At 42.5% G+C, this 115,492-nt stretch overlaps 1 protein-coding gene and 1 long non-coding RNA gene across 2 annotated transcripts; both read right to left on the bottom strand.

The window, feature by feature from the left end:
• Positions 1-36,594: 36,594 nt before the first annotated feature.
• LOC123482850 lies at positions 36,595-102,571 on the bottom strand (the record flags this gene model as incomplete). Its single annotated transcript, XM_045211785.1, has 11 exons — positions 36,595-36,669; positions 42,711-42,907; positions 47,874-47,880; positions 48,814-48,873; positions 56,022-56,040; positions 56,835-56,945; positions 58,168-58,435; positions 63,256-63,270; positions 97,257-97,269; positions 101,755-101,873; positions 102,334-102,571. Coding segments are annotated over 11 exons (1,122 nt in total), but the record flags the coding sequence as incomplete, so codon positions are not given.
• Positions 80,562-95,574, bottom strand: LOC121554145. Its single transcript, XR_006657954.1, has 3 exons — positions 95,530-95,574; positions 94,843-94,937; positions 80,562-81,721 (listed from the first exon to the last, which is right to left on the bottom strand). It is a non-coding gene; the product is annotated as an uncharacterized LOC121554145 (long non-coding RNA).
• Positions 102,572-115,492: the final 12,921 nt, after the last annotated feature.

Here is a 115,492-nt window from a genome sequence, read left to right as displayed (position 1 = left end):
AAGATAACATTTTCACGGGACCCTAGGCTACTAAAAATGTTCCCAATGTGTGCAACTTCTGTAAGTGCCTCTACTCTACTGCTCTATGCCACAACGCAAATGCGATGATATGCCTGCAATGCTTTATTATAAAGGTATTTTTTTCTCTCACGCGTTCCGGTACTTCAGAACTCCCTCTCCGGATTTACAAATTAAGCACTGATTATCATCATTATATTTTATAGTAATAGCCAAGGTTATGAACAATAAAACAATATATCGAAACATAAAGAAAAACATACCTGTGTTTGAGAGGGTTATCTTTTCCTCAGCTGAATCTCTCGCTCCTCTCCTCCGTCTCAGTGTGCGTGATGGATCTTCTTCTCACTCTCTTATTATTCTCTGGCTGGACAACATGCAAACCTGGGTCATGTTCATTAGGTCACACAACAGAAAATAATTGGCAACTTTTTGCAACGGAAAACAAAAATGAGGGTTTGTTATTGGATAAGATCAGGTAGTCCCTCACTCCCTGTTTCAATCTGTTTTCATTTGGTGCCTTATGAACACAACCCTCTATTAGCCAAACATGGGGAGGGTAAGGTGAGGTGTATTTGGTTAGCAGTGGTCCGTAGCCCACCACCCTGTGTGTGTATGTGTTGTGTCTGTGTCTGTGTGTGTGTGCACGCGTGTGTTTGCATGTCTGTCTGTCTGTCTGTGTGTGTGTGTGTGTATGTGTGTGTGTGGTGTTGTTTGAAGGGGGGATTTGGTTAGCAGTCATCCATAGAACCTCATCCCCTCCCTGAGGTGTTAATAGTTACACAATTTCAACATTTTCCGTCTCTGTCTGTCTCATCATCACTGACTATGTGAACCTTTTGGAAACTGTTTGAATCTGATGGAAATTGTATGAATCTGTTGGGTCATTATTGAATTGTGGCGGTAAATGCTGAATTTGGCACCATGTAAAAACACTTTAAATGACAAAAACATGACAAATAATACATTTCCCGTTTAATTTAACGGTTATTTAATAAGAAAACATATATAAGTCTTTTATACTGCAAAACATATATTTGTATGCATTGTAGAAACTACTGGGGACTAGCAAATCGTCTTGTTCCACTGGGGATGTGTAGAGGTGTAGTGACATGTTTCTGGGATTTAGAGATATCTATCTATTCTTCTGAATGCTAGAAAGTAAACAAAAGTATTTATCATATTGTGTAGATCAATAAAAACATAGAAGGATATTAAAACACCTATTTTTATCTCGGTTTTACGTCATTGGTGTTACTGCCTTAAAAATCAATGAATATAAATATATGTAAGGACCTTGAACATTCTCCCGTGTCAAACTGTTATCGGGGGAGGGGTCTATATTAAATACAATTATTAGCTAATCACACCCTGTCACGGTTTCGGCCGAGGCTGCTCCTCCTCCTTGCTCGGGCAGGCTTTGGCGTTCGTCGTCCCCGGAGTACTAGCTGCCACCGTTGTATGTTATCGATGTTTGTTTGGTTTTGTCTTCCTTGTACACCTGTTTCCTTTTAGTGTTCATTATGTCCCCTATAAGTTTCTCGTTTTGTTTGTCGTGAGTTGTGTGTAATTGTTCCGCCTGTCATTAGGTGCCGTTGATTTTTGCTCCAATGTCTTGAGTACAGACGCACTGTTTGCGTGTTCTGTTTGTATTTTGGTGTTTTGCGCACTGTTGCGTAATCGCTCGCCTCCGGGTTAGTTGAGGCCCGTTACTTTGTATTTGTCGTAAGTAAAGTCTGTTGGACGAAGCTTCTGTGTCCTGCGCCTGACTCCTACACCACATCCACATCAGCCGTTGACACACCCTTTTAGTATGTCATACATTTTTGGATTCCATTAATCATTTGGTGTGTCTAAATCCAAAACGTTACTTGGTGTTAGTAAAATTAATTGAAGGGAAATAACATTGTGAGCAAAATGATTAATCACATCACTTTAGTAAATTATTTTTTAGATGATTGATTTCAGAAAATCCTCAATAGTCTAAAATGTCTCATTGGTGTTACCATCATTGGTGTTACTACTCCTACTGATGGCACAATGTTATCATAATGGTAAAACATATTTAATCTCATTAAGATCTGATATTAAATGATTTAGAATTGGAAAAATAACAAAACATATTTAAGAAATGAAGTTAACGTTTTTTCTAAATGCCATGCCCAATTTCTACCGTAATTCAAGAACAACCCTGTTGGAAACTGTTTGACTCTGTTGGAAACTGTTTGACTCTGTTGGAAACTGTGTGGGAATTAAATACTTAATTGTAAATGTTCAAAAACCCTGAGGAAGGCCAAAAGTCGAAATGCTTTGGTTCTACTTTTAACAATAATGAAGCTTTTTTATTTATTTCCATTCTCCTCCTGAATCTGCTCTCTACTTCACTTTCCTCCTTACCTCCTATCATTTTTTAAAACGTATATATTTTAATCTTTATTTTTTTTAGCATAAGCCAAGGTCATGTTCATTAGGGCACACAACAGAAAACAGTTAGCAACTTTTTGCAATGGAAAACAAAAACGATTGTTTGTTATTGGATAAGATTAGGTAGTTCCTCACTCCCTGTTTCAATCTGTTTTCTTTCGTTTGTTGCCTTATTATATTATGAATACAACCCTGTATTAGCCAAACAATGGGAAGGTAAGGTGAATTGTCTGTTTGGTGTGCTGACACACTCTTGGCAGTTTGTTGTGGCCAGGTGTTGATGCTAAGTTGTGTGTTAATGGATGCTAGCTTGCAGGTTGGCTACGGCGTCATAGCTAGGCTTCGTGGGTTGTTGTGGGTAGTTACTGTGTCTTGGCAGTGTCCTCGGCCGTGCCAGCTGTAGCACGAAGCTAGCTAGCTAGCCGTTCTTCAAACAGAGTCGACACAGTGGCCATTGCTAGCTACCCAACATGACCATTTGGCTGTACTGAAGTAGCTAACCACAATTTACTTGTCCTAGCTAGCCAACGTCTAATCATTGCTGCGTCATGTAAGGAACTTGACACAGACACGAATGATCTGTTTAGTGTGTTATCACAATATTGGTGGTTTGTTGTGACCAAGTGTTGGCGCTAAACGGTGTGTTATTGTTATTGGATGCTACTCTGCTAGTTGGCTATGGAGTCATAGTTGGCTAGCTGAACAAAGTGGGTTGAGTCTACTCCTTTAAACATTGAACCGCTGTGGTTCACAACAATTCTGATTTCCAAAGGCGGAAGTTGGGGGAGTTTTTTTTCTTCGGGTGGTTCAGTGAAACAATTTTAGTTTCCGAGGTAGAAGTTTTGGTGAGGGAGGCCCTGCTCTCTCCACTCCCAGATGCTTAGCCCATTTCATTCCGATCTCCTCTGCATTTTTGTAGCCATTTGCTACAGCCTGTCAACTATGCCTCTGCCTATCCCTGTTCTCTCCTCTCTGCACAGGCTACACAAACGCACCACACCGCGTGGCTGCTGCCTCTCCAATCTGGTGGTCCCTGCACGCACCACCCACGTGGAGTTCCAGGTCGCAGGCAGCCTCTGGAACTGCCGTTCTGCTGCCAACAAAGCTGACTTCATCCCAGCCTATGCCAACCTCCAGTCCCTCGACTTCCTGGCGCTGACGGAAACATGGATCACCACTGAAAACACCGCTTACTCCTACTGCTCTCTCCTCGTCTGACCATGTGTTCTCGCATACCCCGAGAGCATCTGGTCAGAGGGGTGGTGGTACAGGAATCCTCATCTCTCCCAAGTGGACATTCTCAATTTTTCCCCCTAACCCATCTGTCTATCTCCTCATTTGAATTCCATGCTGTCACAGTCACTAGCCCATTTAAGCTTAATATCCTTGTCATCTATCGCCTCCAGGTTCCCTTGGAGAGTTCATCAATGAGCTTGACGCCTTGATAAGTTCCTTCCCTGAGGATGGCTCACCCCTCACAGTTTTGGGGGGATTTCAACCTCCCTATGTCCACATTTGACTCATTTCTCTCTGCCTCCTTCTTTCCACTCCTCTCCTCTTTTGACCTCACCCTCTCACCGTCCCCCTACTCACAAGGCAGGCAATACGCTTGACCTCATCTTCACTAGATGCTGCTCCTCTACTAATCTCACTGCAACTCCCCTCCAAGTCTCCGACCACTACTTTGTTTCCTTTTCTCTCTCACTCTCCTCCCACACTACTCACTCTGCCCCTACACAGATGGTAATGCGCCGCCGCAACCTTCGCTCTCTCTCTCCCACTACTCTCTCCTCTTCCATCCTATCATCTCTTCCCTCTGCTCAATCCTTCTCCCTCCAATCTCCTGATTCTGCCTCCTCAACCCTCCTCTCCTCCCTTTCTGCATCCTTTGACTCTCTGTGTCCCCTATCCTCCCGGCCGGCTCGGTCCTCCCCTCCAGCTCCGTGGCTTGATGACTCATTGCGAGCTCACAGAACAGAGCTCCGGGCAGCGGAGCGGAAATGGAAGAAAACTAAATTCCCTGCCGACCTGGCATCTTTTCACTCCCTCCTCTCTACATTTTCTTCATCTGTTTCTGCTGCTAAGGCCACCTTCTACCACTCTAAATTCCAAGCATCTGCCTCTAACCCTAGGAAGCTCTTTGCCACATTTTCCTCCCTCCTGAATCCTCCCTCCCCCCCTCCTCTCTCTCTGTGGATGACTTCGTCAACCACTTTGAAAAGAAGGTTGACGACATCCGATCCTTGTTTGTTAAGTCTAATGACACTGCTGGTCCTGCTCACACTGCCCTACCCTATGCTTTGACTTCTTTCTCCCCTCTCTCTCCAGATAAGATCCTGCGACTTGTGACTGCAGGCCGCCCAACAACCTGCCCGCTTGACCCCATCCCCTCCTCCCTTCTCCAGACCATCTCCGGTGACCTTCTCCCCTACCTCACCTCGCTGATCAACTCATCCTTGACCGCTGGCCATGTCCCTTCCGTCTTCAAGAGAGCGAGAGTTACTCCCCTTCTCAAAAAACCAACACTCGATCCCTCCGATGTCAACAACTACAGACCAGTATCCCTTCTTTCTTTTCTTTCCAAAACTATTGAGCGTGCCGTCTTTAGCCAACTCTCTTGCTATCTCTCTCAGAATGACCTTCTTGATCCAAACCAATCAGGTTTCAGGACTGGTCATTCAACTGAGACTGCTCTTCTCTGTGTCACAGAGACTCTCCGCACTGCTAAAGCTAACTCTCTCTCCTCTGCTCTTGTCCTTCTAGACCTGTCTGCTGCCTTTGATACTGTGAACCATCAGATCCTCCTCTCCACCCTCTCCGAAATGGGCATCTCCGGCGCGGCTCACTCCTGGATTGCGTCCTACCTGACCGGTCGCTCCTACCAAGTGGCGTGGCGGGAAGCTGTCTCCGCACCACGTGCTCTCACCACTGGTGTCCCCCAGGGATCGGTTTTGGGCCCTCTCCTTTTCTCCCTATACACCAAGTCACTTGGCTCTGTCATATCCTCACATGGCCTTTCCTATCATTGCTACGCTGACGATACACAACTAATCTTCTCCTTTCCCCCTTCTGATAACCAGGTGGCGAATCGCATCTCTGCATGTCTGGCAGACATATCAGTATGGATGACGGATCACCACCTCAAGCTGAACCCTGGCAAGACGGAGCTGCTCTTCCTCCCGGGGAAGGACTGCCCGTTCCATGATCTCGCCATCACGGTAGACAACTCCGCTGTGTCCTCCTCCCAGAGTGCGAAGAGCCTAGGCGTGACCCTGGACAACACCCTGTCGTTCTCCGCCAACATCAAGGCGGTGACCCGCTCCTGCAGGTTCATGCTCTACAACATTCGGAGAGTGCGACCCTGCCTTACACAGGAAGCGGCGCAGGTCCTGGTCCAGGCACTTGTCATCTCCCGTCTGGACTACTGCAACTCGCTGTTGGCTGGGCTCCCTGCCTGTGCCATTAAACCCCTACAACTCATCCAGAATGCCGCAGCCCGTCTGGTGTTCAACCTTCCCAAGTTCTCTCACGTCACCCCCTCCTCCGCACACTCCACTGGCTTCCAATTGAAGCTCGCATCCGCTACAAGACCATGGTGCTTGCCTTTGGAGCAGTGAGGGGAACGGCACCCCTGTACCTTCAGGCTCTGATCAGTCCCTACACCCAAACGAGGACATTGCGTTCATCCACCTCTGGCCTGCTGGCTCCCCTTCCTCTGCGGAAGCACAGCTCCCGCTCAGCCCAGTCAAAACTGTTCGCTGCTCTGGCACCCCAATGGTGGAACAAGCTCCCTCACGACGCCAGGACAGCGGAGTCACTCACCACCTTCCGGAGACATTTGAAACCCCACCTCTTTAAGGAATACCTGGGATAGGCTAAAGTATTCCTTCTAACCCCCCCAAATTGTAAAGTGGTTATCCCACTGGCTATAGGGTGAACGCACCAATTTGTGAGTCGCTCTGGCTAAGAGCGTCTGCTAAATGACGTTAATGTGCCCTTGAGCAAGGCACTTAACCCTAATTGCTCCTGTAAGTCGCTCTGGTTAAGAGCGTCTGCTAAATGACTAAAATGTAAATGTAAAAATGTAGGTGTATTTGGTCCGTAGCCCACCACCCCATGAGTGTGTGTATGTTTGTGTGTGTGTGTGTGTGTGTGTGCGTGTGTGTGTGTGTGTGTGTGTGTGTGTGTGTGTGTGTGTGTGTGTGTGTGTGTGTGTGTGTGTGTGTGTGTGTGTGTGTGTGTGTGTGTGTGTGTGTGTGTTTGAGGTGTTGCATCCTGGGAGTATTTGATTATCAGTCATCCATAGAACCTTAACCCCTCCCTGAGGTGAAATAAGTCAACCGTGGTTTATCTAATAACAATGCTTTTACTCAGAACACATCGATCAATTTATTATTCAAATGTACAAATAATGCATATTTAAATTTGAAGTTTATTTTCTAGATTAAACCTCTACTATCAAACCTGCACTGTACCTTAGAGGTGACATACACTTAAAGACAAAACCAAACAGAAAAATAGAAACATCCATAATAATTTATAAAGTTATACATGCTTTCTCCTAGTAAGAAAAAAAAACATTTATGTAGATGGAAATTCAAAATAGATGCAATGAACTATTTGTATTATTAATTCAGTTTAAACTAAAACTATTTTGTCTCCCTGAAGTCTCTTGTTGCTGGAGTCTCACCTGTCCATAGCCCACTACCCCAGGATTGTGTGTGTGTGTGTGTGTGTGTGTGTGTGTGTGTGTGTGTGTGTACATATATATGTGTGTGTGTGTGTGTGTGTGTGTGTGTGTGTGTGTGTGTGTGTGTGTGTGTGTGTGTGTGTGTGTGTGTGTGTGTATGGTGTTGTTGCCTGGGAGATTTGGTTAGCGTTCATCCATAGAACCTCATCCCCTCCCTGAGGTGCAAATAGTTACCAAATATTTTTCTAAATGTCATGGCCAAATGCCACCGTAATTCAAGAACAACCCTATTGGAATCAGAGTGAATTTCTTGGAAACTGTGTGAATGTGCTGGAAATTAAATACTTCATTGTAAATGTTCAAAAACCTTGAAAAAGGCCAAAAGCTGAAATGAGATGGTTCTACTTTTAACAATAATACAGCTTTTTTTTTCTTCTTTTCATTCTCCTCCAAGTTGCTGAATCTGTCCTCTACTTCAGTTTCCCCCTTACCTCCAAACCATTTTTGTACTTCTATATGATCATCATTCTTTTTTATAGTATTAGCCAAGGTTATGAACAATCAAACAGTACTGTAAACAGACCTGTATTGAGAGGGCTGTCTTGTCCTCCGTTGAATCCCTCGCTCCTCTCCTCCGTCTCAGTGTGCGTGATGGATCTTCTTCTCCCTCTCTTATTATTCTCTCTGTCTGGACGACATGCAAAGCTGGGTCATGTTCATTAGAGCACACAACAGAAACAATTCAGCAACTTTTTGCAACAGAAAACTTAAATGAGTGTTTGTTATTGGATAAGATCAGGTAGTCCCTCACTCCCTGTTTCAATCTGTTTTCATCCGTTTGGTGCCTTATGAACACAACCCTGTATTAGCCAAACATGGGGAGGGAAAGGTGAGGTGTATTAGGTTAGCAGTGGTCCGTAGCCCACCACCCTGTGTGTGTGTGTGTGTGTGTGTGTGTGTGTGTGTGTGTGTGTGTGTGTGTGTGTGTGTGTGTGTGTGTGTGTGTGTGTGTGTGTGTGTGTGTGTGTGTGTGTGTGGTGTTGTTTCCCGGGGGGATTTGGTTAGCAGTCATCCATAGAACCTCATCCCCTCCCTGAGGTGTCAATAGTTACACAACTTCAACCTTTTCTGTCCATGTCTGTCTCATCATCACTGACTGTGTGAATCTGTTGGAAACTTTGTGAATCTGTTGGAAACTGTTTGAATCTGTTGGAAGCTGTGTGAATCTGTTGAGTCATTATTGAATTGTGGTGGTAAATGCTGTCCCTTGACTTGTGCACCGTGTAAAAACACTTTAAAATGACAAAAACATGACAAAGAATGCATTTCCTGTATAATGTAACTGTTGTTTAATAACAAAACATATGTAACTCCTTTATATTGCAAAACATCTATTTTTATGCGTTGTATAAACTACTGGGGACTAGCAAATCGTGTTGTCCCGCTGGGGATGTGTAGAGGTGTGTTGACATGTTTCTGGGATTTAAAAGATATCTATCTATTATTTTGAATGCTAGAAAGTGAAGAAAAGTATATATTATATTGCATAGATCAATAGAAACATAGAAGGCTATTAAACTACCTATTTTTACGTCAACTTTGTTACTGCCTTAAAAATCACTGATTACAAATATATACAAGGACCTTGAGCATTCTCTCTAGTGGCATACTGTTATCGGGGGAGGTGTCTAAATTCAAGAAGATTATTTGCTAATCACACCCTTTTAGTATTTCATAAATGTTTTAATTCCATTCTTTATTTGGTGTGTCTAAATCCAAAATGTCACTTGATGTTAGTCAAATTAACTGAAGGGAAATAACATCGTGAGCATAACGATTAATCACATCACTTTAGTAAATTATTTTTAAACTATTGATTACCTTAGATTTGAGCATGTGTGACCTCCATTTAAGAAAATCCTCAATAATCTAAAATGTCTCATTGGTGTTACCATCATGCATGTTACTATTCCTATTGGTGGCACAATGTTACCATAATGGTAAAAAATATGTAATGTCGTTAAGCTACCAAGCCTTTAAAAAATGAAGTTACATTTTTTTTTTTATTGAAGGACGACTCTTTAGGAAACTGTGTGAATCTGTTAGAAATCAAATACTTAATAGTAAACGTTGAAAAACCCTGAAGAAGGAAAAAAGCCGAAATGCATTGTTTCTACTTTGTTGTACAGTAATTAAGCTTTTTTATTTATTTCCATTCTCCTCCAAGTTGCTGAATCTGCTCTCTACTTCACTTTCCTCTGTCACGACTTCGGCCGAGGCTGCCTTCCCTCCTTGATCGGGCAGGCTTCGGCGTTCGTCGTCACCGGAGTACTGACCACTGCCGCCCCAATCATCATCACAATTGTCTTGTCTTGTCAATCACACACACCTGGTTCCTATCCCCTAATTAGTCTGTGTATAAGTGTTCCCTCTGCCCCCTTGTCCTTGATTGTTTATTGTGGAGGTTAGTGAAGCTCGGTGGAGCTCGTGTATTTTGTATCGACGGGAGTATTTTCCCGTGTGCCTTGTATTTTCCAGTGCGCCTGTTTTGTGCCTTGGAGTGTGTTTGACGCATTTCTGCGTAAACCTGTATTTTGCAGATTAAAGCCTGTTATTCTGTGATTTACCCTCCTGCGCCTGACTCCTTCAACACCACCTCATCACATCCTCCTTACCTCCTAATCAGTTGTTTTTACTTAGATATTATATTCATTCTTTTTTTATAGTATTAGCCAAGGTTATGAACAATCAAACAATATTTCCAAACATATAAATAAACATATTGTACCTGTATTGAGAGGGCTATCTTGTCCTCAGCTGAATCCCTCGCTCCTCTCCTCCGTCTCAGTGTGCGTGATGGATCTTCTTCTCCCTCTCTTATTATTCTCTGTCTGGACAACATGCAAACCTGGGACATGTTCATTGCAGCACACAACATAAATAATTCAGCAACTTTTTGCAACGGAAAACAAAAATGAGCATTTGTTATTGGATAAGATCAGCTAGTCCCTCACTCCCTGTTTTAATCTGTTTTCGTCCGTTTGGTGCCTTATGAACACAACCCTGTATTAGCCAAACTTGGTTAAGGTAAGGTGAGGTGTATTTGGTTAGCAGTGGTCCGTAGCCCACCACCCTGTGTGTGTGTGTGTGTGTGTGTGTGTGTGTGTGTGTGTGTGTGTGTGTGTGTGTATGAGGTGCTGCTTCCTAGGTGTATTTGATTATCAGTCATCCACAGAACCTTAACCCCTCCCTGAGGTGAAGTAAGTCAACAGTGGTTTATCTAATAACAGCACTTTTACATTTAATGTTTCTTTAGAAGAAAAAAAAACGATTAAATTGAGGCTCAGATATCAAATCAAATCAAATTTGATTTGTCACATACACGTGTTTAGCAGATGTTATTGTGGGTGTAGCGAAATGCTTGTGCTTCTAGCTCCGACAGTGCAGTAATATCTAACAAGTAATATCTAACAATTTCACAACATATACCCAATACACACAAATCTAGTAAGGAATGGAATTTAAGAATATATACATATATGGACAAGCAATGACAGAGTGGTATGGACTAAGATACAGTAGAATATTATAGAATAGAATACAGTATATACATATGAGATGAGTAGTGCAAGATATGTAAACATTATTGAAGTGACTAGTGTTCCATTTCTTAAAGTGGCCAGTGATTTCAATAGGCAGCAGCAGCCTCTAATGTGCTAGTGATGGCTATTTAACAGTCTGATGGCCTTGAGATAGAAGCTGTTTTTCATTCTCTCTGTCCCAGCTTTGATGCACCTGTACTGACCTCGCCTTCTGGATGATAGCGGGGTGAACAGGCAGTGACTCGGGTGGTTGATGTCCTTGATGATATTTTTGGCCTTCCTGTGACATCAGGTGCTGTAGGTGTCTTGGACGGCGGGTAGTTTGCCCCCGGTATGCATTCGGCAGACCGTACCACCCTCTGGAGAGCCCTGCGGTTGCGGGCGGTGCAGTTGCCGTACCAGGCGGTGATACAGCCCGACAGGATGCTCTCAATTGTGCATCTGTAAAAGTTTGTGAGGGTTTTAGGTTCCAAGCCAAATTTCTTCAGCCTCCTGAGTTTGAAGAGGCTCTGTTGCACCTTCTACGTGGGTGGACCATTTCAGTTTGTCAGTGATGTGTTTCTGTATAGCACTTTTTGACATCTGCTGATGTCAAAAGGGCTTTATAAATAGATTTGATTGGTTCCAAACTTATTCCATTTAAGAATATATACATAACTTGAAGCTTTCCACCTTCTCCACTGCGGTCCCGTCGATGTGGATAGGGGGGTGCACCCTCTGCTGTTTCCTGAATTCCATGATCATCTCCTTTGTTTTGTTGATGTTGAGTGAGATGTTATTTTCCTGGCACCACACTCCCAGAGCCCTCACCTCCTCCCTGTAGGCTGTCTCGTCATTGTTGGTAATCAAGCCTACTACTGTTGTGTCGTATGCAAACTTGATGATTGAGTTGGTGGCGTGCTTGGCCATGCAGTCATGGGTGAACAGGGAGTACAGGAGGGGGCTGAGCATGCACCCTTGTGGGGCCCCAGTGTTGAGGATCAGCGGAGTGGAGATGTTGTTTCCTACTGTAGTGTATTAGGATTATGTCTTTGTTAATGGTTTTTAAGTGGAACTGAAGGGATGTTTATTTTAGTATCAAGAGGGAATGTTTTAGTGTAACGCCACATACAACAGACAGGAAGTGTGTGTTGTAGACAGGGGATTGGACAGTAGAGGGAGCCACCCATATCTTGGGAAGATTATATATACTGGGTAAAAGCGAAGAAGAGGTTAGAGCGGCCATTGCAATCTGGGACGCCGTTCTCCGGGTGATCTTGACACCTGTAAGCTCATGCTGAAAGCTTGTGATATGAATAAAACTTATGATCAAAGGTTCAGTATGAGCGGACTCCTTTGTTTATCAGCAATAATTGCCAGCATTTACTCGATACTACAAATGGCGTCACGAAAAGGGAGGGTCTGCATCTCTTCTTTGTTTCATTCAGCACCCAAGCTAACTCGTTCTGAAGTCATGGCCAGATAAGGGTGAGTTTTTTTTCCTCACCGCTTTGGGAGTTTGTTAGTTTGGATGCTATTTGGGTGTGACTGGAGAGATGTACCATTAGGACCGAAGTGTGCTTTGTGTTGCGTTATTGCTGAGAACTGGGGGTCTGGCTAATCATTATAAATTTCTTTGCACTGGTAGACAGTGCAAAAGGGGGGAGAGTAGGCTTGGAATTTTAGAGCAATCGATGGTAGTGATTAAGGCAGATATTGAAGGCAGATATTGAAGGCAGATATTGAAGGCAGATATTGAAGGCAGATATAGAAGGCAGATATAAAGGCAGATATACGTATACATTAGGGCATTGCAATCTTGTAAAGACCCCAGGGGGGCGACCTCATGGTGGGCCATAAATCCTCATAACGCGTTAGGTGTTTTTAGGTCAGTCTATGACTGGGGTTGGTGGAATTTATTTGATTGTGGTTACTGCTCATCTTTTATCCGACGGGATATCTGCTTGGGAGAACCTCTCAGTAGATATCCATTGAACTCACGGCATCATAAACGGTAGAGAATAAGACAAAGAAAAGGGCAATGCAGGTTACATTGTTATGTGTTGCAAGCCACATGTTAGATACATGCTAATGCTAATATGTTGCATGCTGCATGCTAACGTGTGACCTTAGAGGGCCATTGCGATGGAATAAAGCCTCTTAAATTATGTTTGTGTGTGTGTAGAATTCAGGTTCTATGCGTTGTGAGCTCTGTTAAATGTTGTTTGACTATGAGGAGAAAACGGAGTTACAGCAGGACTGTTAACTGTCTGTTTGGGGTGGGGAGACACCTAAGAATCTCCCTTCCACAGTGAAATCGTATGGTTAAATGTAATGCGCATGCGTGTGATTTTACTAAACTACAACACGTTTGATTTTACTACACTAGATTATGACACGTTTGATTTTACGGCACTAGACTACAACACGTTGGATGTTACTAAAACTACAACACGGGGGATTTTGGGTAAATTGGTCATACTTCTGTTAGACTGTGCTGCAGGGAGAAACAGACACAGATGGAGGAACAAAGAATTAGACATTTAGAGTCTAATGGTGTATTCTAGTTGTTACGTTGTCTGTTTGAAGATGAAACTGTTTTCTTGAGACCTATTGAATTGATAAATGAGAGAGAGATGTTGACGGATTAAAAATAAAAATAATTAAATAAAATAAAATGACGGATTAAAATAAATAAAAATGTTATTGAGCTGTTTATTCCTGAGTTAATTCTTAGAGCGAATATGAGTGGAGGAATATTGAATGCTGGAAATAACTCAGTGAGTGTATAAACTCTAAATTCTTGTCTGTTTCTATGCTCTTTTGTCATATGAGAGGAAATAGGAACGATGGGACGAGAGAGAGAGAGAGAGAGATGCTGACGTGTACATCACGTGACAGATTGTGACGCAACAGAGGATCGAGTCAAGAGGTTTTGATGCTGTTCTGTTTACAAAATCTTCCCCTACAGGATGTTTGATGTTATGACAATTTCACAGAGGCTTGGCAAAATACTCATTCATCAAAAATTGCATTTTGGAGTTTCTGTGCATGAGTGGGTTTGATTACAGTTCTGTTGGAAATCGAGTACTGACATTATTCTGTAAAAGTAAGATAATTGGGTGCTTATAGAGCAAGGGGGTTTATGGGTATTGTAGTCTGAAGTTGACTACTTGCAATTACTTTCCGGATGGGATGTGGTAAGATAGCCACTAATTGATAAATTGGTAAAATAGGATATAGAAATATAAAATTGTTTTTGATTATTCATAATTTTTTTAATAGATTGTTTATATTAATTAAAAATAATTTTTAAATAATTTTTTTTTAATAGAATGTTTTAATATTCATATTTTTGTTGATTGATTTGTTGTTGTTTAGTTTATATTAATAATTAAAGGGGGGAGGCCTTAGGCTATATAGTCTGAAATAAAATAATTCACAATAAAGGAATATAAAAGAGTTGTTACAATGGGGAAAAACGACATCAAGGCTATGAAGGTAATTACACCTGTTGATATAGTTGAAAATATTAAACGTTGCAATACTATTAACTAGAGGGTATCTGGAAAAGGGAATAAAAGTTGGCCTGACATTGAACAAACCATAGCTAGTAGAGGGGAATCTTAACCCTGACGTCATCAACATAATGAAAGTGCTTCTGTCAATTCATAAAGCAGCACAAAAAAGAGGGAACTACGTAAAGAAAAGAGACAGAGAGCTGGGTGTTCTTAAGTTGTCCTTCATTCTCAAACAAAAACTGATAAAAGATTCCAGCGATAAGATAAACAAAGGTATAGAGAAAATGCTAAAGGAAGAGAAGGCGACAGAAAAACTAATGGCAGAAGCTAGTACACCTTTCTCACATACGGATTCAGCAAAAAGACCCCCACCTTATGAGAAGGAAGTAGAGCTTAGGGATGTTTATCCTCAGCTTCCGGTGATCATCCAGGAGGGTGATTATTGCATCAGAGATTAAGATGAACGAATAATAGATAGAGGACAAGCAGAAACGACAATAAAAATGAATCCAAAACTCCAGAAGTAAGAAAAAAACGAGATGTCTGGAAACTAAGAGAAGAATGAGGTTCGGAAAGATGAAGATGAAGATACAGAAGAGAAGAAAAACTGCTGAGAAAAGGATCCCAAGAATTGGAGGAGAAGAATACATTGAGGTCAAGGAAAGGCCAATAGTAAGAAGATGATGGAAGATGATATTTCGAGGACAGAACTTAGAATATAACCTGTTGAAGAATACTGATATGTCAACAACAAGAAAGAACAGGACCAAGAAACTCTCAGAAAACTCAATCAAATACAACGGGTGGAGAAGAAGGAGAAGAAACAAGCTTTGGTTATAAAGAATCAGAGTGAACCAAATCAACAATCACTGCTACAGCTTCAACTGAACAAGGTCAAATGCAATTGTACCAGCCACCAAGGGCGGTACCAGGTGTTTCATATCCACAGCCAGTTTCTGGACGGACACAGAATTGGAGAGGAAGAGGACGAGAAGGCTTAGAAAGAGGAGGAAGATTTCAGCTACACTTCCAGCAACTTTCAGAAGAGTGTTATAATTGTGGACAGGTTGGTTACTTTACCTGTGAGTGCAATGGGCCAGGAGGAAACAACAGAGGACATTTCTGAGGAAGATAAAGGAGCAAGTGAAGATCACCTGTTCTCCAAGTGAACCCTTAAAATAGCAAGGATTCTAGAGTGCCTAGAAGATACGAAGGGGGGTGTCAGCTGGTAGCACCGATTAGGGAGAAGAACAAAAATATCCAACAATTGAAGTGAAAACAAAGGACTATGAGAAGTGATGGTGAATGGAGGAAAAGCTTTTATCTGTGTTGAGCCTAAAGAGGTTAAACATCTCATTATGTAAAATTAACTAATTAGGATAGGGATTTGAGGTAGTAAAACAGCTAATTACTCTTAAGGAACCAATTGAGCTCTGCTATAAAGAATCAAAGAGAAATTAAAATAGACATACTAATATTAGAACATATACCTATTGCATTGTTGGAAAGAGATGCATTGTGTAAATTGAACTGTACAATAAGATGTACACTAGACGACTGTCTGGTAGAGGATTAAAAAAAAAGTAGGGTTTTTGGGAATCATATTTGCTTAAAAAGATAATATCATAGGAAGGATGATAATCTATTAGACTGCCTATTAGACCATCTGTCTGAAAAATAAAGTTAAAAGGGGTGACTGTTATTCTGGGTTACATTCCTACACCAAGAGATTTCAGGCTAGGCTAAGGGATGTTTAGTCGTTTGCCAAGTCTGTGTGTAAAGAAGTCAGAAGCAGGTGGGGACTTCCCAATCACATATTCAAAAAAATAGTGGTAAAGGATTTTGTGAATAAATCAGTGGAAAAAGGTTTTTAAAAGTTAGGAGAAAAGATTAGATTAAAAAGTTAAGAAAAACTAGGGTTGAAGGAACTCTAGGAGAGTAAGCTAAGTTTCAATGTTAGTTAGTAGGAAGAGAGAGAGAACTAGTGGTGATAGAGGGAAATACAAGTAAGGAGTTAAAAGTCTTAGGGAAAATAGATGAAGTAACAACAATGACATTAACACTTCAGTATATTAAAACAACAGTGAGAAGCAATTGAACTCTTTCAACATTGATAGTTATTAAAGCCATAAATATATCGCATTTGATTATAAGGGAACAAATAGCTCCAGCACCAATTTTAGGGGGAAAAAGACTGTTATTAGGGTTAGGATGGGGACGTCCCTCCCACATGGAAAGATAATTATGGAGAATAAGTATTGTTATCAGGACCAGAAGTAGAAGCTGTTGCACCTAGTCAAAGGAAGTATATTTTGTACAACGATATGAAGTGGAAGAGGGTTATGAGTGATTGTTCATTTATTTTGCGTAATGTTACAGAGAAAGATCAGGGAGAATATATGTGTACTTATCTAGTGCAAGCATTAAAATTTGTTCCGGTTAAGAATTATTGGTTAAAAGGCTATGTAATTCGTAAAGTGACGCTTATAATGGAAGATTTGAAATCTGATGAAGCTTCCACAGTCACCGAAGGAGTTCAGGAGAAGTATATTACAGTAGCCACTCCAACAGTAAATAATACACAGAGGATATCGGTAGCTTTCCCACTAGTAGTTAAGGGTGTTAATACATCAACTAAATCAACTGCTTTAATGGTAACTTTGGAAGGGATTCATGGTACGACGGCAGTAACAAATGTAGGAAGTATGACACAGACACAAACAACGACTTTTCTGAAATGATACGGCTGGAGAGTGCTGTCAATGGTAGTAAGGATAGGGTTAAAATAGGAGAGCAGATGGTGGTAGAGAAGAATATAGATTCATCTGAAATAGTGAAGGATACTATCATGGAGGTACAGGATGAGTTCTTTGATTTTAATGACAGACAAGGAGAGGTATCTGATCAGTACCGCTCGTTAGGGAAGAGAGAAACTAAATGGAAGGCATATGGGTTTGATTCTTCTGTTGTGAAAATTAAAGATGGATGGGCAGGTAGGAATCTTTGGTTCCAGCAGCTAGCTCATTCTGTAAGATCAGTGAGGAATCTTGAGGGTCCATGTCTGTTGAGAATTCCAGAACAGATAAAATAATGTCATTGTCAAAACATTTGTTTAAGCCTAGGTTTAAGTGTTCTTGGTTAAATGAATTACCCTATGTGAATTTGTTATATGGGAAGGAAAATCAGGTAACAGCGAACCCTGAAGCATTGGAGGTGAAACCAGTGAGGGCTAAAAGTTGTTTTTGTTCTAATAAAACATATGATGTAAGGGGTATGTTTATGGGAATATCAGATTGTGATGATTATATGATAACTTTGGGTAAGCATGACCTTAAGGGTAGTAATGAGAAATATAATGTTACTTTTTATGTTCCAGTTAGTAAGAAGAGCAGGACTTTGTTGGTTAAAAGATTAGCTTTTGCCTGACAATGTGACTATTGGGAATTTTAGAGATATTTGGAGGGTTTGTGGTGATAAAGCATATATATTCTTACCCTATGGATGGACAGGATGTTGTTACATGTCAACGTTGAAGCTTCCATATGAGGTTTCTACCATTAAAAGAGGGGTAGCACCGGACACAGATAAATCTGAAGCTAGGGTTGGAAATAAGGTGAAAAGAGACATGGCGACATTTCATAGTCTTGAAGCCTATCATTGGAGGATAAGTCTAAGAGAGAAGGGGGGACTTTTTCCATGGTATGGTATAACATTTTTGGCAGATCATATTGATAATATTACCTATACTTTGATTCCAGATAGTTATAGATGCCTTGAAGAATATAAGGGATGCGTTTGGTAGATCTGAAGGAGCTGGATGGTCAGCGAAGACTTGGTTGCAAGATCAGTTAGGCCCAGTAGGAGCAGTGATGGTTCAGATTTTAATTGCAGCTTTGATAGCACTGTGTGTGATGTTTGTGATTTGTTACTGACCTGTGAGAAAGCTATGATATTAAGATAGGTTGGAGTTGTGATGCCTGGAGACAACACTCAGATGCCGTTGTTGACTGTTCCTGATCTGGATGAAGAGGGACAAGTGGGACTGGATGGAGAATTGATGGATAAATATCCTTTTTGATTATTTGATCATTTTTCAATTTTTCTTTTCAATATTAGTGTGATTTTAGTATGATGTTATGAATCAAAGGGGGGAAATAGGATAATGTGAATCATACATCCTTTATATATCATTTTTATATTCTTAGTTGATATTGATGTTTTGATTTGAAAAATGTTGTTTTGCAAAATATACTGTTTGATCTTTTCTTTTCTTCCAGAAGCATTTGGGGGAATATGTAGAGATTGAAATACTCAAACAAGGACAATATGAAGGGAATATATAAAAGGAGAATGACTGGAGGAGATGGAACAAGGAAGGTGTGGAAAGATTCCGATTCCATCATCAACGATGCATTGGAAGAGCAGACTACGGAGGAGATGAAGTGTAGTGGACTACATTCCAGTGTCTGCAATGAAATATAGACATATTTGCATGTGTAATACATAATGTGTGTCATTTTCTTAGGTATTAATTTTTGTAGAATGATATTTGATGATTATTGGATACATGTGGGGATCTTAGATGTTTTTGTTTATTTCGGGAATGCTTAGGGACAGGGAGACTAGGCAGGGATAGAGATTCACTGTAGGGTCCGATGGGTCGACCAGCCTGGGAGTGGACATTTTTTGGATAGTATTTTGTTTGCAGGGGATTACATGTGTATTAGTATCATAGTTTCAAATGCATTGATAAAGATTTATGAATTCATCGGGAGTACCTAGGTGGTTGCCTGGGGCAGAGGGACCGTGAGAGAATTTTACTGTCTTGATTGATAAAGAAGGCTGCCAGACAGTTTTTCGCTCTCACACTTCATAAAGATTTGTTCATATTTCATAGTAATGTATTCACACTCCATAAAGATTTGTTCATATTTCATAGTAATGTATTCACACTTCATAAACATTTGTTCATAGTTCATAGAAAGGTATTTACACTCTAGAGAAAAATGTTTTTTTGGTTTAATGTTAAAGATACTCAATAAGATAAATTGTTACTTGTCATAATCCTATTCTGTTTGTTTTCGAGACTTTTAGTTCGTCTCGAAGGGGGGAATGTAGTGTATTAGGATTATGTCTTTGTTAATGGTTTTTAAGTGGAACTGAAGGGATGTTTATTTTAGTATCAAGAGGGAATGTTTTAGTGTAACGCCACATACAACAGACAGGAAGTGTGTGTTGTAGACAGGGGATTGGACAGTAGAGGGAGCCACCCATATCTTGGGAAGATTATATATACTGGGTAAAAGCGAAGAAGAGGTTAGAGCGGCCATTGCAATCTGGGACGCCGTTCTCCGGGTGATCTTGACACCTGTAAGCTCATGCTGAAAGCTTGTGATATGAATAAAACGTATGATCAAAGGTTCAGTATGAGCGGACTCCTTTGTTTATCAGCAATAATTGCCAGCATTTACTCGATACTACACTACCTATACTCTAGTATTAAAAGAGGGGATGTCTTTATTTCATTCAGATGTATAAATCCGGTAAAATGCAGAATTTAGACTGTAAAAGATAAAACATGTGAAAATTGACTGTTGGGAACCAAACATTGCAGGTTCAAAACATGTTCAGATTGTCAACATATGAAGTGTAAAACATATTTTTGTTTTTGATAATTAATAAATGCTGTACAAATGTCCTATGAATGAAATTGAAATGCCTTGTGTCTCTATATCACCTACAATACAGTCCTCAAATTTTAATTTTAATCTGGAAACAAATATAAAAAGGATGTATTCCAATCTGCTTTAATTTGCATGCTGAGAAATGCAAATACCACATTTTCTAAATATTCTTGAAATGTTCTGAGGACCTCCAAGACAAGGTAAAAGTTCCTCCAGAAAGTATTCACACCCCTTGACTTTTTCCACATTTTGTTTTGGTACAGCCTGAATTTAAAATGTATTACAGTTTTTCTCAATTGCTAAAACACAATTTCTGAAACCTTGCTCCATTTCCTGAAAACATTAAACACAAAACCTAATCTTCAAGCACTATTTACAAAACCTCTGACTCCTCTCACAAAATGAAACATTCGCCTCAAAACAGTTTTACCTGTGTTCAAAATCAAACACTGCTCTCAAATTACACTTACATTACATTTAGCAGACGCTCTTATCCAGAGCGACTTACATTCTTTATTTTTTTCATACCCCCGTGGGAATCAAACTTACAACCCTGGCGTTGCAAACGCCATGCTCTACCAACTGAGCTACATCCCTGCCGGCCATTCCCTCCCCTACCCTAGACGACGCTGGGCCAATTGTGCGCCGCCCCATTGGTCTCCCGGTCACGGCCGGCTACGACAGAGCCTGGATTCGAACCAGGATCTCTAGTGGCACAGCTAGCACTGCGATGCAGTGCCTTAGACCACTGCGCCACTCGGGAGACAAATCATAAACAAAGTGATTAAAATTATATACACTCTCAAGCAGTCAGTAAACAATACACCGAAAAATTGAAAACACATTGTTCAAAACATACAGTTCTCAGGGAGAAGTACATTTTTAATCTCAAAACAAATTTCACATTTTTCCGTCATTGTCTTTTGATGAAGGAAAACGTGTTCTATCATAGTAGCTCAAAATTGATCAGAAATTACTACTCTGCTTTGCTCTTTGCAATTTAGTTTTTTGTTCTTCCTCCTCCTTGTACCCCTATTTTTACAGTACTGTACCCTGCATCTCACAAACTTGTCCTTTGTCTCTGTGATACTGTAATTCTTGTTATTTGTTGATATGAACCTGCAACCAGTCAAAATCTATTGAGCAGTCAGTACTGTTAACAAATGGAAAGCACAATGTTCAGGGGCATACAATTTGTCCATTGTACAGTATACAGCCTACAATGCACTGTACTACAGTATACAATACTAAAAGGGACAAAAATACAGTAGTATACTGTACCTGTTCTCTTCTCTGAATGTCCTTACTATGGTGGACACAGAAAATCGGCTCAAATTGGGTTGCACTCTAAGTCCTGCTTCCCTCATTGTCAGTCCATGGACAAGAACATGGTCTATGACTGTTGCTCGAATTTCATCAGATATTTCCACTCTTTGTCTTCCTCTTCGTCCTCCTCTTCCTCTTTCTTGCCCTCCTCCTCCTCTTCCTCCTCGTCGCCCACCTCGCATACGCACTCGTCCTCGTCCTCTCACATTGTTTCTTCTATCCATTCTCAGACTTTCTCCTTCCCACCTTCAACAACCTGTTTGCTCTCTGAACTGGCTTATAATGGTTGTGTCGCATCATTTGAAACAGGTTAAATCAATTTTTAGTGGTTGTGTTCAATCAATGACTTGTGTTCTCTATTTGTATTTCATTGTTGCCACTTGTGTTTACCAGTATGGATGAGATGTGCATTAGAGTGCAAAATGTGTTTTGAGAATGAGAATGTGTTTAGAGTTTTGCTGAAAAGTCTAAGTGAGATCTGCAAATTGTGTTTTACCATGTGAAATGGTTTAAGGTATTGACAACAGACTGCATAATTACCTAAATGAGTCCAGGCAACTGAGAACTTTGTTCAGCCAATGGGTTTTAGTGTTTTAGCAATTGAGAAAAACTGTAAATTGAGAATTTGTGTCACTGGCCTACACACAATACCTTATAATGTCAAAGTGGAATTATGTTTTCAGAAATGTTTGCAAATTAATTCAAAATGAGAGCTGAAATATCTTGAATCAATAAGTATTCAATCCCTTGAATTGATTATAACATGTATTGGCTCAGGGGGTTGACTACTCATCTAATGAAGATATATTAGTGTTTTATATTTTATAACGTTTTTACAAATGCTAGAATTTTTCTTCCACTTTGACATTACAGAGTATTCTGTGTAGATCGTTGACAAAAAAAAGTACAATTAAATCCATGTGAATCCCACTTTGTAACACAACAAAATGTGGAAAAAGTGAAGGGGTGTGAATACTTTCTTAAGGTTGTATGTGTTCAAGAGTAGAGAGCATTCCAGAGTAGAGAGACCCACATTAGCATCTGTAATTGAGTACTCACAGTGTCTGCTGTGGCAGGTTGGAAAGTGTAAATTCCCTGAAAAATATCTAATCTCTCCATGTTCTAATCTCTCCATGTTAAACAATTATTAGTAGGTTGATTGGTAAGCTTAATGTGGCTCATTTCACTGTGTTTTCAGAGTCTCGCAATATGAGCTACGATGCTAATATTTGTTTAAACTCTTCACAGTTGTGTTCTGTGGTTGTCACTGAGTAGACTGATACCCCATTTCATTGATCCACAATCCATAGGTGATGCTGTTCAGTGAAATATTGTCACGCTCTGGCTCTGGGACTTTGTATTATTGAGCCAGGGTGTGTTCATTTTTGTTGTGTTTGGGGATTAGTTGGGTTGTTATTGGTGGTTTCATTGTTTGGTCCAGTGACTCCCAATCAGTGGTAACGAGTGTCAGCTGTCGGCTCGTTATCTCTGATTGGGAGCCATATTTAAACTGTCATTGTTCACCTTGGGGTGGTGGGTTTTTGTTCCTTGTCAGTCATTGTTACTGTGGACTTTACGAATCGTCTATTGTTTTGGTTTTGGCACTTTAATTAATAAAGTCAATCATGTTCGCTCAACACGCTGCGTATTGGTCTACTCCTTTGGAAGACGATCGTGACAGAAAAACCCACCACAACGAGACCAAGCAGCATGAAGAAGAGAGAGGATGGACTTGGGAGCAGTTGAGTAGGAGTCTCGACTGGGCCAAGCCAAGAGAAGAGGAGAGAGGTTGGAGTTTGGAGCAGTGGGGTGAGAGTCTGGCGAGAATGATGGAGGCCTGGCCCACGGGGAGGAGAGACCCCCAGAAAATGTTTAGGGGGGGGCTCACGACGTCGGGGCAGCAGGAGGCCGCTATGGAGCGGTCCAGCGGGGTTGCAGAGGAGGCCGCCAGGTTACGGGGGCCACTGGTAGAAGAGGGGATGGAGGTTGTAGAGGCACGGCGAGAGGTACTGGCGTGTGTTGCCAGTCCGGTCCGGCCCGTTCCAGATCCCGGTGTAGAGCCAGTGGTGTGTGTCCCCAGTACGGTCCGGTCTATTCCTGCTCCCGCACCAAACCTACGGTGTGCGTCGACAGCCCAGCCCGGCCCGTTCCTGCGCTCCGCACCAAGTCTGTGGTGCGCGTCGCCAGCCCAGTCCGGTCCATCCAAGCTTTCCGCACCAAGCCAGTGGTGTGCGTCGTCAGTCCGGCACGGCCCGTGCCTGCTCGCCGCACCAAGTCTGTGGTGCGTTTCGTCAGCCCAGCCCGGCCGGTTCCTGCTCCACGCATCAAAACTACGGTGTGCGTCGCCGGCCCAACCCGGACTGTTCCTGCCACTCGCACCAGGCTAAGGGTGCGAGTCGTCAACCTGGGTCAGCTCGTTCCGGCTACTCGCACCAAACCAAGGGGGCGAGTCGTCAACCTGGTTCAGCCTATTCCTGCTACGCGCACCAAGCCAGGGAGGCGAGTCGTCAGCCTGAGGAGGTCCGTTCCCGGCTCCACGCACCAAGCCGAGGATGCGTATCGTCAGCCAGGTCCGGTCCGTCCCTGCCTCACGCGCCAAGCTAGGGGTGCGCGTCATCAGTCCGGATCCAGCCAGCTGGGTTGGATCGGACCGGGGCCATTACGGGGGGATGGATGTAGGATGGTGGTCAAGCCCGGAGCCAGAGCCGGAGCCGCCTCCGAGGAGCAACACCCACCCAGCCCTCCCCTATTTGGGGTCTTTGAGGCGCGGTCGCAGTCCGCGCCTTTAGGGGGGGGGGGGTACTGTCACGCTCTGGCTCCGGGACTTTGTATTATTGAGCCAGGGTGTGTTCATTTTTGTTGTGTTTGGGGATTAGTTGGGTTGTTATTGGTGGTTTCATTGTTTGGTCCAGTGACTCCCAATCAGTGGTAACGAGTGTCAGCTGTCGGCTCGTTATCTCTGATTGGGAGCCATATTTAAACTGTCATTGTTCACCTTGGGGTGGTGGGTTTTTGTTCCTTGTCAGTCATTGTTACTGTGGACTTTACGAATCGTCTATTGTTTTGGTTTTGGCACTTTAATTAATAAAGTCAATCATGTTCGCTCAACACGCTGCGTATTGGTCTACTCCTTTGGAAGACGATCGTGACAAATATAAGTATGGCCCAATGCAATTCTGAAGTCTAATCCATCCACAGTGAGATTTGATGTGATTTGATCATATGATGAAAAACGCAGCATCATATGATGCAAAATGCGTCATAGGGGGATGATTTCTGTATTTTGAAAGTTAAATATCTTGAAAACTTGAGTGCTCCATTCGCAAGCAGAGGAGCTCAGACAGCAGTGCACTTAAGGGTTTCCACGGTCTTCATCTTACTGCGTTTCTACTGCAGAGGAATACGAGTTAGGGAAAGAGGGTCAAAAGGTTGGAGAGAGAGAGATTTTACTTGTTGATGTGGGCTCTGAGGAGAGAATATGTTCATGGGACAGTTATACTGTAAGAGTTTGTGAGAGAGTGAGTTGAGAATTTATTTGAATTGTGGACACTGTTCCATCCATACCTTTTTAGTAGCTTGTGGAGAATTCAGTTGTTCAACAGTGTGCGATGACTCTGGACCTGCGAGGAAGAGAAAGAGGAAACCAAGTAAATTATACTGAACAAAAATATCAACTCAACATGCAACAATTTCAACGATTTTACTGAGTTACAGTTCATATTAGGAAATCAGTCAATTGGAATTAATTAATTAGGCCCTAATCTATGTATTTCACATGACTGGGCAGGGGCGCAGCCATGGGTGGGCCTGGGAGGGCATAGGCACACCCACTTGGTGGCCAGGCCCACCCACTGTGGAGCCAGATCCAGCCAATCAGAATGAGTTTTTCTCCACAAAAGGGCTTTATTACAGACAGAAATACTCCTTAATTTCATCAGCTGTCCGGGTGGCTGGTCTCAGACGATCCCGCAGATGAAGAAGCCGGATGTGGAGGTCCTGGGCTGGCATGGTTACACGTGATCTGCGGTTGTGATGCCAGTTGGACATACTGCCAAATTCTCTAAAACTACATTGGAGGCAGCTTATGGTAGAGAAATGAACATTTAATTACCTGGCAACAGTTCTGGTGGACATTCCTGCAGTCAGCATGCCAATTGCATGCTCCCTCAAAACTTGAGACATCTGTGGCATTGTGTTATGTGACACAACTGCAGATTTTAGAGTGCCTTTTATTGTCCCCAACACAAGGTGCACCTGCGCAATGATCATGCTGTTTAATCAGCTTCTTGATATTCCACACCTGTCAGGTGGATGGATTACCTTGGCAAAGGAGCGGATAGAGAGAGAGAGAGAAGAAAATAATGAGTGAGAAAGAGAGAGAGAGCGGAAAATAATGAGTGAGAAAGAGAGAGAGAGGGGAAAATAATGAGTGAGAAAGAGAGAGAGAGGGGAAAATAATGAGTGAGAAAGAGAGAGAGGGGGAAATAATGAGTGAGAGAGAAAGGAAAATAATGAGTGAGAAAGAGAGGAAAATAATGAGAAAGAGAGAGGAAAATAATGAGTGAGAAAGAGAGAGGGGGGGAATAATGAGTGAGAAAGAGAGAGAGGGGGAAATAATGAGTGAGAGAGAAAGGAAAATAATGAGTGAGAAAGAGAGGAAAATAATGAGAAAGAGAGAGGAAAATAATGAGTGAGAAAGAGAGAGAGAGGAAAATCATGAGTGAGAAAGAGAGAGATAGGAAAATAATGAGTGAGAAAAAGAGAGAGAGGAAAATAATGAGTGAGAAGAGAGAGAGAGGAAAATAATGAGTGAGAAAGAGGGAGAGGAAAATAATGAGTGAGAAAGAGAGAGGAAAATAATGAGTGAGAGAGAGAGAGAGAGAGAGAGAGAGAGAGAGAGAGAGAGAGAGAGAGAGAGAGAGAGAGAGAGAGAGAGAGAGAGAGAGAGAGAGAGAGAAATAATGAGTGAAAGAGAGAGAGGAAAATAATGAGTAAGAGAGAGAGAGCAAAATAATGAGTGAGAGAGGAAAATAATGAGTGAGAAAGAGAGAGAGAGGAAAATAATGAGTGAGAAAGAGAGAGAGAGAGAGAGGAAAATAATGAGTGAGAAAGAGAGAGAGAGAGAGAGAGAGAGAGAGAGAGGAAAATAATGGAAGTGAGAAGAGAGAGAGAGAGAGAGAGAGAGAGAGAGAGAGAGAGAGAGAGAGAGAGAGAGAGAGAAATAATGAGTGAGAGAGGAAAATAATGAGTGAGAAAGAGAGAGAGAGAGAGAGAGAGAGGAAAATAATGAGTGAGAGAGAGAGTAAAATAATGAGTGATAAAGAGAGAGGAAAATAATGAGTGAGAGATAAAGAGAGAGGAATAAAGAGAGAGTGATAAAGAGAGAGGAAAATAATGAGTGAGAGAGAGAGAGAGAGAGAGAGAGAGAGAGAGAGAGAGAGAGAGCGAGGAAAATAATGAGTGAGAGAGAGAGAGGAAGATAATGAGTAGAGAGAGAGAGGAAAATAATGAGTAAGAGAAAGAGAGAGAGAGAGAGAGAGAGAGAGAGAGAGAGAGAGAGAGAGAGAGAGAGAGAGAGAGAGAGAGAGAGAGAGAGAGAGGTGAAAATAATGAGTGAGAAAGAGAGAGGAAAATAATGAGAGAGAGAGAGAGGAAAATAATGAGTGAGAAAGAGAGAGAAAATAATGAGTGAGAGAGGTAAATAATGAGTGAGAGAGAGAGAGAGAGAGAGAGAGAGAGAGAGAGAGAGAGAGAGGAAAATAATGAGTGAGAAAGAGAGAGAGGAAAATAATGAGTGAGAGAGAGAGTAAAATAATGAGTGATAAAGAGAGAGGAAAATAATGAGTGAGAGATAAAGAGAGAGGAATAAAGAGAGAGTGATAAAGAGAGAGGAAAATAATGAGTGAGAGAGAGAGAGAGAGAGAGAGAGAGAGAGAGAGAGAGAGAGAGGAAAATAATGAGTGAGAGAGAGAGGAAGATAATGAGTGAGAGAGAGAGAGGAAAATAATGAGTGAGAAAGAGAGAGAGAGAGAGAGAGAGAGAGAGAGAGAGAGAGAGAGAGAGAGGTGAAAATAATGAGTGAGAAAGAGAGAGAGAGAGAGAGAGAGAGAGAGAGAGAGAGAGAGAGAGAGAGAGAGAGAGAGAGAGAGAGAGAGAGAGAGAGAGAGAGAGAGAGAGAGAGAGAGAGAAATAATGAGTGAGAGAGCAAAATAATGAGTGAGAAAGAGAGAGAGAGAGAGAGAGGAAAATAATGAGTGAGAGAGAGAGTAAAATAATGAGTGAGAGATAAAGAGAGAGGAATAAAGAGAGAGTGATAAAGAGAGAGGAAAATAATGAGTGAGAGATAAAGAGAGAGGAATAAAGAGAGAGTGATAAAGAGAGAGGAAAATAATGAGTGAGAGAGAGAGAGAGAGAGAGAGAGAGAGAGAGAGAGAGAGAGAGAGAGAGAGAGAGAGAGAGAGAGAGAGAGAGGAAAATAATGAGTGAGAGAGAGAGGAAGATAATGAGTGAGAGAGAGAGAGGAAAATAATGAGTGAGAAAGAGAGAGAGAGAGAGAGAGAGAGAGAGAGAGAGAGAGAGAGAGAGAGGGTGAAAATAATGAGTGAGAAAGAGAGAGGAAAATAATGAGAGAGAGAGAGAGGAAAATAATGAGTGAGAAAGAGAGAGAAAATAATGAGTGAGAGAGGTAAATAATGAGTGAGAGAGAGAGAGAGAGAGAGAGAGAGAGAGAGAGAGAGAGAGAGAGAGAGAGAGAGAGAGAGAGAGAGAGAGAGAGAGAGGAAAATAATGAGTGAGAAAGAGAGAGAGGAAAATAATGAGTGAGAGAGAGAGTAAAATAATGAGTGATAAAGAGAGAGGAAAATAATGAGTGAGAGATAAAGAGAGAGGAATAAAGAGAGAGTGATTAAGAGAGAGGAAAATAATGAGTGAGAGAGAGAGAGAGAGAGAGAGAGAGAGAGAGAGAGAGAGAGAGAGAGAGAGAGAGAGAGAGAGGAAAATAATGAGTGAGAGAGAGAGAGGAAGATAATGAGTGAGAGAGAGAGAGGAAAATAATGAGTGAGAAAGAGAGAGAGAGAGAGAGAGAGAGAGAGAGAGAGAGAGAGAGAGAGAGAGAGGGGTGAAATTAATGAGTGAGAAAGAGAGAGAGGAAAATAATGAGTGAGAAAGAGAGAGGAAAATAATGAGAGAGAGAGAGGAAAATAATGAGTGAGAAAGAGAGAGAAAATAATGAGTGAGAGAGGTAAATAATGAGGGAGAGAGAGAGAGAGAGAGAGAGAGAGAGAGAGAGAGAGAGAGAGAGAGAGAGAGAGAGAGAGGAAAATAATGAGTGAGAAAGAGAGAGAGGAAAATAATGAGTGAGAAACAGAGAGAAAGGGGGTGAGTTAGCTCATCTGTGGAGTCACTCTTATTTTGCTTTACTAACAATGTAACTCTCAAAGATCTATGGTTGGTTAATGATGATGGACAACATCACTTGTGCCTGGTCCAAAGACATCTCAGAACATCTTCTTGTGTTTCCAGTAACTTGTAGTGCAACACAACCTCACAAATCACGTTACAATCCTGCAGAGGATACAGAGATGATAGGGGTACACACTCGATGGGCCTCGGAGTGCGTGGGAGAGGGTTTAAGTGTTTCCAGATGTAGAGATGTAAAGTAAACATGTTGAGTAATACAGGCAGCCACTGTTCCACTATTACAACATTACAGAGAGAACGAGGCATGTCCCCAGTCCCGGAGCAGGACCTATACCTGGGGTTAAGTACTTAAGGATCACTGTAGTTAAGAAGAAATTGTGTCTATGGTGTGATGTGATGGACAGAATTAATCTTTACCTGACATTGAAGTTGGCATATCCCTCTCTGGCCAGTAGCTGTGGTAACAAGCTACTAAGCTGTATGGAATTGGTTTAAGAAGGTCATACCAAGGATCGTTTAGCTATTTGATTTTGAATTTTAAGACCCTATAAAGTATCCCCAAAATATCTTTAAAAATTATTTGATGGAAAATAATGTATGACCTTACTGCTATTAGCCCACAGAAATGCATTGAATAATAGATTCACTACATGGAACAACAGAATCCCCCCGAAATATCAAAAGGAATTGTTCTGAAGTGTCTCCTATATCTGAGCCATATACAGTGGGGGAAAAAAGCATTTAGTCAGCCACCAATTGTGCAAGTTCTCCCACTTAAAAAGATGAGAGAGACCTGTAATTTTCATCATAGGTACACGTCAACTATGACAGACAAAATTAGGAAAAAAATCCAGAAAATCACATTGTATGATTTTTTATGAATTTATTTGCAAATTATGGTGGAAAATAAGTATTTGGTCACCTACAATCAAGCAAGATTTCTGGCTCTCACAGACCTGTAACTTCTTCTTTAAGAGGCTCCTCTGTCCTCCACTCGTTACCTGTATTAATGGCACCTGTTTGAACTTGTTATCAGTATAAAAGACACCTGTCCACAACCTCAAACAGTCACACTCCAAACTCCACTATGGCCAAGACCAAAGAGCTGTCAAAGGACACCAGAAACAAAATTGTAGACCTGCACCAGGCTGGGAAGACTGAATCTGCAATAGGTAAGCAGCTTGGTTTGAAGAAATCCACTGTGGGAGCAATTATTAGGAAATGGAAGACATACAAGACCACTAATAATCTCCCTCGATCTGGGGCTCCACGAAAGATCTCACCCCGTGGGGTCAAAATGATCACAAGAACAGAGAGCAAAAATCCCAGAACCACACGGGGGGACCTAGTGAATGACCTGCAGAGAGCTGGCACCAAAGTAACAAAGCCTACCATCAGTAACACACTACGCCGCCAGGGACTCAAATCCTGCAGTGCCAGACGTGTCCCCCTGCTTAAGACAGTACATGTCCAGGCCCGTCTGAAGTTTGCTAGAGTGCATTTGGATGATCCAGAAGAGGATTGGGAGAATGTCATATGGTCAGATGAAACCAAAATATAACTTTTTGGTAAAAACTCAACTCGTCGTGTTTGGAGGACAAAGAATGCTGAGTTGCATCCAAAGAACACCATACCTACTGTGAAGCATGGGGGGTGGAAAGATCATGCTTTGGGGCTGTTTTTCTGCAAAGGGACCAGGACGACTGATCCGTGTAAAGGAAAGAATGAATGGGGCCATGTATCATGAGATTTTGAGTGAAAACCTCCTTCCATCAGCAAGGGCATTGAAGATGAAACGTGGCTGGGTCTTTCAGCATGACAATGATCCCAAACACACCGCCCGGCCAACGAAGGAGTGGCTTCGTAAGAAGCATTTCAAGGTCCTGGAGTGGCCTAGCCAGTCTCCAGATCTCAACCCCATAGAAAATCTTTGGAGGGAGTTGAAAGTCCGTGTTGCCCAGCGACAGCCCCAAAACATCACTGCTCTAGAGGAGATCTGCATGGAGGAATGGGCCAAAATACAAGCAAAATTGTGTGAAAACCTTGTGAAGACTTACAGAAAACGTTTGACCTGTGTCATTGCCAACAAAGGGTATATAACAAAGTATTGAGAAACTTTTGTTATTGACCAAATACTTATTTTCCACCATAATTTGCAAATAAATTCATAAAAAATCCTACAATGTGATTTTCATAGTTGACATGTACCTATGATGAAAATTACAGGCCTCTCTCATCTTTTTAAGTGGGAGAACTTGCACAATTGGTGGCTGACTAAATACTTTTTATCCCCACTGTAAGTAAGAACTTGTCTTACCTTTTTTTTTTAAGCGGCCGCTTTTGTTTGTATGGTCCGTCCAAGCCGTTTCACAACCACAGATGTACACCATCTCTGGTCCCTGTTTTCAAGTCCTGGCAACACTCGCCATTTATGTCGTAGAAATATTTTACTCAAAAGTAGTCAACTCAAATATATCTCTCAAGAAACTGGACCAAAAATTAGACTTTTATTATCTAATAACAAAAGCCGAGCAGTTCCAAGGAACGGCTGTCTCTCTTTGGCTTAGTGCTCCCTTTTATACACACACAAATGCACAAACATTCTTACATGGCATATACAGTTGCCCCCTTATGGCAAATTCCTAACTTATTTTAGTTCTGCACCACCTTCTTTTTCAACGTCCAGATGTCACACAATGTCCACACCAAAAAGGTAATGAATGCTTTTTTCTATATGAAGCCTCTCATTCTATCATTCTATTGGCTGTGTGGCTTAGGCCCCTTCTTAAAAAAGAACTAATGTAAAGCATACTGTGTCCATAATAAGTACATGGGCCACAGGTTGAGAGCCCCTGTGAAATAGCACATACATCCATTTAAAACATAGTCATATACTGCATGGCTATATTCCTAATTTAAGCATGCATCTGGATTATAAAATATCAAACATGTTTATTATATTTTACCTTTGGCATCTCCCTACATTTGCCTTAATGATACATAAAATCATTCTATAATGGCACCACAACAAACCTGCCAAAAGAGGGCCGCCTACCAAAACTCACAGACCAGGCAAGGAGGGCGTTAATCAGAGAGGCAACAAAGAGACCAAAGATAACCCTGAAGGAGCTGCAAAGCTCCACAGCGGATATTGGAGTATCTGTCCATAGGACCACTTTAAGCCGTACACTCCACAGAGCTGGGCTTTATGGAACAGTGGCCAGAAAAAAGCCATTGCTTAAAGAAAAAAATAAGCAAACAGGTTTGGTGTTCACCAAAAGGCATGTGGGCGACTCCCCAAACATATGGAAGAAGGTACTCTGGTCAGATGAGACAAAAATTTAGCTTTTTGGCCATCAAGTAAAATGCTATGTCTGGCGCAAACCCAACACCTCTCATCACCCCGAGAACATCATCCCCACAGTGAAGCATGGTGGTGGCAGCATCATGCTGTGTGGATGTTTTTCATCTGCATGGACTAGGAAACTGGTCAGAATTGAAGGAATGATGACTGGCTCTAAATACAGGGAAATTCTTGAGGGAAACCTGTTTCAGTCTTCAAGAGATTTGAGACTGGGACGGAGGTTTACCTTCCAGCAGGACAATGACCCTAAGCATACTGCTAAAGCAACACTCGAGTGGATTAAGGGGAAACATTTAAATGTCTTGGAATGGCCTAGTCAAAGCCCAGACCTCAATCCAATTGAGAATATGTGGTATGACTTAAAGATTGCTGTACATCAGCAAAACCCATCCAACTTGATGGAGCTGGAGCAGTTTTGCCTTGAAGAATGGGCAAAAATACCAGTGGCTAGATGTGCCAAGCTTATAGAGACATACTCCAAGAGACTTGCAGCTGTAATTGTTGCAAAAGGTGGCTCTACAAAGTATTGACTTTGGGGGGGTGAATAGTTATGCACGCTCAAGTTCTGTTTTTTTGTCTTATTTCTTGTTTGTTTTACAATAAAACATATTTTTGCATCTTCAAAGTGGTAGGCATGTTGTGTAAATCAAATGATACAAACCCCCCAATAAATCAATTTTAATTCCAGGTTGTAAGGCAACAAAATAGGAAAAATGCCAAGGGGGGTTAATATTTTCGCAAGCCACTGTACATGTATTCTGAGGTGACCATATAATGAATGTTCAGCTCTCATGCCACCAATTACAAATGTAACTTGCACAGCCACTTGCTAGCATTATCAATCTATTATTAGTTTACCTGAGCGTATGATGGGCTTTCAGATGTTCAAGGTCGGCTGTCTTCTCCCGTGGAAACGTTGAATTCGGTCTTGTTTGAATCTACACGATAAAAAATGTCTTTAAACGTTTCTCCCTTTTTGACTGGGTGGTGGATCGACATATCTCAGGACTATTTCCTGTTGAGACAATAAACTTAAGACAAACATGGAGCCGACAGTTTCTTCTGACACAAGGTTATTTACATTTCTGATCATTCTTAGTTTATTCTTGATACATTGCTATCTTGTTTTGGATTTTATATATTTTATATAAGACTTCAAACCATACAGAAGGGTCAACAGAAGCTCTGCCCTGTGAGAATCGCAGGAGATAAAGTGGTACTGCAGTCTGACTTTGCTCTCACATACCCAGCGCAGCCCTGATACTCTGCACTCATAAAAGCCTGGGTAAGACTCAAGTCTGGAAGAAAGGAATGTGAATGAGGTAACCAAAACATGAAATGATTCAGTTGAACCTTTTATCAAATCAAATCAAACCAAATTGTATTGTATTGGTCGCAAACACATATTTAGCAGATGTTATTGCGGGTTTAGCAAAGTGCTTGTGTTCGTAGCGCCAACAGTGCAGTGTGATGGGATGTATAGACATTATGGACAGTATGTGGATAGAATAGTTGATATGATGTGGGTATGAGGCCATTTCATAAGATATTGTGTGGAACTAGGTTAAAGTTAGTAGTGAGGAGTGATTCTTGATGCCACTAAGTCTGTGGTAGTAAATTCCAATCTGTCCAAGGAGGATAGTGGGGTTTATATTAGAATGATGGACGGATGGAACATCCTGCTTGGGAGTACAAGGTCATGACATAGAAGGGGTAGTGATCATTGATGATTGCCAGATGTTGGTCAAGGAATGTGTAACCTAGTGTATATAAACTGACAGAAGTCTGAGTGTGCTCAGTTCGGAATGGCAAGAGGCAAAGCACTGTCATTTTGTTATGCGAACCATGCTACCTATTAAATACTTATATGAACTCCCCACATAAGTGTCTAAATATATTCTTACATCCTCAATTCTCAATAACAGAAACTCATCATAACAATAGTATATGTACAGCAATAGTTGAATAGGATGGCCTTGACTAGAATACAGTATATACATATGAAATGGGTAAAACCATATGTAAACATTTTTAAGGTGATCAGTGTTCCATTATTAAGGTGACCAGTGTTCCATTATTAAGTGACCAGTGTTCCATTATTAAGGTGACCAGTGTTCCATTATTAAGGTGACCAATGTTCCATTATTAAGGTGATCAATGTTCCATTATTAAGGTGATCAGTGTTCCATTATTAAGGTGACCAGTGTTCCATTATTAAGTGACCAGTGTTCCATTATTAAGGTGACCAGTGTTCCATTATTAAGTGACCAGTGTTCCATTATTAAAGTGACCAGTGTTCCATTATTATGTGACCAGTGTTCCATTATTAAGGTGACCAGTGTTCAGTTATTAAGGTGACCAGTGTTCCATTATTAAGGTGACCAGTGTTCCATTATTAAGTGACCAGTGTTCCATTATTAAGGTGACCAGTGTTCCATTATTAAGGTGATCAGTGTTCCATTATTAAGTGACCAGTGTTCCATTATTAAGGTGACCAGTGTTCAGTTATTAAGGTGACCAGTGTTCCATTATTAAGGTGACCAGTGTTCCATTATTAAGTGACCAGTGTTCCATTATTAAGGTGGCCAGTGTTCAATTATTAAGGTGATCAGTGTTCCATTATTAAGTGACCAGTGTTCCATGTCTATGTACTGTACATATGGCAGCAGATGCTAAGATGCAGGGATGAGTAACTGGGTGGTAGCAGTCTAGTGACAGTGACTAATTTCAGGGCAGGGTACTGGGTGGAGTCTGACGGCCTTGAGATAGAATCTGTTTTTCAGTCTCTGTCCCAGCTTTGATGCACCCATACTGATCTCGCCTTCCGGATGATAGCGGGGTGAACCCGAAGGCGAGGTCAGTACAGGTGCAATACATTGGTGTATTGATGTGGCCAATTTCAGTCAGTTACACAGGCCTGATTTATATGTAATGTCAGATATCTGCTACTGTGTATCCCAGCTGTAATTCACAACAGGAAGTTAAATGCAAGCCTTCCTAATCGTTCTCCAAATGCAGCCTTATTTTGAACTACTATCTCAACCGGTGTTCTTTTCTCCTTCTAACATCCACTAAATGCATATAAACTAACACGTAACTTTCTCAGAAAAAGAAGAGAAAGACAAATAGAAGACTCCTTCGGGGGTTTTGATAAAATAACGGGCAACTTTTAGTTTCACTTCCAGTGTTAGCAGTGGTCTAGTCCAGTTCAGACTATAGAATATAGTGGAGTATAGCCACTTGGCCTGATCAGTTCTGACCCGAGATGTGTAGTTTAGTAACAGAAGAGGGAAATTTGGACTTTTCAACATAATATCATTTTGTGGAACATGGCAAGCACCTCTTCGTGTTTTCTTAGGTATTGTTACCTTGGTTGTGACATTTAAAATCCAACTTCCAGTTGTAGCTGAATTACAAAGCAGTTCAATGCTTGTTTTGTAATCTGGTTGAAAGTAACTGAGGTATTTATCTGTATTTGATGCTTGAAATTCTAGCCGATCACTCAAAGCAACCAATAGGTTAGCAAATATATATACATATTTTAGTAATCACTCTTATCCAGAGCAACTTACAGTAAGTGAGTGCATATATTTTTATTTTTATTGGTCCACCGTGAGAATTGAACACACAACCTTGGTGTTGCAAGCGCCATATTTTACCAACTGAACCACAAGGGCTAGAATAATACATTCATTTTAGCACTCTAAAGAAATGGTATCATTTCAGTTTAGTCTAATTTAAAATCAGGACAAAAGCCACATCTGTAGGTAGGTATTTATTTCAATACATATTCTAATACCTGTGTTGTGAAAATGATGTCACAAATCATTCAGTACTTTAAAACGTTTCATTAGGCTGGAACATAAAGCTTTACAAAGTCATATCTTCATATATTTATTTACATCACTAGTATTCCTTACCCTCACTGACTTGTCATTCATAAAATAGCAGAAATTAAATCATTTCATTGTCCTTTGCATCATCGTTTCATTATATATTTTTCTATTGTCATAAAATATTTCCTTTATATATTTTCTTGTCTGTAAATGATCCAGAGCATCTAGGTTACATGGTTGAGCATTTATCTTCCAACCCAACTTTATATTTTTGGCAAAGTTTCTAAGCTAAAACGTTAAGTTGCTTTTCTGCTGGCTACTAATATTTACATGTGGAAAAATAAGAATGATAAAATAATGATGCTATACTCCTCAGTTGTAAATGAGAACTTGTTCTCAACTGGCTTACCTGGTTAAACAAAGGTGAAATAAATAAATAAATAAAAATATTGTGTTTTCTTGTAAACACACAGAAATAAAACAAAGTGTAACTGCAATCATTCATGCCCTTTTCTTAAAACTTAAAATGCCCCCAATTCACCATTCCAGCTCCTCATTCACCCTTCAGGTCTTGGATTAGCAATGGCTCCAGCTCCCTCAGTGGTCCGGTGAAGAGCTCCCCTCATCTGGTCCTTTGTGGTGCGTTCAGCCAGTACTGTACTTTAGCCCTCGTCAGTGATGACTCTCTTGGCCAGGAATTTATCCAAGATGGGCTTCACCTGGCTCACTCTCTAGATCAGGTCTGTCCGGTGGAAGTCCACAAAGTGCTGGTCTGAGGTCTGAGGTAAAGATTGGTTGCAGAACAACTGCATTTAAACACGATGACATTCACAAATGTAATACACAAAAACGAAATAAAAAAATATGATAAATTGTGCTGAAGCTTGGATGATACGGAAGAGTATTAGGGCCAAGTGAAGAGAAAAATTAAATAAAACGGCAACAGGTGGTGGTACTTGGATGTTGTTGTTTTTTTGTATGGTAGTACTTTAAAAAAGTGGCAATATTTCGAGAATAAAGTGGCAATATTTCGAGAATTAAACCGACATTCAATTTCGTGAATAAAGTGGCAAAATTTCGAGTTTAAAGAGGCAATATTTCGAGAATAAACTCTAAATGTAATTTCGAGAATAAAGTCAACATTTTGAGTATAAATTTAGTTACATTTATATTTCAAGGGGATTTGGTTAACTGCATGTCTCCCTGGCTCCCTATTGCTGTGCGCGCCACCATTGAAATACCTGCAGTTTGATGACCTGGTGAAACTATACTTTAGAATTGACTTTAGTAACAAGGAAATCCTTTCTCTTTTAGCACATAATAACCATATTATTATAAGTAGGCCTATTAGCACCTGCAGGAGGTTGTGCCATAGATTATTTTCAGAAGGAGGAACCACACGGAATTGGATGAGGTGTTTTATCCCAATCTGTGTGTTTACATACATAGGTAGAGACAGTTGTGTGTGTATGCTGGTGTATGTGTGGATGGAGGTTCGGGGAGGTCTAATACACTCGTTCAAACAGGCGTCACACACACACACACACGGTATCCCCAAAGCATTACCATTCTAACGGCCATGGTGCGTTGTCAGACTGCGAAGAGAAATGGAGTTGCGTGCATCAGTCCCTGTCATGGTGCCCTTCGAATTCGCTACAATGTTATCCTCAATCCCCTGCGTATGTCAACACCCGTGCATCGTATCTTAGAGAGTAACAGCTAGGCCAGCAGCCTTTATGTCGAAATGAAAGGTTAACTTACAAATGTGTACGTAATGGCATGGTGTTTTATGTAGGCTACACATCCAATGTAGTAGTGTCATAGGCCTATACTTATTATCTTGTGAATGTAGGTCAATGATTGCGTGGAGAAGGATTGCGCGTCCCTGTCAGACTCAAGGGCTGCCCCCAAAACCCTGTCATGGAGCTTGCATATCCACGGGGCAGGGGGGCAGGGGTTTGGGTAAACCCCCGTCTGAGACAGTCATTTTTCGTTCCATTTACTATAACTAACAGCCAACAGGTCTAGACACTAGCCTCTACAAGGTGAACAAGTGCTAGTCTAAGTTTGCGGTATAGCTGCAACATATAGCCTGTAACGGCGATCTATCAGAGCAGATCAAGGGAGACAGATAATAGAAAGTTAATCTCATTCTAGTTCGGTGAGAGATACAGGCACGCTTCTCTCACCACAGCAGTGGCCAAGCGTTAGTCTAGGCTACAATGTTGCGCAAACCATAAACCCTGGCCGGCCCAACACAAATCAATTCTTAGAGTATCAGGCATGTTTTCACATTACTTTTTTAGGGGGTAGGAGAATTGCAGCGCAAGCAACTTGAATTAACTCTGATTTTTATTAGAATTTGTACATTGCAAACAGTGAAAATAATTGTTCATGCCACAAGAGGTAACGGATCCTGGCAAATGGGTTCCGGAACAAAACAGTCCAAAACTGAGAGGTGCCGGATCAAATTAAGGTCCCGTGTAGCTCAGTTGGTAGAGCATGGCGCTTGCAACGCCAGGGTTGTAGGTTTGATTCCCACGGGGGGCCAGTATGAAAAACAATAAAAAATAATAATAAGTATGCACTCACTAACTGTAAGTCGCTCTGGATAAGAGCGTCTGCTAAATGACTAAAATGTAAAAATGTAAGCGCTGCTCTCTAAATTCGCTACAACACCGCTATTTTGCAGTCCATTATGAACCGATATATTGAGTAGTCTAACATGTAGGCTAATGGTACCTTACAGTGGGCAAATGAAAGTAAATGATCGGCCTATCCAACGGCTGTGGGATGAATGAACAATGAAGCAGGGGTTTTACGCAAGTGTCTGTGGGAGCAGCCAGGAGAGGCAACTCCAGGACCGCTAGTGCATGCGCAAACGAGCTAATCTGAGGCGCTTTGATTCATGGCTGGATTCTCCCTTTCTTGAAATAACCATTGATCTAAATATAGGCCTATTAGATAATGATGATAGGCTGTAAATAAATAATCACTGATCTGACATGACTTGGTTTGTAGCCTATAGCGTATTAAATTATTTCACTATTCATCTATCAGCGATGTCTTCAATGATGGGAGGAATGAAGGATGCATAGGTTATCCCAAAACAGGGTCATCATCGCCATGAGCCTGCAACTCATCTCTCCAGCGTTGCACTTCATCATGTATTTCCCTATAGAATCATAAGCGCGGAAGGGTGCTGGATATTTTTTATTGGTTATTGGCTTTGCTGGTATGCATCCAAACATTTTGGAGTTTGCACCACCAAGATTTACATGCTAAAATCACCACTGCCACCCACCTAGGCCTAAGCTATTGATGGATTCAAGACAAAGTTGTTTTTATTGATCTCAGATTCTCAGTTTGTAAGTGTCAAAGTAGCCTGTAATTTCGATCATTTGTGAGGTATTATAAAAGAGTCTGCTAAAGTCTCCAGTCATCTAAAATTATGTCGAATTGCATGAAATACATCTATAAAAGGCCACATTTCACCTGAACCCAAGGCTTTAAAAAAATGTGTACACATCTGTGCAACTTCTACAAGCAGCTCTACCCTACTGCTGTATGCCAGCACACAAAAGTGATGATAATGCATACAATGCTTTATTATAAAAGTGGGTGCTTTATTATAAAAGTGGGTGCTTTATTATAAAAGTGGGTGCTTTATTATAAAAGTGGGTGCTTTATTATAAAAAAATAAATATAGGTCACCCCCCTCTCGCGCTCACTTTTTGTTCTGGCACCTTACAATTTTACAAATGTAGCACTGCTGCTTTCTAAGAGTGCAGCTGCCAGCTGTGAAACTGGAGCTAAATGTAGGATTTCCCAAACATATTTTTTTATATTCATGAATACAGAGCACATTCAACATAGGTGGTGTTGTAGATGTTCTACTACTATTGTACACTATAAAGACTGTAACAAACATTAACTCACCATCACATTGGCACATCTTGTTCAACTTCTCACAGCCCCTGGGGACAGACACATCAATCAGAAAATCAACCACATCAAGCACTTGTAAGGTTCTGTATTTATTTTCTTAGTCAACCTTGTGTTCTTGAACGTAGCCCTGTTTCACCTGTATTTGTTACTCACCTGGTCTCATTATCTCCTTATTTAGTTCAGTTCATTCTGTTTGTGCCTTGTGAGGTATAGTTCGTTTTGACTCTACTAAGACTTTTCCTAGCTCGTTTGTGAGAACCAGTTATAGCCTTCAGTCCTAGTTTGTGTTTCACCTGCCTGTTTGCCTACCTGTGTATGACCATTGCCTGCCTGTGACCATGTGCTCTGCGCGTGAATCTACACCTTTTTCTTCCTGAGTATTCATTACAGCACTAAACTCAGTGATAATACAGTGGTCTTAATTTCCTGGTACACAAAGCATTTTAAATTCAATGATATCACAAATATCATTACAATGATCTCCTTTGAGATGAGTCAAAAATGCTCCCAGCGTCACTGTTTCCCCTGTGTAGATTGGTGGGTTGGACGCTCGTGTCACTATATTGTGTATTCGCATATTAAAATATCAAGAACTTGAACATGAGTGAGAGAATATAGACATGAAAATTAGAACATTTGAATTAGAACTGTCTTACCGTCTTTGATTGATTTGATGTCAGGTACGAGGCTCCTCCTCTTTAATCCTATCTGAATGGGATGGGTAGTGGATGCCATAGGCCACAGGACCTCTTATGGTGAAGCCAAGGTAGAAGCAGACGTCTCCGGACTTCCAAACTTTGCTTTGTTGGTAGGCACAAACTTCAATATCCTTGCCATCAACGCACGCAAACACCCTGTGCTGTCTAACCACTCCATTGACTGGAAGAAGAAGATCCTGGACAACGGGTTCTCTCCACACCTCACCACTGTTCCACTTTTTAGTGATAAAGTCTGGCCTTGCCTCTGGCCCAGCCATTGGATTCTCCCTTGCCAATAGGTTGTCTATTTTTGATCTATGAGTCAGTCTGCTCACACCCTCACCCTTTCCCAGGAAAATAAGGGGGCGAAGGTACCTTGAGCGAAGATGCTTCTTGTACGTGTTTTTGTAGGACTCTTGCATCTCTAGAACACATTTGTTGAGGTCAACATCGAATCCCATTTTCTCATGTTCCTCGGGCCAAAACAGCAAAAGGACTAAGAAGTAAAACTCTGGGGTTTGGTTACCGAAATTAGCCAATAGATGTCTTTCCAGAATACCTCTTAGGATTGGCAAAGGGGTAAGAATTGGAGATGCTGCTTCCACTTTGCTTAAGATGATGTTGGCAAGGATGAAGTTTTGGGTGGCTTTGTTGTCACCATCTTTATTTATTTCCTTCCACAATATTGTTATTCGGCGCAAGTGAGATTCATCATAGCCCTTATCAAGACAGGAAAGCAGTCCAGGGAAGGTAATGGCCATTTCTTCTTTGAGCTTCTGGAGGGGTATACCTATTGCAAACGTTGAGTGTGTAGGTGTGCATGTCCCCACATATTTGCAGTAGCAGTTCTTGACGTCAGTCTGAAAGTAATTTGGTTCATTTTTCTCTATGCTGGGCTTGGAGTAAGTCAGGTAACCATCAAAAAACTCACATTTCCTCTCCACCTCATCCCTGAGGCTGCTGATGAGTGACTTGTACTTGAAGAGCTTTTTTTGTCCAGTTGATATGAAGAAGGAGTCAGCTGATATTTCCATGGTAAGGACCTTTCGCCAGGTTTTATCAAGAGATACAAGCGAGTCAAAAACAATGTTGGCAACTTGTATATAACCAAATAATCCTCTGCTGTTGAATATGTGTGAGACTTTGGTCATACCATCATCTTGCATGTCTGCTCCTTGCTCATTTTCAGCAGCCCTTTCCTCATCTTTGAAAGCCTCAATGGCCTTTTCAGCCATTTCCAAAATCTCTTGTGCAGAGATGGAAGAATCATGGACCCTGCTCTTCAAATGGTTCTTGATCCTGCTCTTCAAATGGTTCTTGTATACTTGCCCCAGTGTGTCAGCAACAAATGAATTGTTAAGATCTCTGTCTTTCGCTATTTTTGCCCAATTCTCCGCTTTGAAATACTCTTTCAACTCAATGTAAAAGAAACGAGCAAGAGCTTGAGGAAAAAATGGGTTTTGAATGAATTTCTCTGAAGCTAATTGTAAAACAGATACACATTTGCATTTGGATTCATTGGCTTCAATATCATGAATCAACCTGGAAAACGTGTCTTTCCTCTCATTTCCCATTTCCCTTTTCTGATCATCCACTGTGATTTCCCTCTTAGTTAGCATGTCTTTGATGACGGGCATCAAATGTTGGTGCACCTGTTCTCCACAATAGTCTGTCAGAAAGTTCTCTGCTGTTTCACTCCTGGTCACACGTGCCTTAGCCAGTAACTCAACACACTGCTGTGCAATCAGTGGGTGAGCCATGCGGACATGTTTGTCTTGTTCCTGTCGTGCAGGGAATGTCACTATCAGATGAGTGAAAGGCTCCATTCGCTGCTCAAAGGAAGGACCTCCGTAAATGGGATCTGGAGGTCCAAGGAATGCCTGACATTGAGATTGCAGAAGGTGGGAGCCAGGGACGTAGGCATTCACCAGTGATAAGAATTCTAGAAGCTGGGAATTTTTAGGTCTTCTATTTTTCCTAACATCTCCTAAAAGGGCACACGTTTTTCTAACATAATCTCCACGAAAATGTTCTCGCATTATGTTAAAGCCATGAAACTGTTTGTGTTCATTGCTGTATTTTCGACTGATCTCAATCTGTTTCTCCTCAAACTGTTGTTTCTCTGCTTCAGAAAGTTCCGTCCTGAGAATAACATGTCTTGAGTTGTTATGGTCCTCTTGTTTGATAACTGCCTTACGTACACAATTTAAAATGATGACCACAGGCATGTGGGTCGAGATGTTTCTCTCTGCAATCTCTTTCATGATGGCATCCTGCAGATTCTGCTGAATACGCTCATCTTCCAGCATTAAGAGCACAGTGGTCTGGTTGCGTTGACTGCCTGCAGTGAAAAGGTGAATCACCTGCTTGGCGATAGCGGTGATGTCTGAGGTAGGGCCTGTTAGAACAGCACATCTGAGCTTTTTACGCATATCCCAGAGCACCTGCTTGGCCAGAGTGGTCCCCCCGCTGCCTGGCTGATGCAGCAGCTTGATGGTAGAAGTGAGGTCTCTCTTACGCCGTTTCTGAATATTTTTTATCAGCTCACTGTAACCGTCTCTTTTGATAAAGGGAGTTGTTTTATCAACTGACGTTGCCCTCTCATCCCAGTAGAAGTTAAGCCATTGAGGTGGGGCTCCTCTGTAAAAATCTGCCTCTGTCTTCTTAGCTACTGCTGAGTCTATGTCCTCTTCTTCAAATTCATTTGCGTACAAAACATCCAGAAGTGAAATGGAATCCCTGAATTCCCTTCCAACATAAATTTCACGACCTCTGGCATTGGACAGTGATGAACACTTATTGTTTGTCATCTTTATTGTCTCCCGTCCCAAGCTGAACCAGTTTTCTGAATATTAGTTGTTCTTCATGTTGTGGCATGGACTCTGAAAAAGAAGGCAATAATGTTTCAGTAAGAATGTTGAAGGTCATTAACAGTTATAAATAAAAAGGCTGATTACAGTATATATTTGACATTGTTGGACTTTAATTTATATAGCTAATAGATTGGTTGGATTTTTCTACTGACATTGCATTCTGCTGATGAATACAAACTGTGTGTTTTGCTTCTTGTTGCTACCCTCTGATAAAAAAATGTTACATCACTTTGGTGCAATTTTCACTAGAATGTGCTTTATTTTCACAACTTTTAGCACACAAATTAAAACAGATGTTTCAATTGACTGAGTACAACAAATAAATGCACAAAGTTACGTGTTCCCTGCACCAAATCACTCAAACAAATTATAATATATATATATATATATATATATATATGTATATATACACACACACTACCAGTCAAAGGTTTGAACACACCTACTCATTCAAGGGTTTTCCTTTATTTTTTACAGTTTTTTACATTGTAGAATAATATTGAAGACATCAAAACTATGAAATAACACATAAGGAATCATGTAGTAAACACAAAAGTTTACAAATCAAAGTATATTTTATATTTGAGAATCTTCAAATAGCCACCCTTTGCCTTGATGAAAGCTTTGCACACTCTTGGCATTCTCTCAACCAGCTTCACCTGGAATGCTTTTCCAACAGTCTTGAAGGAGTTCTCACATATGCTGAGCACTTGTTGGCTGCTTACAGACAGTGTCACCTGCAAAGCACCCCCACACCATAACACCTCCCCCTCCATGCTTTACGGTGTGAAATACATATGCGGAGATAATCCGTTCACCCACACGGCGTCTCACAAAGACATGGCAGTTGGAACCCAAAATCTCCAATTTGGACTCCAGACCAAAGGACACATTTCCACCAGTCTAATGTCCATTGCTCGTGTTTCTTGGCCTAATCAGGTCTGTTATTCTTATTATTGGTGTCCTTTAGTAGTGGTTTCTTTGCAGAAATTCGACCACGAAGGCCTGATTCACACAGTCCCCTCTGAACAGTTGATGTTGAGATGTCTGTTACTTGAACTCTGTGAAGCATTTATTTGGGCTGCAATTTCTGAGGCTGGTAAATCTAATGAACTTATCCTCTGCAGCAGAGTTAACTCTGGGTTTTCCATTCTTGTCGCGGTCCTCATGAGAGCCAGTTTCATCATAGCACTTGATGGTTTTTGCGACTGCACTTGAAGAAACTTTCAAAGTTCTTGAAATGTTCCGTATTGACTGACCTTCATGTCTTAAAGTAATGATGGACTGTCGTTTCTCTTTGCTTATTTGAGCTGTTCTTGCCGTCATATGGACTTGGCATTTTACCAAATAGGGCTATCTTCTGTAACCCCCCTTAAAATTAACTTTTAAGAAGACACACCTGTTAATTTAAATGCATTCCAGGTGACTACCTCATGAAGCTGGTTGAGAGAATGCCAAGAGTGTGCAAAGCTGTCATCAAGGCAAAGGGTGGCTATTTGAAGAATCTCAAATATAAAATATGTTTTCATTTGTTTAACACTTTTTTGGTTACTACACGATTCCATGTGTTATTTCATAATTTTGATGTCTTCACTATTATTCTACAATGTAGAAAATAGTAAAAATAAAGACAAACCCTTGAATGAGTAGGTGTTACCGGAGTGCCAAGTCTAGGTCCAAAAGACTTCTCAACAGCTTCTACCCCCAAGCCATAAGACTCCTGAACAGCTAATCATGGCTACCCAAACTATTTGCACTGCCCCCCCACCCCCACCCCATCTTTTTACGCTGCTGCTACTCTGTTAATTATTTATGCATAGTCACTTTAACTCTACCCACATGTACATATTACTTCAACTACCTTAACTAGCCGCTGCCCCCGCACATTGACTCTGCACAGGTACCCCCCCTGTATATATAGCCTCCCTACTGTTATTTTATTTTACTTCTGCTCTTTTCTCAACACTTTTTAGTTGTTGTTTTATTTTACATTTTTATTAAAAAATAAATGCACTGTTGGTTAAGGGCTGTAAGTAAGCATTTCACTGTAATGTCTGCACCTGTTGTATTCGGCACATGTGGCCAATAAAATTTGATTTGATTTGATTTGTTCTGAAACTTTTGACCAGTAGTGTATATATACATAGAATCTAAGTATCTGCTGGTCATAATGTTATATTCATATTTATTTTGATGTGTTTTTCTTGTCTTTTATTAACAATATATTTAACTCTGACCTAATTAAACTGCTCAAAACTGATAACTACTGTTCCAAAATTGTATAGTGTCTAGTTTACGTATATAGTTTGAGAATACTGTAAACTTCTATATATTTTACATCATGAATGTATCAACTGACATCAATTTACTTTGTAAGGTAAAAAAACGGTAAGACTTTACTTGACACCCAGCGTCATAACACGTAATGACAAGTCATAACCATGTCATAATACTGTATGGCATAACAGCTGACATAATGTGTCATAACCTGTGATAATATGGTCATAACACTTACATGACCCATCTATTTACATCTGTTTTGACATATATTGCATTATTTCATGGCTGGTTATGACACCTACATAAGAGTGTAAAAACCCACATTTACTCATATGTGTTTTTTCCCTGCCAAGAAGTTTCCTTACGTTTGAAAAGTTTGTTTCTTAAAATCCTTTGTTGTTGTTGTCATGTTTTTTTTCTATCATATTTTAAATAACTTGTAGAAAATACACTTTGACACTGTCATGAAGCATTATGACCATTCTGTGTCACTTTAATTGGACTAAGTAAATGCACTTTATCTCACTGTCCAGAAGCATCATGACATCATAATCATATAAGCCAGATAAGCCTATCGCTACATGTCATTGTCAGTCATCAGTCAAAAAGAGGGTGTCTTGTCCTGCTCCTGAAATCTGCTCCTGCATTCATCCCAGTCATCAGCAACAGAGCATTGGGGTTGGTGCATGTCTGACATCAATGTGTGCGCAATTACAATGATAATTTAATATGGTAAGAAAATGTTATATAATATAAACATACTATTGACAAGTAGGATATGGTGTAATGGAATGTTTTGCCTTGTGTGGTGGGTTTGAAACTTACAGTATGTAGGTGTCATAACCAGCCATAAAATAAAAGTCTCACCTTTCCATAGAGGGGTCATATTAGTGTGTAGCCCAAACTGTTCGGACGCTACAAACAGAATTTGGCAGATCGGCGGTACCGATTTCAGAAGAGTCCCATGGTGCTTCTGTGGGTCGTACAGCGAAGAACACCATCGTGTTCGGGAGGGTTTCATCTTTCCATAAAGGGGTCATAGTAGTTTGTAGGCCAAACCTTTCTGACACCACAGACATTTTCATGAGAGGACCAATTTTCAGCATGTCTAATGGTCTGACAAACCGTTGTCGCTCTGATATCATTTGATGGGGATTTTGCTATTATGCTAAGTAGATTTCCACGGTGTGTGGACATTGTAGACTGCTGTAATGAGTCTAAATACAACATCTGGAATGAATCTGACGTATGGTTCATAAGCTAAAAGGCGGCGGCACTGAGGAGGGCGTGTGTCTTGACGGTTCCTGTCCGACTTCGCTTTTTTATGGCTATTTTTGTGTTCATTATTACTTTGTTTGCTCAGAATGTTTGTGCAAAAATGTCCTACAACTGACAAATACTTCTGGAACATGAATCGTAAGCTACACACTTATCTCGCAGCCTCCCAGATCTGAAATACTACATTCACTCCCTTTGTTCCCCACACAGTTGGTTATCTGTTGCTCCTGGCCTAGATTGACCTAAGGCAAAGCCTGCGACAAAGAAGAGGAAGGAAAGGGGGACTCCAAGCTAGGCTGAAAAGACAGGCTACACAGCCTCCTCTTCCTAGTATCCTGATGGCTAATGTCCAATAGCTGGAAAATATACTTTGTGAACTTGTGAGCTTACATCGCAGAAGGACATCAGCAAATGCTATGTCTTTGTTTTTACATAGACTTGGCTTATGGAAAATACACTTGACTCTGCTATTCAACCAGACGGCTTCTCCATATTTCAAATTGATCAAAAGGCGGCTTCTGTTTCATCATAAAAAAATTGTGGAGTACTAAAGTTGAATAAATTGAGAGCTCCTGTTCACCTGACCTAGAGATTCTGATGCCAAAATGCCGACCCCACTATATGCCGAGGGAATTCACCTGTGTTATCATCACAGTTGTGCACATATTGCCACAAGCAAACACCAAGGTGGCACTCAGCGAACTGTACAATATCATTAGCCAGCAAGAATCCTCTCACCCGGAAGCAGTCTTTATTGTCGTGGGTGACTTTAACCAAGCCCTCTAAAACACATTTTCCCAAAATGTCACCAACATGTATCCATCCCCACAAGAGGATCCGCCGTGCTTGACCATGAATACACAAACATCTGCGATGTGTACTAAGCTATCCCCCGCCCCACTTCGGCCAATCAGATCACGTGTCTGTTCCTACTTCCCGCCTACAAGCAGAAACTCAAGAGGAAGCCACCAACACAGAGAATAGTGAGGCGCTGGACTGAGGAAGTAGACTCAATGCTGCAGCATTGTTTTGAGAATAGTGATTGGAATATGTTCAAAGATTCATCCATCCAGGACTCATCCATCAACATTGAAGAATATGCATCATCAGTCAAAGGCATCATTAGGAAATATGTTGATGACGTTGTACCCACAATAACAATCCGGACATACCCATACCAAAACCCCTGGATGAACGGAGATACCCATACAATGCTGAGAGCCGGTACTGCATTCAATATCAGCAGAACAAACCCCGATGCGTACAAGGCATGCAGGTATGACCTCCACAAAACCATTAGGGATGCAAAAAGATAATACAGACTCAAACGTCAATTGATGTTCGACAACTCAGACTCACGTTGCATGTTGCAAGGACCACAGATTATCACAAACTACAAAGGATAATCCAGTTGTGCGGTGCCCACCGAAATCTTCCTCCCAGATTAACTTTTATGCTCGCTCGAGGCAGACAATACCAAGCCATCCAGGAAGACTCTTGCTGCTCCAGACGACCAGGTGCATTCGCTCTCCAAGGCTGATGTGAGGAAAACTCTCAAAAGAGTGAATACTCACAAAGCTGCCAGCCCAGATGGCATCCCTGGCCGTGTCCTCAAAATGTGTGCTGACCAGCTGGTGGGCATCTTCTCGGACATCTTCAACCTGTCCCAGGCTGCAGTCCCCACCAGCTGGTCAGCTTTAAGGAGACCACCATCTTCCCAGTACCCAGGAAAGTACAAACCAAGGTGACACGCCCAAATGACTATTGCCCCGTCACACTCACTTCGGTCATCATGAAGTGCTTCGAGAGGCTGGTCATGGCCCACATCAAGGCCAGCATGCCAGGAACACTGGACCCAGTCCAATTTGCCTACCTCTCCAACAGATCCACGGAAGATGCCATTTCCATCGTTATTAACAAGGCCGTAACACAACTGGACAAGAGGAACACAGTTATGTGAGAATGCTGTTCATTGACTACAGTTCAGCATTTAATACTATTGTTACCTCCAAGCTCGACACCAAGCTCAGAGCCCTGGGTCTGGACACTACCCTCTGCAATTGGACCCTTGACTTCCTGACGGCCATACCACAGGCTGTGAGGATTGGCAACAACGCCTCCTCCACACTGACTCTTAACACAGGTGCCCCCCAAGCGTGTATCCTCAGTCCTCTACTGTACTCCCTGTTCAACAACGAATGCGTTGCTTTGCACAACACCAACTTCATCATCAAGTTTGCTGACGACACCAAGGTTGTAGGCCTGATAACCAACAATGACGAGTCAGCCTATAGGAAGGAGGTAAGTGAACTGGCATTGTGGTGTCATGACAACAACCTCTCCCTCAACGTCAGCAAAACAAAGGAGTTGATTGTTGACTTTAGGAAGTAGAGGAGGGAACATGCCCTGATCCACATCAATGGCACTGCAGTAGAGAGAGTCAAGAGTTTTAAGTTCCTCAGCGTCCACATCACAGAGGACTTGCCGCTGCACCATCTAGAGCGTCCTAACCAGTTGCATCATGTCCTCGTACATTAATTGCTTCGTCCACGACCGCAAGGCTCTCCAGCGGGTTACTGGAACCGTGCTTCCACCCACCCAGGACATTTACTTGAAAAGGTGCCTGAGGAAGGGACGGGCAATTAGGCCTGGCTTGCAGTCGGCATTCCAATTCATCCCAAAGTTGTTCGATGGGGTTGAGGTCAGGGTTCTGTATGGACCTTGCTTTGTGCAGGGGGCATTGTCATGCTGAATTTTCCATGTGGTCTATATTAAAGGGCACTTCATTTAAGACAGGCTTCTAAAATGCAATATTGGTGCACAATTTCTACTAACAATATCAAAGGGACGCAAAAGGCACTCTTTTCATGGAATGACCCATAAATTAGGCTTCAATATTATAACATATTTGTTAGCTGAATAACATTTGTGAAAATATTCTAGACTTAATTTTCCCTATCCTTATTATCATGAAATAGCCAAAAGATTTCATGAGTCATGTTACTCTACAGAGTATTGCAAGAAATTAGCTTGAAAGCAATTTATTTTTGCCTAACATGTAAGATCGTATTTTATAACTTAGCTAGTCATATTGGCCATAGAATAAGCTTTCAACTGATGCCCAACTGACCCAGATTGCGATTTGTAATGGTCCTGTTTTTGGGTTGCTTAAATAACAACAGTACTTGTGTGATGTCTGTGTTCCAAACAAATAACTACAAGTGTGCTTGCTTTAGTTCCTCAACGGCACAGCTAGGAGAGCTCAAACAAGAACCTAATAGTTGAAGGCTCTTTCCTTGAGTCATAAAAGTTTATTGAAATGACTTAGGGACTGTGCACACTTATGAGAGGTGTGTGGACACTTGGAGACACAAGATATACCTCACACTCTAACCCTTACATTTTTTTGCACTTATGTTGCACTTACTTCAGATTATGCATTAATATTCTTATCATGTTACTGATTTCGTTATTAAGAAATACTGCGAAAAGTACAGTATATTTAAAATTCACAGAGTCAAAAGTGTGAAGTTTGGATTCAGGCTTGTGTCTGGTGATCTGTTGTGTCCTCAACTTTGTTCTTATAATTCCCAATGATCCCCAAAGCGTTCCCTTTCAGTTGCTACCATGGTGATGTATACAGGACGTCCTGTGGTGGACAACTTGTTAGATCTGTTGATGAATTATTGATAATAATCTGAACATTGCATTTTTTTACATTAAGATATAACGGGGGCGCTCAAAAACAGCTTTTAAGACAAAGTCCATCTTTTGTCCCATTGTCCAGAACGCCACACTAAATACATTTGACAAGAAGGTGAATTTTGATGTGGAGAATATGTTTAACCAAACACGACATAACCTTTCTAAGACAGAGAGGGATGCAGTTGAAACATTGTCCAAAAATGAACGGATAGTCGTTAAAAAAGCAGACAAAGGTGGCGCTACAGTAGTGTGGAGTAAAGACAAATATGTGACAGAAGCATACCGTCAATTAGACAATGATGAATTCTACCAATCTCTTACCTTCAACCCTACAGAGGACCTAACAACTGAATTGAAAGGGATCCTCACAGAAGCTAAGGAGAATAGCTACATTTCAGACAATGAGTTCAAATGTATTTTCAATGGCAGTCCGCGTATGGCTTCTTTTTATATTTTTCCAAAAGTCCACGACAATCTTGAAAACCCCCCAGGCAGACCTGTCATTAGTGGTAATGAAAGTCTGACAGAACCCTTCTCCAAGTACATTGATTACTTAATTAAGCCTTTTCTGCCGTCACTCCCAGCCTATCTTTGTCTTTCAGGAGCGTATTTTTAAACAAGTCAAAGGATGTGCCATGGGAGCTTGCTTTAGCCCTTCCTACGCTGGTTTGTACTTAGGTAAATGGGAAAATGACTTCATTTTGGATCCCTCTAAAAATCTGTTATTTGACCGGATTATATGGTGGGGGACGTTATATTGATGATGTTCTGGCTCAGAAAATGAACTTATTTCCTTCCACCAATACCTTAACAGCATTAACCCTAACATCAAACTAACTATGAAGTACAGAAAGGATAACATTCATTTTTTGGTCCTTGACATTAGTAAAAATGACAAAGGTTGTTTGCACACATCAATCTTTAGGAAGCCTATAGATGGGAATACCATTCTGAGGGCAGACAGCTTTCACCCCAAAAGGCTAAAAGAGAACATTCCATATGGCCAATTCCAGAGAGTCGGCAGAATTTGCGATCAGGAAACAGACTACAGTGTCAAATCTGCTGAATTGGAGAATCGCTTCTAGAATCGGGGTTACAGCGCTCAGGTCCTGAAAGATGCAGATATAAGGGCCGGACGACTTGACAGAGAGAACTTGTTGCGAAGGGGAGCGCCTCGTGATGCATCAGAGAGAGTGTACTTTGTTACAAAATACAGCACTGAAGCAGAGAACATTAAAAGAATCATTAAAAATAATTGGGGAATCATCCAAAGTGATACGCTACTTCGCCAAGTCTTCCCAGAGCCACCAGTCATTAGCTTTAAGAGATGTTCTACCCTAAATGATAAATTAGTCCACAGCTATCTTCCAGGTGACTCTCAAAAAACGTGGCTATACCACAAACCCAGGGGCTCTTTTAAATGCAACCAGTGCAACCATTGCAGAAATATTGCACAGAAAATGTATTTTTTTCACACAGCTTCTAAAATGGAGTATCAAGTCAAGCATTTCATTAACTGCATAACCACTCATGTCATCTACAGATTGGAATGTCCACAGTGCAAGGTTTTCTACATTGGACGGACAAAGAGACGCCTTCAAGACCGCTTAGCGGAACACAAGTGAACCATATGGGTAGGCAATGAAGACTCCCCCCATGGCAAGGCCCTACAAGTCCTTACACCATAGCAACCCTGCCTCCCTACATGCTATGGGTATTGATCATGCTCGGGCCTCAATTAGACAACTAAACCAAAGGGAACGTTTTTGGATTTACAAACTACAGGCCACTAAGTACCCTGGTCTAAATGAAGATATGGATTTCTCACCTTTCCTGTAGGTTCGTGAGAGGTCCCTTTGCTGTCATCTAGTGGACATTTTCCTCTAGTGGACGTTGTTTCTATTGAACATGCCATACAAATAAAGGCATTTTAATTAATTATATAATGAGTGCCTTGGTCCTCCTTTCTTTATGATGAAACAATGGAAACTATTGACATTGCCCTTACCTTTGTCTGTTTGAAGAAGGTTCTATATTTTTGTGGGAATCACAGCTGAGTCTGGAAAGGAACGCATAATTTCACATTAACATATACACTTCGGAGAATAAATTATTCTAATCTAAAATAAATTTGATCTGAAAGCACAGCCTTTGTATTGCATTAATTTGATGGTTGATAATCGTAGGTTGCTAAGTTATTACCTGTCTTGGTTCTTGTTATGTAATGGCTGACCCTGGATGATGTGTCCTTTTATAGACAAATTTGAGTTGAGCCACCCACATTCAAACCGGTTCAGGTTGATGTTTTTTTCCCTATCTAGTTTGTCTCTATGCAACATTCTGTGTGTAGTTTCCAAGGTGAACTGGACAGATTAGATTCCAGTGATGATTAAGATCTCATTGTTAACTCAAGTTGCATTTCACTGTAAATGAAAACAAGTTGGGGGGTGGGGGGGGGGCGGGGTTAAATGGTGCTTTGTTTATTTTTCCTGTAAATTGTGCAGCAGTATCACAGGAAATGCATGAAGGTATACATGTATTTCTAACAAAAATATGATAGTTCCCGACTGTATAGCTTACTGGACTCCTCCACAGCCATATCAAGGGTACAAAAGATGGTCCCCTGATCAATTTCTTATAATAATGTATTTTCTATGTTTTTTATGGACTCTTGGAAGATTATTCCCCATAGTGACACATAATTATTCTGCCATGTTGACAACAATAATCAGAGTTGGATAAAACACACATACAGATTTTAGACCTGAGGGGTTTACAACAAAGCAGGATCTGTGGGTTAGCCAGCTAATATGCCTAAATATTTTTATGAATAATTTATGTTTTAGAAAGATAAGCATGAAATGGGCATGGTGTAATTAACTCAACAACCTTAAACGCATATCTAGGTTTAGATCTCTGAATGAACCAGAAAATCAATACTTATTTCTGGTGCTTAATCAAAGTTAGCTGGCTAATTTATTGTGTCAGATTACCACACTAGGGGAGAGATTTCTTAGGTTAACTTTCATTATTTGGTGGCAGATGTACATTTTTGTTTTCCAGGAAATGGTGTGACAGAAAGAACACTGCAGTACGTGCCAAGTTCGCATTCCAAACCCACCTCTCTGCCAGTTTACATTCCCAACCAACCTCTCTGCAGGTGCAGATACTTATCATCTTCCCATTCCTTCCACATAAGTGGAAACTTATAACTAACTGTTATTGTGACGTAATAGGAATGTAATTTAAGCAAAAAGGCACAAGAGGCTGTATCATGTCTACAGTCACAGGCAAATGGTGTTGTTCGGCCCGACGCGATAGTCAACCCATTTACCTGTGACTGTAACGCGATAGTCAACCCATTTACCTGTGACTGTAACGTGATAGTCAACCCATTTACCTGTGACTGTAACGCGATAGTCAACCCATTTACCTGTGACTGTAACGCGATAGTCAACCCATTTACCTGTGACTGTAACGCGATAGTCAACCCATTTACCTGTGACTGTATTCATGATACATGCCTTATTACTTTTATGAAACTGTTACCAACATATTCAAATAACAACGGATTAAGAGAGAGCTCTTACTCCACTGGCGCGTCGTGGAACATACCATCCACGTCGCTCATTATTGTTCAGAGAACAAAAAACACTCAAACTGGACAGTTTTATCTCCATCTCTTCATTCAAAGACTCAATCATGGACACTCTTACTGACAGTTGTGGCTGCTTCGCATGATGTATTGTTGTCTCTACCTTCTTGCCCTTTGTGCTGTTGTCTGTGCCCAATAATGTTTGTACCATGTTTTGTGCTGCTACCATGTTGTGTTGCTACTGTTAAGTTGCGTCAATTCAAATCTAGTATAGGAACAAAAAGAGGTCAATACACGTCTTCTAAAATAGACTAGTATTTTAATTAATGCAAAACACTTCAATGGTAAATATGATGTTCGTATATACGGGTCCACTGAAACACCACGCAGGGCAGTCAGAGAACTGAGCCATTGTTATAAGTTCTTCTTTAAATACTCTGACAGAGATAGTTCCTGCTCCAAGCAGGCCTATCAGAGTAGAGGCTGGGCGTGGTTTAAACTTACCCAGCCTATCGTTGGTGCTCAGGCTGGTCCCAGTCCCTTGGCGCTTCACTGTTGCCAGGTGTTAGTTGTTTTGCAACTTGTCCAGAGAGTCAGCACTTTTGCAGTACACGTGTCCTTGAGCGGTCTAACAAAGAGGCTGTGTTTGTGTAAGTGAGTCACAAGCCTTATCTCACCCTACCCCCTAACAGTTCCTCACAATAATCACAGCTTGTTAGGTTAAACAATCTATATCAGTACAGTACAAACCTATTATGTTTAATCATTAATGCTTTCTTATTAAGCTAACAGCACATCTAAAATATAAGATAATAATTTCCCACACTACCATGTTGTTGTCATGTGGTGTTGCTACCATGCTGTGTTGTCATGTGTTGCTGCCATGCTATGTTGTTATCTTAGGACTCTCTTTATGACTTGCCTAGTTAAATAAAGGTTAAATAAAACAATTACAAAATGAGTTAGCCACTAACTTCCCTAAATATAGACCATGCCCTTTGATACTGTGAACCATCAGATCCTCCTCTCCACCTTCTCCGAGCTGGGCATCTCCGGCGCGGCTCACTATTGGATTGCGTCCTACCTGACCGGTCGCTTCTACCAAGTGGCGTGGCGAGAAGCTGTCTCCGCAACACGTGCTCTCACCACTGGTGTCCCCCGGGGCTAAGTTCTAGGCCCTCTCCTATTCTCGCTATACACCAATTCACTTGGCTCTGTCATATCCTCACATGGCCTCTCCTATCATTGCTACGCTGACGATACACAACTAATCTTCTCCTTTCCCCCTTCTGATAACCAGGTGGCGAATCGCATCTCTGCATGTCTGGCAGACATATCAGTATGGATGACGGATCACCACCTCAAGCTGAACCTTGGCAAGACGGAGCTGCTCTTCCTCCCGGGGAAGGACTGCCCGTTCCATGATCTCGCCATCACGGTTGACAACTCCGTTGTGTCCTCCTCCCAGAGTGCGAAGAGCCTTGGCATGACCCTGGACAACACCCTGTCGTTCTCTGCTAACATCAAGGCGGTGACCCGATCCTGTAGGTTCATGCTCTACAACATTCGGAGAGTACGACCCTGCCTTACACAGGAAGCAGCACAGGTCCTAATCCAGGCACTTGTCATCTCCCGTCTTGATTACTGCAACTCGCTGTTGGCTGGGCTCCCTGCCTGTGCCATTAAACCCCTACAACTCATCCAGAATGCCGCAGCCCGCCTGGTGTTCAACCTTCCCAAGTTATCTCACGTCACCCAGCTCCTCCGCACACTCCACTGGCTTCCAGTTGAAGCTCGCATCTGTTACAAGACCATGGTGCTTGCCTATGGAGCTGTGAGGGGAACGGCACCTCCGTACCTTCAGGCTCTGATCAGTCCCTACACCCAAACGAGGGCATTGCGTTCATCCACCTCTGGCCTGCTGGCTCCCTTCCTCTGCGGAAGCATAGTTCCCGCTCAGCCCAGTCAAAACTGTTCGCTGCTCTGGCACCCCAATGGTGGAACAAGCTCCCTCACGACGCCAGGACAGCGGAGTCACTCACCACCTTCCGGAGACATTTGAAACCCCACCTCTTTAAGGAATACCTGGGATAGGATAAAGTAATCCTTCTACCCCCCTTACCCCAACCCCCCCTAAAAAACAAAAACAAAAACAAAAAAACATTGTAAAGTAGTTGTACTACTGGCTATAAGGTGAATGCACCAATTTGTAAGTCGCTCTGGATAAGAGCGTCTGCTAAATGACGTAAATGTAAATGTAAATTTCTCCAGCAGGTCCACTCTCCACCAGGGGTTGGTCTCCTATGTAGTGTGGGTGCAGGATCCTTGCTTATAGTTTGATTCTCTGTTCCCATCAATGGCAATGTGAGCCTTGCCATCCCCATACAGTGATGACTGGGTGGCCACTCCTTTCAAAGCTACATTTACTACAGTGACATAGAGAATAATGTTTTAATACAGAAATGACAAGTTATTCTTTACCATCTTACAGTGTAGGCATTTGACATGTTTACAAGATGGGGGATAGTAGTGGTAGTAGGAGGAGTGGAGGGGAGAGGGGTTTATGGGTCTGAAATAAGAGGTTAAGAGTTCACAGAGTGAGAATCTTGTTCTGTCCAGGGATTACCACAACAACATAGCGACCCTCCATCCCATTACACTGGAAGGTGTTGGTCTCTCCTGCTGGGATGTGGGATATGACGAGAGAGAGAGAGAGAGAGAGAGAGAGAGAGAGAGAGAGAGAGAGAGAGAGAGAGAGAGAGAGAGAGAGAGAGAGAGAGAGAGAGAGAGAGAGAGAGAGCATCTGGAGTAAGAGAGAGAGAGAGAGAGAGAGAGAGAGAGAGAGAGAGAGAGAGAGAGAGAGAGAGAGAGAGAGAGAGAGAGAGAGAGAGAGAGCATCTGGAGTAAAGAGAGCGAGAGAGAGAGAATATGGAGTGGAGAGAGAGAGAGAGAGAGAGAGAGAGAGAGAGAGAGAGAGAGAGAGAGAGAGAGAGAGAGAGAGCATCTGGAGTAGAGAGAGAGAGAGAGAGAGAGAGAGAGAGAGCATCTGGAGTAAAGAGAGAGAGAGAGCGCATCTGGAGTAAAGAGAGAGAGAGAGCGCATCTGGAGTAAAGAGAGAGAGAGAGAGAGAGAGAGAGAGAGAGAGAGAGAGAGCGCATCTGGAGTAAAAGAGAGAGAGAGAGCGCATCTGGAGTAAGAGAGAGAGAGAGAGAGAGAGAGAGAGAGAGAGAGAGAGAGCATCTGGAGTAAAGAGAGAGAGAGAGCGCATCTGGAGTAAAGAGAGAGAGAGAGAGAGAGAGAGAGAGAGAGAGAGCGCATCTGGAGTAAAGAGAAGTAAAGAGAGAGAGAGAGAGAGAGAGAGAGAGAGAGAGAGAGAGAGAGAGAGAGAGAGAGAGAGAGAGAGAGAGAGAGAGAGAGAGAGAGAGAGAGAGAGAGAGAGAGCATCTGGAGTAAAGAGAAGTAAAGAGAGAGAGAGAGAGAGAGAGAGAGAGAGAGAGAGAGAGAGAGAGAGAGAGAGAGAGAGAGAGAGAGAGCATCTGGAGTAAAGAGAAGTAAAGAGAGAGAGAGCATCTGGAGTAAAGAGAAGTAAAGAGAGAGAGAGAGCATCTGGAGTAAAGAGAAGTAAAGAGAGAGAGAGAGCATCTGGAGTAAAGAGAAGTAAAGAGAGAGAGAGAGGTGATAGCGCATCTGGAGTAAAGAGAAGTAAAGAGAGAGAGAGGGTGGGGGACAGAGGTGTGGGGGGTCGGGGAGAGAGAGATACATGATATTGTACAGTGCGTGCGTTGCTGTAGTTAAAATGCTTCTTCATTAAAGTATGACTGAAAATATCAACACATTTAATGAATAACTGTTATTTTTATTGAATCCCATAAACTGTACAATTTAATCAGAATTACAGTACAATGTTATCTATTCTATTTCACTACTCACCTGAGGTTGTTGATGCCGTTGTTCTCCAGTGAGTTACCGATGTGGATCTCAGCACCATCAAGCCTCTCAGGAACATCGTCTCTGTTGGTGATGGTGACAGCTGTCACTCTGGTCACATCCAGCAGGTCCACTCTCCACCAGGGGTTGGTGTCCAGTTCAGTGTAGGTGCAGGATCCATAGTTTGTGTTTCTTTTTCCATCAATGGTATATTGAGCTTTGCGATCATAAAACTGTGATGACTGAGAAGCCACTCCTCTCAATGCCACTGTTTGAGTGACAGAGACAGATATAATACACATGTTAATTCATTATTATAAACTGGTTGGTTCGAGCCCTGAATGCTGATTGGCTGACAGCCGTAGTATATCAGACTGTATACCATGGGTATGACAGAACATATATTTTTATTGCTCTAATTAAGTTGGTAACCAGTTTATAATAGCAAGAAGGCACCTCTGGGTTTGTTTTATATGGCCAATATACCACGAGTAAGGGCTGTATTCATATATTGGCCATATACCACACCTCCTCTGGCCTTATTGCTTAAGTGCACCCTGTAGAATACATTTTGCACCATAAAACGTTTTGCAGGTTAGTTCAGGTTAGTTCCTCCCCATTTCGTCCATTTTGTTCCGTTTGGTTCCTAGTGAATACACCTTAGATATACACATCCCCACCCCCCTGTACATACACACACACACACACACACTCACACACACACCTGCACCAACATGTATTAAATGTAATTAGTTACCTTTAATTGGGACATTAACTGAATGAAAGTTATTATTAGGCCTAGCTTCTGTTGCAGTGGTCAATGCTTGTAATAATGTGCCATTTAGCAGTCGCTTTTATCCAAAGCGACTTACAGTCATGTGCGCATACATTTTAACATATGGGTGGTCCCGGGGATCGAACCCACTACCCTGGCATTACAAGCGCCATGCTCTACCAATTGAGCTACAGAGGACTCCTTGCATTGATTCGTTGATTTATTAATTAATTAACTTACTTATTAATTCATGTTTTTATTTATTATTTTTTAATGTATTGCTTCTTTCACAGTGGCCAATACTGATCCTTCATTCATTGATTAATTGATTTGGATTGTTTGTTTTGTCTGTCTATCTTTTTTTTGGTGATTGCTTTTGTGTCTGTCCGTTTGGCTGTCTGCTTTATTAAAAATGCATTTACCTATTTGCCCGGTGACCCTCATTAAAAGTAGGACAGTCCCTGTAAAGCCACAATAATAATATGAATGATTAGTCATAATTCATAATATTAATGTGAATGCACTTTAATAACATTATATGACACATTGTGTAACATGCTATAGGGTAATGCTGATCATTGGAGATCTCTGACTTTTAGCATTGTGGCGCCGGAGAATTTATTTATTTATTATAGCCGTTTTGACTATAATAAATAAAATTTGATTTGATTTGATTTAGATGGATGGGTTAGGGTCAATTCAATAAAAATGTCAGTCTATTCAGGAAGTACACTGAAATTCCAAGGGGGGTGTAATTGGAATTTGGTTTACTTTCTGAATTGACTTGAACTGAAATGGAATGGACCCTAACCCTTGTAAGTAGTTAGTTCTCACCAGAGACAGGGATGGCTCTCCGACTCCACTCCATGGATCTAAGTTGTAGCAACATTCATCGGTCAATATTAATGAATAACATAAAACATTTCCCTCTTTTAATGATCAGTTAATATGATCTATTTCTGGATTCCAACACCTGCAATGTGCTGTATGATGTGGATGTACTATTATTTTCCTTTTCAGCATTAGACGTTGCCTCACATACCACAACAATAACCTTTTACTACCACAATAATAATACGTTTTTATTCATGTGATAATAACCCATTTCTTGACTTATATATTATTATCATTATTTTTTTATAATATTAGCCAAAGTTATGAACAATCAAACAGTATATCTAAACATAAATAAACATACCTGTGTTTGAGAGGGCTATCTTGTCCTCCGCTTAATCCCTCGTTCCTCTCCTCTGTCTGTTTATGTGACTAAATAACAGTGCATTTACTTAGAATACATCTCACTTTAAATAATAATTATTGAAACTATTATTCAAAAGTACAAATAATGCATATTTCACTTTTGAGTGTTTTTTTTATTTATTCAACCTCTACCTCAAACCTGCACTGTACCTTAGAGGTGACATACACTTAAAGACAAAACCAAACACAAAAACAGAAACTTCCATTATAATTTATAAAGTTATACATGCTTTCTCCCAGTAAGAAAGAATAACATCTATATAGACAGAAATTCAAAATAGATGCAATGAACTATTTGTATTATCAAGTCAACAGCGTTTTACTTTGAATGTTTCTTTAGAAGAAGAAAAAAGTGAAATTGATGATCAGATATACTGTAGTATAAAAAGAGGGAATTTCTTTATTTCATACAGATTTAGACTAACTGTAAAAGATAGAACATTGTGTGAAAATTGACTGTTGGGAACCAAACATTGCAGGTTCAAAACATGTTCAGATTGTCAACATATGAAGTGTAAATCATAATTAATAAAAGCTGTACAAATGTCCTATGATGAAGTTAAAATGCCTTGTGTCTCTATATCACCTACAATACAGTCCTCAAATGTTCATTTCAATCTGGAAACAATTATAAAAGTTATTTATTCTAATCTGCTTTAATTTGCATGCTGAGAATTTAAAATGCAAATACCACATTTTCTAAATATTCTTGAAATGTTCTGAGGACCTCCAAGACAAGGTAAAAGTGCCTTCAGAAAGTATTCACACCCCTTGACTGTTTCCACATTTTGATATGGTCCAGCCTGCGTTTAAAAAGTATTAAATGGAGATTTGTGTCACTCACTACACACAATACCAAATAATGTCAATTATGTTTTCAGAAATGTTTGCAAATTAATTCAAAATAAGAAGCTGAAATATCTTGAGTCAATAAGTATTCAATCCCTTGAATTGATTCTAACATGTATTGGCTCAGGGGGTTGACTACTCATCTAATGAAAATACAGTGGCTTGCGAAAGTATTCACCCCCCCCACCCCTTGGCATTTTTCCTATTTTGTTGCCTTACAACCTGGAATTAAAATGGATTTTGGGGGGGTTTGTATCATTTGATTTACATTTACATTTACATTTCAGTCATTTAGCAAAGGCTCTTATCCAGAGCGACTTACAAATTGGTGCATTCAACTTAGGATAGCCAGTGGGACAACCACCACTGGGGGAGGGGGGGTGTAGAAAGATTACTGTTAGACTATTCCAGGTATTTCTTAAAGAGGTGGGATTTCAAGTGTCTCCCGAAGGTGGTCAGTGACTCCGCTGTCCTGAGGTCGTGGGGGAGCTTGCTCCACCATTGGGGTGCCAGAGCAGCGAATAGCTTTGACTGGGCTGAGCGGGAACTGTGCTTCCGTAGAGGTAGTGGGGCTAGCAGGCCAGAGGTGGATGAACGTAGTGCCCTCGTATGGGTGTAGGGTCTGATCAGAGCCTGAAGGTAAGGTGCCGTTCCCCTCACAGCTCCGTAGGCAAGCACCATGGTTTTGTAGTAGATGCGAGCTTCAACTGGAAGCCAGTGGAGTGTGCGGAGGAGCGGGGTGACATGAGAGAACTTGGGAAGGTTGAACACCAGACGGGCTGCAGCGTTCTGGATAAGTTGTAGGAGTTTAATGGCACAGGCAGGGAGCCCAGCCAACAGCGAGTTGCAGTAATCCATACGGGAGATGACAAGTGCCTGGATTAGGACCTGTTACACAACATGCCTACCACTTTCAAGATGCAAAATTATTTTGCTTGTGAAACAAACAAGAAATAAGACCAAAAAACAGAAAACTTGAGCGTGCATAACTATTCACCCCCCCCAAAGTCAATACTTTGTAGAGCCACCTTGTGCAGCAATTTCAGCTGCAAGTCTCTTGGGGTATGTCTTTATAAGCTTGGCATATCTAGCCACTGGGATTTTTGCCCATTCTTCAAGGCAAAACTGCTCCAGCTCCTTCAAGTTGGATGGGTTCCGCTGGTGTACAGCAGTCTTTAAGTCATACCACAGATTCTCAATTGGATTGAGGTCTGGGCTTTGACTAGGCCATTCCAAGACATTTAAATGTTTCCCCTTAAACCACTTGAGTGTTGCTTTAGCAGTATGCTTAGGGTCATTGTGTCACGAGAATTTCTATCTCAATGTTCAAACTGAACTCTTTTATTACTCAATCTGTATCCCAGAGGTTGTAAATCTCTAGTTAAAATAAACAGACAGAGTTTCCCAGCTTACAATGATCAGTCCTTTATTCAGAGAGCGCTCTGCTCTCCAGTGCAGAGCGAATCTATTTATACACACACACAGAAATAAGTTCTCAGTCTGGGTTACACCTTGCTCAGAAAGTCTGTAACTTTCCACTACACCCATACATGGTTATTCTGTTTTACAATATATTGTAAGCCTCTCTCTTCCCCTCCCTGGGTGGAAACATCTGGTTTCAAAACCTATTTCCTGTTCTTTGGTTCGATGTCGCACCCTGCTGGCATAACTGCACAATAACACATTTCACACAGTACTACTTATGATTCTAACACATTTCACACAATACTACAGTTTTAAGGGTGGAATACTTTAGTCATAATCTTTAAACATTCAAATTCTTCTATCACATTGTCCTGCTGGAAGGTGAACCTCCATCCCAGTCTCAAATCTCTTGAAGACTGAAACAGGTTTCCCTCAATAATTTCCCTGTATTTAGCACCATCCATCATTCCTTCAATTGACCAGTTTCCCAGTCCCTGCCGGTGAAAAACATCCCCACAGCATGATGCTGCCACCACCATGCTTCACTGTGGGGATGGTGTTCTCGGGGTGATGAGAGGTGTTGGGTTTGCGCCAGACATAGCGTTTTCCTTGATGGCCAAAAAGCTCAATTTTAGTCTCATCTGACCAGAGTACCTTCTTCCATATGTTTGGGGAGTCTCCCACATGCCTTTTGGCGAACACCAAACGTGTTTGCTTATTTTTTTCTTTAAGCAATGGCTTTTTTCTGGCCACTCTTCCGTAAAGCCCAGCTCTGTTACAGTTTTTTCCAACTGCTTACACACAAAATCTTTTCATGTCACACGATTTTTGAAACCTCTCACTCAAAGTGCAAAACTACACACCAAATCTCCAAAACCATAAGCTATTTCTCAGCCTTTGACTCAGTTGTCAATTGCATAAAACACTTTTTCAAAACACTACACACAATTCTCTACCTAAAACACAAAAATCTAACAGGAAGTGACTTGCTTTCCTTTTCCAAACACAACCATTCAAAATGCTACACTTATTCACCAGGTCACACACACACTCTTCACATCTGCAAACACTAATTGCTTAACTGATCACTAACCAATCACTGCTTTACTGTAGTATAGGCCTATAAATAGGTCAAAGGTCAGATTACCTGTTTTGAACAATGGATGCCAACAATGGACAGAGAGCAAGAGGAGTAGGAGGGAGAGGCAGGGGACAACAACGAGGACAAATTCAAAGACGAAGTGTTGGAAGAGGAGGAGAAGGAGGAAGAGGAAAATGAAGAGGAAGAGGAAGAGGAAGAAGAGGACGAGGGCAAAGAAGAGAAGGAAGGAGATTTATTTATGTGGATGAGGTTGGCTTCAACCTCACCAAAACCAGGCGCGCCGGAAGAAATGTAAAAGGACAGAGGGCAATTACCAATGTCCCTGGACAGCGTGGGGGGTAATATAACTATGTGTGCTGCCATCACTCAAAACGGGGTCCTCCATCACAATGCCACACTGGGTCCGTACAAGACCGGCCATAGGCTCACTTTTCTGGATGCAATTTACACAATGCTTGTCCCTGATCCAGATCAGGAGCCTGCTAGATTTGTGGTTATATGGGACAATGTTAGTTTTCACCGGGCTGTTTTGGTCCAAAACTGGTTTGCCACCCATCCACAATTTGTAGTTTTGTACCTACCCTCATATTCACCTTTTCTAAATCCCATAGAGGAATTCTTCTCAGCCTGGCGCTGGAAAGTGTATGATTGCCAACCCTATGCCCGCATGCCGCTTCTCCAGGCAATGGAGGACGATGTGGGGACATAGAGGTTGCCTCTGTCCAAGGTTGGATACGCCATGCTAGGAGATACTTCCCTCGATGTTTGGCAAGAGAAAACGTATCTTGTGATGTGGACAAAGTATTGTGGCCAGACCCAGCCCGGAGAAGAGATGAAGCGTAGCTTAGCACTGGTGACTGCCCACCCCCCTACCAATTCCTGGACTGCCCCCCGGGACCCCACACACTTTACTGTATTCTAAAGAATATACTTTTGGTTTACATATGTTTATGGTTTTGTTGTGTGCTACTGTATACAACAGTAATGTTTGGCCTAATAAATATTTTCTGTTTATACATTGCATTGGTGTTTACAGTGTACTTGTTACCCCTCTCAGCAGATTACTTTCACTGTAGAACATTGTATTGAAATGTAGATATAAGCCTATGAAAGACCAAAGAGCTTTAGATTTAGAACAACAGTGTTTACATGGTATATCCAAAAATGTACTATTATGAAAGATGTGTTTGCCATTTGATGCAAATGCTTCATTCTGACATGTGTTTATGGCATTTTGAATGCAGTGTTACATTTTGAAGGAGATGTGAGGCATTTTGCATTTTGTGTGTGCAGTTTTGGGAATTGTGTGTAGAGTTTTGAAAAAAGGAGACATAGTTTTGAAAACGTGTGTAAGCAGTTGGAAAAAACTGTAAAGTGGTCCTGTGGACAGATACTCCAATCTCCGCTCTGGAGCTTTGCAGCTCCTTCAGGGTTATCTTTGGTCTCTTTGTTGCCTCTCTGATTAATGCCCTCCTTGCCTGGTCCGTGAGTTTTGGTGGGCGGCCCTCTCTTGGCAGGTTTGTTGTGGTGCTATATTCTTTCAATTTTTTAATAATGGATTTAATGGTGCTCTGTAGGATGTTCAAAGTTTCAGATATTTTTGTATAACCCAACCCTGATCTGTACTTCTCCACAACTTTGTCCCTGACCTGTTTGGAGAGCTCCTTGGTCTTCATGGTGCCGCTTGCTTGGTGGTGCCCCTTGCTTAGTGGTGTTGCAGACTCTGGGCCCTTTCATAACAGGTGTATATGTACTGAGATCATGTGACAGATCATGTGACACTTAGATTGCACACAGATGGACTTTATTTAACTAATTATGTGACATCTGAAGGTAATTGGTTGCACCAGATCTTATTTAGGGTCTTAAAATCAAAGGGGGTGAATACATGTGCACGCACCACTTTTCGTTTTTTATTTTTTAGAATTCTTTGAAATAAGTGTTTTTTTATTTTTTTCATTTCACCAATTTGGACTATTTTGTGTATGTCCATTACATGAAATCCAAATAAAAATAAATTTAAATTACAGGTTGTAATGCAATAAAATAGGAAAAATGCCAAGGGGGATGAATACTTTTACAAATGTTAGATTTCTTCTTCCACTTCAACATTACAGAGTATTCTGTGTAGATCATTGACAAAAAAATTACAATTACATCCATGTGAATCCCATTTTGTAACACATCAAAATGTGGAAAAAGCCAAACATGGTTAGCTTAAGGTGAGGTGTATTTGGTTAGCAGTGTTCTGTAGCCCACCACCCTGTGTGTGTGTGTGTGTGAGAGAGAGTGCGTGTGTGTGTGTGTGTGTGTGTGTGTGTGTGTGTGTGTGTGTGTGTGTGTGTGTGTGTGTGTGTGTGTGTGTGTGTGTGTGTGTGTGTGTGTGTGTGTGTGTGTGTGTGTGTGTGTGTGTGTGTGTGTGTGTGTGTGTGTGTGTGTGTGTGTGTGTGTGTGTGTGTGTGTGTGTGTGTGTGTGTATGAGGTGTGTGTGTGTGTGTGTGTGTGTGTGTGTGTGTGTGTGTGTGGTGTTGTTTCCTTGGGGGATTTGGTTAGCAGTCATCCATAGAACCTCATCCCCTCCCTGAGGTGTCAATAGTTACACAACTTCAACCTTTTCTGTCCCTGTCTGTCTCATCATCACTGACTGTTTGAATCTGTTGGAAACTGTGTAAATCTGTTGGAAACTGTGTGAATCTGTTGGAAACTGTGTGAATCTGTTGGAAACTGTGTGAATCTGTTGGAAACTGTTTGAATCTGTTGGAAACTGTGTGAATCTGTTGGAAACTGTGTGAATCTGTTGGAAACTGTGTGAATCTGTTGGAAACTGTTTGAATCTGTAGGAAACTGTGTGAATCTGTTGGGTCATTCTTGAATTGTGGTGATAAATACTGTCCCTTGACTTTGGCACCATGTAACATGACTAATAATAACATTCCTATTTTATTTAACTGTTATTTAATAACAACATATATGTAAGTCCTTTATACTGCAAACCATCTATTTCTATGCATTGTAGAAACTGCTGGGGACTAGCAAAGCGGTTTGTCCCATTGGTGATGTGTAGAGAGTTATATGTTTCTGGGAATTTTGAAAGCTAGAAAGTGAACAAAAGTATGTATTATATTGTATCGATAAAAAACCCCATAGAAGGCTATTAAAATGCCTATTTCTACCTCAGTTTTACTCATTGGTGTTACTGTCTTAAAAATCACTGATTACAAATATATATAAGTACCTTGAGCATTCTCTCAAGTGGCAACTGTCATCGGGGGAGGGGTCTATATGAAAGTATACGCTCTTTTAGTATGTCATACATTTGAGGATTCTATTGATAATTTGTTGTGTCTAAAGCCAGTGTCATTTGGTGTTAATCTAATTAATCGAAGGGAAATAACTTTGTGAGTAAAATTATTAATCATGTCACTTTGGTAAATAATTGTTTTAACATTGATGACATTGATGACTTCTTTACCTATAATGTCTCAATGGTGTTACCATCATTCATGTTACTTCTCCTACTGGTGGCACAATGTTATCAAAATGGTAAAAAAATATTTAATGTCATTAAGCTATGATTTTAGTTGATTTAGAATGGGGGGGATTTCTAAATGCCTATCTGCCACCGTAACTCAAGAATAACCCTTTTGGAAACTGTGAGTCTGTTAGAAACTGTGAATATGATGTAAACTGTATGTTGAAAATTAACTACTTCATTGTATACAGTTGAAGTCGGAAGTTTATATGCACTTAGGTTGGAGTCATTAAAACTCGTTTTTCAACCACTCCACAAATGTCTTGTTAACAAACGATAGTTTTGGCAAGTCGGGTAGGACATCTACTTTGTGCATGACACAAGTAATTTTTCCAACAATTCTTTACAGACAGATTATTTCACTTACAATTCACTGTATCACAATTCCAGTGGGTCAGAAGTTTACATACACTAAGTTGACTGTGCCTTTAAACAACTTGGAAAATTACAGAAAATGATGTCATGGCTTTAGAAGCTTCTGATAGGCTAATTGACATCATTTGAGTCAATTGGAGGTGTACCTGTGGACAGTGGCGGCTCCTGAAAAAATTCTCAGGAGGGGCAATTTTTCTGATGATTTAGGTGACCTACACACATTTAAAAAAGATATGTCCAGCAACAACATGAAGACAGGGGCAGCATATAAGTCAATACCAGAAGCATTTATTGACTGATCTCAAAAGTGTTGGCTTACCAGGGTTGGTGGAGCCCTCAGTTTCATCTTTGCCTCGCAAAGCTAACTCAAACACTCCGCAAAACTTCACACACTGGATTAGCCGGCTGAGGATGTGGCGGTTCTTGCTAATGTCGTAGTAAATATATTTGTTATAGTGAATATGGAATATGATATGTTGAGTAAAATGTTGTGCTAAGATCTATTTAGGTCAGGAGCTGGTTATAAGTTCTGTTCCTATCCAATAACAATGGACAAAAGGGTCCTATCTTGTCAGCCTTGTCAGCAGGTGGCCAAGGACAACACCCACGCCATAGGCCTCTCAGTTCTTCCAACTCACGAGTTCTTGCTCTGAGGACACACACACACACAAACACACACACACACACATCATCACTGTTAAACACACACACACACACACACATCATCACTGTTAAACACACACACACACACACACACACAAAAATCCCCTCTCTTAGGCTGAACATTTGAAGACAGAGAACCCGACTCAGAGCCAATGCAACAGTGACAGTAGCCTGCAGGGGACCTCGCCCAACTCATCAGGACCAATCAGAAGATCAGAACTACTAGATTGAACCTACTTCATTTATTGCATAAAATGTCTGCACACAATGTTTCGGGGCTCTCTTCAGAATAATAATAATAATAATAATAATAATAATATGCCATTTAGCAGACGCTTTTATCCAAAGCGACTTACAGTCATGCGTGCATACATTTTTGTGTATGGGTGGTCCCGGGGATCGAACCCACTACCTTGGCGTTACAAGCACCATGCTCTACCAGCTGAGCTACAGAAAGTGGATACTCATGGATGCGCATTGCAATTGTAAAATGTCAACACAATTGGAGACACCACGTCATTTTTGGAGACATGTTATTGACAGTAAACTATTGTAGATGCGACTGCTAACTAAATAAAACATTTTAGCTGGCTAGCTAATCATCTTAGCTAAATGTGGGGCAAACAATTCAGTTATTTACCGTTAATTTGAGGGATTGGGGTGAAAGAAATCGAGTTACATAGTGATACTTTACGATATACTGTATTGACAATATCGCAATATTTTAGCGCTAGTTGGCTGTACCTGCACCAAAACACCATTATTGTTCCTTCATAGCTTGTTCTCAATCTTTTCACATTGGGAGCAAATTTGTTTTCAGCACTTTTATTTCCATGACTGATCAAAACTCGTTCTCATGGCTTTCTGATCCCTCTGCAACAGACATATGGTGCGCAATAAAATCACAGTATCGAATCGCAATCACGATAGAATCATGAGACTCGCAATGCTGATGCATATATCTTATCGTGAGGTTCCTGGCAATTCCCAGCCCAAGTTCATTTGCCACAACAAATCTCTTCGCTAGCAAACGCGATGTCTTCTCCAAAACGGCAATGTGTCTCCAGCAATGTTTACTTTTTGACGTTCTATGGCATCTCCACTTTCCAAGAATATATGACCACATGTAATATTTTGGTAAGTGATGCAAATAGTGAACTATGTAGGGCCAGGATGTAAAATATATGTAGCTGCAGCAATTTCTCTTATCTGATATGGTAAGTAATGGGGCTTAATTTATAGCTCCCTAAGAGTTTGACGAACGGGTCCGTGAACGCGATTCCAGATATATTTACCTCTGAATAAACTGCCTTTATTACACCATATCCACATCCAGTAAACTTGTGATTATCAACACTAACCTCATCGTTGTGGCGGCGGACAGCTAGCCTGTATCCCTCGTCATCCAGTTGAGTGAGTGGCAATGTCTTTTTTCGTTCAGTACCAATTTTTGGAAAATCCTCGGGTGTAGGACTTTCCGCCTTTAGTAGAAACCTGTTGAATTATTAAATTTGGTCTGGGAGGTCCTAATTGTTTCGTTGCCAATTTATCTCCATTTGTTCGCCGACAAAAAGGAACTTCTTTCAAACAATCCACTCTTTTCTCAGTTACGTTCATGGTTACGTAACGTATGACGAAAGCGCGTAAGTGCAAGCCCACAGACACCCATTGAGATTGTATTGAAGGCTCTGAAATTTGAAAAAAATAGATTTTACATGGGAGTCTATTACAGACTTCTGGGCGATTTTCAACCTGACTGAAATCGCCCCAAAAGGGGGGAGCCATTTGAAGCACGACTTTAGCCTGATTCGACATTTAGTGGCAGTGTGGCACTGTGGCAGATCAGACGTATAGATTACAACACTGATAACTACTGTTGCCGTGATATAATTGATTAGAAAAAAAATCCCTTCCTTTTCCCGTTTGGCAGTGCGTCGCCCATATCGCCCTATTGAACAGGCCGCCCCTGCCTGTGGATGTATTTCGAGGCCTACCTTCAAACTCAGTGCCTCTTTGCTTGACATCATGGGAAAATCAAAAGATATCAGCCAAGACCTCAGAAAAAACATTGTAGACCTCCACAAGTCTGGTTCATCCTTGGGAGCAATTTCCAAACGCCTGAAGGTACCATGTTCATCTGTACAAACAATAGCACACAAGTATAAACACCATGGGACCACGCAGCCGTCATACCGCTCAGGAAGGAGATGCGTTTTGTCTCCTAGAGATGAACGTACTTTGGTGCGAAAAGTGCAAATCAATCCCGCAATAACAGCAAATGACCTTGTGAAGATGCTGGAGGAAACAGGTACAAAAGTATCTATATCTACAGTAAAACAAGTCCTATATCGATATAACCTGAAAGGCCGCTCACCATGGAAGAAGCCACTGCTCCAAAACCGCCATAAAAAAGCCAGACGACGGTTTGCAACTGCAAATGGGTACAAAGATCGTACCTTTTGGAGTAATGTCCTCTGGTCTGATGAAACACAAATAGAACTGTTTGGCCATAATGACCATCGTTATGTTTGGAAGAAAAAGGGTGATGCTTGCAAGCCGAAGAGCACCATCCCCACCGTGAAGCACGGGGTGGCAGAATCATGCCATGGGGGTGCTTTGCTGCAGGAGGGCCTGGTGAACTTCACAAAATAGATGGCATCAGAGGAAGGAAAATGACGTGGATATATTCAAGCAACATCTCAAGACATCAGTCAGGAAGTTCAAGCTTGGTCGCAAATGGGTCTTCCAAATGGACAATGACCCCAAGCATACTTCCACAGTCTCTCCCATTATGCCACAAAGCCCTGACCTCATTCCTATAAAGCCCTGACCTCATTCCTATAAAGCCCTGACCTCATTCCTATAAAGCCCTGACCTCATTCCTATAAAGCCCTGACCTCATTCCTATAAAGCCCTGACTTCATTCCTATAAAGCCCTGACCTCATTCCTATAAAGCCCTGACCTCATTCCTATAAAGTCCTGACCTCATTCCTATAAAGCCCTGACCTCATTCCTATAAAGCCCTGACCTCATTCCTATAAAGCCCTGACCTCATTCCTATAAAGCCCTGACCTCATTCCTATAAAGCCCTGACTTCATTCCTATAAAGCCCTGACCTCATTCCTATAAAGCCCTGACCTCATTCCTATAAAGCCCTGACCTCATTCCTATAAAGCCCTGACCTCATTGTTTTTTGTCCTGGTTTCGTGAGGAATCACCCCAAAGCAGTATCATAATCTTGCTTTCCATTTCTCTCTCTTTCTTTCTCTTTGTCTTTCTCTCTCTCACTCTATCGCTCTCTATCCCCCAACCCCCAACCCTGCGCTCTCTCTCCCTCGCCTCGCTTTCTCTCTCGCTCTTTCTCTCTCGCTCTTTCTCTCTCGCTCTCTCTCTCTCTCCCTCTTTCAGATGGGCTGGATTCCAGCAGGAGAGAATCACACCTTCCAGTGTAATGTGATGGAGGGTCGCTACGTCGTTGTGGTCATCCCTGGACAGGAAAAAAATCTCACTCTGTGTGAGGTGGAAGTATTAGGCACTGCTAAGCTTTCACTGACTTCGACAGAAAGTACTCCATTCAGAGTTTATTAATTAATTAATTCATTTATTTATTTATTTGTAATTAATGTTGTTTGTTCTTCTACATTTATGCATTTATGTATTCATTCGTTCATTTATTAATGTATTCATTCACGTATTCATTTAATGTGGTTTGTTCTTCGCAGGTCCCTGTTCTTCCTCCTCCTGTCTTCTAGAGTACAATTTTGTGACTAACAAACCCAGCTGGACTGAAGCACAGAGCTACTGCAGAGAGAGGTACACTGACCTGGCCACCGTAGACAACATGGAGGACATAGAGAGGGTCATAGAGTTAGTGGAAGATACCAAGGACCCTATCTGGATAGGACTCTATGATGATGTTAACAGCTGGAGGTGGTCTCTGGAAGAGTTCTATGGAGAGGGAGCGGCTGAGTTCTGGACAACATAACAACAACATGTCAACCCAACATTGTTTTTGCATCATCGATGATGGAGAAAGGAGAGATGAAGCATGTTCTGATTAAATGTTCTTTGTTTGCTATGACGTTACGGTAAGACTTTCCTGTAGCCCTTATTTATACATTCATAAAGCCTTTATAACAGCTACATAAGACATTATAACATCAGTCATAGGCAGTCATAAATATTTAAAGTAACAGTAGCCACCACTAACAAATTCATTATATATTTTCTATGGTATTTTCAGGTAAGAATAACAGCCATGTTTTCATTTAGAGTAAGAAGAACCGGTCTGAAGCTCAGAATTACGGCAGTGAGTCCCACACAGACCTGGCCAGTGTAAGGAGGGTAGTACAGTGTGGATCGGCCTGTTCAGAGACTCCTGGTGGTCTTCACAACCCACTAATGATAACAACGATCAGCGCTGTGTTTACATTCAAGAGAGGAAATGGAATGATTGGAGATGCCCGGCCCGGCCAAACATTTTCAGACTAAATGTGTTTTCAGTCATTTGAATTGCATAATGTACAATTATTTAATGTTTAAAACAATGGCATTACTTCAAAGACTGTCCTTTTAAATAAATGTTTTGTCTACAGTCTGTCCTCATCTTGGTTCATTGTCTCCACAGCCATACAGTGTGACTCCGCCTCCTCATACAGTGAAAACACCAACAGATGTCAGCCAAAGTAAACCAAATTACATACTCAACCTTTAAAGCAAAAAAACATGTCCACAATGTAGCATTGACATGATCAATAATAGTAATTAATTCATTTTTATTCACATTCTCTCCACAGTACAAGAGTGTGACTTCATCTCTTTCAGCTATGAAAACACAAGTCAGGCAAGGTAAACAAAACTACAGACTCCACCTTTAATGCCAAAAATGAGTCCAGAGTTCATTCACGTATTCCAAATTACCCATTCTATATTTTAATCCACAATGGTAGCTTTGTCATGATCAAATTAGTCAACTGTGTATTGATACAGTACCAGTCAAAAGTTTGGACACACCTACTCATTCAAGGGTTTTTCTTTATTTTTACTATTTTCTACATTGTAGAATAATAGTGAAGACATCAAAATTATCAAATAACACATATGGAATCACGTAGTAACCAAAAAAGTGTTAAACAAATCAAAATATATTTTATATTTGAGATCCTTCAAAGTAGCCACCCTTGGCCTTGATGACAGCTTTGCACACTCTTGGCATTCCCTCAACCAGCTTCATTATTACAACTGCAGTGGACCCAAGTGTTGAGCCATCATGCCAACTCCTTCACTCATGGTCAAGCCAAACATATTTGGCTTGACAGTGACAACAATGGAGTTGGCAAGAACACAAACAGATCTGGAACCAGGCAAACCAATATGTCCTCTTTGTTACAACTGCAGTGGACCCAGAGTCCTGGGGAACCCCTCATAGATGAGAACAATAACAGTCAGGATGATTATCATAAATTAGTCTGCTGAGCTCCAATTAGTGTTTTATCTTGTGTGGTGATGAGAGGAACCGTGTTTTATCTTGTGTGGTGATTAGAGGAACAGTGTTTTATCTTGTGTGGTGATGAGAGGGACAGTGTTTTATCTTGTGTGGTGATGAGAGGAACAGTGTTTTATCTTGTGTGGTGATGAGAGGGACAGTGTTTTATCTTGTGTGGTGATTAGAGGAACAGTGTTTTATCTTGTGTGGTGATGAGAGGGACAGTGTTTTATCTTGTGTGGTGATGAGAGGAACAGTGTTTTATCTTGTGTTGTGATGAGAGGGACAGTGTTTTATCTTGTGTGGTGATGAGAGGAACCGTGTTTTATCTTGTGTGGTGATGAGAGGGACAGTGTTTTATCTTGTGTGGTGATGAGAGGGACAGTGTTTTATCTTGTGTGGTGATGAGAGGGACAGTGTTTTATCTTGTGTGGTGATGAGAAGGACAGTGTTTTATCTTGTGTGGTGATGAGCAGAATTGTGTTTTGTCAACCTGATCTGATGTGTCTTGTAGCCCCCAGGAGAAAGAGAGCTGTGGTGAGGATGAAGATCCACGGTTGTGCTGATATGACAGATCATACCGTCCATCAACAAGTCTTAGAACAGGTAATGGATAAAGAGAGAGAAAAAGTGTGTGTGCATGAGAGAGAAAGAGCGAGGGAGGGAGGGAGGGAGGGAGGGAGGGAGGGAGGGAGGGAGGGAGAGAGGGAGGGAGGGAGACTTAATCCATTCTTGTTATTTTCAGAGCTGCAAGCAGAGATGAGGAAACAGGGGTTGTCTGATTTCCAAATCTGGATGGACAGATCTTTCACCAGGAGGAAGAGGAGGGAATTAACAGATCTTTCACCAGGAGGAAGAGGAGGGAATGAACAGATCTTTCACCAGGAGGAAGAGGAGGGAATGAACAGATCTTTCACCAGGAAGAAGAGGAGGGAATTAACAGATCTTTCACCAGGAGGAAGAGGAGGGAATGGTCAGATCTTTCACCAGGAGGAAGAGGAGGGAATGAACAGATCTTTCACCAGGAGGAAGAGGAGGGAATGGTCAGATCTTTCACCAGGAGGAAGAGGAGGGAATGAACAGATCTTTCACCAGGAGGAAGAGGGAATGGACAGATCTTTCACAAGGAGGAAGAGGAGGGAATTAACAGATCTTTCACCAGGAGGAAGAGGAGGGAATGGACAGATCGTTCACCAGGAGGAAGAGGAGGGAATGAACAGATTGTTCACCATGAGGAAGAGGGAATGGTCAGAAACAAAGGAAATGGTAAATACCCAGCTGCCCAGTAATGCTGCTCTCTATTGTCTATAGGCAGTAATGTTTATCCTATCAGTGAACCTTCTCATTGTTTAGATGAATCAAGTGTGTTAGTGGCTGGGCAGGAACAAAAACCTGCACCACGCTGTAAGCTCTCCATGACCAGGTGTCATTAACCACGGCTGGTCAATATATTCAAGACCCCCCAAAATGTTTGCTGTAGTTAATTGCATCATTGTTTATTATTATTATTATTATTATTATTATTATTATTATGACTGGTAATGTTTGTACTGATTTAAATACTTCTTGATATTTTCCAACAAAAACCTGCGCCACGCTGTATGCTCTCCATGACCAGGTGTCATTGACCACTGCTGTACACTATGCTCCATCTCTGAGTGTTGTTCCTGTGATTCAGCTGTAGGGGGCTGTGCGTTCATGTTTTAGTGTCTGTCATGTTTCATCACCAGGTGACTATGGAGCAGGAGGAGAGTGAGCCTCCTTGGAGGCCTGGTACAGAGCTCTGGACTGGGAATGTGACCCTGGACCAGAGCTCTGGACTGGGAATGTGACCATGGACCAGAGCTATATAATTCTTACATTTACATATTAAAGACAAAAATGTTTGCAATGGTTAAACATGATAGGTTTTTATTACTTTATATGATTAATAGCCATCAATGGCCCGAATTTGCGCTGTCCATGATTTCATAGTTGCAAAGATGCAAAGATATGCCCACTTTTCAACTGTGGCGCAGTGGTCTAAGGCACTGCATCACAGTGCTAGCTGTGCCACTAGAGATCCTGGTTCGAATCCAGGCTCTGTCGTAGCCGGTCGCGACTGGGAGACCCATGGGGCGGTGCACAATTGGGGTTGGGTTGGGTAGGGTAGGGTTGGGTTGGGTTGGGTTGGGGAGGGGAGGGAATGGCTGGCGGGGAGGGGAGGGAATGGCTGGCAGGGATGTAGCTTAGTTGGTAGAGTATGGTGTTTGCAACACCAGGGTTGTGGGTTCGATTCCCACGGGGGGGCAGTATAAAAAATTTGAAAAATAATGTATGCACTCACTAACTGTAAGTCGCTCTGGATAAGAGTGTCTGCTAAATGACTAAAATGTTATAGGTCCTGAACAAGGACACAATATGGTGGGGAAAACTACATTTTTGTTTACATGTTCATGAGGAAAATATATAATGTAAAGTTGATATAATCAAGACCAAAACACTTTTTGCTGTTGTTAATTACATCATTTATATTATTATTATGACTGGGAATGTTTGTACTGATTAAAAACTTCATGATATGTTCCAAATCATTTCATAAAATATGTAACTGATAAACAATAGTTGAACGAATTATGGTAAATGTTGTATTGAACATTAGTGTCAAGGGCTGATGTGGATGTGGTGTTGGAGTCAGGCGCAGGACACAGAAGCTTAGTCCAACAGACTTTACTTGTCAAAACACGACAATACAAAATAACGGGCCTCAACACAACGGAGGCGAGCGATTATGCATACTGTGCGTAAATACACAAAATACAAGAGATTACGCATACAGTGCGTCAATACACTAAATACACGAGAGCAAATACACATCACCAACGGACAGGCGGACAACAACACACAACTACAAACAAAACCAAAGGAAACTTATAGGTGACATAATCAATACGTGATATGGAACAGGTGCACTAATCAGACAAAACCAAACAAACATAGATAACATCAAACGGTAGCAGCTAGTACTCCGGGGACGACGAACGCCGAAGCCTGCCCGAACAAGGAGGAGGCGCAGCCTCGGCGGAATTCGTGACAGTACCCCCCCCCTTGACGCGCGGCTCCAGCCGTGCGCCGACCCCGGCCTCGGGGACGGCCAGGAGGACGTGGAGCAGGGCGCGTAGGATGACTACGATGGAACTCCGTCAGGAGGGATGGATCTAGAATGTCCCTCTTAGGCACCCAGCACCGTTCCTCCGGACCGTACCCTTCCCACTCCACGAGATATTGTAGACCCCCATCCGACATCTCGAATCCACGATGGACCGGACTGAGTACGCCGGAGCCCCCTCGATGTCCAGTGGGGGCGGAGGGGTCTCTCTTATCTCATTCTCCTGGAGTGGACCAGCTACCACCGGCCTGAGGAGAGACACATGGAATGAGGGGTTAATGTGATAGTCATTAGGCAGTTGCAACCTGTAACACACCTCATTCAATCTCCTCAGGACTTTAAATGGCCCCACAAACCGCCGGCCAAGCTTCCGGCAGGGCAGGCGAAGGGGCAGGTTTCGAGTCGAGAGCCAGACTCGATCTCCAGGGGCGTAGACTGGTCGGCGCTCGCCTTCTGCCTGCGGATGGCCCGCTGCAGATGTACGTGGGCAGCGTTCCACGTCTCCTCCGAGCGCCGAAACCACTCATCCACCGCCGGAGCCTCGATCTGGCTCTGATGCCATGGTGCCAGAACCGGCTGATAACCTAACACACACTGAAAGGGGGTCAGGTTAGTAGAGGAGTGGCGGAGAGAGTTCTGAGCCATCTCTGCCCAGGGGATATACCCCGACCACTCCTCCGGCCGGCCCTGGCAATAGGATCTCAGAAACCTACCCACATCCTGGTTCACTCTCTCCACCTGCCCATTACTCTCAGGGTGGTAACCCGAGGTAAGGCTAACCGAGACCCCCAAGCGTTCCATGAACGCCCTCCAGACTCTAGAGGTGAATTGGGGACCCCGATCAGACACTATATCCTCGGGAACCCCGTAGTGCCGGAAGACGTGGGTGAACAAGGCCTCAGCGGTCTGTAGGGCAGTAGGGAGACCCGGCATTGGAATGAGACGACAGGCCTTAGAGAACCGATCCACTACGACCAGAATAGTGGTATTCCCCTGAGAGGGGGGAAGGTCCGTGACAAAGTCCACCGAGAGGTGAGACCACGGCCGTTGTGGAACGGGCAGGGGTTGTAACTTCCCCCTGGGCAGGTGTCTAGGCGCCTTACACTGCGCGCACACCGAGCAGGAGGAGACATAAACCCTCACGTCCCTAGCCAATGTTGGCCACCAGTACTTAACACTAAGGCAGTGCACTGTCCGGCCAATACCTGGATGTCCAGAGGAGGGTGACGTATGAGCCCAATCCACTGGCCAGACCATTCCTTGAGAGCCCTCTGTTGCCACGAAATGGTGGGGTCATGGGTGATTAACCAAGGAAGCCCCAGCACCACGGGATACGCAGGAGAGTCAATGAGGTACAACTGAATAATCTCCTCATGACCCCCCTGCGTCTTCATCTTTAGTGGCGCTGTGACCTCCCTAATCAACCCAGATCCCAACGGGGCGGCTATCTAGGGCATGGACAGGAAAGGGTGCATCAACGGGCAGGAGGGGAATCCCTAACCTAGAGCAAAATTTCCGATCAATAAAATTCCCAGCTGCGCCTGAATTGACTAGCGCCTTATGCTGGGAATGAGATGCAACCTGAGGAAATACCACAGGTATACACAAGTGAACAACAGAGAGCTCTGGGTGAGTGGGGCGCCTACTCACCTGAAATGACTCCCCAGTGTGCGACCTGTTGCCTCGATTCCTTGGAGACCCTCCCCAGCACCTAGCCGCAGTGTGTCCACGGCCACAGCTGGTGCAGGGGACGGCCCCCCTCGGGTTCTCTCTCCTTCTTTCTCTAGCGCCAGCACCACCGAGCCCCATTGGGCTCGGCTCGGAGGTGCTGGGGGATGGAATGGACGGCCCCATCTCGGGATGTCCGCGGGTGGCCAGCAGGGTATCCAGTCGGATGGACATGTCCACTAGCTGGTCGAAGGACAGATTGGTGTCCCTGCAGGCCAGCTCTCGACGAACGTCCTCACGCAGGCTACACCGATAGTGATCGATGAGGGCCCTCTCATTCCACCCCGCATCCGCCGCTAGAGTCCGGAAATCCAGGGCGAACTCCTGTGCGCTCCTCTTCCCCTGTCGGAGGTGGAACAGACGCTCCCCCGCCGCTTTACCCTCAGGAGGGTGATCGAAAACTGCCCTGAAGCGGCGGGAGAACTCCGCGTAGCTGATGGTGGCGGCGTCTATTCCCCTCCATTCGGCGTTGGCCCACTCCAACGCCTTGCCGGAGAGACAGGAGATGAGGGCGGAAACGCTCTCGTATCCCGAGGGCGCCGGGTGTATGGTGGCCAGGTAGAGTTCCACCTGAAGGAGGAACCCCTGACACCCGGCTGCGGTGCCATCATACGCCCTCGGGAGCGAGAGCCGAATCCCACTGGATTCCGGAGCTGGTCTGGTGGGGCTGGCCGATGGTGGTGGTAATGTAGGAGGAGGTGTGGGCACGCCTCCCCTTTCCCATCGGCGCAGGGTGTTCATTACCTCCTGCATGGCGGAGCCGAGTTGCTGGATCATGGCGTCCTGGCAGCTGACCCGATCCTCCAGCGACTCGGTCACCGCCGCTGCTCCTGCTGACTCCATAGTATGGTGTGTTGTTCTGTCAAGGGCTGATGTGGATGTGGTGTTGGAGTCAGGCGCAGGACACAGAAGCTTAGTCCAACAGACTTTACTTGTCAAAACACGACAATACAAAATAACGGGCCTCAACACAACGGAGGCGAGCGATTACGCATACTGTGCGTAAATACACAAATTACAAGAGATTACGCATACAGTGCGTCAATACACTAAATACACGAGAGCAAATACACATCACCAACGGACAGGCGGACAACAACACACAACTACAAACAAAACCAAAGGAAACTTATAGGTGACATAATCAATACGTGATATGGAACAGGTGCACTAATCAGACAAAACCAAACAAACATAGATAACATCAAACGGTAGCAGCTAGTACTCCGGGGACGACGAACGCCGAAGCCTGCCCAAACAAGGAGGAGGAGCAGCCTCAGCGGAATTCGTGACAATTAGAATGTGTTTACAATATTTAAAAAACTAACTGAAGAGCAACATCACCATTTTCCAAAGTGTGAATAGGATAGCTGTTTTTGATACAAAGCGACAAGTCATTAGCCTTCCAAGGAGGATCACAAACAAGTACATCTGCTATTTAGTTCCAACTAGTCTCTACATATATATTTACATTTTGTTCATTTAGCAGACGCTCTGATCCAGAGTGACTTATAGTCAGTGCGTTCAACTAAGGTGGGTAAGACAACCACATATTACAGTCATTGCAAGTAAAAATGTATTCAATAAAGCAGCTATCAGCAAAGCCCAGTGCAAGTGAGAAAATACAAGTGTTAGGCCGGGATTAAATCCGACTGCGCGTTCACGGAGATCTCATTCACGGTAACCGCTGCATATGCCGACTCAATCAGAAATTGCCTTCCGAAGCTGCATTGTCGACAACCTGCAGTCGGATTTAATCCTGGCCTTAGAGCAACAACAACAAAAAACTATAACAGTGAGTTTTTATTTAATTTCAATATTTACAGTTTTTTTTAACGTATTTTACACAGGTATCATCCATTTCCAATTCTCCAAATCTCCCCCTTATCCCTCCCAAACTCACCCTACAAATCACTCTTCAGCTGTCTCTACTGGTGTGAGAAGTTTTTATTACTTCATATCAGTGGAGGCTGGAGGACAGGCTCATTGTAATGGCCGGAATGGAATTAATGGAATGGTACCAAACACATCAAACATATGGAAACCACATGCTTGACTCTGTTCCATTAATACCATCCCAGCCATTACAATGAGCCCGTCCTCCTATAGCTCCTCCCACCACCCTCCACTCCTTCATATGATTATTAGCCCTCAAATAGCCCTCGGTACTGGGCTTTATCTCAATGTATCTTTTCTTGATTCCTCATATCACATCACCCTCCTGTATTGGAGGTCCCACTACATGCTCCATTTCTGAAAAATCTAATGCGAGATCCAAGGACCTCTGAGTTGAGATTTGCCCACTAGGATGCTCCCTGTCCATGCAGACAAACCAACACAGGACAGAGTCAGTTATGGTTCTCAGGCACGGCAGGTAGTGGACAACATAAATAAACCCCTCAGTCAAAGCAGGTTTGTGGTAATATATTATCCAGTAGAGGAACTCGGGAACATAGAGTATCACTAAAGTAAACATGGCCACTGCTAATACCTTCAAACTCTGACATTTATCTTTGGTGGGGTTCAATGTTGGGAAGGGTTTGAGAGCTTTCACACATGCTGCAACAGCTGTGCCCAAAGCAACCAATCCAAATATAATATTAACACCATAGAAAATATCATAGCGAATATCAAACACATGTGCCAAAACTGCAAAAAAAATGTAGAGTACCACAGAGACCATATCGCTAAAAAAAATGTAACCACTGGACTGACAACTTGTGGACTGACAACTTGTGGACTGACAACTTGTGGACTGACAACTTGTGGATGTCTCAGAGAGATGATCTTGTTCAGAGCAACCAGCAGGTGAAAGAACAGACCGTTGAATCTTGTCACTGAGAACAGTACGTATACTGTAATGCACCACCAACTAGCATGCCAACAGGGAACCCCGGTTAGCACCGTTTCCAGAAGGAAAGGTGAAGCAATCAGCTGCAGAGTGTCAGCGAGGAGGAGGGACACGAAAGAGAATGAGACCTGTTTTTTGTCCCAGCGCTTACGATAGAAGGACCAGATAATCCAACCAAGGGCAGGGAGGATTGGGAAAATACCAAGGAGAAGAAGCACTGCCACTGCAATATCCTCTGATTCAGGGCGGTAATGGTCATCGTCAGGGCGGTAATCGTAATCGTCAGGATACAGGAGATCATCGGCCGTGTCATTTTCCATGGTGGTGTTTGGTCACTGTTGTTTCTTTAACTCCCGTCTCCTAGGTGACAAGAAAAAGAGAAAAGAGGATGTTTAAATATTCATCAGGGCTTGGGAAACCTTTTTATTGATGCCATATAAGTAGCCTGTGTTATTTTTCTAAATCTAAAATAGTTTTAAATTGTAAATGTAAAGCTACTAGACTGAGAATACATTTAGATACTACCTGATACGTTTTCAAAATGCTACATATGGCAACATCATTTGTTTGAAATATACTGTATAACGTGAGATTTAAAAGTAATAGAAAAGTAATTGATATGTCACTTGATTTTACATTTTACCCAAATCTTCATACACTGCACTGCAAGTGGGGGTTTATAAATTCAAACGCTTATTATCAAGTAGCCTAAGCATAAAAATGTGAGATCATCAATCATAAACAGTGAATGGGAGTAATGTGTTTGTAGCATTAAAATAACAATTGTCCCATTTGTTAGTTTAATTTGAAGTCTTTTAGAAAATGTATATTATTCTATTTTTTTCATGTTATCTTATTTTTGAATTGTACTTCGATTACTGCCCCTGTCCGAATACCCATACTTGCATCCTAAATAGTAGTCTGTTTAAGTATGCAAGAAAAAAAGGTTTAATAGTATGAGACATTTCGAAAATGGAGTATACTTTTGGGGGCGGTTTCCAGGACACAGATTAAGCCTAGTCCTGGACTAAAACGCAAGCTCAATAGAGACTCTCAAGAGGAAGAGGAGGATGAAGAGCATGAGGAAAGCAGAGGTTGGATTTGAATCTGAGGAAGATGGTGATAAAAATGGAGATGGGGTGTTGAAGAAGATTGGTGTCAAGTGCAAACAGAGTGAGCCGTGCACCAGACCAAGTTCTGGAGGGGAAATGGAAGTGAATGAGGGCAAGTTAAGTTAGGTGGAAGGTGTGGTGAAGAGCTTGGAACCCGGACTTGGCATCGTTGGACATTATAAAGAAAGGAGTTGGGTGCAGTTGAATCAGTGAAGGTAACCCATAGTGGGCTTGTGATATTTGTTTGTGTTTCTTCTGACCAGAGGGAGCAGGTGCTCTGTGTCACGCATCTTGGGTCAAGATCAGTTTTTTGCTTTGCTCTAAGGAACAGGACACTATTGAAAGGAGTGATTTCTGGGGTAGAGTTAAGTTTGGAGGTGGAGCAATTTAAGTTGAAGATTCCTGGTGTTTGTGACGCCCGCCGTTTGGTGTGACGCAGACCCGGTGGTGAGCGTGGTGAAACAGAGGAGTCACTGTCAGTCCTTTTGAGTTTTGACTCAGAGTCTCTACCTGACATACTCATGTTAGAATATATCAGTTATCCTGTTAGAGCTTTTGTAGAGGAAGAAGGGTCAAGGGTGAGGGATCCTGAGAGGATTCCAGTGAGTACTAGATTTGTCCCAGCACAGAGGGATAAGCCAACAAGTGATTTATGCTTCAGTAAGGTTGGCTTCTTAGCGTTCATAGCAATGGTTATCAACTGTACCGCAGAAATGGAATGTAAATCACAGAAAATATATGTTGTGGTGGGAGCTGCAGAGAAGTATTTGGGGGTACGAGATTTGACTTCAGAAGAGTTACAGGGTGTGTTGAGGGTTGGTGTCCCGTCCTCCCAGGCGGTTGGCATGGTGCAGGAGCAGATCGGGTTAAAGTAGTGGAATGGGGCAGTGGGTTTTTAATGAGTCTAGGTGGTAGCTGCAGAGAAGTACCTGGGTGTACTAGATTACTGCAGAAGAGTTATAAGATATTTTGAGATTTTAAAAAGAATAAACAATAGTGGTATATAGGCATAGGGTTGGTTGGTGCTGCAATTGTACATGCTTTTTAATTTTGTATTACATATGTAACATGATTGAACACACACTACCGCACAGTAGGTGGCGTCATGCACAAACAAAATGTGCGAACACCATGATACAAAAGAAGAAGAAGAAGAAGAAGAAGAAGAGCAGGAAACAACGCAATCGCGCATGACACATTCTCAGCATGGGAAAATATAATGTTTTATAGTATGTGCATTTTTGAAAATCAAGTATGGTTTAAATGCCAGGATGTTATACTCATTTCGGCTCTTCATCTAGTTGAATTCGATGCACACTTTTCCACAATGCATTTTAAGAGGTGGGCTGCGAGTGATAGGCCCTAGTTCTCTTCAAGTAGCAAACAACCAAACTAGGCTACTTAATTGGAAAGATGCTGAATAGCGAAGCTTCTGCGGTTGTGTTCAAATGTAGGCTAAGTAGTTTTTGCTCTCCTTAAAATGATCATGAAATGATAGTAGGCTACATCTTTGAAAACAGAAGTCTTTATTTTATTGTTTAAAGTGGATTTCTGTTTTCTCATTGAAAAGTGTTTCTTGTTCTATTAACCTTCGTCAGAGGTTTTAAACTAAATACTAAACCATCTTTTGATTTCTGAATCTGTCGGCACCCGGGACTCTGGATGTGTCTACGTTATTGATGTCATGTTAATCAGGCCTTTTCATTTGAACATATGGATTGTTTTAGTTTTGTAGGCTAGGCTACTTATTTAATGTATGGATCAAGCCTTAGCAGTCATTCTGATCTCGTTCCCAATGATCAGTGGTTTAGTTTATTATGTTGCTGTCCATCAGTTCTGAATTTGTGATGCACCCGACTATCCACGTTTTTCTGTGCAATAGCCTACATTTGAAAAGTTTTGGTGCGTGTACTAGGCTATTTGATTTAATGTATATACACTGCTCAAAAAAATAAAGGAAACACTTAAACAACACAATGTAACTCCAAGTCAATCACACTTCTGTGAAATCAAACTGTCCACTTAGGAAGCAACACTGATTGACAATACATGTCACATGCTGTTGTGCAAATGGAATAGACAACAGGTGGAAATTATAGGCAATTAGCAAGACACCCCCAATAAAGAAGTGGTTCTGCAGGTGGTGACCACAGACCACTTCTCAGTTCCTATGCTTCCTGGCTGATGTTTTGGTCACTTTTGAATGCTGGTGGTGCTTTACATTTACATTACATTTTAGTCATTTAGCAGACGCTCTTATCCAGAGCGACTTACAGGAGCAATTAGGGTTAAGTGCCTTGCTCAAGGGCACATTAACGTCATTTAGCAGACGCTCTTAGCCAGAGCGACTCACAAATTGGTGCGTTCACCCTATAGCCAGTGGGATAACCACTTTACAATTTGGGGGGGGGTTAGAAGGAATACTTTATCCTATCCCAGGTATTCCTTAAAGAGGTGGGGGTTTCAAATGTCTCCGGAAGGTGGTGAGTGACTCCGCTGTCCTGGCGCCGTGAGGGAGCTTGTTCCACCATTGGGGTGCCAGAGCAGCGAACAGTTTTGACTGGGCTGAGCGGGAGCTATGCTTCCGCAGAGGAAGGGAGCCAGCAGGCCAGAGGTGGATGAACGCAATGCCCTCGTTTGGGTGTAGGGACTGATCAGAGCCTGAAGGTACAGAGGTGCCGTTCCCCTCACTGCTCCATAGGCAAGCACCATGGTCTTGTAGCGGATGCGAGCTTCAACTGGAAGCCAGTGGAGTGTGCGGAGGAGGGGGGTGACGTGAGAGAACTTGGGAAGGTTGAACACCAGACGGGCTGCGGCATTCTGGATGAGTTGTAGGGGTTTAATGGCACAGGCAGGGAGGCCAGCCAACAGCGAGTTGCAGTAGTCCAGACGGGAGATGACAAGTGCCTGGACCAGGACCTGCGCCGCTTCCTGTGTAAGGCAGGGTCGCACTCTCCGAATGTTGTAGAGCATGAACCTGCAGGAGCGGGTCACCGCCTTGATGTTGGCGGAGAACGACAGGGTGTTGTCCAGGGTCACGCCTAGGCTCTTTGCACTCTGGGAGGAGGACACAGCGGAGTTGTCAACCGTGATGGCGAGATCATGGAACGGGCAGTCCTTCCCGGGAGGAAGAGCAGCTCCGTCTTGCCAGGGTTCAGCTTGAGGTGGTGATCCGTCATCCATACTGATATGTCTGCCAGACATGCAGAGATGCGATTCGCCACCTGGTTATCAGAAGGGGGAAAGGAGAAGATTAGTTGTGTATCGTCAGCGTAGCAATGATAGGAAAGGCCATGTGAGGATATGACAGAGCCAAGTGACTTGGTGTATAGGGAGAAAAGGAGAGGGCCTAGAACCGAGCCCTGGGGGACACCAGTGGTGAGAGCACGTGGTGCGGAGACAGCTTCCCGCCACGCCACTTGGTAGGAGCGACCGGTCAGGTAGGACGCAATCCAGGAGTGAGCCGCGCCGGAGATGCCCAGCTCGGAGAGGGTGGAGAGGAGGATCTGATGGTTCACAGTATCAAAGGCAGCAGACAGGTCTAGAAGGACAAGAGCAGAGGAGAGAGAGTTAGCTTTAGCAGTGTGGAGAGTCTCCGTGACACAGAGAAGAGCAGTCTCAGTTGAATGACCAGTCCTGAAACCTGATTGGTTTGGATCAAGAAGGTCATTCTGAGAGAGATAGCAAGAGAGTTGGCTAAAGACGGCACGCTCAATAGTTTTGGAAAGAAAAGAAAGAAGGGATACTGGTCTGTAGTTGTTGACATCAGTGGGGTCGAGTGTTGGTTTTTGAGAAGGGGAGCAACTCTCGCTCTCTTGAAGACGGAAGGGACATGGCCAGCGGTCAAGGATGAGTTGATCAGCGAGGTGAGGTAGGGGAGAAGGTCACCGGAGATGGTCTGGAGAAGGGAGGAGGGGATGGGGTCAAGCGGGCAGGTTGTTGGGCGGCCTGCAGTCACAAGTCGCAGGATTTTATCTGGAGAGAGAGGGGAGAAAGAAGTCAAAGCATAGGGTAGGGCAGTGTGAGCAGGACCAGCAGTGTCATTAGACTTAACAAACGAGGATCGGATGTCGTCAACCTTCTTTTCAAAGTGGTTGACGAAGTCATCCACAGAGAGAGAGGAGGGGGGGGATTCAGGAGGGAGAAAAATGTGGCAAAAGAGCTTCCTAGGGTTAGAGGCAGATGCTTGGAATTTAGAGTGGTAGAAGGTGGCCTTAGCAGCAGAAACAGATGAAGAAAATGTAGAGAGGAGGGAGTGAAAAGATGCCAGGTCGGCAGGGAGTTTAGTTTTCTTCCATTTCCGCTCCGCTGCCCGGAGCTCTGTTCTGTGAGCTTGCAATGAGTCATCAAGCCACGGAGCTGGAGGGGGAGGACCGAGCCGGCCGGGAGGATAGGGGACACAGAGAGTCAAAGGATGCAGAAAGGGAGGAGAGGAGGGTTGAGGAGGCAGAATCAGGAGATTGGAGGGAGAAGGATTGAGCAGAGGGAAGAGATGATAGGATGGAAGAGGAGAGAGTAGTGGGAGAGAGAGAGCGAAGGTTGCGGCGGCGCATTACCATCTGTGTAGGGGCAGAGTGAGTAGTGTGGGAGGAGAGTGAGAGAGAAAAGGAAACAAAGTAGTGGTCGGAGACATGGAGGGGAGTTGCAGTGAGATTAGTAGAGGAGCAGCATCTAGTGAAGATGAGGTCAAGCGTATTGCCTGCCTTGTGAGTAGGGGGGACGGTGAGAGGGTGAGGTCAAAAGAGGAGAGGAGTGGAAAGAAGGAGGCAGAGAGAAATGAGTCAAATGTGGACATAGGGAGGTTGAAATCCCCCAAAACTGTGAGGGGTGAGCCATCCTCAGGGAAGGAACTTATCAAGGCGTCAAGCTCATTGATGAACTCTCCAAGGGAACCTGGAGGGCGATAGATGACAAGGATATTAAGCTTAAATGGGCTAGTGACTGTGACAGCATGGAATTCAAATGAGGAGATAGACAGATGGGTTAGGGGAAAAATTGAGAATGTCCACTTGGGAGAGATGAGGATTCCTGTACCACCACCCCTCTGACCAGATGCTCTCGGGGTATGCGAGAACACATGGTCAGACGAGGAGAGAGCAGTAGGAGTAGCAGTGTTTTCAGTGGTGATCCATGTTTCCGTCAGCGCCAGGAAGTCGAGGGACTGGAGGTTGGCATAGGCTGGGATGAAGTCAGCTTTGTTGGCAGCAGAACGGCAGTTCCAGAGGCTGCCTGCGACCTGGAACTCCACGTGGGTGGTGCGTGCAGGGACCACCAGGTTAGAGAGGCAGCAGCCACGCGGTGTGGTGCGTTTGTGTAGCCTGTGCAGAGAGGAGAGAACAGGGATAGGCAGAGGCATAGTTGACAGGCTGTAGCTTTCACTCTAGTGGTAGCATGAGATGGAGTCTACAACCCACACAAGTGGCTCAGGAAGTGCAGCTCATCCAGGATGGCACATCAATGCGAGCTGTGGCAAGAAGGTTTGCTGTGTCTGTCAGCGTAGTGTCCAGAGCATGGAGGCGCTACCAGGAGACAGGCCAGTACATCAGGAGACGTGGAGGAGGCCGTAGGGAAGGCAACAACCCAGCAGCAGGACCGCTACCTCCGCCTTTGTACAAGGAGAAGCAGGAGGAGCACTGCCAGAGCCCTGCAAAATGACCTCCAGCAGGCCACAAATGTGCATGTGTCTGCTCAAACGGTCAGAAACAGACTCCATGAGGGTGGTATGAGGGCCCGACGTCCACAGGTGGGGGTTGTGCTTACAGCCCAACACCGTGCAGGACGTTTGGCATTTGCCAGAGAACACCAAGATTGGCAAATTCGCCACTGGCGCCCTGTGCTCTTCACAGATGAAAGCAGGTTGACACTGAGCACATGTGACAGACGTGACAGAGTCTGGAGACGCCGTGGAGAACGTTCTGCTGCCTGCAACATCCTCCAGCATGACCGGTTTGGCGGTGGGTCAGTCATGGTGTGGGGTGGCATTTCTTTGGGGGGCCGCACAGCCCTCCATGTGCTCGCCAGAGGTAGCCTGACTGCCATTAGGTACCGAGATGAGATCCTCAGACCCTTTGTGAGACCATATGCTGGAGCGGTTGGCCCTGGGTTCCTCCTAATGCAAGACAATGCTAGACCTCATGTGGCTGGAGTGTGTCAGCAGTTCCTGCAAGAGGAAGGCATTGATGCTATGGACTGGCCCGCCCGTTCCCCAGACCTGAATCCAATTGAGCACATCTGGGACATCATGTCTCGCTCCATCCACCAACGCCACGTTGCACCACAGACTGTCCAGGAGTTGGCGGATGCTTTAGTCCAGATCTGGGAGGAGATCCCTCAGGAGACCATCCGCCACCTCTTCAGGAGCATGCCCAGGCATTGTAGGGAGGTCATACAGGCACGTGGAGGCCACACACACTACTGAGCCTTATTTTGACTTGTTTTAAGGACATTACATCAAAGTTGGATCAGCCTGTAGTGTGGTTTTCCACTTTAATTTTGAGGGTGACTCCAAATCCAGACCTCCATGGGTTGATAAATTTGATTTCCATTGATAATTTTTGTGTGATTTTGTTGTCAGCACATTCAACTATGTAAAGATTTCATTCATTCAGATCTAGGATGTGTTTTTTAAGTGTTCCAGTGTATGTTACAGCACTTTGGTTTCACTAATAAATATGTTGAAATGGAACCAAATTATCTGGTTTTGTCTTAAGTCCTTTTTAAATACGATAGATGGGCTACATGGGATACGCTATAGGTCGAACGTGATAGTCTGCCAGTAGACCAGTAGACCTATAACTCCATTTCTATTCTATTCAGAGTTTAGAGAGGTTCATGGAATTGTTAATTAGCTATTGTCAGCCTGCAATGCATGTCTGTTGAATGAGAAAAAAATCACTTTGTCATGAGCCCTCTCACTCCACTGGGTTACCACCTTAAGTTGTTTCCACTCTGCTCACCACTCTCTCTCTACTCAGCCTAACTAGCTCCACCTGTCCCTGCTCTGCTCGGCTCTAATTACTCTGCCAGCTGCGCTGCATTACCCACTAACCTCTCCCAGTATTTATAGCCCTGTCTTTCAGCTCTCCTTTGTCAGATCGTCTGCAAAGCTCACACCCGGAACCTGTGTGCTCGCGCTTCTGGCTCACCCCTGTTTTGTGACCCCGGACCTGCCTGATTCCTGGATACTCTTCTGCCCCAGGAAAACCAGACCTGCTTTCTGCCATTACGACTCCTGACTACTCTTCGACCCCGGTAACTCTGACCAGCCTTCTGCCTTGCTACAACGTATTTGGATTTCCCTTGAACTGTACTTCTGCCTGTTTTCATCCGCCCCGTTGTGTCTGTGTTTCCTCCCCCAGGACTTCTGGACCACCAACCACCGGCGTCATCGGACGCATCGCTGCCACTGGGGGGAGGCACAGACCCAGCACATCGGACGGGATAACCCCTGGAGCCTTCACTCACTCCCTACATCCCTTTCCCCTTAAGTTTAAATAAACTTTCTGGTGTGACGCAATTGTGGTCCTCTTGTCGTCTGTCTGAATCGTGACAGTACGATCTGACCATTATGGACTCAGCGCACACTTCCCCCGACATGGAAACCGAAGAACCTGAGCAACCCACCGCCATGCTACGCCTGGAACACACTGAGAGAGAGCTAGGCCGCATGAGCGGCGACATCACCTCTCTGCTTCAGGCCGGCTACCAACAGCATCAGCAGTTCCAGCAGCACCAGCAGCAGTCCCAGCAGCAGCAACAACAACTCGCCATGATCATTCAACTCCTCACCAACCTGACCCCAGCCAGTCTGCCCACCAGCCCTGCCCCCGAGTTACCTGCCCCGGTCATTGCAGCCGCTGCTCCGGGAACCCAAGATTGGAAACCCCGAGCGGTTCAACGGCGATTCTACCCAGGTCCGGCCATTCCTGACTAGCTGCCGACTTCAGTTCTCCTTGCAGCCAAGGACCTTCGCCACGGAGGGGCTAAGGTTGGGTATGCCATCACTCACCTGACGGGCCGAGCTCGACTCTGGGGAACAGCAGAGTTCGAACGTCAAACCCCCGCATGTGCAACCTTCGACCTGTTTGCTGAGGAGATGCTGAAGGTGTTTGACCTGGATTCACCAACCGCAGAGGCGTCTCGTGAACTGTTCAGTATTCGACAAGGCAGACGTACAGTCGCAGACCATTCCATCGACTTCCGAACCCTGGCTAGACGAAGTTCTTGGAACACACCATCGTTGGTGGACGCGTTCTTCCATAGTTTGGCTGACTATATCAAGGACGAGTTGGTCTCCCAGGAACTGCCTTCCACTCTTGATGAAGCCATCGCACTGACTGTCAGGATCGACAGAAGGATACAGACCCGTCGTCGTGAGAGGGGGCGCCAAGGTCCACCTACTACCGGCATTCGGAGAGATCCGACTGGGTTCCTGTCATCTACTGCCACTCACCCAGGTCAGCTTGATCAGTCTGAGCCTATGGAGATTGGGCGAGCCTCTCTCACTCCTGCAGAGCGCCAGCGACGCTTCACCTCAAACCTCTGCCTCTATTGTGGAGGTGACGGACATCGTGTGGTAACCTGCCCTTTAAAGGGCCGAAGCTCACCGGGCATAGGGGGAGTCCGGTTGAGTTCAATGACCATCCAGTCCTCCGACCGCAAACCCCTGCTGCAAGTTCACCTCCGCCTCTCTGACTCAACTCACACCCTGGCTGCTCTGGTGGATTCTGGCGCCGAAGCCAACATAATGGACATCAAGCTGGCACGCCAACTGGGACTGGAGAACCTCCGTTTGACACCTCCTATTCCTGCCCGGGCACTGGACGGACACTTCTCGGATCGGTCACTCATGTCACGGCCCCGGTCTCGATGGGTCTGTCCGGAAACCATCAAGAAACTATCCAGTTTCACCTGCTCCCCTCTCCAGGCCAACCCCTCATCCTGGGTTACCCATGGCTCCGCCGGCACAACCCTCAGCTCGACTGGGTGACCGGGGTGATCAGGGAGTGGGGAGTGGGGAGAGGACTGCCACCGAACCTGCCTGCTTGCTGCCGCACTACCCCCTCGGCCAGTACCTACTAACTCCGCTCCTGACCTCTCCAATGTCCCAGAATGCTACCATGGTCTCAGAGAGGTGTTTAACAAAGCTAGAGCCACACTCCTCAGATCCGTTGCCAGCTACACTACCGGGGCCAACCGGTCGGAGAATTCCTGCTCCCACCTACCATGTTGGTCAAAGGGTGTGGTTGTCATCGAAGAACCTGCCACTCAGGGTGGAGTCGCAGAAGCTGGCACCTCGGTTCATTGGCCCATTCCCTATCATAAGAGTGATTAGCCCAACTGCTGTCCGGCTCCAACTGCCTAATTCCCTGAGGGTGCACCCCACTTTCCATGTGTCTAAGATTAAGCCCGGTCCATGAGAGTCCGCTGGTCCCTGCTGCGCCTTGTCCTCCTCCTCCACGGCTCGTCGATGGTGGTCTGGTTTACACCGTCCGCCGCCTGCTTCGGTCCAGACGGAAGGGTAGGGGTCTCCAGTACCTCATTGACTGGGAGGGCTATGGACCTGAGGAAAGGACCTGGGTGCCAGCTAGTCGGATTGTGGATAGGACTCTCATCACCGCTTTCCACCAACGGCATCCTGATCAACCTGCAATCCGTAGGGGCCGCCCCAGAGGGATCCCTAACCGTCCTGCCCGCTCGGCTTCCTGTCCTGTGCCTGATCCTGTCTCGGGACCTGTCCCATCTCCCGACCACGGCCCTCCGGCTTCCTCCGAGGATGAGGACGTTCGCTCGGACCGTTCGGAGGAGTTCCTAGCCCTCCTCCGGCTCCCTCCTCCCGCCCGGCGTGGTGTTGCTCTTGGGACTTCTGGGGCCGTCCCTTGGGGGGGGGGTTCTGTCATGAGCCCTCTCACTCCACTGGGTTACCACCTTAAGTTGTTTCCACTCTGCTCACCACTCTCTCTCTACTCAGCCTAACTAGCTCCACCTGTCCCTGCTCTGCTCGGCTCTAATTACTCTGCCAGCTGCGCTGCATTACCCACTAACCTCTCCCAGTATTTATAGCCCTGTCTTTCAGCTCTCCTTTGTCAGATCGTCTGCAAAGCTCACACCCGGAACCTGTGTGCTCGCGCTTCTGGCTCACCCCTGTTTTGTGACCCCGGACCTGCCTGATTCCTGGATACTCTTCTGCCCCAGGAAAACCAGACCTGCTTTCTGCCATTACGACTCCTGACTACTCTTCGACCCCGGTAACTCTGACCAGCCTTCTGCCTTGCTACAACGTATTTGGATTTCCCTTGAACTGTACTTCTGCCTGTTTTCATCCGCCCGTTGTGTCTGTGTTTCCTCCCCCCAGGACTTCTGGACCACCAACCACCGGCGTCATCGGACGCATCGCTGCCACTGGGGGAGGCACAGACCCAGCACATCGGACGGGATAACCCCTGGAGCCTTCACTCACTCCCTACATCCCTTTCCCCTTAAGTTTAAATAAACTTTCTGGTGTGACGCAATTGTGGTCCTCTTGTCGTCTGTCTGAATCGTGACACACTTGGCCCTGCCCCACCTACTCAGCTAGTCAGGAGCCTCTACTGCATTGCAGCCATGGCATACTGCATACTTCTTACTAAAAGGTATGTGCTAAATAGTATGCAGTTTAAATATGTAGTACGCTAGAATGGGTATTCGGACACAGACACTTTTTTGTAAATTTCACTAACGTTCATGTTATATGATTTTGTTCATGATTGACAGTGAAAATTAAAGAAAAAAATGTCTGCTTTATACGTGTTTTGTTTGTTTGCTATTTGCAGTGTTGTAGTCAAGTCACTAAACCTTGTGTCCGAGTCGAGTCCCAAGTCCCCTGTACTTGAGTCCCATGCCGAGTCACGAGTCCCTATGGCTGAAGTCCGAGTCACCAATCGTTTTAAGTTTCCACCAGATGGCAGTATACCGCCACTCCCTCATGAAATACCCCAACTCATTTACTATTTATCACTACCTCACAATTTCTAGTCAATACCTGTGTTTCACTATTTATTTACTACATACATGCATGGTAAGTCAGGCTCTCAGCTACTGCCTACTGATATTTGTGTAGGTTTTTATTGCAGAGTGGAAACTAAAGGGAGAATTGTCAGAACCTGCCCACTGGGCACACACTGGTTGAATCAACGTTGAAATGACATTGAATTGATGGCTGTCCCCAGTGTGTGGCAATGGGATGCAGGGGGGAAAGTGGGAGGAGGGTAGAACAAAAATAATCAACTTTTCTATACTTAAGGGGAGAGAGAGAGAAGCTAGAGTGTTGTTTTACTTTTAAACCTAATACTAGTATTGTTTTCAATTTCGTAAAGCGGTTTGTGTTTCTTAACCAGGCAAAGCTAAATAGTAGGCTGGTGACTGGTGGTTACGGAGAAGCAAGAGAGTCGCTTGTGCGATGTGTAGCCTATGATCGGAGAAGGATCCGGAGCAGAGCCTGCCTGCCTGTCTCCCCACAATCATTGTTTTCTGCGTGTGCAGGGTTTGGCGCTTCCCATTGCTTCATAACAGAACCCTTGCTGCTGTGATGCACACCTAGTGCTGCTAATATTCTGCTTATCATAGTAGCCTATCCAGTCCACGCCCAAATACAAGTCACGAGAAGGCGAGTCCGAGTCACCAATGGTCGAGAAAGCGAGTCCAAGTCCGAGTCACCAATGCTTGAGTCCAAGTCGAGTCACAAGTCATGAAAATCGGGACTGGAGACGGACTTGACAACACTGGCTATTTGTAAGATTAAAATACAAAATGTCCCATTTGTGAGTTTAATTTTCAATTCCATAAAAAGTATTTTGCAAACAAAAATTCCAGATTGTATCTTATTTTTAGATTGAATACATTACATTTTCATTGATTTACATTATTAGAAGTATTACAAAGTGTAACATTTACTTTTAACCCGTCTGTCTGCATATTTGAAGACATGGCATATGAGGGTGCAGTGAGATTACCCAATGGGTTGGACGATACTTTTTTCGTCAATCATCTTGAAAAAACATATACTTAAAAACAGGAAATCAACCAATCCTGCATCAATAACACAATGGAAAGGCCAAATGCTTTATTATCTAAATGTTGAAAGAGCATGGGCGACGGAGAGAAACAAAATGGTGCAGTTTGAGGCCATGTGGTGGAGAGTGATGCGACACTGGAGATGGGAGTGTGAGAAGGTGGGTCTGGCCAGGCGTGATGTTTTGGCCAGGCGTGATGTTTTGGCCAGGGGTGAGGTTTTGGCCAGGGTTGATGTTTGTCTGTATGTTGTCGATGGTATGTGATGGTATGGGTGTTTTGTATTGTATTGTATAAAACGTTTTTTGTTTTTAGGCCTACCTTAATTCTTCAGCTTTTTGCAGTCAACAGTCGAGTGTAGTCTCTCACCCAGTGTATGGAAAGCTGAAGATACCAAAAAGGGTCTGGCTTTTTATCTGCACAAATGAATTATTTGTAACAGTGTCACATACAAGAAATGGGGATCTGGAACTTTCACTTTCACTTAGAAGTCATCAGCTCTTCTCCCTCAGTGTAATATAAATATTTCTTAAAGGCCATGTTTCACTTTAACCCCCCCAAAAAAACAATAAGGAGTAGTGCATATACAGTATGTATCAATCTGATATGTCACTTTTTTTTCTAACCGACATTGTAAGTTGGAGATATAATCGATTATATACCATCTGTGTGCAGTGTGGTCTTAAGTGTGGGGATACTGAAATAAAGTGAATTCTTCAAAGCATCCTAAGCAAATCAAATCAAAGCACCTCATCTATCACGTAATTTACCAACAGGAACATTTCAGTAGGCAGGACAATAGGCAGGTCTCCACATTACATGGCACAAATGTCAAACTCTATGTGTCTGTACATTAAGGACTATCGTTTTCCAACTGGAAACATTTTTAAATAGCTCTTTCAAATAAATTGTTTGTGTGTTTTTAAAGAAAAAGTAACAGAAGAGAAATGGGGAGATTGAGTGAGGGAGGGAAAGAAAGAGGGAGATGTGGTGAGGTACTTTTCTAACCTCACAGGCACTGAGAATGGCGCAGTGGTCTAAGGCACTGCATCGCAGTGCTAACTGTGCCACTAGAGATCCTGGTTCGAATCCAGGCTCTGTCGCAGCCGGCCGCGACCGGGAGACTCATGGGCGGTGCACAATTGGCCCAGCGTCGTCCAGGGTAGGGGAGGGAATGGCCGGCAGGGATGTAGCTCAGTTGATAGAGCATGGCGTTTGCAATGCCAGGGTTGTGGGTTCGATTCCCACGGGGGACGAGTATAAAAATAAATAAATAATAATAATAAATAAACATGTATTCACTAACTGTAAGTTGCTCTGGATAAGAGCGTCTGCTAAATGACTAAAATGTAAAAATGAGACAGACAAGCAGACAGACAGACATACAGACTGCATTGTCACAAAGGTATGTGCTATCCGGGATGCTTGGGACCTCCCTACCCCCCATTGAAGCTGACATTTAAAATGGTTAAGGTAGGGTAGGGATTTAGGTTAGGGAAGTCCCAAGGATCCCAGATAGCACTGACCTTGCCATAGAAAAAGTTTCTCAGACAATTCAGGTAAGTCCAAATCTGACTTGTTATAGTTTGGATATCAATAGAATGTAAATAAATGAAAATTGAATGTATTCATTATTTTATGCTTTTTTTTAAATAAGATCAAATGTGGAGGGAAAAAAATTAACAATGTAATTTTTTGCTAAATACTTGTTGAGATATTTGGTATTTTAATATTACAACTGGCAAACAAACAAAACACATATAAAAGAGAAAAAATATCGAAGGTTTCTGTTAAGAGTGTTGTGAAAACACTTTTTCGGCTTTCATTGCCACATCAAAACACACAAACTGTGTTTTTCATACAACCAATGGTTTAGAAATGCAAATGGTTTATAGCCTAAATATTGATTGATGATAATTCCCTATGGAAAATATTTTTTTGTGGAATTCCACCTTTACTTCTTCAATGCTTTAGACAAATTATAATCCGGAGGGGTAGTAAAATGGAATTGTACCCGCTCAACCATACAGCCACACTGAGTACGTAGTATGAGTACATAGTATGCCGTTTAAATACTGTATGTAGTAGTACGCTACAATGGGTATTCGGACACGGTCACTTTTTTGTATATTTTACTAAACCCGGGTGGACACACGACTTTCAAAATCCTAACATCTCTGAGCCTCTCACAATAAACAACGGTCTTTCCTATCGTTTTTTTGTGTTGCCAACGTATTGGCACAGACGGGGGTCACACACTTCAAGATTCTTCACTTGTTCGTGAGTATTGTCGATACCACGCTGTCTCGCGAAAACAATGATGTGATTAGATTTAATTTAGCTACGAGTTGTGGCTCAAAGCCGCCTAATAAACGTTCAGTCAGACATTCACGCTTGCCATACAGAGTTGAAATATCTAGCCAACATTTTGAAGTGAATAACATTGGTTGTGAACTTCAGAGCTGTAACAATTTGACACTTTGGCTTTGGTTAAAGGCAAGTACGAACGCATACTAGTAGTAATCATCGCTCCTGCTCTAGTCTACACATTCTGGATGATGCGAAACATCATCATCTCACTGGTTTCTTCTCTGGCGAGCTCTCATTGGCTATTGCTGATCACCGTTCTCAAAACCTGTCATTGCACATCTCACACTACAAGAGCATTGCAGATTTTGTGCGGATAAAATCAAACCTGTTTGAATATATCGGGACGTCTGGGACTGCTCAAAGACGAGATCGGTAGCCCTCAGATTGCATCTTTGACCCGCTCACATTAAATGAGCCTCGGCGACGGCCGCGAGCACTGAGTAGGCAATGACATGGGGATTTTGTCTCAGATCTAGTACCTCTTATGGCATGAACAATATTTGTCACTTTTTGCAATGTTAAAATTCGATCAAAGCCCCTCCCCCCTCCCAGCACGGGCCTTCTATTCTAAGAGTTGATTCGGGTTGGGTCGGCCCGGGTTTATAGTTTGCGTAACATTGTAACCTATGTTTGAGACCAATGTGTGGCCATGGCTGTGAGTGAGTAGCACTTCTCTCTCCTTCTCTCTGCTCTGATAGACATGAGCCTGCAACTCTCATCTCTCTAGCGTTGCACTTCATCATTTATTTCCTTATAGAATCTATTGGGGATTTATTATTCTCCTAAATTGATGGGATGACTAACTTAGAAAGAATGCAGTCTTGACTGGGCTAATGTAGGCTGTGACACCTGGCAAGGCTGTGATTGATGTGAAGAGCAATTTTAGGGGTTAAAATAAGATAAGGATTGTGTCTTCAAATGCTAGACTATAATAGTTATTTGTGATCTGTGAACCTTCCTTTGACATAGGAATGATGTCTAAGGGAGCTGGCTCTTCTCACTATGATAGGTTGTTATGATAATCTTGTGCCTGGCTGAAGTGTGTAACAAATGGCGCCGAAGAGATGAGACCAACCCCTGAACTAACGGATTGGCTGAGAAAGTTTAAACCACGGTCAAGCCTCTACTCTAATTGGCCAGCAGAGAAGTGGGAAATTCCCTCTGTCAGAGTATTTGGGTATTGTTTCTGGAACAATGTGTTAGTTGTCTGGGGTGTTCTGCGAGACATCTCAGAGAGCCCGTATATACGAAACATCATATTTACCATTGAAGGTTTTTGCATTAATTAAAATAACTAGTATACCTTAGAAGTCGTGTTGACCTCTTTTGTTCCTGATACCAGATTTGAATTAACGCGACTTTGACAAATCATAGCTGCGCGAAGGGTTCTGGAGGAACTTCAGCACCCCTGATACATTGAATTGTTTTCTGCGTGTGCAGGGTGTGGCGCTTCCCATTGCTAGATAACAAAACCCTCGCTGCTGTGATGCGCGCACCAAGTCCTGCTAATATTATGCTTATCACAGTAGCCTATCCAGTCCAAGCGCAAATACAAGTCACGAAAAGGCGAGTCCGAGTCAACAATGGTCGAGAAAGCGAGTCCAAGTCTGAGTCACCAATGCTTCAGTCCAAGCCCACTCTCAAATCATGAAAATCGGGACTGGAGTCGGACTCGAGAACACTGGCTATTTGTAAGATTAAAATACAACATGTCCCATTTGTGAGTTAAATGTTCAATTCCCTAAACATTTTTTGGGATTTAATACGTTACATTTTAATTTATTTACATTCTATTGATATCAAAACTATAACGAGTAATCACCCAAGCAACATGATTGTATTAACACGATGTTACATAATAATGCAGAAATTGCCTTGAAATGGAGTTTGGTGTTTTAGGCCTACCTTAATTCTTCAACATTTTGCAGTCGACAGTTGAGTAGTCTCAAGAAATCGGGAGCTACACTTTTACTTTCACTTTCACTTAGAAGTCATCACGCGCTTCTCTGGTCATGGCTAGAAGGGATCCAGCTTTTGCCAAATTAACGTGAGATTTGACTTTTCGTGGCAAGTTAGGAGAATTTATGCAGCAGGTTTTGATAAATAACAAAGCAGGTTATGAGAATTAGGTTAAGGTTAGGAAAAGGATTAGGGTTAGCTAAAATGCTAAACATTTCAACTTTTGACGTTCATTTGACAAAAGCTACATCCCTTCTAGCTATGATCCTCAGTGCACGATAAATATCTCTTAAAGGCACAGTGTGTGCTCAAGTGTGTGCCATACTGAAACGAAGTCAATTCTTGATTTAAAGTGTAAATAAAAAGTACCAATAGTCAGGTTGAAAACCACTTTGGGTGCTTCAGAGTACTTCATTTCTGTTTTTAAACACATTCTGTCTATTAAAACACCTACATTGATTTTACATTAAAACACCCTCCAAACACCAGATCTCAGCTTAGGTGCACTACTTTATGGTTTCACTACACAATCATGGTGTTTTGAGACTTTCTATTTTTACATTGTAGTCTCAACCACAACCCGAACCCTAAACCTAGCCATAACACTAGCTTCATGTCCACATCCCGTCTCAACCCTAAGCCTAGCCATAACCCTGTGTTCCCGAGTGGCGCAGCGGTCTAAGGCATCTCAGTGCTAGGCTTCAATTCCAGGCTGTATTACAACCGGCCGTGATTGGGAGTCCCATAGGGCAGCGCACAATTGGCCCAGCATCGTCCGGGTTTGGCCGGGGTAGGCCCTCATTGTAAATAAGAACTTGTTCTTAACTGACTTGCCAAGTTAAATAAAGATTAAATAAATAAAACCCTAAATCTGTTGTCGACCACATTCAAATAGACCACAGAGAGAAGCATACCGTTGTTTGTTCCGCTCTCTGCTATTTCCTGTTCCAGCTCCATGATGGGCCAATCAGCTTGTTTCTCCACAGCTCTCTGTTTCTCCTGGATCTCACCGACGACATCAGACTGGCTTCTGTCAATGGAGCGCAACAGCGCAGTGAAGACCTCCTCACTTTCCTCTATGTCTTTCTGTGAACTAGCCTGTGCAATGAAGTAAAATAGATTCAGATGAATGAATGTACTCTAAATAATTACCTATTGTGAATCTGAGTCACAGGTGTTACTTTATTTATTAAATTGATATCCAAACTATAACCAATAATCACCCAAGCAACAGGATTGTATTGACAGGTTGTTACATAATAATACAGAAATGGCCTTGAAATAGAGTTTAGTGTTTTTAGGCCTACCTTAATTCTTCAACTTTTTGTAGTCGACAGTGGAGTGTAGTCTCTCAAGCAGTGTATGAAAAGCTGACGATACCAAAGGGTTTGGCTGTTTATCTGCACAAATTAATTATTTGTAACAGTGTCATTTATAAAAAATGGAGGATATGGACACTTTCACTTTCACTTAAAGTGTATATTAAAGAAACCTTAGAAATGTCATACATTGTTTTGTTTGTTTGCCATTTGTAATATTAAAATAAAAACATTCTCATTTGTAAGATTTATTTAAAAATCCAGAAAAAATATTTTGCTAAGATTACACTGTACTACAAGCGGAGGGTCTATAAATTAAAATGCTTATTATCAAGTAGCCTAAGCATAAAAATGTGTGATCATCAATCATAAACAGTGAATGGGAGTAATGTGTTTGTAGCATGAAAATAACAATTGTCCCATTTGTTAGTTTTCTTTGAAGACTTTGAGAAAATGAATATTATTCATTTATTTTCGCATTTTTAATTTATTTTATTGTACTTCAATTACTGGCTGTGTCTGAATACCATTACTTGCATCCTAAATAGTATGCCATTTGAGAATGCGAAAAAGAAAGTTCAATAGTATGCAACATTTCGAAAATCAAGTATACTTTTGGGGGTGGTTTCCAGGACACAGATTAAGCCTAGTCCTGGACTACAAAGCAAACTCAATAAAGAATCTCAATTAAAAGTGCTTTTTAGTCTAGGATTAGGCTTAATCTGTGTCCAGGAAACCGCCCCTAGATGCCCGGATGTCGTACTCATTTTGGCTTTGACAGCTGATTGTGCTACTGAAATCAACAAATAGTGTGAAACAACGCAATCGCGCATGAGGCATTCTCAGTATGCGAAAATATTACGTTTTATAGTATGTGAATTTTTGAAAATCAAGTATGGTTTATATGCTAGGATGTTATACTCATTTTGGGTGTACACTTTCCAACAATGCATTTGAAGAGGTGGGCTTCGAGTGATAGGTCCTAGTTCTCTTCAAGTAACCCAACAACAAAACTATGTTACTTAACTAGAAATATGCCAAATAGCAAAGCCTACAAATCTGCTTAGCCTACATGTGTTCAAATGTAGGCTAAGTCGTTTTTGTTCTCCTTAAAATGATCACAAGTATTGCATCGTATTGCATCGTAGGCTACATCTTTGAAAACAGAAGTCTTTATTTTATTTTTCAGTATGATCAGTATGATTTAATTTGACATATTTCTTTAACAATGCTCTGTACAAAAAGGTGATTGTTTTACTATAGTTTAGTAAGCAGACCAATGCATAAATAGTGTTATTTTAATAACGCACATTGTTGAAGAACAAAATGTCACACTGCCAGATTATAATGAGTTTTACAGTATTTTTTACACAGATTTGTACTAATTTGCATTGTGAAAATGTTTCCCACTGAGTCACAAAAAAAACATTCAATATAAGAAATATGCATTGGGTATTAAAAAATAAAAGATCTCCACTAAATGAAGTCAGACAGGGAAAAAAATCTGGTCATTAAAAGTTATTATTCATTATACCTTCACTGACAGAATAAATACATGTACTGGGAAAGAAGTACCTTCAGTGGCAAATACTTCCACCTCACACAGAGTGAGAATCTTGTTCTGTCCAGGGATGACCACAACAACATAGCGACCCTCCTGAGGGGGAGAGAGAGAGAGGGGAGGGTGGGAGGAGAGAGAGGGGGGTGGGGGGACAAAGAAAGTGGGATGGGGGACAAAGGGGAAATGGGGAACAAAGAGAGAGAGAAAGGGGTGAAGGGGGGGTGGGGGAAGAACGGGATGTGGAGTGGGGGGACAGAGAGAGGGAGGGTGGGGTGAGAGAGATATAGGGCGGTGGGGGACAGAGAGAGGGAGGGTGAGGGGAGAGAGCGGGGGGTGGGTGGGTGGGGAGAAAGTTAGAGAGGGGGTTGGGGGAGAGAGAGATAGGGGGTGGGGAGAGAGAGGGATAGAGAGAAGGGGGTGTGGAAGAGAGCGAGGGACATAATTATTGTACAGTTCGTTGCTATAGTGAAAATGCCTCTTCACTACAGGAAGACAACACATCTCAACATAATTAATGAATAACTGTTTTTTATTGAATCACATAAACTTTACAATCAATCAGAATTACAGTACAATGTTATTTATTCCATTTCACTACTCACCTGGGGTTGTTGATGCCGTTGTTCTCCAGTGAGTTACCGATATGGATCTCAGCACCATCAAGCCTCTCAGGACAGCAGTCTCCTCTGTTGGTGATGGTGACAGCTGTCACTCTGGTCTCATCCAGCAGGTCCACTCTCCACCAGGGGTTGGTGTCCAGTTCAGTGTGGGTGCAGGATCCTTGCTTATAGTTTGATTCTCTGTTCCCATCAATGGCATTGTGAGCATTGCCATCCCCATACAGTGATTGTAGAATAATATTGAAGACATCAAAACTATGAAATAACACATAAGGAATCATGTAGTAAACACAAAAGTTTACAAATTAAAGTATATTTTATATTTGAGAATCTTCAAATAGCCACCCTTTGCCTTGATGAAAGCTTTGCACACTCTTGGCATTCTCTCAACCAGCTTCACCTGGAATGCTTTTCCAACAGTCTTGAAGGAGTTCCCACATATGCTGAGCACTTGTTGGCTGCTTACAGACAGTGTCACCTGCAAAGCACCCCCACACCATAACAACTCCCCCTCCATGCTTTACGGTGTGAAATACATATGCAGAGATAATCCGTTCACCCACACTGCGTCTCACAAAGACATGGCAGTTGGAACCCAAAATCTCCAATTTGGACTCCAGACCAAAGGACACATTTCCACCAGTCTAATGTCCATTGCTCGTGTTTCTTGGCCTAATCAGGTCTGTTATTCTTATTATTGGTGTCCTTTAGTAGTGGTTTCTTTGCAGAAATTCGACCACGAAGGCCTGATTCACACAGTCCCCTCTGAACAGTTGATGTTGAGATGTCTGTTACTTGAACTCTGTGAAGCATTTATTTGGGCTGCAATTTCTGAGGCTGGTAAATCTAATGAACTTATCCTCTGCAGCAGAGTTAACTCTGGGTTTTCCATTCTTGTCGCTGTTCTCATGAGAGCCAGTTTCATCATAGCACTTGATGGTTTTTGCGACTGCACTTGAAGAAACTTTCAAAGTTCTTGAAATGTTCCGTATTGACTGACCTTCATGTCTTAAAGTAATGATGGACTGTCGTTTCTCTTTGCTTATTTGAGCTGTTCTTGCCATCATATGGACTTGGCATTTTACCAAATAGGGCTATCTTCTGTAACCCCCCCCCCCCTTAAAATTATATTTTAAGAAGACACACCTGTTATTTTAAATGCATTCCTGGTCACTACCTCATGAAGCTGGTTGAGAGAATGCCAAGAGTGTGCAAAGCTGTCATCAAGGCAAAGGGTGGCTATTTGAAGAATCTCAAATATAAAATATATTTTCATTTGTTTAACACTTTTTTGGTTACTACACGATTCCATGTGTTATTTCATAGTTTTGATGTCTTCACTATTATTCTACAATGTAGAAAATAGTAAAAATAAAGACAAACCCTTGAATGAGTAGGTGTTACCTGAGTGCCAAGTCTAGGTCCAAAAGACTTCTCAACAGCTTCTACCCCCAAGCCATAAGACTCCTGAACAGCTAATCATGGCTACCCAAACTATTTGCACTGCCCCCCACCCCCACCCCATCTTTTTACGCTGCTGCTACTCTGTTAATTATTTATGCATAGTCACTTTAACTCTACCCACATGTACATATTACTTCAACTACCTCAACTAGCCGGTGCCCCCGCACATTGACTCTGCACAGGTACCCCCCCTGTATATATAGCCTCCCTACTGTTATTTTATTTTACTTCTGCTCTTTTCTCAACACTTTTTAGTTGTTGTTTTATTTTACATTTTTATAAAAAAATAAATGCACTGTTGGTTAAGGGCTGTAAGTAAGCATTTCACTGTAATGTTTGCACCTGTTGTATTCGGCACATGTGGACAATAAAATTTGATTTGATTTGATTTGTTCTGAAACTTTTGACCGGTAGTGTATATATACATAGAATCTAAGTATCTGCTGTTCATAATGTTATATTCATATTTATTTTGATGTGTTTTTCTTGTCTTTTGTTAACAATATATTTAACTCTGACTTAATTAAACTGCTCAAAACTGATAACTACTGATAACAAGTCATAACCATGTCATAATACTGTATGGCATAACAGCTGACATAATGTGTCATAACCTGTGATAATATGGTCATAACACTTTCATGACCCATATATTTACATCTGTTTTGACATATATTGCATTATTTCATGGCTGGTTATGTATGGAGGACTAAAAGTGCCACAATTAAATAAATAAATACACCATTAAATAATTACTTAAATGTGTCATTAATTAATTAAAATTAGAATTAAATACATAAATGTGTTATTAAATGTGTCATTAATTAATTCAAATACCGATTCATTTTATGTAAAATACATATATAATAATTTCACTATTTACATTTACATTTCATGGTCCTGCGTTGGAGTGCTTCCTGAATTACTTAAAACTGTCAAACTGACCCATCAAAAGTTGGTAGGCGGAACCTAACGCCTGATTGGTTACCCTCTGCATCAAGCCAAGACAAATCAATTCCGGATAATGGATTGATGCAGAGCTACTGAACACATTCCAATACACTGGGTGGCGCTATTCACCTCTACGTTGGTTTAGTTACACGGTTAAACAGAACTTTCATTGCAACGGCTAAAAATCAAGAGAAGACTCGGTCCTGCTAGCCCCAATGTTGAGACGCTGTGTGAGGTGCAGGACAAAATGTCTAAAAGTTACCTTCTCGGCTCGCCTCAGCTCGCTTGGAACCTCGACTGAGCAGGTGCTAAAAAAAAGTATATGTTAGCAGGTACCAGGTACTTTTTTTCGTAATGGAAAACCAAAAAAGGCGAGGCGAGGCGATGTACCATGTAATGGAAAAGCACCATTAGATTTTGAAGAAGTGTAATATCGTTACATGGTAAGTTTAGTCTTTTCCTGGTTTCAAAGGCTGCATTACAGTAAAGTGATGTCATTTTCTGAACTTACCAGACTGTTCTAGCTGTTCTATTATTTGCCTTTTACCACTTAGTCATTATATCCACAATATGATAGTTATTTATCCGAAATCTAAATGTGGAAGATATTTTGTGAATGCACCAATTGTCAACCTTACAATATCGTTGCAATATCGACATCAAGGTGTTAGGTCAAAAATGTGATATTTGATTTTCTCCATATTGCCCAGCTCTAATGTCAATGCATACACAGTTCAGATGAATTGACACAAGTTCAGTGTCTTTGAAAACATTAACACACTGTGCAGTAGTTGACTTTTTTTTCTTCCATTTACTAAAATCAAACTGTTCTGCACCTTCAGTGCTAACAGTACAGCATTCATGTTAGTCATTCTGTGGACCATAATGAGACAGGAAGCTTCAAAGAAACAGCTTTTTTTCCTTTCTTTTAAAAGGAAAGTAAACTTTCAGTTTTTCCTTGCTTGTTCTAACACAACAAATAAAAACATGGGTTGGACATCAGTCTAAGATTCTTGATAACACTTCCACAGTCTCTACATATAGTCTAAGTGCATCAGTAACAGAAACTCCTGGAGCTGGCAAAATTGCAACCTCTTCATCTGAGAGCTCACGGGCCAGCTGAACCTCGGGGACTGACACAGTGCCTCGATGAAGGCAGTGAGGTCCGTTCCAATCGATCCCATATTCTTCAGGAACCTGAATGGATGACAAGCATAATCAGTCTTGTACTTAAAACTAGTTTGACATGTCCTTACACAAGATTGTTATTTTTGGTCACCAAGGCAGTGAGAAATGAAATGTTACTTATTCAGTTTTTTTAAATAATACAGCTTTGCATAGTATGCACTGTAGAAACTACAGCTCACAGGTTGATCTTTAAAAGCTCGGGAGATTTTAAAGAGACAATAATCTATAGTAAATGTTTCATTTAAAGTATCACATTTAGCACCATTTTTTTCTCCCATAATTCCTTTGGGGAAACAATTTTAAGAAAGTGTTTAAAGTTCATTGTTAACCTCAGTAGGATCCTCCTCAGGGCCTTGCTCTCTGTAACTTCTCCAGAGTTGCTGTGGTGACTGATTCCTTTCAGTTCTAAGACCGTGGAAGTTCCAAGCATCTCGAAAAGAGTCGAGGCTTTGCTGAACCAGTGGAAGGAAAATCCGGTGCAGAGCGAAAAGATGGACTTCATTGTCTGGATTCAGTGTCTCCTGATCTTCCAATGAAGTAAAGATCTGATAGAAGAGGTCCAGGGCATGTTCATAAACATCTCTCCACATCCTCTCTATTCTGTGTTTAGGATAAAATTGAGAAATTGTTAATTTATGACATATGCTAAAGTACATTCAACTAGTATGTTAGTTGTGTGAGCCTAGTTGCCAAACATATTTCTTTACCGCTGATTGTGGACACTTCTGCCTGTGATGTGTGAATTCCTGTCGGTACCTCTGCTTCTGATCATGAATTCTGCTACATCTGCATTCTCCCCCCTTTGTCAGACCGTACCCTTGATGGCAGCCCATACTGCTCAACAGCGGCGATAAAGCTCTGTAAGACCGTATGAGCTCTATTATTGCCGGCCACAGTCAGGTAGACCACTAAACGACTGAATCCATCCACCCCACCGTGGACAACAAATCTCCACCTGTTGCAAACACATGAAAAAATATAACTTTATTGTATAACAATTGTAATGAAACATATAGAAAGATGCATTGTTTATCTGCTAATATCACTGACCTGATAAGCTTATGGTGGCCATCTATATGCCACAAAGAGTTTGGGCCAGGAACAAAATACTGCCGTCGCCTTAATACACGCAGCCTCAGACGTCTCATGTAGACTCCCTCTGCATTGACTCTGCGTAAAGACTCTTGCAGTCTTGAGACTGAGGGGAGGAATTTAAAATGAATAACCACACACTCACTGGCTACTTATTTTGAGGATATAGTGGTGTCATAATAAAATAAATAATGTGTGTAAAACAGTCAACTATTACAGAACCACCACAGCTTCAAAAATGTACTTTACTGTCAGATATTGTACATATACACACATACATACATACATATACATACATATATACATACATACATACATACATATATATATTTATATATATATACATACATATACATACATATATATACATACATACATACATATATTTATATATATATATATATTTATATATATATATATATACATACACACATATATATACATATATATACACATATACATATATATACACATATACATATATATACACACATATATAGATAGATAGATAGATAGATAGATAGATAGATAGATAGATAGATAGATAGATAGATAGATAGATAGATAGATAGATAGATAGATAGATAGATAGATAGATAGATAGATACCACATGCTCGAACAGAGATGACCTGAGATTTTTTGCCTCCTATGATATTTTGCTTTTCTATGATTATATTATACCCTTTACAGCAGGGGCACATCCGGACAGCTGAGAATATTACTGTCAGATATTGTTCCACCTCTATTAAACAGGAGGCTAAAAATCACAGGACATGTCTATCCTGATGATACAAGTCAGCCGTCCTGAAATGTGTGTTTCTCTTCACATTTCTTCTACACATTCTACATCTCAGAGGCGATGTCTTTCCATAAGCGGGCTTCCTTCACCTTTCAAAGGGGCAGAGCTCCAAATTAAAAATACATTTAAATAATGCCCATATTATTATCTACTCACTTGGAACATGCACACCTCTTGCATTCAGGTGACCACGCATTAGCTTGTAGCCGGTGTTTGGATGACTTCTGTGAATTTCACTTACAATACGGTCTAACTCCTCATCATTCACAGCTGAATAGAGATCTGTCTTTCTGTACAAACAAGAAAAACACAACATCAAGTAATGTTACCTTAAACGTCATATTCTTTCCGAGTGTATGAGAGCAGCAATTCATAAACAGAAAACTCATGAATTTAGTGTAAATACCTTAAACTGTATTGTTGCATGCGCCTCCTGATGGTCCTCTTTGACACACCGAACATCGCTGCAATTTGAACTGCGGGAACTCCGGTATGTCAAACGCTCGGTATGTCAAACGCCAAACGCCCGGTCCCTGTGTGTGTTGGGCCTGAAGTGCCCTGGTACCAGAGAAGCGGTGGACAACTTCTTCTAGATTTGCAATCACTCTGTGGTCGATATCTTCGTCGGAAAGTGCGGAAATGACTCCAACAACTTCAATAAGTTCCTCTGCTTTACTAGCTACATGCTCTGGGTCAGCAGGTCCTGCTTCTACATCCTCTGCTAAGTTTAAAATGTCTCTAACCAACTCCCTGGAAAGTTCACGGAGATCCTCCATTGTCTCTATCCAGGTTGGCCTACTCTACTTCAGACCAAAGCAATGGATCAGACTAGATTCGCGTTAGCCCCGCCCACTGACTTTGATGGGTCAGTTTGACAGTTTTAAGTAATTCATGAATCACTGCAATGCAGGATCATGAAATGTAAATGTAAATAGTGAAATAATTATATATGTATTTTACATAAAATGAATCGGTATTTGAATTAATTAATGACACATTTAATAACACATTTATGTATTTAATTCTAATTTTAATTAATTAATGACACATTTAAGTAATTATTTAATGGTGTATTTATTTATTTAATTGTGGCACTTTTAGTCCTCCATAGTTATGACACCTACATAAGAGTGTAAAAACCCACATTTACTCATATGTGTTTTTTCCCTGCCAAGAAGTTTCCTTACGTTTGAAAAGTTTGTTTCTTAAAATCCTTTGTTGTTGTTGTCATGTTTTTTTTTCTATCATATTTTAAATAACTTGTAGAAAATACACTTTGACACTGTCATGAAGCATTATGACCATTCTGTGTCACTTTAATTGGACTAAGTAAATGCACTTTATCTCACTGTCCAGAAGCATCATGACATCATAATCATATAAGCCAGATAAGCCTATCACTACATGTCATTGTCAGTCATCAGTCAAAAAGAGGGTGTCTTGTCCTGCTCCTGAAATCTGCTCCTGCATTCATCCCAGTCATCAGCAACAGAGCATTGGGGTTGGTGCATGTCTGACATCAATGTGTGCGCAATTACAATGATAATTTAATATGGTAAGAAAATGTTATATAATATAAACATACTATTGACAAGTAGGATATGGTGTAATGGAATGTTTTGCCTTGTGTGGTGGGTTTGAAACTTACAGTATGTAGGTGTCATAACCAGCCATAAAATAAAAGTCTAACCTTTCCATAGAGGGGTCATATTAGTGTGTAGCCCAAACTGTTCGGACGCTACAGACAGAATTTGGCAGATCGGCGGTACCGACTTCAGAAGAGTCCCATGGTGCTTCTGTGGGTCGTACAGCGAAGAACACCATCGTGTTCGGGAGGGTTTCATCTTTCCATAAAGGGGTCATAGTAGTTTGTAGGCCAAACCTTTCTGACACCACAGACATTTTCATGAGAGGACCAATTTTCAGCATGTCTAATGGTCTGACAAACCGCTGTCGCTCTGATATCATTTTATGGGGATTTTGCTATTATGCTAAGTAGATTTCCACGGGGTGTGGACATTGTAGACTGCTGTAATGAGTCTAAATACAACATCTGGAATGAATCTGACGTATGGTTCATAAGCTAAAAGATGGCGGCACTGAGGAGGGCGCGTGTCTTGACGGTTCCTGTCCGACTTCGCATTTTTATGGCTATTTTTGTGTTCATTATTACTTTGTTTGCTCAGAATGTTTGTGCAAAAATGTCCTACAACTGACAAATACTTCTGGAACATGAATCGTAAGCTACACACTTATCTCGCAGCCTCCCAGATCTGAAATACTACATTCACTCCTTTGTTCCCCACACAGTTGGTTATCTGTTGCTCCTGGCCTAGATTGACCTAAGGCAAAGCCTGCGACGAAGAAGAGGAAGGAAAGGGGGACTCCAAGCTAGGCTGAAAAGACAGGCTACACAGCCTCCTCTTCCTAGTATCCTGATGGCTAATGTCCAATAGCTGGAAAATATACTTTGTGAACTTGTGAGCTTCCATCGCAGAAGGACATCAGCAAATGCTATGTCTTTGTTTTTACATAGACTTGGCTTATGGAAAATACACTTGACTCTGCTATTCAACCAGACGGCTTCTCCATATTTCAAATTGATCAAACGGCGGCTTCTGTTTCATCATAAAAAAATTGTGGAGTACTAAAGTTGAATAAATTGAGAGCTCCTGTTCACCAGACCTAGAGATTCTGATGCCAAAATGCCGACCCCACTATATGCCGAGGGAATTCACCTGTGTTATCATCACAGTTGTGCACATATTGCCACAAGCAAACACCAAGGTGGCACTCAGCGAACTGTACAATATCATTAGCCAGCAAGAATCCTCTCACCCGGAAGCAGTCTTTATTGTCGTGGGTGACTTTAACCAAGCCCTCTTAAACACATTTTCCCAAAATGTCACCAACATGTATCCATCCCCACAAGAGGATCCGCCATGCTTGACCATGAATACACAAACATCTGCGATGTGTACTAAGCCATCCCCCGCCCCACTTCGGCCAATCAGATCACGTGTCTGTTCCTACTTCCCGCCTACAAGCAGAAACTCAAGAGGAAGCCACCAACACAGAGAATAGTGAGGTGCTGGACTGAGGAAGTAGACTCAATGCTGCAGCATTGTTTTGAGAATAGTGATTGGAATATGTTCAAAGATTCATCCATCCAGGACTCATCCATCAACATTGAAGAATATGCATCATCAGTCAAAGGCATCATTAGGAAATATGTTGATGACGTTGTACCCACAATAACAATCCGGACATACCCATACCAAAACCCCTGGATGAACGGAGATACCCATACAATGCTGAGAGCCGGTACTGCATTCAATATCAGCAGAACAAACCCCGATGCGTACAAGGCATGCAGGTATGACCTCCACAAAACCATTAGGGATGCAAAAAGATAATACAGACTCAAACGTCAATTGATGTTCGACAACTCAGACTCACGTTGCATGTTGCAAGGACCACAGATTATCACAAACTACAAAGGATAATCCAGTTGTGCGGTGCCCACCGAAATCTCCCTCCCAGATTAACTTTTTATGCTCGCTTCGAGGCAGACAATACCAAGCCATCCAGGAAGACTCTTGCTGCTCCAGACGACCAGGTGCATTCGCTCTCCAAGGCTGATGTGAGGAAAACTCTCAAAAGAGTGAATACTCACAAAGCTGCCAGCCCAGATGGCATCCCTGGCCGTGTCCTCAGAGTGTGTGCTGACCAGCTGGTGGGCATCTTCTCGGACATCTTCAACCTGTCCCAGGCTGCAGTCCCCACCAGCTGGTCAGCTTTAAGGAGACCACCATCTTCCCAGTACCCAGGAAAAACAAGGTGACACGCCCAAATGACTATTGCCCCGTCGCACTCACTTCGGTCATCATGAAGTGCTTCGAGAGGCTGGTCATGGCCCACATCAAGGCCAGCATGCCAGGAACACTGGACCCAGTCCAATTTGCCTACCTCTCCAACAGATCCACGGAAGATGCCATTTCCATCGTTATTAACAAGGCCGTAACACAACTGGACAAGAGGAACACAGTTATGTGAGAATGCTGTTCATTGACTACAGTTCAGCATTTAATACTATTGTTACCTCCAAGCTCGACACCAAGCTCAGAGCCCTGGGTCTGGACACTACCCTCTGCAATTGGATCCTTGACTTCCTGACGGCCATACCACAGGCTGTGAGGATTGGCAACAACGCCTCCTCCACACTGACTCTTAACACAGGTGCCCCCCAGGCGTGTATCCTCAGTCCTCTACTGTACTCCCTGTTCAACCACGAATGCGTTGCTTTGCACAACACCAACTTCATCATCAAGTTTGCTGACGACACCAAGGTTGTAGGCCTGATAACCAACAATGACGAGTCAGCCTATAGGAAGGAGGTAAGTGAACTGGCATTGTGGTGTCATGACAACAACCTCTCCCTCAACGTCAGCAAAACAAAGGAGTTGATTGTTGACTTTAGGAAGTAGAGGAGGGAACATGCCCTGATCCACATCAATGGCACTGCAGTAGAGAGAGTCAAGAGTTTTAAGTTCCTCAGCGTCCACATCACAGAGGACTTGCCGCTGCACCATCTAGAGCGTCCTAACCAGTTGCATCATGTCCTCGTACATTAATTGCTTCGTCCACGACCGCAAGGCCCTCCAGCGGGTGGTGAAGACCAACCAGTTCATTACTGGAACCGTGCTTCCACCCACCCAGGACATTTACTTGAAAAGGTGCCTGAGGAAGGGACGGGCGATTAGGCCTGGCTTGCAGTCAGCATTCCAATTCATCCCAAAGTTGTTCGATGGGGTTGAGGTCAGGGTTCTGTATGGACCTTGCTTTGTGCAGGGGGCATTGTCATGCTGAATTTTCCATGTGGTCTATATTAAAGGGCACTTCATTTAAGACAGGCTTCTAAAATGCAATATTGGTGCACAATTTCTACTAACAATATCAAAGATACGCAAAAGGCACTCTTTTCATGGAATGACCCATAAATTAGGCTACAATATTATAACATCTTTGTTAGCTGAATAACATTTGTGAAAATAGTCTAGACTTAATTTTCCCTATCCTTATTATCATGAAATAGCCAAAAGATTTCATGAGTCATGTTACTCTACAGAGTATTGCAAGAAATTAGCTTGAAAGCAATTTATTTTTGCCTAACATGTAAGATCGTATTTTATAACTTAGCTAGTCATATTGGCCATAGAATAAGCTTTCAACTGATGCCCAACTGACCCAGATTGCGATTTGTAATGGTCCTGTTTTTGGGTTGCTTAAATAACAACAGTACTTGTGTGATGTCTGTGTTCCAAACAAATAACTACAAGTGTGCTTGCTTTAGTTCCTCAACGGCACAGGTAGGAGAGCTCAAACAAGAACCTAATAGTTGAAGGCTCTTTCCTTGAGTCATAAAAGTTTATTGAAATGACTTAGGGACTGTGCACACTTATGAGAGGTGTGTGGACACTTGGAGACACAAGATATACCTCTCACTCTAACCCTTACATTTTTTTGCACTTATGTTGCACTTACTTCAGATTATGCATTAATATTCTTAACATGTTACTGATTTCGTTATTAACAAATACTGCGAAAAGTACAGTAAATTTAAAATTCACAGAGTCAAAAGTGTGAAGGTTGGATTCAGGCTTGTGTCTGGTGATCTGTTGTGTCCTCAACTTTGTTCTTATAATTCCCAATGATCCCCAAAGCGTTCCCTTTCAGTTGCTACCATGGTTATGCATACAGGACGTCCTGTGGTGGACAACTTGTTAGATCTGTTGATGAATTATTGATAATAATCTGAACATTGCATTTTTTTACATTAAGATATAACGGGGGCGCTCAAAAACAGCTTTTAAGACAAAGTACATCTTTTGTCCCATTGTCCAGAACGCCACATTAAATACATTTGCCAAGAAGGTGAATTTTGATGTGGAGAATCTGTTTAAGGGTAAAATTGACTCCAACCAAACACGACATAACCTTTCTAAGACAGAGAGGGATGCAGTTGAATCGTTGTCCAAGAATGGACGGATTGTGGTTAAAAAAGCAGACAAAGGTGGCGCTACAGTAGTGTGGAGTAAAGACAAATATGTGACAGAAGCATACCGTCAATTAGACAATTATGAATTCTACCAATCTCTTACCTTCAACCCTACAGAGGACCTAACAACTGAATTGAAAGGGATCCTCACAGAAGCTAAGGAGAATAGCTACATTTCAGACAATGAGTTCAAATGTATTTTCAATGGCAGTCCGCGTATGGCTTCTTTTTATATTTTTCCAAAAGTCCACAAGAATCTTGAAAACCCCCCAGGCAGACCTGTCATTAGTGGTAATGAAAGTCTGACAGAACCCTTCTCCAAGTACATTGATTACTTAATTAAGCCTTTTCTGCCGTCACTCCCAGCCTATCTTTGTCTTTCAGGAGCGTATTTTTAAACAAGTCAAAGGATGTGCCATGGGAGCTTGCTTTAGCCCTTCCTACGCTGGTTTGTACTTAGGTAAATGGGAAAATGACTTCATTTTGGATCCCTCTAAAAATCAGTTATTTGACCGGATTATATGGTGGGGACGCTATATTGATGATGTTCTGGCTCAGAAAATGAACTTATTTCCTTCCACCAATACCTTAACAGCATTAACCCTAACATCAAACTAACTATGAAGTACAGCAAGGATAACATTCATTTTTTGGTCCTTGACATCAGTAAAAATGACAAAGGTTGTTTGCACACATCAATCTTTAGGAAACCTGCAGATGGGAATCCTATTCTGAGGGCAGACAGCTTTCACCCCAAAAGGCTAAAAGAGAACATACCATATCGCCAATTCCAAAGACTCCGCAGAATTTGAGATCAGGAAACAGACTACAGTGTCAAATCTGCTGAATTGGAGAATCGCTTCTTGAATTGGGGCTACAGGTCCAAAAAGATGCAGGTATAAGGGCCGGACGACTTGACAGCGAGAACTTGTTGCGAAGGGGAGCGCCTCGTGATGCATCAGAGAGAGTGTACTTTGTTACAAAATACAGCACTGAAGCAGAGAACATTAAAAGAATCATTAAAAATAATTGGGGAATCATCCAAAGTGATACGCTACTTCGCCAAGTCTTCCCAGAGCCACCAGTCATTAGCTTTAAGAGATGTCCTACCCTAAATGATAAATTAGTCCACAGCTATCTTCCAGGTGACTCTCAAAAAACGTGGCTATACCACAAACCCAGGGGCTCTTTTAAATGCAACAAGTGCAACCATTGCAGAAATATTGCACAGAAAATGTATTTTTTTCACACAACTTCTAAAATGGAGTATCAAGTCAAGCATTTCATTAACTGCAAAACCACTCATGTCATCTACAGATTGGAATGTCCACAGTGCAAGGTGTTCTACATTGGACGGACAAAGAGATGCCTTCAAGACCGCTTAGCGGAACACAAGTACACCATATGGGTAGGCAATGAAGACTCCCCCCATGGCAAGGCCCTACAAGTCCTTACACCATAGCAACCCTGCCTCCCTACATGCTATGGGTATTGATCATGTTACGGCCTCAATTAGACAACTAAACCAAAGGGAACGTTTTTGGATTTACAAACTACAGGCCACTAAGTACCCTGGTCTAAATGAAGAT

Source organism: Coregonus clupeaformis, chromosome 39 (assembly GCF_020615455.1).
Source record: "Coregonus clupeaformis isolate EN_2021a chromosome 39, ASM2061545v1, whole genome shotgun sequence".
In the NCBI taxonomy this organism is placed as follows: Eukaryota; Metazoa; Chordata; class Actinopteri; order Salmoniformes; family Salmonidae; genus Coregonus; species Coregonus clupeaformis.
This window is presented reverse-complemented; position numbering and strand designations above follow the sequence as displayed.